The 144,179-nt window shown below is 39.8% G+C and overlaps 1 protein-coding gene across 2 annotated transcripts; it reads left to right on the plus strand.

Moving 5' to 3' along the window:
- The first annotated feature begins 532 nt into the window (after window positions 1-532).
- LOC126470247 (A-kinase anchor protein 10, mitochondrial) lies at window positions 533-121,514 on the plus strand. 2 transcript variants are annotated; one of them, XM_050097962.1, is made up of 11 exons: window positions 533-743; window positions 928-1,083; window positions 1,277-2,204; window positions 32,925-33,048; window positions 46,342-46,478; window positions 56,134-56,278; window positions 63,012-63,120; window positions 63,422-63,593; window positions 103,262-103,338; window positions 103,660-103,712; window positions 120,210-121,514. In XM_050097962.1, exons 1-11 carry the CDS (start codon window positions 719-721, stop codon window positions 120,294-120,296), a joined length of 2,013 nt encoding a protein of 670 aa, XP_049953919.1. In that variant the 5' UTR covers window positions 533-718; the 3' UTR covers window positions 120,297-121,514. The 2 variants fall into 2 exon arrangements, with proteins under 2 accessions (XP_049953919.1, XP_049953927.1); XM_050097970.1 differs by lacking the exons at window positions 103,262-103,338; window positions 103,660-103,712; window positions 120,210-121,514 and adding an exon at window positions 91,393-91,567.
- The last annotated feature ends 22,665 nt before the right edge of the window (window positions 121,515-144,179 follow it).

The following is a 144,179-nucleotide window of genomic DNA, read 5'->3' on the forward strand; positions in this document are numbered from 1 at the left end:
AAATATAAATGTCAATTATTTATAACCGTTAAAAATAACGGTTATACAAAAATGACTGTAACCGCGATAAAGGTTACTCCAAAATAACGCCCAGCTCTTGGGCAACTGCGTAGGATTTGCTGCAACCTGTGTGAACAGTAGCTCACGATGCCACAAGCTGTGGCGCCATATTAGATGCGTGTGTGAACCCAGCTTAACTGTCTGACAGCTGTTATAAATCACTGGCGTATAAATACTGATGTTTTAAATTTACACATTTAGGAAATAACTGAAAACTTTAGGTTTAATGGTCTTACTTATCCTTTAAAAACTCTCTTAATGGGTTCATTATTTATGGGAAAAGGTAAAATAAAAAATAAAATAAAGCGTTATATGTGGAAGGGTTTAATTTGTTGCAGGCTGTGGCTGTTTTACGAAAATTACACAGCTGAACATAAGCAGAATGTATAGATGGCAAATCAACAAATAGAATTACAAATGTTTGTTTGAATCTATCGATCTCTTATATCGATTCTGCACTCGGAATGCTGAATTAAACATATCCGGTGTTTTGATGTGTGTTATTTGCCACTTGATTTAGCTGTCAACGGGAATGTAAACGCGCGTGATAATCATGGGACGGTTTGAACATACGTTAGAGCGATGTGTTCATTACATTGCAATAAAGGAAATTAACACCGTCATCACTGTTGTCAATGTTAAATTAATAAGATGAAAAATGCTGCAGTTTTGGAAGAAAAATGGTTTGTCATAACAGTACGACTTTAAATTTATAAAAAAAAGACTAATATTTATAAGTATTTCGGATATTTATGATCAATGTTTACACTTGCAAGCGAATAGAATAATTTTATATTTTGAACTTTTTGTTGTAATATTGCTGACAATCCCTGAACTGTAAAATGTATTTAACAATATATTTCGTAGGGATGAAGGATGCCAGTCATTCCAACGCAAATTCTCCGTCGAGGACGACCGATGCACCAAACCCATCCATATACAATGGAGATGTATCAAATGATGTTTTGCATTCTGGGCCTTTGTCATGTTATAGCGAAAGTGAACTGACAATTGGCGATTTAGGTTTGTGGCCTATGTACTTCTTCGTTGTGTAACGTACTGTATTTTAACGCACTTTTAATGCAGGTACTGTTTTGTGAAAATAGACCTTTCAGCTGGTGTAATCATTGCACAACAATTAGAGATGACAATATGAAATATGCAATGTTTCTTGTTACTTGCTTATTAATATAATTGATATTTGTAATTTTTTCAGGCGAGTCGGACCAGAGAACAAAAGGCAATAACTCCCATTCACGCTTATCTAAAACTCTAGCAGAAGTCTTGGCTGATAAAGGTGCCCTGGGATATTTTATTCAGTATTTGGAAGCAAGAGGATATGTTGCACTCATCAAATTTTGGCTTGATGCAGAAAGTTTTCGTGCAGCATCATCCGCCGAGATTAGATGTTCAACTGACACACCTGACGTGCAGGTGACACGGGAAATGTTGGAGGCCGAGTGTTCCAGCAGCAAAGAATCGCCACACCACGAGGAACGTAATGTTGTTTCACTACAAACAGCATATAGCAGCTTGTCTGTGGATTGTGTTGAAAATAGTGAGAGTGCGAACACTGCACCAAAGGGTAGCACTCACTCTTTGATAGTTAGTAGTACTTTATCAACTGCTTCACACACTACATATTATGATGCTCATTCACATATGTTTGGTTGTGCAAGTGGAGCATCGAACAAAAATGTACCATCAGATTTAAAGGACTGTGGTGAGACCTGTTCAGATGTCAGTGATATTTCGAATAGTTCTGAAAATAAAACAAATTGTGTTACCCCAGACATTGATGCTGGCAGTAGGATAAATACTTACCAGCTACAGACTATTGGTGATGGCTACGAAAGCAAAAAAGAATCAAGTAGTGGAACAGTGGCAAGATGGGCAAGTGGAGCTGTCAGTCCAATTCATCAAGCAGCATCACCAACACGTGCTGTAAAACTCATTGAAGCAACTTTGCATGATGCAGTTAGAATATTTAGGAAGTATTTTACTCACAATGCCCGTTACCGTATTCGAATTCCAGAGGAAATAAGGAATAGAATGATTTCTGCAATTTGTAGAGAAGGTGGAATGGTAGGAATTGATTGTTTTAATGAATGCCAAGACCTCGTCTTTCACATAATGGAAAGAGAGTAAGTATTTCTTGCCAAGATTAACATTCTTGGTAGATAATTATTTTTAAAAAAGTTCTGATTTTGAATGAAAGTTAACTGTATATTGCTATAAAATACAGGAAATAATTATTGATAATTTAGTTTCTCTGATTGTATCAGAATAGTATTGTACTTCTGCAGTCCATACCACCGCACTCTATCTCATTGTTCTGGCCATGGTGGTGGTGAGTTGTGCAAAAGAGGCATAATACATGGACTGTGCCATTAATGTGGATTCATTTATACATTTTTAATATTTTTTTTAGCATGATGTTTAATTTTTATGATGTCTTAATTCTTGAATAGTAGCTTTATGGCTAGAGCAGAACTGAACTTCTGACAATTTAACCGGTGTTAAGTTTGTTACAAGGGGGTCACATCGAATTCCATGAGAAATCATCAGGTCGGAAGACCTTGGAGAGAATCAGTCAGTCATCGTCCCACATAGTCATCTGGGTTTATTTTACCTCCTGTGGTTTTCTCAAATTATTACAACAAAATTCTTGATAGCCCCGAATGAAAAGTGTGATTGTTTCGTATTGTGGTACTATCAAAATATGAAACAATCATTTATTACATAGTTACTAGATCTGCATCCTTTTACTGAGTAAAAATAACATTCTTCATTGTATCACGTATAAAGAAAATTACTTGCAACAAGAGGAAATAAAACAGATGGAAAAACAATATCAATTTGTCCAATCACTTGAATCACGATTGAAAAATTCTCCAACAGAATGTAATGGGTGCTCTTTCGAGTTGTGTACAATTTTCCTTCTGATTAATCCTGGCAGCAGATGATGTATTTCTTGAGGCACTGTGTTGAACGTTTTAGAACAACTATTGGAAAACTGCCATGTGTTTATACGAGGGTAATCCCAAAAGTAAGGTCTCCCATTTTTTTTGTAAGTACATAGACCGGGTCGACAGAAGCGTCCTATCCCATGCGTCGGCTTTTACCCGTGATGTAAGGGTGTTGTCGTGTGTGACGTCATGATGGCACGGAGTTTGGTTTGAGTGTGGCTGTCTCCAGTTCTGTTTTATCTTATTTTATTTACTTTTCTGATCTGTTCGTTCTATCTCGTGAGATTATTTTTTTAAATTTAAAAACACTTATTACTTATTTTAATTATCTGTTTCCTCGAATTTCTGTTTTAGTTTATTATATTTATCTTTCTGATCTGTTCGTTCTATCCCGTGAGATTTTTTTTTTAAAAAAGACAAAAAACACTAATCAGCTACTGAAGCATCTTTATCTTCTATGGGTTGCAGGGGTTACGACCCCTGGGGAGGTGGGTGGGTATTCATGCATGGCTGTCTTCACTTACACGTTGTAGCTACGCAAGGCGTCTAAATTTGTTTATATTTAGTTGCCCCCCCACCCAAAACACCCCATTTCCCGCGCTTGTCCCGTTAGTGTCATTAGGCTTCTAGTGGAAAGTGTTTGTTTTTGTTTCTGCCATATTTGTGACGTCATGGGTCAAAGCAGATGGGTGGGATCGGACGCTTCCGTATTTCCCATAGACCAGTATATTTCTATAATGGTTTACATCAGTTTACAGCTTGAACATTTAGCTATTTTTTGACATAATCGCCATTTCTGCTGATGCATTTTTGTAGATGCTGTGGCAGTTTTTGTATGCCCATGTCATACCAGCTCGCTGCCATGCTGTTCAGAAAGTTATGAACCTCTTCTTTTACCTTGTCATCGGAGCTGAATCATTTTGACCACAATTAATGCTGACAGGTACTGTGAGACTCTGAAAAAACTCAAACGGACAATTCAGAACCGGAGAAGAGGAATGTTGAGCAAGGGCGTACACATTCTCCATGACAACACTCGCCCACACATCACTCGGCAAATCGTTGCTCTCCTGCTACAGTTTCAGTGGAACATAATCACCCACTCAACCTATAGTCCTGACTTGGCACCCAGTAACGATCACCTGTTCCCTTGGTTAAAAGAACATTTGGCCGGAAAGTGATTCAGCTCCGATGAGGTGAAAGAAGAGGTTCATAAGTTTCTGAACAGCATGGCAGCGAGCTGGTATGACATGGGCATACAAAAACTGCCACAGCATCTACAAAAATGCATCAACAGAAATGGTGATTATGTCAAAAAATAGCTAAATGTTCAAGCTGTAAACTGATGTAAACCATTGTAGAAATAAACAGGTCTATGTACTTACAAAAAAAGAAAAGAAAAAAGGGAGACCTTACTTTTGGGATTATCCTCGTCTCTTGGTAAACCCATGTTTCTCTTGTTGTGGGTGTGTTTTCTGTTATGTATTCCTTATGGTTTTCTTATACGTTGATGACGCATCAAAATGCACACTAACTGCAAGTTAACATTATTGCTAACCAGATGATTATAGTCTGTAGTGATCCAGTCTTTCTCTTGATGTGATGAACCTCACAGCTTATTTTTTTCCCCCTTTTTTTTAGCATAGAAGTTTCATTGCAGCCTGCATTGTGTCTCATTATAACAAACTTGTCAGCTACTACACCCTTTAGTCTTTTCAGAAGGTATATCACATGGGAGAACTTTGAGAACACATACACGGTGTGCTCATTCGTTGACAGTTTGCTGTCAATCATGAAGTCCAGCAGTTTCAGAGCCTCAATTTTATCCTGGGTATAACTGGAGATTGCAGTGCCACCAGTTATCTGTGACCAGTAAATACTATCAACATAGTGGGCACCCCAATTTTGAGCTTATACAGTGTGGTGATTGTGACATTGTATTACACATGCAAACAGACAGAAATAAAAAACACTTAATTTCAGGTGCATGATTGACCGATTTGGCATTGTAACATCAACTAAAATGACCTTGCTATGCTGATACTGCGAACTGCTGAAAGCAAAGGAAAACTACAGCCATAATGTTTCCCGAGGGCCGCAGCCTACTGTATGGTTAAATGATGATGGCATTCTCTTTGGTAAAATATTCTGGAGTTAATATAGTACCCCACTGAGATCTCCGGATGGGGACTACTCGGGAGGAAACAAAACTGTCATTCTACGGATTGGAGTGTGGGATGTTAATTGGGTAGGTAGGTTAGAAATTTTAAAAAGGGAAATGAATGGGTTGAAGTTGATTATATAGTGAGAATTGGTGAAATTTGGTGGAAGCAGGAACAGGTATTTTGGTCATATGAATTCAGTATTATAAATTCAAAAGTTAAATAAGACTAATGGAGTAGGTTAAAAAAAAAAAAAAAAAAAAAATACAGGAACTCGAGTAAGCTATCATGAACAGCAGAGTGAACATATCATCGTAGCCAAGGTAGACACAAAGCCCACATCCACCACAGTAGTAAAAGTTTGTCCCAACTGGCCCTGCAGATGATGAAGAGGTTGAAGAAATATATGATCAGATAAAAGGAATTATTCAGATAGTTGAGGGAGATGAAAACTTAATGTGATGGGGGACTGGAATTCAACCATAGGAAAAGGAATAGAAGGAAAAATAGTAGGTGAATATGTACTCTGAGAAAGGAATGAAAGAGGAAGCTGCCTGGTGGAATTTTGCACAGAGCATAATATTACCATCGTTAACATTTGGTGTAGGAATCATCAAAGGTGGTGTGGAAGAAACCTGGAGACAACGAAAGGTTTCAGATTGACTATATAATAGCAATACAGAGATTTTGGAACCAGATTTTAAATTGTAAGACATTTCTAGGGGTAGATGTGGACTCTTTGATCACAATTTATTGGTTACTAATTGTAGATTAAAACCAAAGAAATTGCAAAAAGATAAAAAATTAAAATTGGGACCTGGATGTTGAAAGAACCAGAGGTTGTTGAGAGTTTCAGAGAGAGCATTAGCGAATGATTGACTAGAACGAGGGAAAAGAATACTGTGGAAAATGAATGGGTAACTTTGAGAGATGAAATAATGAAGGCAGGTGAAGATAGAATAACTTAAACAACAAGGCCGGGTAAAAATCCCTGGGTGACTCAGGAGATACTGAAATTAATTGATGGATGGAGAAAATATAAAATTGCGGCAAATAAAGCAGGCAAAAGGGAATACAAACATCTAAAAAAATGAGATTGGCAGGAAATGCAAAATGGCTAACCAGGAATGGCTATATAGGACTAACGTAAGAATTTAGAAGCTTATATCATTAGGGGATAGATAGATACTGCCTACAGGAAAATTAAAGAGGTCTTTGGAGAAAAGAGAAGCAGTGGTATGAATATCAAGAGCTCAAATGGAGAAACAGTCCTAAGCTAAGAATGGAAAGGTGGAATGGAGACATACTTGCAGGCAGAGGCCAGAGATGACGGTGATGATGATGATGATGATGATATCTGAGACACGACATTGTGAGAAGACTGTGACAGAGTACCAAAAGACCTAAGTCAGAACAAGCCCCCAGGGGTAGACGACATTCCATCAGACCTATGTGATAGCCTTGGGAGAGCCTCGAGAGATGATATTGGCAGACCTCAAAGTTTTTTATTTGTTCTCCCTGGACTTTAATTCCCATCCTAAATTTTTATTTGATTTCCTGTACTGCATGCTTAATGTGCGGACTGAATAACTTCGGGGATACGCTACAATTGTGTCTTAACTCTCTTTTCAACCACTGTTTCTGTTTCATATACTGCTATTCTTATAATTACCTTCTGATTTCTGTACAATATGTAAATAACCTTTTGCTCCCTATATTTTAACCCTGTTACCTTCAGAATTTTAAAAAGAGTATTCCAATCACATTGTCAAAAGCTTTCCGTAAGTCTGCAAATACTGTAAACATAGGTTTGCCTTTTCATAATCTATTTTCTAGAGTCAGTACTTCCTCATGTGCTTCTATATATCTCTGGAATCCAAACTGATCTTCCCTGAGGTCGGCTTCTACCAGTTTCTACATTTTTCTGTAAAGAATTTGTGTTAGTCTTTTGCAACCATGACTTATTAAAGTGATAGTTCGGTAATATTCACGTTTGTCAGCACCATCTTTCTTTGGAATTGGAATGATTATATTTTTCTTGAAATCTGTGAGGGTATTTTGCCCATCTCGTACACCTTGCACACCAGATGGAAGACTTTTGTCATGGTGGTCACTCCCAAGGCTATTAGTAGGACTGACGGAATGTTGTCTACCTCTGGGACCTTGTTTTGACTTACATCTTTCAGTGCTGTGTCAAATTCTTCTCACAGTGTCACATCTCCGATTTCATCATCATCTATGTCCTCATCCATTTCTATAACACTGCCTGGAAGTTTGCCTCCCTTGTAAAGACGTCTATATTCTCCTTCCACCTATCGGCTTTCCCTTCTTTGCTTAGGACTGGTTTTCCATTTGAGCTCTTGATAATCATGGCACTGCTTCTCTTTTCTCCAAAGACCTCTTTAATTTAATTAGGCAGTATCTATCTTTCCCCTAATGATATAAGCTTCTACATTCTTACATTTGTCCTATAGCCATTCCTGGTTAGCCATTTTGCATTTCCTGTCAATCTAATTATTTAGGCATTTGTATTCCCTTTTGCCTGCTTTATTTGCCGCATTTTTATATTTTCTCCTTCCATCAGTTAATTTCAGTAACTCCTGTGTCACCCAAGGATTTCTACAAGACCTTGTCGTTACCTATTTGATCCTCAGCTGCCTTCAGTATTTCATCTCTCAAAGCTACCCATTTGTCTTCCACAGTATTCCTTTCCCCCGTTCTCATCAGTTGTTCCCTAATGCTCCCACTGAAACTCTCAACAACCTCTGGTTCTTTCAACTTATCCAGATCCCATCTCCTTCATTTGTCACTGTTTTGAAGTTTCTTCAGGTTTAGTCTACAGTTCATAACCAATAAATTGTGGTCAGAGTTCACATCTGCTCCTGGAAATGTCTTACAATTTAAATTCTGGTTCCGAAATCTCTGTCTTACTGTTATCTAATCAGTCTGAGACATTCTAGTGTCTCCAGGTCTCTTCCACATTTACAACGCCTGTTCAAAAAATTCCAAAACTTTGTCCTCAAAATTTTTCTATGCTTACCTGTTACTTATTGTGTGTGGTCTCCTTTGAAATACTCTCCTTCACAATTGGTACACCGCTCGCAATGCCGTTTCCACTTCTGGAAGCAGTCTTGGTCTGCTTCTTCTGGACTGTGTGAAGTGCTGTCTGCGAATTTTCTTTTATCTTATGTATCATTGTAAATCTTCATCCTTTTAGTGGGGTTTTCAACTTTGGAAATAAAAAAAAAAAGGTCCTCTGGAACTTGTCGGGAGAGTATGGAGGATGAGGCAGCACAGTGATTTCATTTTTTGTTCAATAGTCGTGCACCAACAGGGATGAATGTGCGGGTGTTATCGTGATGCAAGAGCAATGATTTGCCATTTTCTTCTCACATTTTCTCGCAGGCATCTTAACACATCCTGATAGTACCATCGATTAACAGTTTGTCCTTGTGGCATGAATTCCTGGCGTGAGCATCTTCGGTAGACGTTGAAGGGCATCCTGAATGAGGGCAATCTTTATCTTCTGTCCAACAATTTTTAAACCTTGTGAACCATTGGTAACATTGTGTATGGCTTAAATAACCATTAAAGTAGGCTCCCTGCATCATTTGGTGTTTCCCTGTAAATATTTTCTTGAATTACACTCAAAATTTAATGCAGATGGAGTTGCTCCTCTAACTCTGCCATCTCAAAATTCGCAAACTGTGTGACACAACACTCTACTCAGTACAGCACTGAACAATAACTAACAGATATACAACAATGAAATTTTCAGCAGTTACACATTAAAAACAGGCATGTGCAGGGATGCCACCTGTATTTCGCACCAACACACCATTGGCGCAAAAATTGTGAATGTTCCAGAATTTTTGAACAGATCTTGTACGCCTTCCTTGATAATTCGCAAACAAACTATTAGCTATGATTAAATTATGTTCTCTGCAAGATTCTACCAGGCAGCTTCCTCTTTCATTCCGTTCCCCCAGCCCATATTCATATACTAATTTTTCTTCTCTTCCTTTTTCTACCACTGAATTCCACTCTCCCGTCACAGTCAGGTTCTTCTCTCCCTTAACTACTTGAATAATTTCCTTTATCTAATCATACATTTTCTCAATCTCTTCATCGTCTGCAGAGCTAGTTGCCATATAAACTTGTATCACTGTAGTGGATGCGGGCTTCGTTTCTGTCATAGCTATGGTAATGCATTCGCTATGTTGTTCATAATGGCTTACCTAGATTATTAATTATTATATCTACTCGATTAGTCTTACATGCATTTGTATTTAGAACTCTTCATTTATCTGACCAGAAGTCATGTTCCTCCTGCCACCGAACTTCACTGTGTCCCACTATATTTAACTTCAACCTATCCTAGTTGACTGGGTGTGGGGTGCAGACAGGGTATTTTTTTTTTTTTTTTTTTAGATTAGATCACACTCCATCCAATCAATATGATGGTGGTTGTAGGAAACTCAGAAGTATCAGTGTAAGATTGAAAGAAATGCCTGACCCAGGCAAGAATATTAAAATCCTAGATGTTAACTGCTGAAGCGTTCACAGCAGTGTTTCAGAGTTCTAAGTGCTCCTGAGGGGCAGTGTAGCTCACATACTATTCGGTACAGAAAGCTGGTTGAAACCTGAAAATGAGAGCAGTGAAATTTTGGGGAAAATTTAATTGCATGTCAGAAAGATAGGGTAATGGAGGAAATGGAGGTTGTGTATTTATTGCAGTAGACAAGAAACTTAAATCCACTGAAATAGAAATAGAAAGTGCATGTGAGATTGTATGGCCAAGACTCAGTATGAGGGGTTGGCATAAAATGGTAATTGGATCCTTCAGTCGCTCTCCAGACTTACCTCCTGAGGTAATTGAAAACTTTAGAGAGAACCTCATTTCAGTTGTACTTAAGTTCCTCGATCATACTATAATCATAGATGTTGACTTTAATCATCCAACAATCAATTTGAAAAATTACAGTTTTGTTACTGTTACTGTGAGACATGATTAATTGCCTTCTCTGAAAACTACCTAGAACTGGTAGCTCGAAACCCCACTCATGATGGATATGCATTGAAACAAATAGCTACAAATAGATGTAATCTCTTTGGGGATGTCCACACTGAAACTGATAGCAGTGACCCTGAGGCAACAGTGATTACCAAAGTACAAAGAACAACCAAAACAAGCAGAAAGATATATATGTTCAGTAAACTAGATTAAAAATCAGTAGTGCCATATCTGAGTGAGGAACTTGAAACTATTAGCACAGGGCAGAAGCATGTGGAGGAAATATGGCTCAAGTTTAAAAGAATAATTGACTATGCACTGGATAGATATGTACACAGAAAATCAGTTCATAATGGGAGGGACCCTCCATGGTATACAGTCACTGTAAAGACACTTCTAAAGAAATAGAGATTATTGCATAATAGGTATAAAACAAAGTGTAGGGCTATAGGTAGGCAGATGCTGAATTAAACATGTTTGGCTGTCAAGAGATCAATGTGTGAAGCCTTCAGTGACAACCATAGTAGAATATTGTCAGATGATCTTTCACAAAACCCAAAGAAATTCTGGTTGTTTTTCAAAACCTGTTAGTGACACCAAAGTTAGTGGCCAGTCCCTAGTGAATGGGACAGGAACTGAAATTGAGGGTAGCAGAGCAAAAGCTGAAATGCTTAACTCTGTTTTCAGATATTCCGTTGGGTCATTCCATGTCAGTTCAACCAGGGGCTCCAGATCATAGTCTCAGATTTGACTGAAATTCAGTACACTAATTCTACCATGTGTGGAACACTCGTGTACAAAGTATTAGTTTCCCCTGCCAATTAGTTCCAGAATTATGACTTGTGAAAGAAGGTGGCGTGACCCGCATCTGGCAATCTATCTTCAGACCCAACTTCAGGTCTTAATAACTTTGGAACTACTCCACACAGTCCAGTGAAATTTTTACAACCCAGTAACATCCATTTAGAGAACACAGTCCATGAATCAAAACACCAACAACATATTTCTGAGGGAAAATAAAAAATTACAAAATGTGATTAAAAAAAGTAATACGTTAAAAGGTACATATTGTAGGTGCCCTCTATGCCAAATATAATTCACTCAAAAAGGGTATAAATTTTTTTGTGGTAAGCTTAATGTGGCCGAAACACACACAGAACTCATCATGCCCATATCAGTCACAAAAACTGAGTTACATGCACACGAAAATACAAAAATTTGAAAAATTGCCTGAAAAACATGGATTTTCGAAGTGTGGTAGCACAAAAGGGACAAGTGGTATCCAAGCCAAATTTCACACACTGCATAAGGAGACCATAATGATATATATCTCAAAATTTCAGCATGTTATTGCAAGACATTTGTGTACAATGGAAGTTGACAGATGTATTTGGTGATGTGGCCATTGTTCCAAAACACAATTTTGTAAAAACATATCGTAAACTGTTCTGCCTCTTCTTATCCTCTCCCACAACTGTTTAATCACTAAGCAACAACATATAGACAAGTTAACACAACCTATCATTAATGTTTACTGCACCTTAACTGCTAAAAACCAGTAGATTGTGCTCCGAACAGAAGTTCTCCCACACTTTAGCTACTGTACTCTGTACATTGAGTGGCAAATTGTACTGTCTTCCTGACACTGTGGTAGGAACTGGAAGTGTCATAAGAATATGTTCAAAAGGAATCCAACACCTGTTTGCGAAACGTGGCCAATGAAATGATCTTGCTGGTGCCATGAAGTTCACAGATACATCACCTTCTGCTTCACAGCACTCTGTGACACATCCTAAGTACCATTTGTCATCATAAACAGCAGTAACATAGCAACCTGGTTGATGTTGCTGCTTTTGCTTCTGAATCCTGAGTCAGACACACTGTGAAGACACATGTTGTGCATGAACCAATAGATATAACCGGACAGTCTGCTCATCTGCACATTGTCAGAGTCCACTGGAGGGAAGTGGTGATGGCTCCTTGTGCCTGCAACAGTTTTAACGTGTTCTAGTCTGCTTTTTAGCAACTCTCAGACTGATTTCACCTCATCTTTCGAAACAGAATGATTGTATGCCAGAGATATTTTTCTGTACCCAGGAAAATAATTCAAGAGGTGTTAGAATGTGACCTTCTGTAGGGTGATGCAGACTAGCTCGTGATGCCATGCACTTTATGGCAGCACCAATACCATCACATACATTTTTACCATGACTTGTTGCGAAAAAATTCCATTCTGCGTGAATCTGAAAAGCATGCTAATGCATGCATAAATTTTTGAGATTTTTACACTTTTTGTACTGACTAGCTGCCCCATCACTGAAGTATTTCGCAAAATGTATGTGAGGCAGGTTGTTTTTCACATATGCCATGACAGTGCGAATGTTGGCATGAACTGCAATGGCGTCATGAATTAAACAGCCACTAAAAACGCACAGGTTCATGACCGACACATCACCTGATTCACCTCCATAGTAAATCGCAGATGGCTGGAGAGTTGCTTGACTGTTGTCCCAATGATATCCCTGGATGGCATCTTGAACTATAAATGCATAATTTTCAGAAAAGTCTAGTATTACTATAATTTCATCTTGTTTCAAATTATCCTTACAAAACCCAAGATAAGCCGATTGTGCTGTTGCTGTGAAGCTGTGTGTGTCAGTTTGTCCATTTTTTGACAACACATTTCAACAAAACTTTCCACTGTACTTTGCTTTGTTTCAAGACTTGTGCGGTCCATGTGTGTCCATTGTTTATAAGAAACAATTTCATCGTCATCCATAAGGAGTTCACCATACAGTTTGTTATTCGTGTTTTCTGCAAGATTTGCCTTACCAGGACACTTTTCACACCTGTGTATCATGCGCTGGTAGGAACTGATGTCACACACTAGCAGCTTCATTGCATCTTTGTAATCCAAACCAGAATCCTTTGTAGCAGCAAACATCAGCTGAGCATTTTGATGGGTTTCACATACACAAACATTGTGTGTGCCCCTTGCACTTACAGGCACAAACCATTTTGGCCGAAGATTGAAAAAAGATGATAAACCTACTATGGTATTGGGATACTTTTCCTTGAATTCTACATATAGTTCTGATATGTTGCATCTGTACGTGTACATTTCCCATTTTCATCGTTACATAGTCTTTTTTTCCAGGCATTATTCGGCTGTAGTCATTATTTTCATAAAACTCCGACACTAGCACCTTTATTTCTGTACTCAATTGCTTACCCTGAGCCTTCTGAAGTTGTGGAAGCACTCCTTGGGTTGCATTTATTTTCCTAGCTTGCTTTACCATATATGTAGAAACATTGAATTCCTTTGCAGTGTAGTCAATAGACCAGCTGGAAGGTGCAAGGGTGAGAATAGCTACTATTTCTGGCATGTGGATATGGCACATTTTTCTTTCAAATCGTGCACAATTTTGTCCAAATCAGAGCATTTCTGGCATGATTTCTGTTCCTTTGGAGCAAATAGTTCTTCCTCTTCCATCATTAGTGTGTCAGCTATTTTGTGTTTTAATTCCATTTGAGCTTCTTGTAGTTTTCTTCTACCATAGCTGGGCCTGTCTCTTTTCCCAACTTTGTGTGTCTTCATGGGAGACAAACCAAGAGCAGTCACTGTAGTATTTAATTGCTCATCCACAGTGGTTGTAGGTGGCTGATACTCTTCATCACTGTCATGTAAATTATCAGAATATTCTTCATTTTTTAGCAGTGTTCCAAAGTTATTAAGACCTGAAGTTGGGTCTGAAGATAGATTGCCAGATGCGGGTTGCAATTTCCGGGTCACGCCACCTTCTTTCACAAGTCATATTTCTGGAACTAATAAGCAGGGAAACTTAAAATTTTGTACATGAGTGTTCCACACTTGGTAGCATTGGTGTGCTAAATTTCAGCCAAATCTGAGACTATCAGCTGGAACATTTTCTCAAATTGGTTGAATTGACATGGAATGACCCCTTTACAAAGAAAAACCCAGCAAAATTGTCCCAGTTTAATCCTAGTACCACTGAAAAGTTGAGGGAAATCAGTGTCAGTGTTAGTGGTGCTGAGAAACAGCTAAAATCATTAAAATTGAACAAAGATCCAAGGACTGTTGGACTCCCAATCAGATAGTAGAAGTGATCAACAAAATTATTGTCCAGTATCTTTGACATCGATTTGTAGTAGAATCTTGGACCATATTGTGAGCTCAAACATAACGAGTTATCTTGGATCTACTCAATGCCGATCAGCATGGATTCCGAAAACATCAGTCATGCGAAGCTCAAATTGTACTCTTCTCACATGACATACTAAAAGCTTTGGATCAAGGCAGTCAGGTAGATGCAGTATTTCTTGATTTTTGAAAAACATTTCACTCAGTACCACACATATGATTACTGTCAAAAGTACGGCCATATGGGGGTGTCAAGTAAAATTTGCGACTGGACTGATGACCTCTCAGTAGGATGGACACAGCCTGTTATCCTGGATTTAGAATCATCACCATGTGTAGAAGTAACTTCACACGTGCCCCAGGGATGTGTGTTGGGAGCATTGCTGTTCATGTTGTCATGCAGATAATATTAATAGCAACCTCAGACTGTTTGCAGATGACACACTTATCTGTAATGAAGAACTCCGTAAACGAGGCTGCAAAAATATTCAGTTGGATCTTGATAAGATTCCAAAGTGGTGCAAAGATTGGCAACTTGCTTTAATTGTTCAGAATGTAAAATTGTGCACTTCACAAAATGAAAAACTGTAGTATTCTATGACTATAACATTAGTGTGTCACAGTTGGAATCGGTCAACTCATACAAATACCTGGTCGTAACACTTTGTAAGAATATGAAATGTAATGATCACATCAGCTCAGTGGTGAGTAAATCAGGTGGTAGACTCTGGTTTACTTGTATAGTATTGGGGAAGGGCAATCAATCTAAAAAGGAGATTGCTTACAAATCACTTGTGTGACCCAATCTAGAACATTGCTCTAGTGTATAGGACCCATATCAAATAGGGCTAACGGGGGATACTGAATGTATACTTAGAAGGGCAGCACGAATGGTCACAAGTTTGCTTGACCCATGGGATAGTGTTACCGAGATGCTGAAAAAACTGATATAGCAGACTCTTGAAGCTAGGTGCCAACTGTCTTGAGAAAGCTTATTAATAAAGTTTCAAGAACCGACTTTAAATGATGATTCAGTCATTATACTACAACCCCTTTCATATTGGTCACATAGGCATCGTGAGGACAAGGTTAAAATAATTACAGCATGCACAAAGGCATTCAGACAATCTTTCTTCCCATGCACCATATGTGAATGGAACAGGAACAAACCCTAATATCTCGTACAATGAGATATATCCTCTGTCACGCACTTCATGATGGTTTGCATAATATAGATGTAGGTGTAAATGTAGATCCATTACCCTTTTTAAATTTTTGTATTCACCTGCCCAGTTAAATAATCTTAACATTCCACACTCCGATCTATAGAACGCCAGTTTTGTTTCTTCAGATGACCACGTCCTTCCTAGTAGTCCCTCCTTGGAAACACTAATAGGGGACTATTTTACCTCCAGAGAATTTTACCCGAGATGATGACATCACCATTTAACCATGCAGTAGAGTTGCATGCCCTTGGCAAAAATTATAGCTGTAGTCTCTCCTTGCTTTGTCATTCGCAGTACCAGCATTGATAACTATCGGTCACTGTCCAACATAATTAGTTGTTAAAATCCATAAAAATTGCATTAATACCAATTTTGAAGTACACGAAACTCTCTCTCTCTCTCTCTCTCTCTCTCTCTCTCTCTCTCTCTCTCTCTCTCTCTCTCTCTCTCTCTGCGTATAGTGGTAGTGCAGCAGTTTGCTCTATCTCATACCTTCTCCACAAATGGGACACTTTACATAATCTGCAGTTAGTCCAAACAACTGTAGGAATTTAATCGTGCTCAACATGTCATTCTGTAGGCATTACAGAAGCGTCCGATTCCAACCCGTTTGTTTTGGCCCATAACAGCTCAGGTATGGCAGAAATTGCTACGTCTAGTGTATACAAAGTGACGACAGTGATGTCATTACATATACACGCCATCAAATGTGAACAAAAATAAAAATGATACACTAACAGCTTACTCCAAAAATAAATTGAAACTAATGGGGCAACCACGGAAAATTGGGGGTTTAGGGCAGGGACAAGCTAAATATTCACCATCGCAAAGTAAATAATATAAAAAAAATTAAATTACAGCATTCCCCTACACCAACAAAACCACAGAAATCGGACATTTCCCTTGACACATATAGCTCAACCGCAGCTACCGATACCAAAAAATCAACACCTACAGCCCTGAAAAGTGGAACCAAAATGCCAACAACTCGAAAACCCAAATACCCCATATTCACTGCATCAATTAAAACACAACCGACCTGCCTAAATATACAACACACAAAACATCACAATTACTATAGAATAAGACCAAAACAACCCACGTCGTTTCCATAAATACGATGCATAACATATTCAGCAATAAGTCCGAACCTCTACAGAAACTGCATGACAGGCATCATATGATCACACATCTCAGAATGTAATGATTGACTCGTTAACTTCACTGTCATATCCATACCCAACCAAAAAGCAATAAAAAAGATTTTTTTTGCACAACAAGAGCCAAACTAATCAGACCGAACAAAAATGCCAAACACATTAAAAAAACCATAACTCACTGAAAACACTCTCACACTCAAGTTACCACACCAACTACTTAAACTCAAAACCACATTAGCATGATGACAACCAAAACTCAAATGAATCCAATACCACACGTTAAACTCGGCACATCCACATCCACCACCAAAGGGCACCATTAAATACAACAACATGGCATCTACAAACACAACCAACTCAGACTCTGTGCCGTTGTGATGTCACACACATCACCACCATTACATCACGGGTCAAAGCAGATGGGTGGAATCGAATGTTTCCATGCATGCAGTGATCTACTTGTGAACTTCGTTGTCATACCTGTAACTAAGAAAAAATGAAACTTTTTCAGTCTGCAATCACAAGTAACACACCACACTAATAATTCCAATCATGAAAACAATTCTATTGCCTATAACTGCCAACATCAAAATAATTAACTAACAAATTGCCACAAATACTTTCAGCGTACAAACTGCATCACCCTCAATTGAATTAGAAACATAAACATCCCACCCTAGAGAGAACCATTGCATACTCCAACATGCCCTCTGCAAACACAATTTATTTGAAATACACCATGCCACCATGATGTCACACAACACTTGTTTGTCACAAGTCAAACCAGATGGGTGGCACTGCAAATTTTAGCTGACACACAATCCTGGCCTCCAGTGCTACTGGGGCTGCACATAAGGTGATGATGTTTGTTCTAAATCTCTTTCCATTTTATTTTTGATGAATCACTCTGCGATGTTTTCAAAGAACACGTCTATTGTTAGAATTTGTTGTGCAGCAGTTTTTCCTTTGGCAAAGAGTATGGGGTCTTCAGCAAACGCCGGCCGAAGTGGCCGCGCGGTTCTGGCGCTGCAGTCTGGAACCGTGAAACCGCTACGGTCGCAGGTTCGAATCCTGCCTAGGGCATGGATGTGTGTGATGTCCTTAGGTTAGTTAGGTTTAACTAGTTCTAAGTTCTAGGGGACTAATGATCTCAGCAGTTGAGTCCCATAGTGCTCAGAGCCATTTGAACCATCTTCAGCAAACCATAACATGTTGTTATTACAAACTTTGTCATTGACAGTGATAAGGAACAGATGAGGTTCTATATCAGATTCATGGTATACATCATGCTCTAAGTTTTGTTTTTGAGAGATTGCTCCATGGACTGATATACCTGTCTTCGGTTTTCAAGATAAGATTGGAGAGTTGTTATAACAACATTTTCAATTACATAACACTTCAGCTTACTAAGCAGTATGTCAAATGAGGTGCAGTAAAATGCTTTGCTGGGTTCACAGTGTCAGTGTCTTCAAAGCCCTGCCTTCCGTGTTAATTAAGTCCATTATTGCTGTAATTGTCAATTTTCCTTTATGAACATCACAGTGTGTGTTGTGGAATAGTTTTTTCAGAGCAACTTTAATCTGGTATTTCTTTACAGACACTGTAACTTAAGCCAAAAGGGAAATTATTGAATTTGTTCTGAAACTGAACACTTCACATGGTAACCTTTTTTATAGACTAGTTCTGTCTGTTCCATTTTCAAAAATACTGGGAAGACAGCGAAGGATAAAATATTTGTTGATTACTGTGAGTAGAGGTTAAGCAAGCTCCAGCATAATTTTCTATAGGACTGTGCAGAACATGCCATAGATATCTGCACTCTCTCAACGCTTGTTTGAAATCACTGTTTTTATGATGTTGTTAGGATGTACTTATTTCCAATGTGTAATAGTCCAAAAGCCTATTTTTTATGATCTGTAGGATCTAAATTTGGGTCTGAGGCTTAAACATGGTATTTTTCACTATTATAACAAAGTACTGCAGGAATTTCTGGTGGAGGTAGGTTTCTTCCTGTGCTCATTTATCAGATACCAAGTTGCTTTATATGGATTATGAGCCTCCATAATAAATCTGTCATTGCATTTCTTTTTTGGACCATCCTCTCACTCTCTGTAAATTCTCGTGACTTGTAAGTAATTACAGTTCATGTAACATACAGTAGATCTGCAATTGGAAGTTCTACAACTCTTCATATGGTCTCCAAATAATAAACAACAAATTCATGTAGTTCAGGTGCAGACCATATCTTCTCCTCAATAGTTCTTCCCTACCTTGTGATGTGCATACGGGATTGTCCATGGAGTTATTGGAACATGTAATCAAAATTTGTTCTTAAGGTTTGTAACAGACATTGAAGTGAGTCACTGACCCCTATTTCTGCTATTTTCTTCTGCCAGTTTGCACCAGATAGTGCTGCTTTCAGATCATTTAGTCTCTCTTCTCTGATAAATCTTTTACTGGATGTGTAACTGGAGTGTCATATGCCTCTCTTGCTCTTCACACTGAGTTCGATTACTGCACACTGTGATCTGCTCTCAATAGTTCAACTAGGGCATACAGTGATATTACATGCTCAAGTATTGAGGTTGGTGATAAGTGTCTATACAGGTGTCACTCCTTGTTGGGAGGTGGTTTGCTACAAACAGCCCATGGCTGTTTGTTAAGCTTATAAATACCATCTCTTTAGTACTTCCACCACCAGTATATGCACTGTAATCACTACACAATACAATGTGAGACTTAAGGTGTATAAGGAAAGATAAACAGTTCTCCATCTATACAGTTCTATACGGTTCTAAGTTTTCAAAGTTATCGACTGGTGAATGTGCTCAGAGATAACAATGGGATCAAAATTTCTTATCAATAGTGCAACCAGTGCAAGATCCATGTCTGTACAAAAGTTTTTAAATCAGTTTCCTTTAGCCTAAGATTTCTATTGGCATACCGCACTCACCACCATGGGTTGTAATTATTCAGTACGATATCCAAATATTCAATTCAACTGTAGTTGTCACCTTCTGTTTCAATCAGCCAGTGGTCACAAGTACATAAAACATCTGGTCTTACTTTTTCTTCAAAAAATGATAAAAGGTCTACCCTTAGATATTTAAAACACCGTAAATTAACACTTGTTAAAACTAAAGACATGCTACTGTCAGTACTAATTTTCTTTCTTCACAATGATCATCGGTCAGATTGTACAAATATCGTGAAGCAACAGTGATTGAGATGTAAACTGTAACACACATATTGGGTCAGTATAAGGTAAAACAAATTGCTAATTTCAAACAATTTAAAGTCCAGGATGGATTAACCCTCTCGTGGGCACATTTTTCTGAGCTTGTTACAGGTGACAGTTTGTAGTTCAGTGACTTGCTATGAACCACTATGTCATACTGTGCAAAAACAAAAAATTTTAGGCACCCATTATATTAAAAATTTATGTGAGAAGATGGCTTCTCTCAGACCGCGAGATGATACTATAAAATTTTTAGGAATTTTTTATTGTAAATAATTGACACTGCAAAACAAAATTAAAAAAATTTACATCATTGCTAGATTATCTTTTACTCACAAAATATTAACAAAAATTCAATTGCTGGACGTTATGCAGCAGTCTGAAACATGGATCTACACAGAAAGCAACATTACAATTTGAGCATATTTTTCTCATTCTTTTTAATTCTTTTCCTGTACTGCACATACAACAACATCTATACTTCACAATTTTCTTTGGCAGACGTTCACTCTCATTTGAAAGGTCTGAGTTCATCAGGAACACCAATGCTGTCTGCTTTTTTTTTTTAAATGAATACAGCTGGACGTTGTTTCCTTTATGAGAATCCTGATAGTAGTTCTCTTGCCACCTGTAAACGGAATGTTAGCTGCTCTACATTTCCTGTGACTGGTGCATCCATTATAAACACATTCACAATGGCAGCATCAACCAGAAAATAAAAAATTCTGCGCCACCATTTTAGCAATCGCTGTCTGGCTTCATATCGTTCTCAAATAGTTGTCAAATGCAACACTACATTTACTGTTTTTCAAAGATGAACACAATTCAAGTACAATCCTTTCACCAAGAGGAATATTGACAATATTGTCTTCCCCTTTTCCACAATAGATCTCGAAGTTCAGCAGATAGCTTGTCTTAGCATCAGCCCCAGGCACCAGGCCTTGTACCCCCTTTTTATAGACTTCATGGGCATATATTTTTTTTTATGCTCGATCTTTCCTTGAAGGGTATCATTGCTTCATCAACAGATAATCTGCCTGAATGATTATATGCCTCTAAGAAATGACCATTTAGGGCATCAGTCAGGGATCTCACTTTATATAGTTTGATATCCATGAGCACCCTTCCCCACTGCCTTCGTATTATAGTTCAGATGATGGTTTTCTAAAATTCTTTTGAACTGTTTTATAATCATCACTTTCGACGCTGATGCAGCTTGCAGAAGGGTATCTGAACTCCAGTAATTTGATAAATGTGGCAATTTGTGGATGCTCATAATGATAAGCAGCCCAATAAATGCTTTTATTTCAAAGTCTGTCGTGTCCACCCAGATCTTCCTTCTTACAGGTGTTTGAGCTCAGTTGAAAATTGTGTCGCCGTTGGGATCCATACAAGTTTGTTTGTTAGACAGTATTCTGAATGATATTTTATTGAAGATCTCAAGAAAATACTCATATGGACAATTCATTTTAGAGAATGCTTTCTTTAGCAATGCTAAGCTTTCTCTAACAGAAGCTATGTCTAAACACTGAAACACTGAGGCAGTGTTTCATCCCAAGCAGTTTCAGCACTCTCATGACTATCACTCAAAGCTGGAATTTTTTTTGACTGTGGGAATGAAACATTGTTTCCTACTGAAGGCACTTGTTGTAGAAAAGTTGGAGGAAATTGTGGGTGGATGCTCAGTATTTTACTTTCCTCATCAGTTGAAACATTGTCGGAAACTGACTCAGTCTCAGGAAGTGAAAAGAGGTATTCCAGCACATCTTCCTCTCTGGTAAAATTATTCTGCAATGAGAAATACCTAAGCTAAGTGAATATGCCTATTAACACATCAGTAAACATATCATCTACACAAAAAGTTTGAAATAGTGCCAGACATATGACCAACTTGGGCCGTGGGAGCAAATTTTACCACATGTTTACAACATATTTTTGATGTGTTAGAATTTACTAGCAAATTTCTTTCATGCATTAAAATATCGAATAAGTATTGTGGAGTTACTTACAAATGCCATTGTCTGCAGATACACAAGCAATAATCATGAAATTACATCAAAACGACGTCTACTTGCCACCAGATGGAGCACAACAGACATATAGTACACCATCTGTTGTTGCCATAGTGACTGCTGGCAGCGGCGGGAATTTTCACATGTTTCTAATTCTAGTCCACAGATGGCAGCAACAGCTAGATGTGGGAATGTTAAGTCCTTTGTACCCTGGAGGATATTATAGTATGTGGGAAGATATCTTCCCATTACCCATGAAAGGATTAACTACAGTATGGAAGGATGGATTACTACTCAGCACATAGAGGAGGCACTGGGTTGCATGAAAAGGACTTTGTCTGAAAGCTACATATTTTAGCAGTCCTTTACATTATGCCTGTCCTCAATCAACAGCACTTCTATGTGGTGAGTAGTAATCCATCCTTTCCATATTGTTGTTATTCCAAATCGACTTTAACCTTGTGTAATTGGTAATTATTTGAATAATCAAGACTCTACTTGCATAGACTTCGGACATGCTGGCTGACTGCAAGCAAATGAGGAAAAACTCAACTTGAGAAATTCATCTATACTAATAATGAAACTGTAAGACAGTAGTGTCTGTCTTCATGTTTTAACACGCTAATCTCAAAAACTACTTGACATATTTTTGTGGGGTTTCCACAGGTAACTGGAATGTAGCTTTATATAATCAAGATTGGATCACGGAGAAAAGATATTGTGACTTGAAGTTTTATCTAAACCTTTCATCTCTGTGTGAACTTGTTCATTTACAGAATTACTGAACAAATTATCATGGGGCTCTCACAGGTAACATGAGCTTAGCTGGGGGCAATATATAGGCTTTATTTCATCAAAATTATGCTTTAAAAAATGGAAATTCAAAATTTTGTCTAAAAGCATCGTGTCTGTCCAAAAGTTCTAATCTCCAAAACTTCTAGAAAGATTTTCACAGAATTTTCACAGGTAATGAGAGCATAGCTTGGGGCAACATGTAGGTTTTATTTAATCAAAAGTGGATAATTGAAAAAGGTAGTATCATAATTTGAAGTTTTATAAATGCAAAATTGTGTTTGTCCGTTACCTTTTCATAATGAAACTGATGAACCAATTTTGTCGAAATTTTGTATGGAGATTGCTTGAAAGCCAAGGAAGAAAATATGCTACTTTGGAAAGTGGGTAGTAAAATATAGTTATTGATTTATAGAATATTAAACGAATTAGGGACATATATTTACTCTTTGAAAAATCTATTTATTATTTGACTTTTGAAATTTATCATGTTTTTGAATATGCTTTTATTGATTGATATGTTCTACATAATGTGATTCAGCATAAGGAATACAATGCTTATACAATCCTCAATGTTTGAAATCCGGATTTCTGTACTTAATATAATATATATGAAAGTAACTCTGTTACGTGTTCCTGATTAAACTGCCGAATTAATTCCGATCAAATTTAGTACGGAGATAGCGTGAACCCTGAGCAGAAATGTAAGCTACTTTAGAAAGTAAAAAAAAAGGAAAAGTCAACACTTAAAAGCCTGAAGTAGGGATGGAATACATTATTTACATCATTGAACATAGACCATGTTAAAAAAAATTATTCAATTTGTTGCGTAATGTACATACTGTATAATGTACAGCTACTTCAATAGCACGATGCATAGATGCACCAGCATGCTACACTTATCCAAACAGGCAGACATGTGGGAGTAGCTGACACTATTGCATGTACAATAGCTTGTTTACTTTCTTTCTTTCTTTCTTTCTTTCTTACTATCACTTGTCATAACAAAAATACTGATATGCAAATGTAGCCGTGGGTAACAGCTGGACCTATCATAAGATACAAGTTGCCAAAGCATGATCCAAATTTGTTATGACATATTTTATGTGCCACTTTGACAGCAAATTGTGATAAATCTGCTGTACACTGAGCACTTCTTCAGCAACTAGGTTGTTGTTCCTCCAAACATTGAGCAGAATCACAAAGTTTCAGCATGGGGGTCCTCTTAAATCACAAGCAACAGTAAAGCAAACGTGTTTGTTACATCATATCTCTAATGATATGGAAAAACTAGCCTTTACAAAAGCATTGCTATCGAGCTGGAATGTGGTGTGGCTTTATGTAAAGCGTGTGTACGTACATCATGCAAAAACTTCATAAAAATTGGAGAGGATCGAGAAGGGATCTTCTTTAAATCTAGGCCACCTGACACGGAATGACCCAATACCAAATCAGGTTAGCCCGAAGCAGTATTATCCTGACAAAAACTCATGTTTTTCTAATTTTGTGACTGAGGTTGTGTCCTTATGGACTGGTTCATGCAGCTTTTTAATTTGATGATGAGAGAGATAAAATGTTGAAGGATTGATGCCTATTGTTATCACTGACATTCCTTGACATCATTTTATGCATTTTATTACACAATATCTTTTCTCAACACTTATTGTTTCTGCTTGGTAACATCCTATCTGCAAGCACTATCCAAGGACTTAAGTGGAGTTAGTTTAATATTTTGTGCATTCTTCCCAAAAGGGAATGCTTCTACCCAAGAGACCTGAAATCTTCCATGTTCACAGCTAATATATACAGGATGTTCCAAACCATTAGGACCAAATGTGTGTAGATAATAGAGGATTCTGAACTGAGTGTTTTGAGATAAATAACCAATGGTCAAAAATAAGCATGTCAGTTGTTATGAACTCTTGAACAAGCAGTAGATGTGTGCACCACGTGTTTGTAAACTAATTATCTTTCACAGCAGAGTTCTGCCTGTAACATTGCCTTCAGAAGTGCAACCTTCAAACAGCCTGCAGTGGAGTTTACTTTTGTTTATGGTTCCTAGTTGTCTGTTGAAGATAGCAACTTTTCTCCCTACTCTCTTTAAAACCACATAACCTTTTAAAGTTTTATTCATTTTGTGGATGTATAATAATACGTGCATTGATATAAATTGTGTATTTGAAAATTATAAGTGCAGAATGGCAACTGTTTGCCCCATTGTTGCTATGGTCATTGAGTGGACCATTATATCCATGTGCAGTAAGTATGAAAGTCTAAATGTGGATTTAGAATGAATGTCCATGTTGTATATTAGAAATTTATGTTATTTTGCAATTTATGACAATATGAAATATTTACACAGATTCCATTTTTAGCTGTTCCTTTTTCTATATATCAAATAAAGAACATGGTTTATATAAATAAGTACTCCAAATTATTGAATGAGAAGACACATTTGTAGTTCTGTTTCTTCAAGAGTTCTACTTCTAGCATTTGTCAATGAGAAAAGCTGTGTTAGTTCAGATTTGTTCTAAATTTTAAGTATTTAGAAGAGGGCAGCAAAACAATGTCAGGAATTGTTTGTTTCTTTTACATTTTCAGTGGTTGCTGACACATTTTCCACTCCCTCATTTAATTGCTTCTAGAATAAATGTGATGAATGGAATGTGGTTCCATCCAGTATTCCTTCATGTTTCTTCAACTTGAATAACACTTCTGAATTTTTTTTAAAAATATGTTGTTATTAATTACTTGTGGCATTTCCAATTTAAATCTGTGCGTAATTGTTGAATGTATCTTAACTGTTTCTTTTTGTGTAATAACAAACTTGCTGACACACTAACATTGTTCAGTTTAGAATTTGTGATGATCATTTTGAAGTGGCCATGATCATAGTTTAAAATGTGAGGTAATAATTTAAATCTTCATTTACCACTCTGTGCTAAACTAAAGCTAGTCCAAACATGTATTTAAAAAAATTATCTGATTTGTTAATAGTGATATTGTGTGTGTTAGTTCTGTATAATGATATATATTAATGATATACATCCTATTTCACCTCCTTCCTCCCATATCCTTGTCACAGCTAGCTTCTGAACCCATTAATAGCTTCCATTACTTTCTGTTGTTATAACTGTTACATTATGACATTATTTCTTATTCTTCATAGCTCATATTAGAAACATTAGCTTTCTTGTACTTTTTCCTTTTCTTGCAATTGTATTGGTCGTTATTATTATCACCAGCAGCCATTTGACACTCACGGCTGGATTCAGGTCTCCTATAGACTTTCCTATGTGTTAAAATCTTGAGTTATATATATCCATGCACTCCCACACATATCCTAATATCATCTACGCATCTTTCAGTAGGTTCTCAACGGAATCTTCAGTTGTTTGACCAATAAATGACTTTCTTGATCTGTCGTATCATCCATTTGCCTGGTTACATGTGTGTCCTTTTTCTTGCATTCCTCTCTCAGCTCTAATCCATTTTGTAGTTTTTCTGTCTCTTCTAGTAATTCCCAGCAGGCATCTTCCATTGCATACTAAAATTAAAGACCCTCAGGTTTTGAATGTTTTGTACTTTAAAAATCCAAGTCTCAGTACTGTAAGGCAAAACTTGTTTTTTAAAATCTTCATTTCACCCAAATCAGAAGCTTAATTTTAAAAATTGTGTTTAGTTTAAAAGTTCTCCATTCCGTTTCTCCTCTTCTCTTCATTTCTTTTTCTGTCCAATCAGTTGTAACCTTCAATTGCCCGAAACTCAAAAATTCTGTGACTTGATTGTAACTTAGTTCTATTTTAATCTCAGTGTGCTATTGTACATTATTAATTAATTGCCAGGTTTACATTCAAACTTTTCCATTGAGTTCTTTCGTGTACAGTTTAATTTTACTGTACTAGAGGCAGAGTGTACAGCATCATTATCAGAACAAGAGTAATTCATATATGCTTTATTAACAAACATCCCTTCTTCAGTTTCCAAGAATAAGGATGAGAAAACTGTCTCTGCTGAGGACAGTTTAGGTGGTACACATTTACCACAAGCCAGATGAAGTCCAGTGAAAGCTTTGACAATTATGTACACATATTCTTCGGTATACTATCGTAATTTAAATCAGTGCCTTATTTCTCAAAAGCTGTTAATCCAGATTTTGTTTAAAATGTGTCAAATACTTACTCAGTCCTATGATTTGTACTCATTGCTCCAGTTTATAATTTTATGTAGAGGAAAATTCACTTGAGAGGACTATAAAATTAAGAGGGGACAGAATGGCTGACCAGTACTTACTTTCAGGAGGCATTATTCTAAGCACTGCCAACACAAGTATAAAAATTACACAAAAAAAAGCCAGACTTTTAGAACTGTCATGTTACAACAATATACATAGGTACATACAAAGGTACAAATAGCCTACGCTATTTTTGGAACTAGCAGTTCTGGAAATTAGGATAGTTTGTACTTTTATTTGTGTCTGTTGACAGCACTTACAATTTCGCCTGCAGAAGGGTAAATAATGGCCAGTATTTTGTCTCTTTGCTGTTTTCCAAGATCGTCAAAGACTTCCAAGTCATCCATCATGCTAGTTCCATTATTGATGGCAACTTGTTCTTTTTATCTAATTGAGATGTCTTCTTGGCTGTAAAGTAGAAAATTACAGCATTGTTCCAGCTTTGGGGAATTGTCTTCTGCAGGATTCCTTAACTAATTTTACAGGCACATTTTGTATTATTTTTCCTCCAGCTGTAATCATTTCTATTATAAACGCCATCACCAGGTGCCATTCCTTTCTCCATATCTGAAACTGCGATACACACCTTATCTGCCATTCCTTCTGAAATGTCATTATTTTCATTATTGTGTATCTGTATTTCTGATTCATTTGTTGAACAATTAAAAAATGTGAAGAAAGTGTTTCTTTCTTTGTTTTCTTCATACACTTATTGTTTTCAGTTACTTCTTATTCCAAATTTTCATTGTCTTCTCACATCCTTTCAAAGCCATTTCCAAATAGTTCTGCATAATCCAATATACTTGTATTTTATTGTGTTTTCTGTGTAATTGTTTAAAGCTCTGGCCTTCATTTTGGTAATGGTCTACTTCTATTTCAGATTTTATTGCCCTTTCATTTTATTTTCCTTGTACTTGCACCATATTTCTTGTTGGCATAAATACCTTTGTTACACAACTGCCCCTTTCATCGATGCCTCTATAACACTCACTTTTTTAAATTCTGAACGTCTTGCTTTACTTAATGTTGTGTATATCTCTATTACTAAATACATTCTTAGCATATAAATTTCCAAATCTCTGCCATACGAGTCCTTTTCCTCCCAGCTCTGTGTCTAATTGTAGTTTGTATTTACAAGTCTGTGAATCAGAATGGGATTCTCATTCTGCAGCGGAGTGTGCAAGGATATGAAACTTCCTGGCAAATTAAAACTGCGTGCCAGACTGAGACTCGAACTCTGGACCTTTGCCTTTCACGGCCAAGTGGTCTACCAGCTGAGCTACCCAAGCATGACTCACGACCCGTCCTCACAGCTTCAATTCTGCCAGTACCTTGTCTCCTACCTTCCAAACTTGCCAGTGAAAGGCAAAGGTCCCGAGTTAGAGTCTCGGTTTGGCACACAGTTTTAATCTGCCAGGAAGTTTCAAGTCTATGACCATTTGCAGTTTATAAAAAGTTTGTGGCTGTTGCCTCTGCATTGTCTTTATTGTTTGATAGGTTAATTTGTGACTCAAAGTGGACCTTTGTAAGTCTTTATTCACTTTTTTTTCAAGTAGAATGTATTGAGTGCCAACATGTTATCCTTGACAAGTTCTACTAATATAATATCTGTGTCAAATCGTGATCTCTTCTCATTTCTGGTGTTGTATCCAAATTTCCCAACTGGAGAATCATTCTTGAGTTTTTGTTGTACTTTTGCATTAAAAACCTCCAATATTCTTTTGTATTGTGATTTGTGGTCATTTAACAGCTAAATAACGTACTTAAAGTTGTTGTCTCCATTTTATGCATAATATTTTGACGACCAACTCGGCGATCTTAAAGTGCTGCGAATTTTGCTGTTACACATACTTGCTGCCTGGACTCAAACCTGACTGTGAACTGTTGTTAGTCTCTCACAGCTGTTTATAGCCAGGTTCAGTTCCTGGCCCCCACTACACCTTTGATGCCCTTTTGTTTCTCAGAGCTCACCCTGGTATCCTGTGAAATGTAAATTCTCTCAACATTTTCCAACTCTGATGGCTGTCACGCTTGAGGAGACTTTAATAAATTGAGTGCCAGACTCAATGTGTTCTAAATTTGTAGGCACTTTCTGAAATGTACTTATTTCCTATTCATCAGAAAATATTAGAAACAAACCGATGGTTTGAAGCAAATGCACTAAAATTTGCCAACTTGGAACCAATGTTTTTCTATCAATATGTGGTGATGTGGACCAGAAAATCTTCAAGAGTTCCTGGAACATTTAAACTCTATCAATTGTAATATAAAATTCATGATAGAACTTTAAAAAAAGGGCCATTTACCTTTCCTCGGTTTGTTGGTTAAGAGAAGAATGGATGGGCTCCTAGATCATAGTATATATCAGAAACCTACCACACTATCTCCATGCCCCGAGACATCACCATCCATTACAAAAAAATTTTGTGCTAAGGATTTTGGTCGATTGAGCTTGAACACTTGCAGACAAGGAGAGCATCACCAAACAATTACAACACTTATGAATAGTGTTCTGAAGGAACAGGTATTCAAATCATCAAATTGAATGGTCAATAAAGTCAAAATCAAGGGGTTGAGACTGAAGGAGAGAAGCCAAAAATTGCTTACCTACGTTGTGTTGGCCCGATATCCAGAGAGATTGTTAGACTCGTACCAAAATATGGCATCCAGTGTATTTCACTCCTTCAACTAAGATAAAAAGGATTCTTGTCTTAAAGACAATCTAAGCCTCTGAAAGCCAAATGTATGTCGCATTCCATGTGAATGCGGTCTGTCTCACATTGGGCCGACTATCGGGCCAGTTGAGGAGAGATGCAAATAATGCGTGTGACATACCTGACTAAAATAGCCAAGTAGGTCAGCTGTCGCTGAGCATCGCCTTGAATATAATTGTGAAATGTAGTGAAATGAGACCAGTGTAGAGATGCAAACACCACATTTTTGGGACAACATAATTAAGGAGTCTGTCGAAATAAAGATGTCAAAAGCCTAATAAACACGAATCGCAATTTCAATTGAAATAATGTTTGGGGTCAAGAACACAATTAAAATCTCATTGGCCATAACGTCCACCAGAGTCGGAAAACACTGAGAGAATATGCATTCCATGGAACTTCAGAGTGAGCTATGAAAAACTAAAAGAGCATCAAAGGGTGTTGTGGGCATTGGGAATCAGACTCAGCTACAAATAGTTACATGGGACCTATAGTAGTTTCATCAGGTTAGGACCCAGGCAGTGAGTACACATAATAGCAAAACTTACAGGACTGAAGAAGAGAGCTGGGTCAATAGTTGAAATATTGTGCATAAAAAGGAAACAACTTGGCGGAAACACTCTATTAATCAGTCATGGTGAGAAAACCTGTGAGACCACATTTAACTATTTTTGTAACTCATTGTTGAGGCCTTATACCTCCTTGTCAGAATACAATCACAGTGGTGTGTAGATTTGGATGATTTAAGTAGAATTTATTTTGTTGACTTTGGAATCAAGTCTTGCTGTTATGCCCAACATTTTTCAGTAATGGTGATATTGCTTTTTGTTATCTTGATGACTGTAAAGTTACATTTGATTTATTTCTGTCCCTCCATATTAAAACATGTGTTCTAATTCAGTTTAATCGTAATTTTTTGCCTTACTTCTGATAATCTTACTATATCCTCTTTGATTTTATTTAGTTTCTCTTCCATCTGCTCTAAACTATTGTTGAATCCTAAAATTTTGCAGTTCATTGTCTCAAAATAAAAGGCAGTTAAAGCTGTTGGAATGTTAAGGTATGTGGTGTCTCAGACATAGCCAAGTGTCAATGCAGCTGGTTGTGCTCTACATCCTGAAGCCACTACCTAAATTTCTGCAAGCAAGTGAGATGGAGCAGTGGTAAGACACTTATCTCACATTCAGGAGGACAGTGAGTTAGATTTCCATCTGGCCGCCCAGATATAGGTGTTCTGTGGTTTCCTTAAATGGCCTGAGGTAAATTTGGGTTTGGTTCTTTTGAAAACAACATGGCCTGTTTCCTTCCCCCACCTTTCTCATTCAAGCTTGTGCTTTATCTCTTCCATGACAGAACATTAAACCCTAATTTCCCTTTTTTTAATATGCTTTCACTCAGACTTTCCAGAATTTTCTTTGTGGTTGTAGGGGATCTGACATTCCTACCCACAGTACACTGCACTTACCAGGCCTTGACAAGTTTGAGAGGACACATGAGGAAAGCTAAACCTCAGCAAAGCTTTGTTTACAGTAGTCTCAGCCCAGATCTGAGTGCTCCTAGTTGGTGCCAATATGACTAGTTGACTTTCTAGTCACATGTCAGTAGTGACCGTAGTTAATCTTCGTGAAACATATTTAGTCCAGAGAGTAGCAGACTTGGCTACTATGAGCTGCACGACATGCTCATCTAATTTCAATAATGGGATCGGTGCAGACTGGTTTCCTTAATCCTTAGAGATGTTATTTAGGACCCATTTCCTCATTCTTCGTAGTCATGTTTTGCAGCATATAGACACTTCTTCCTGGTAATGCTTGATTTTATCCTCAAGGAGCTACATTCAATATTTTTTACACACTTTATGTTTGTTGTGTAGACCAGCTCTGTATTGATAGGCAATGCTTTGCAAATGTAAATAAAGTAATTCTTAATTCTAGTTGTTAGTTACAGTACTCTACATTAGCCAGTTTGGGCTTGCGACAACATGTTTCTGTTACTGTTTCATAACAGGAGAGCTGGATTAAATGATTGTAATAGGGCCTAATATAAATTGCACTGAAATTTGGAGCTCTTGTGGATGAATTTTTTATACTTTGCTTTTTTTATGCTCAGATTTTTCAGAAGATTTGGTATAATTTTAGAAATCATTCACAGATGTACCTAAATCTTTGATGCTAATTATTTCTGACAAATATGCCATGTACACCTTAACTTCATCCACATCCCTGAAGGCTATCTTTATGATGGGGTTTGCAGAGTGCAATGAATGAAGTGAATGAATGGACATTTTTAATGTATTGTTCAATCACAATTGTATTTTGGTGATTTCTCCATTTGTATTCATAATATTGATTTTTCCGCTACTTGTATCAGGAGCAAGAGCTATCAAACTGTATAAATAAATGCAAAATTTCTGTGACTACACACTGATAACTGAAAATTAAAACAAGTGGCTGTAGGCTAGTAGTGAAACAAATGAAGAGGACCTTCCCCCTCTCCTGTGTGTGTGTGTGTGTGTGTGTGTGTGTGTGTGTGTGTGTGTGTGTAGTAAAACATTACTCATATTTGCCACAAACCATAATTTTTTCGAAATTTCTTTCTTATTTCTTATGATTACCCATTTATTTTCAAGAAAAAGCTAGTGATGTAGTAGGCTATGGACTTACTGTCTGCTCCGTATCTTGTTTGTAAATATTGCTTGAGCAATTTTTGGTTCTAGTATTATCTTCATTTTCACTTTTGAGCCTTATTTTTTTACGTTTAATGTTTTTTTATGTTATTGCCGCCACCACCACCACCACTACAGCCAAATTTGTTATTGCTGCTGCCATCTCTTACTGGGTACCCAGTCTTGACAGTCTTCCCAGTCTCCCACTTGCAGGCCTTGAGATTCCTTAATTTTGTGAACTTCCATATTCCAGTTCCATTTAGACCATCCTCTTTCTTTATCCATCTGTCCAAAGGTATTAAGAGAGTGTAGTCACCCAGAAATATAGATACACACAATGTTAACACTACCTCAACCTCTCACCATCGATGACCACGCTGTCTGGTCTCCTTCCCCAAACCAACCAACCAACCAACCTCTCACCATCTTCTAATGTTTGCAGTTTCACAGTTCTTGCCAATGTTTTATATCACTGAAAATTTGAATCATTTTATTTTGAAATAAATTTGGTTTCAGCTTCTTCAATGATTTTTTGCGAAGCGATTATCATTGCAAGCATCAGATAGATGTTCTGACAAGTGGAAATGTTTTACTTACTGATATTCTGTACAATGATAATGCGCTGTTTTATTTCACTGAGGTAAGTGGATTCAATTAAGAATTTTACTTATGATTTACATTTTCATTCTTAATTTACTTTGTCTGCAGTTGCATCACTGGACATTTGAGAGACTGTAATACATATGTTACATAATTACAAATTTCAGTGCAAAATTTTCTTCCTCTCAGTCCGTCGGGTATTGTGTTAAGCTTATCTCTTTGTAACTTTTGGAATTACTTGCACAGGGCCCTAAGATTTTGCAGCAGAGTTAGTGTTGGTAAAAGTTTTTTACCCTCACTTTCCATTGGTAGTCCTTAAGTTTGATATCTTGGCCCCACTGCTGATCGAGTGCATGTTGGAAGATAAATCCCATTGTACCACACATTAGGGTTTCTTTGTATTCTTTCCACTTATGCAGGACAGGAAGAACAGCTGTTGAAATGCCTCTTGGAATCCTGTAATTATTTTAATTTTATCTTTGTGATATATGTAGGGACTGTAGAATATTCCCAAATTCTTCACTTAATACTGGTTCTTGATACACTGTAAACAGAATCGTTTGGGATAATTAACATCTGCTTCAAGAGAGTGCCTGTTCAGGTTTTTCAGCATAACAGTGATTTTACTCCTGTGACTCAAACTAACTTGATGCCGTTTGTGCTGCCCTACTTTGCATATGCTATGCATATGTTAGCCCTGTTTCATATGGGTACTGTACACATGAACTATATTTTAGGCTGGGATGTACACATATTTTGTGAATTGTCGGCTTTGTAGACTGACAGTATCCTACCAATAACCTGAAGTTTTCCATCTCTTGTACCTGTTACTGAGACTGTGTGATCATTCCATTTCATATCCCCAAAAATTGTTTAGACCCAGGTATTTGTGTGAATTGAAACTGTAGTCATGCTATACTAGCTTCTGTGCATTTTGTGAAGTGCACAGTTTTATACCTCTGGGCATTTAAAGCAAGTTGCCAGACTTGGAACCTCTTTGAAGTCTTATCAAGATCTGACTGGATGTTTGTGCAGTATGTCATTATAAGTAGCTGCACCACCTACAGACTTTAATGATTTTGCAGCCAGAAGGCTCAAGAAATCTCATCCAAATCGAACACAGCATTATGAAAACACACTTCACATGCTAGAATGTACCTTTAGAACTTGGCTGTAGACATTATTGATTTGGTACCTGAGTACACTGTAAGAAAGAAGCAGCTTCAAAATACACCATGTCATAAAATATATGTGAGGATTCTCCACTATATCATGCAATAGCAGGGGCAAACAATCTTCTGAGTCTCAAATACTTAGGCATCAGCAGCAATGTAGTAAATGTATTCCACACCACACACATACACAAACACACACACACAACTTAAGAAGCACAGTTGAATCTCTAGTTTAGGAACTTTAAGATGATGTTTCTTTCATTATGGCAAAGGGATAGATAATGTCTTATAATCCAGAGTTTGTCTTGGCCATTAGCTGATTGTTACTTCAGAAGACTTTCCTACAAATTCTGTCTTTCTTAAACCAGGCTTCAAAGTGACTTTCCATCTGCTCAGCATCTGTAGGTTGTACACATTCTGTTTGAATGAGGTATCACTCCATAATCAGACATTGTAAGTTTTGATGGCTGGCACTGACGCCACTTAAAAGTTCTGGGCTATTAAGCAGTGGTCGATACATAAAACTTTCTCCTAACGTTTCCTCTCCGACTGCAGGAAGCATCTTCAGGGGTAAAATGACAAACTGCAGTCCGCCATTTTACCTCTAAAGATGTCTCCTGCAGTCGGAGGGGAAGTGTTAGGAGAAAGTTCTATACATCGACCATGGCCTAATAGCGTGGAACTTTTAAGTGAGATCACCCATTAGTTTTGCAGGTGTTTTATAATGTAATATTGTCTTTCCAAGAAAAATGAATGATAACATCTAATCTAAGCTACTATTGCAGTCTCCAGCAGTGGGTGACAATGAGAAATTTTTATAAAACCCACGTTATCATTTTCCATGTGGTGTTTAGGTACTTTCAACTGTGGAGTTTGAAGTGAAACATTTAGCTAATGATTTCAAAGTAAATTCGAAACAATTCATTTCCTTGATTTCATGTGAATTTGGACATTCTTTGCCTACCATACTTTTTTACTGGTCTATGAATTTAGTCGGGAAAGTACTTCTTGTAGAAAAGAAAATCTAGGGATGTAACAGCTGCTGCTGGAGAAGAGGTAAGAGAACAATTGCAGCATGTAGCACTACAATGGGCGTAATGTTGTGATTGGGTTGTTTTTTACGGGAAAAATATTAAACAACACTCTTTACGTATGGAAAATTTTCAGCCATGGGTAACATTGTGAAACCCAGGGAGACGATACTGAATTCTGTCAACAGATAATTGTTTTATTACTGATTGATACTCACTAATTTGTCTCGTGAAATGGCTCCACTGTGTTGATTCAGAGATGAAGTAAATGTGTGTGTCTGGAGATGTGCAATATTGCTGATTCAAAATAAGCAAAGAACAGGAGTGAAGATAAAACAAAGAGTGTGTACTTTTTCACTTCAAATGGCAATGTATCTGCAAAGGTGCTAATCAGATTTTTCTTGGTGGCACGTTATCAAATACTCTTAAAGTGGCTCGAGATTACGCACATGTGCATAATATATTTTAGCATATGTAGTGGTGAATTTTTAGAAAAAAGAAAGTAGCATTATTTTCTTAAAATTTGATGTCCCTGTTGGTATTTATACTTGATGTTATCCAAAGGAAGAAATTCACCCGGCAGAGTTGTAACATGCTGATTCTTTTGTCTTAGTAACAGAATTGGTGGAATAGTGACTGTCCTCCAGAAAGTAAGTCTCTAGTTATACAGTATGTGATCAAAAGTATTTGGACAGCTGGCTGAAAATGACTTACAAGTTCATGGTGACCTCCATCTGTAATGCTGGAATTCAATATGGTGGGCTCACCCTTAGCTTTGATGACAGCTTCCACTCTCGCAGGCATACGTTCAATCAGGTGCTGGAAGGTTTGTTGGGGAATGGCAGCCTATTCTCCACGGAGTGTTGCACTGAGGAGAGGTGTTAATGTCAGTCGGTGAGGCCTGGCACGAAGTTGGCATTCCAAAACATCCCAAAGGTGTTCTATAGGATTCGGGTCAGGATTTGGTGCAGGCCTGTCCATTACAGGAGTGTTATTGTTGTGTAACCACTCTGCCACAGGCCGTCCATTATGAACAGGTGCTTGATCGTGTTGAAAGATGCAATCACCATCCCCGAATTGCTCTTCAACAGTGGAAAGCAAGAAGGTGCCTAAAACCTCAATGTAGGCCTGTACTGTGACAGTGCCATGCAAAACAATAACCGGTGCAAGCGCCCTCCATGAAAAACACAACCACACCATAACACCACCGCCTCCGAATTTTACTGTTGGCACTACATACGCTATCAGATGATGTTCGCCTCGCATTTGCCATACCCACACCCTGCCATCGGCTCGCCACATTGTGTACCATGATTCATCACCCCACATGTTTTTCCACTGTTCAGTCATTTTATGTTTACGCTCCTTACACCAAGCAAGGCCTTGTTTGGCATTTAGTGGTGTGATGTGTGGTTTATGAGCAGCCGCTAGACAATGACATCCAAGTTTTCTCACGTCCCAGTTAAATGTCATAGTACTTGCAGTGGATCCTGATGCAGTTTGGAATTTCTGTGTGATGGTCTGGATATATGTCTGCCTATTACATATTATGACCCTCTTCAACTGTCGGCAGTCTCTTGCAGTCAACAGACGTGGTCAGCCTGTACGCTTTTGTGCTGTACATGTCCTTTCATGTTTCCACTTCACTATCACATCGGAAACAGTGGACCTAGGGATGCTTAGGAGTGTGGAAATCTGGTGTACAGATGTATGACCCAAGTGACACCCAATCACCTGACCACGTTTGAAGTCCGCGAGTTCCGCGAAGTGCCCCATTATGCTCTGTGCTAATTACTACTGAGGCTGCTGATACGGAGTTCATGGCAGTAGGTGGTAGCATAATGCACCTAATATGAAAAACGTATGTTTTTGGTGGTGTCCGGATACTTTTGATCACAGTGTATTTTTGGTAAAGGTATAGTAATGAGAACATATCATTTGCAAACAACTGTTAAAGTAGTTTTTGAATTAAAAGTATGCACGTAAGCTTACCATTGGCTTCAGTGGCTGTAGACTTTCCAAAAACTTAGGAAGGTGTAATCCAACATCATTTATTTACTATTTGCAGTTTTAAGTGTTATTGTGGTGACATTATTTGTTGGAGTGGAAAAAGCACACATTTGTTTGGCCTTCACTCTTGTCCTTTGCTTTTGTTGAATAAGTAGCATTGAGGAAGATCTAGACACATGACTGCTGCTTCATCTCTGAATCAAAATGATGAAGCCATGTCAAAATGACAGTGTTGATGATGATTATGAATTTTGACGAGTTAAAATGATGAAGCTCCTATTGACAGAATTAAATATTTTGAATCTATGTTTAATGGCTTTGTCAGTGTGCTACCTCTATCAGACAATTTTCCTGGCATTAAGGGTTTTGTTTGATATTGTACAGATGACCAGCAGTGCAGTCACACATTTAAAATTAACGTGCTATTACATGCAGTTGTTGTTTCTTCTGTAGGAACTATTATTGTGCCCTGGGTCTCGCAGGTATTATTGAAAGATGAATTTGTGATGGCATTGTAATTTCCATTACAGCACATCACTGCCTGTGATAAAAGAGCAAGAGAAGAAGAGAGCACTTCTTAACACAGAAAAGACAATATCAACACATCCATGTTTATGAATGTGTAACCAGTTACCTGTAATAGTGATATAAATTTGAAATTTGTTTTGTTTTCCTGCCCTGTACCATGAATGTAAGAAAGAAATTCAGAAAGTGTAATTATTAAATTTTCCCATGTACTTTCACTTGCTGTCGTTATACATATGAAGCCTTTGCATATACCATAAAATAGCTGTTATGTAACCCGGTGGAAAGACATCGGTTGCTAAATTCCATTTAATCCAGTTATTGTATGGGATGGGCAAAATGAAGCTGATCTGGAAAGTATTTATGAGAATGACGTGGAATTGACTCTTAAAGGAGAGGAGAACTGCTCATCTCAGAAAATGCTGGAAACCACGATTTCAGTGCACCAATTGGTTGCTGTCATTTGTCGGCACATGTGCGTCTCCCTCATGCTCTGTACTGAGTATTTCGATGTGTCATTGTATTTGAGTGAGTGAGATGAGCAGATGTGTTTAGTGATTATTTGAATGCAGCACAAAATAGTTTTCACAATAAAATGGTTTGTGTCTGTTGTTAGGTGTTAAGCAAAGCACAACTCATAAAAACCTCCAGCAAAGTCTGCAGTTCAAAACTATGTGGCAAATGGTGCAAACCAGGCTCTATAGTGAATAAAAACTGTAACTATCTCAAAAGTGATAGGACACCAGAAAGCATTGCTTGAATGAAGAAAAGCTGGGAACAGAGCCTGATGAAATCTCAGTGCCATTAATGTGTTCAGGTGGAAATTAAGAGATTCTCTTGTTGAAAGATTATAAAAAAGTACCTGCATCTGTATGTTTACTAATTTGTTGTTGTGCATGAGTTAAAGCATGAAGACAAACTTTCACACATTGAGTTATGCCGCTGGTTTCTCAGTGATCGAGACATTTGGGTCATTGGGTTTTCATTTCTTCGGATGAGGTCTGTTTCAGTCTCTCAGTATGTATGAACTCACAAAACATGCACCATTATGCCTTAGAAAATCCCCATCAGTACTCTGAAGAGCTGTTGCATAACCTCACAATTAATGTTTAGAATGTAGTGTCTGGTGTTTGCATTGTAAGGTGATTATTTCACCAAACTGTTAATGCTGACTTTTAAGTCCAGAAATTGTTTAATTCGTATGTGGATCATCTCTCAGAAAATGAATGACTATATGGATATTTTCAGCAAGATGGAGAAACAACACATGTGGCCTTGACAACCTTGTCCTGAGTACATGATGTGTTCTGTGAGGAGAGTACAGCCCGCAGAGGCAATGCTGTCTGCTGACTGCCTCAATTGCCTGATCTCTCCCCCTGTGATTTAGGCCAGTGGGCTACATTGAAGGGTAATGTGTACTCGAACTGGTACTCACACACTGGAAGAACTACAGCACAACATTGAAAATGTTATCACAGCTATCTCACAGGCAGAGCTGCTATGCTTGTCTCACAGAGCAATCAAGCACTGTGCCACACATTGTTTGCATTGGCTGTCTTCAGTGATATTCATTAATAAGGGTCAGTCCTGCGCCAGTCTTATTGTAAGTCTTTTCTCGGTCAGTTTTATTTTGTCCATCCTGTATATACATTTGACTCCTATTCTAAATCTGAAATGCAGTTTAAAATGGATCGAGAAAAACTTTGTACAATGATGTTTCATCTTTATGGATAGGAATATTTAATGGATGCTGTAGATTAAGATGAGTTATAAAATAGAACTGTTAACCATAGCCAAATATGGAAAATCCACAGATGAAACATTATTCAAACTGATAACAATATTTCAGTATGAACATGTATTAGAAACTGACATGGAAGGCAAGAGTTCAGATTCAAGCCCTAGTCTGCCCCAGTGTTTTATCTGTCAGGTTGTTTACAAATGCGGAGTTGACGCCCAAACAGATGTACGTCACTGGGAGATGTAAACTGTGATCTTGTGGAAGACCTTGTAAATTTAATAACAATTTTACAACTAGACTGTTCCAGAAAATTATAGAAGTCATGCAATAAAGGATGATACCTTCCCAGGGGACACCGCCTTATAGTAGGCACCTTCAGTGCCGGGCGGGAGGGTTTGCGTATTTCGTTGAAGTCGAGAGTTATTCCGGCGACAGCGTAGCTACTGGCAGAGTCACCCAAGCTTGATTGGTCTTGACTGAAGAACCAGACAAAGTGTGTTCCACAACATAGGACAGGGAGGGCTCTAGAGGCGTAGTGAAGAAAGCTTCCTTGGAGAAGTACACCTAATACAAATTCTGGTCCTCTAGGTTGGGGGTTGGGCATGGGCCTAATAATCCCATACTGTAAAGAAAAGAAAAGAAAAAAATTACGAAAATTCAGCAGAAGCCTTGGAAGCTGGATGGAAAACATGTCTCACGATCCCAGTAAAGGAAATGGATGAAGGATCTGACAGTAGCATCATGGAATGTGAGGACAATGCTTCAGCCTGGAAAAATGAAACAAATAGCCAATAAAATTTTAAAATTTAATTATGATGTCGTAGGGCTACAGGAAATAAGACGGCAAGTACTCATTGGTATACAGGGTGGTCCCGAATTCATGGTACAAACTTTAATGGTAGGTGCAGGACATTGTAACAAGGATATATTGTATAGGAATGTATAGTCCCAGGTGACGCGGTGAGGCGTAAACAGGGGAAATAACGGCCGAAAGGAAAACGAAAGATTTTATTGAAATCGTTGTTGACAAGTGTCATGTTTACAGTAAGTGTTCAAAATTGCGTCCACCATGAGCGATACATGCTTGACAGCGTCGGTGCAGCGATTGGCGTACACGTTCAAAGATGCCTGGTATTTCACGCACACCTGCAGCAGCTACAGATATGCGAGCAACGAGATCCTCATCTGAGTCAACTGGAGTCTCATAAACAAGACTCTTAAGATGTCCCCATAAAAAGTAATCGAGGCAAGAGAAATCAGGAGATCGGGGTGGCCAAGGGACTGGTCCACCACGCCCAATCCATCTAGCACCAAACGTGGCATTCAGGTAATTCCGTACAGCAGTGCTGAAGTGTGCTGGCGCTCCATCGTGCTGAAACCACATGCGGTTACGAATGGCGAGCGGAACATCTTGCAGCAGTTCTGGTAACACTTCTTGCAGAAAAATAAGATAGCTTTCGCCACAGAGTCGCGTGGGTAGTAAGTATGGCCCAATCAAAAAGTCGTTCACAATACCAGCCCACACATTAATACCGAAACGTTGTTGATACGCATGTGGACGCGTTGCATGTGGATTATCTGTTGCCCACACATGGGAATTGTGCGCATTAAAGACACCCTCGCGTGAAAATGTCGCTTCATCTGTAAATAGCACATGACCTACGAAATCCGGCTGCAACGCACATTGCTGCAACAACCACTGGCAGAAGTTCACGCAAAGAGGATAATCTGCCGGATTCAATGCTTGTACTTTTTGAAAATGGAAGGGGTGTAAGCGATTTTCATTTAACACTCTGCATACAGTCTGATGACTCACATGTACGTCACGCGCAACAGTTCTTGTGCTTGACTCGGGTCTATCAGCCACTATGTTCAAGATGCGTTCTTCCAGTCTTGGAGTGCGTACAGCTCTTAATCGACCAGCGTCATGTCTGTTGACGTCAAACGTACCTGTTTCACAAAGTTGACGATGTAACCGTTGAAAAATTCTATGATCCGGCATTCGTCGATTAGGATACTCCGCGCGATACATTCGTAACGCAGCTCTGGCGTTACCATTTGCACGGCCGTACATGTAATGCATGTCTGCTTTTTCTGCATACGTAAAGTCACCCATCGTCTACGGCAGCACAATTGTGAATGGCGCTTGTCCCTACTGCGATACATCATGTTCATCTACTGCCCTCTACCGGCAGTGACACCAACCGATCACTCCATTTCTCTTTCCCCTGTTTACGCCTCACCGCGTCACCTGCGACTATACATTCCTATACAATAAATCCTTGTTACAATGTCCTGTACCTACCATTAAAGTTTGTACCATGAATTCGGGACCACCCTGTATAGTGGATCAAAAGAAAGAACAGGCCATCTTGGGACAGGGTTTATAACAACTAGGGGAGTTAGGAAAAGCCTACTAGAACCCATAAATGAAAGGATGTGCAGACTCAGACTAAGAGAGTAATTTAGGAACGTATCTATAGTGAATGCACATGCACCAACAGAGGAAAAAGAGGATATAATTAAAGAACAGTTCTACGAATACTTGGAAAAAGTATGCTGCACAGTACCTAAATATGACTTGATGCTAGTAAGAGGAAATTTTAATGCAAAAATAGGGAGAAATGAACGTCCATATGGAGTTTCTGGAAAATATTCACTGCATGAATAAAACAGTGGGAATGGAGACTTACTATGCAAATTTGCAGCAAGTAATAATGTGATTATTAAAAGTACTTGCTTCCCACACAAAAGGATTCATCTGGTTACTTGGAAGTCTGTAGTCAATGGAGTAGTCAATCAGGTTGACCATATTTTAGTGATTGCACACCACTCCACATCAGTTATGGATGCACACTAAGCAGAAAGTAGAGCAATGAAGAGACTGCAGTAGGAATAGATGAAAGGTGGGACAGGATTGAAAAAGTCATTAGAGATGCTGCAGAGGAAATAACAGGCATAAGAAGGAACAGAACCCAGGAATGGTTTGATGAAGATTGCAGGTCGGCAATAGAGGAAAAGAACAGGATAATAATGAAAGTGCTACAGAGGGAAACCAGAAATAATGTGGAACAAATAGAGAATTAAAGAGAAAAGCTAACAGACTGTGCAAGAGAAATAAAAGAGAGTGGACTAAGAAGAAATTTCAAGAGCTAGAAGAGTTAAAGGAATAGACTGAAATGAGAAAGTCCTGTCATGCTGTAGGAAAAATGAAGAATAGATTCCAGCCAAAACAATGGCCTGTTCCAGTAAAGATGGGAAAATAAGGGAGGAAGAACAGATAGTGGGAAGATGGGCAGAGTATTTCAAAGACATACTAGGAATAATAATCCTCATTTATAAGAAAGGGGACAGAACAGCATGTGAAAACTATAGAGGTATAACACTCCTAAGCACAGCTCATAAGATCTTCACAAGTATATTAAACGAAAGGAGACAGAAGTGTGCAGAAGGCATACTAGGGGAATATCAGTGTGGCTTTCGACCAGACAGAGGAATGACTGATCAAATATTTGTGTTAAGACAAATGATGGAAAAGTTCTATGAATATGATATAGATCTACATTTCCAATTCATCGACTTCAAACAAGCATTTGACAGCACAAAACAGCAGTAACTATACAGAGTACTGGAAGAAGTTGATATATGTGCTAAATTAATAAGACTAATCAGAATGACAATGACAGCAAAAGTAAAGGTCCTTAACAGAACAGGTGAAAGCTTAGACTTTAATAAAGGCGTGAAGCAAGGTGATAGTTTCTCCACTGTCCTAGTCAGTATAGTCCAGCATAGTGTAGTAAATAAAATCAACAAAAGAGGCGCCATATTTATGAAAATTAGCCAGATATGAGCGTACACTAATGACATTGCTCTAGGAGGAAGGAATATCGATTCACTCCAAGAAACATAATGGGCAAAGAAAACAGAAGCCTTAAAAATTGGCCTCATAGTAAATGAAAAGAAAACAAAATATATGGTAATGTCACACTCTGAGGCTAGAAGAACCCCTAAAAACCTAAACATCAATGGGAAATGCTTCAAAGGAGTGTCCTCATTTAACTACTTGGGAGCCCTAGTTATAAATGATTACTGGATTGGAAAGACTATAAGGAAAAGAATACAAGCAGGAAACATAGTTTACTTTGCAAATATGCGACTGTTCAGAAAGAGCCTTGTCACAAGAAAAACAAAACTGCTAATTATAATTCCCTAGTCTGCCCAGTTATCACATGTGGGTCAGAGGTATGGAAGTTGACAGTACATGATAAAACTGCACTAAGAACCTTTGAGCAGAAAATACTATGCAAAATCTATGCACCAATAAGGAAGGAAGAAGGCTAGAGAATATGCTACAATGCTGAATTACTAGAGTTAATACAAGGTAGGGACATAGTAAAATTTGTGAAATCACAGTGAATACGATGGCTAGGATACTTGGAGAGAATGGCAGAGGATAGAATTCCAAAGAAAACCATGAAACGTGGTGAAAATGGAGACCTAGAAGAAGATGGATTGATGACATAATAATGGATCTCACCAGTATGGGAGTCCAGGAGTGGAAAAGAGCAGCAGATAACCGGTAAGTGTGGAGGAAGATCACTGAAGAAGTGAAGGCTCATCAATGGCTGTAAAGCTACTGAAGAAGAAGAAGAAGAAGAAGATGATGATGATGATGATGATGATGATGATGATGATGATACCTACAAACAAATCTAAACTGAACTGTAGGCTAATGCCCCAAGATACCAAATGAGGACTGTTCTAGGTGTTACATGATGAGATTCACCAGGAAGAGGGTCATCCTCTCGACAAGATTGCGTATCTCCACTGTACGAAAAAAAAGGGGGGGGGGTCGAAGCACCCTGAAGACATGGTGGCCTGTCATTGTAAACTCATACATGTACACGTCATTGGTAGGTAGGTAAATGATAGAGTAGCAATTTTCTGTGATGGGTAGTATGACCACCACTGTGCAGTAGTATTGTTTGTGTTTAAGGTTGTTATGAGGCCTCTGGTCAAGTATGTAGGAGTTGTGGATAGTGTCAGAAGTTGAATAGTCACTGTGAAGGACACAAAGATGCCATGTATACATGTGAGACAGCTTTATCAGCACCTGGTAAGGTTTTAAAGGGGCCTCATTTTTTTAATCTCCGGTTGGTGAAATCATGCAGTATCCATGTTTATGGGACATTGGGATGTGACAGGGATGTGGAGTGAGAGGGTAAGCATACTTGTCTTACATTCCAGTTGACTACATCTGACCACCAGAAGGATGCTAGGGGTATTGTGCACCAAGCACATTGTAAATCCTTCGCGTCTGCACCTATCATCTGAGAACAAGTAATGGTCTCCTTGCAACACTCTGTATCATCGCACACCATTGGTCGGCAACTAGCAGCAATCGGACTTGGGAATTACTGTCCCATGTGGAGGCTGCCGTTAACAACACAACAGAAATGGCTTTGTTTGATGTGGTGTTATGATTGGGAATCAAAGACTGCTGGTGAAGGGTGTCATGTGTTCAGATGTGGCCATTGTTGGCGAGCAGGGTGGCATTTTGGAGAGAGGCAATGTGATGTTACTGTTGGCATAATGGTAAAGGGTGCCATTGGGTAATATTTCAGGTCAGGGCTGGCAGTGAATGAGAAAACTCTGATAGCACAATGGCATGTCGTAGACAGCCTGCATGTATTACCTTTCATGAGACAGTATCATCAAGCCAGTTTTCAACAGGACAGTGCTTGTTCCCACATAAGGTGTGTCTAGGAACTGAATGTGTGAGCAGTTGGAGCTCCATCTCTGTCCATGATAGAATCTGTGGGATCATCTTGGACATCAATTCCAGACCAGTGCCACTATCCAGGATATCATCGACCGTTTACAACAGTTGTGTGACTGTTTGCCACAGGAGAGGTCACAATGGCTTTTTGAAACACTTCCCTATCAAAACATTGCATGCATCCAGGCCAGAAGGGATGCAACATTATACTGATAACTGGGCTCGTACTGCCAAGTTCTTTGTAAATTTGACTCCATTTTATAATCACTGAAATGACTTCATATAGTGATACCCTCTCAATTTGTGAAGTTTCATTTCATTTCCTGCTCCCATTCTGGGTCTTTACTTTTGTTGTCAGACAGTGTATGTCTGTTTAGTAATTGTTAGTGAAAATGAAATTTGCAGTCAACAGGGCATTTAGAAAAAGTGGGTTGTACATATTGGTCATACAGAATGAAAATACTTATGGAATAGGAACATTACAAACAAAAAACATGGGATGTGTAGCTAACTGAGCAACTGACTGACTTTGTAGCAAGTAGAAAGCCATTTACATACAGTGTACAGTTAGTCCCTGACTTATCAAGATGTTCAGTAGGAAAGGCACTTGATTAACATTCAGAAGTGGGGTTAAGATATATATCTAGCCCTTTTTATTCATATTTGTAGCTTCTCAAAATGGTTACAGCCGAATGTTGGGATGGTTTGTTAAATATATTTTCTTTCCAGATGAGTTGTGCTTTGTAATTAATAATATGAACCGTAATGAGATGCCAAACTCTCATCTTAGTTCCCTTATTCCTGCCTGATTACCTAAGACTGAACACTTGTCCAAAATTTACATCAGATATTTATCATTCAAGTTTCAGTGAGATTTGTAGTGAACACGGATAGCCTGAGTAGCCTAAGTCATAATGGAACACTTGATGATTTCTTTGTTAGTCTTATAGTCTTACCACCTGAGCTGCTTGATGCTAAACATGAACAAAGTTTTTGAAATTCTGAGACTTTCCATGAATGCTCTCACTGCTTTTCTAATGACTATTCTCTGATGAGTCTGTCTTCCATGTAGTTTATGGAACAAGAAGGACATCGGAGTTTGGTGGAATTTTGGCTTGCAGCAGTGAACTTCCGTCAGCATCTCTTGGAGAAGAAGGGTGTTTATGATCCTGTTGAGGCTCAGAATGATGCTATTATTTTGTATGACAAGTATGTATTTTATCTCTTAATTAGTTTTTCATTTCATTGTATTATTTGCAAATAAATTCATTTTAGTCTCTCTCTCTCTCTCTCTCTTTCTCTCTCTCTCTCTCTCTCTCTCTCTCTCTCTCTCTCTCTCTATGTATAAACATATTCTAGTTGTTAATATTTCTTTCAAGTTATACCTCATACTCATTTTACAGCATGTTTTAGATCAAACTGTTTTACTTCTGCTATTTTTCTAATTGAGCATGGGTTTGTAAAGTGGTTATTTTTGATGGGTGCTGCTGATTTTTTCCCCTCCTTTTCATGAGCAAATCTAAGTTTGTGTTTAATATAACACTAATATAAAATTTTAGAAATGGCAACAGGAATATATTTAACTTATAAAGAGGAACAAACAGATAACATTACATTTTAATCAGGTGCCTGTTGTCTTTAATATTTGGACCTTCAGTTAAAATTTGTATATTGTTTTTTTTTTTTTTTTTTTTTTTTTTTTTTTTGTGATATTTTGCCAGTATGAGTGGCTGGCATTGTCGAAGGTTCACCCTCATTGCTGGTAGCTGTGGTTGAACTTCTGACAGTGCCAGCTGCTTGGGCTAGAGAAACATCAGAATTAATGATTGAACAAATGTTGACCGAAGATCCGGAGACAAAAGTCAGTAGGCAATACATCAACAAGTGGCTATGAAATTTTGTATGTAGATATTGATTGCTTGAATTGTGCATAAAATATATTGCAGAACCTCCAAGTAATTAATCATTACAAGTTTCTTCAGACCTCTGTAAAGTTGCAATCACATTTGTAATATCGCAGTATATTTTCTTAGTAGACTACATTTTGATATTAATTCCCACCTCTTTCTGTGCTTTATTTATGGAAGACATTCAGTAGAGTTGAGTTGGGGTACAGTCTCAAAAGTACTTTATAATCATAATCAGTTACATATCAGCTCACAGTCAGAAATATGGAAGACCATTATGTTCAGGTTTTTCGACACTGATAAGTACCGAAAAAATTAAGGAAATATTGCACGCAATAAATGTCAAGAAATGTAACTAATTTATTTTAAAGACATCATAATATTCCCTTCTATATATGACAGCTAAAAGTGAGTATGACATCATTTAAAAAATTTATGTAAGTTGTGGATCCATATTGTCACATTCTATATAAGAGATAGGGAAGAAAGGTCAGGCAGGTTAATTTCTTGGATCAGCGCCGAACACTGTCGTAGGGCACCTACAAGAGGAGCAGATTTTGGGACTTGATAGGAAACTCATAGCGGGAGACACTAGGGCCTCAGAGGTCTGAATAATACTACTTATTTGCATTCAGACTAACTACTACACTGCAGGCTAATTCCAACCATTATAAAAAGCAAAGGATGGAACTGGCTGCACAACAGAAGCTTGTATTTGAGTCCATGGGGATTAGAGCTAACAGAAGTAGCAATCATTAGCAACATTACGCAATGCAAACTTTGAGAAAAACTGACTTTGTCGGAGCTTATCCAAAGCTGGTGGCGACATGGAGGTGGCGTCCCAGGTGATCAAAGATTTGTATTGCTGAATACTTGACAGCTTCCAGTGCTGCATTAACAAGGACTGCTGTGGGGTCTCTGATTTTTGGCCATACCTAACAGGATTTGAAGGTCAGTGCTTGGATATCTGTTTCCGAAAGCAGTATCATATGATTCTCAAACTAACTAAAAAATTACCTTTAAAAATTACTTTTGAACATTTTGTAGCACGGTAACATGTAGAACAACTCAATCAGTTGAACAGTTGCCAGTAGCTGAGTGCATAGCATGTAAGTCTTTACAGTCTCGAAATTGCAGGTTCAATTTTTACTAGGAACAACATTTTTTAAACTTTTATTTGAATTCTATATGTTCAAATGGAAATGTTAACTAACAAATATTGAAATATAATTTTTAATAAAAATTGAAACAAGAATCCTAATAAAAATACAGGGACCAAAAGCAGTAGTGAATCAGGATATAGATCAAATCAACAAAAACAACCAATTTTTGAAAATATAATGTAAGTGTACAGAAAAAAATCTACTCACCAAGTGGTGGCAGGAGAACACACATATAAAAGATATTGAAGTTAGCAAGCTTTTGGGGCCAGTGGCTCCTTCTTCTGGCAGAAGGGTTTTATGGGGAAGAAGAGGGGTGAAGAAAAAGTACTGATGACATTCAGGAAAAGGGATGTGTTGTGCTGTGATCTTCAATCCAGAGACTGATTTGGTGCGGCTCTCTGTGCTACCCTATCCTATGTAAGCCTCTTCATCTTGAAGTACCTACTGCAACCTACATCCTTCTGAATCAGCATAGCGTATTCATCTCTTGGTCTCCCTGTAGAATTTTTACTCTCCAATACTAAATTGGTGATTCCTTGATGATGCCTCAGAACATGTCCTACCAACCGATCCCTTCTTCTAGTCAAGTTGTGCCACAAATTCCAGTTATCCCCAATTCTGTTCAGTACCTCCTCATTAGTTACGCGATATATCCATCTAATCTTCAGCACTCTTCTGTAGCATCACATTTCGAAAGCCTGTATTCCCTTCTTGTCTAAACTCTAAACTATTTATTGTCCTTTCACTTCCACACGTGGCTACACTCAATACAAATACTTTGAGAAAAGACTTTCTGACACTTAAATCTATACTTGATGTTAACAGATCTGTCTTCTTCAGAAACACTTTCCTTGCTATTGCCAGTCTACATTTTGTATCCTCTCTACTTCTACCATCACGTTATTTTGCTCCTCCCCTACTTTAAGTGTCTCATTTCCTAATCTAATTCCCTCAGCATCACCTGATTTAATTAGACTACAGTCCCTTATCCTTGTTTTGCTTTTGTTTGTGTCCATCTTATATCCTCCTTTCAAGACACTGTCCATTCCATTCAGCTGCTCTTCCAGGTCCTTTGATATCTCTTGACAGAATTACAATGTCATTGGCAAACCTCAAAGTTTTAATTTCTTCTCCAGGATTTTAATTTCTTCTCCAAATTTTTCTTTTGTTTCCTTTACTGCTTGCCCAATCTGCACATTGAGTAACATCGGGGATAGGCTACAACCCTGTCTCACTCCCTTTGCAACCACTGCTTCCCTTTCATGCCCCTCGACTATTATAACTGCCATCTGGTTTCTGTACAAGTTGTAAATAGCCTTTCGTTCCCTGTATTTGACCTCTGACACCTTCAGAATTTGAAAGAGAATATTCCAGTCAACATTGTCAAATCTTTCTTTAAGTCTACAAATGCAAGAACGTAGGTTTGCCTTTCCTTAATTTATCTTCTAAGATATGTTGCAGGGTCAGTATTGCCTCATGTGTTCCAACACTGCTACGGAATCTAAACTGCTCTTCCCCAAGGTCAGCTTGTACCAGTTTTTCCATTTGTCTGTAAAGAATTCTTGTTAGTATTTTGCAGCTGTGACTTATTAAACTGATAGTTCAGTAATTTTCACACCTGTCAACACCTGCTTTCTTTGAGTTTGGCATTATTATATTCTTCGTGAAATCTGAGGGTATTTCGTGTGTCTCATACACCTTGTTCACCAGACGGTAGAGTTTTGTCAGTGCTAGCTCTCCAAAGGCTATCAGTAGGTCTAATGGAATGTTGTCTACTCCCGGGGCCTTGTTTCAACTCGGGTCTTTCAGTGCTCTGTCAAACTCATCACACAGTATCGTATCTCCCATTTCATCGTCACTTACAAACTCTTCCATTTCCATAATACTGCCCTGAAGTAGATCGCCCTTGTATAGACCCTCTACATGTTCCCTCCACCTTTCTGCTTTCTCTTCTTTGCCCAGAACTGGTTTTCTATTTGTTCTCTAACCATACCTGTTTAGCCATTTTGCACTGCATGTTGATCTCATTTTTGAGACATTTGTATTCCTTTTTCCCTGCTTAATTTACTGCATTTTTATATTTTCTCCTTTCAGCAATTAAATTCAATATCTCTTCTGGTACCCAAGGATTTCTACTAGCCCTCATCTTTTCACCTACTTGATCCTCTGCTGCCTTCACTGTTTCATCTTTCAAAGCTACCCATTATTCTTCTCCTGTATTTATTTCCCCCATTCTTGTCAATCGTTCCTTAATGCTCTCTCTCTCTCTCTCTCTCTCTCTCTCTCTCTCTCTCTCTGAAACTCTCTACAACCTCTGGTTCTCTCAGTTTATCCATGTCCCATCTCCTTAAATTCCTACCTTTTTGCAGTTTCTTCAGTTTTAGCCTACAGTTCGTAACCAATAAATTGTGGTCAGAGCCCACATATGCCCCTGGAAATGTCTTGCAATTTAAAACCTGGTTTCTGAATCTCATTCTTACCATTATATAATGTATCTGAAACCTTCCAGTGTCTCCAGGCCTCTTCCATGTATAAAGCCTTCTTTTATGGTGCTTAAACCAAGTGTTGTCTGTGATTAAGTTATGCTCTGTGCAAAATTCCACCAGGCAGCTTCCTCTTTCATCCCTTACACTCATTCCATATTCACTTACTACTTTTCCTTCTCTTTCTTTTCCTACTATCAAATTCCAGTGACCCATGACTATTAAATTTTCGCCTCCTTTCACTGCGTGAGTGGTTTCTTTTATTTCATAATACATTTCTTCAATCTCTTCGTCATCTGCAGAGCTAGTTGGCATATAAACTTTCACTACTGTGTTAGATGTGGGCTTCATGCCTATCTTGGCTACAATAATGCATTTACTACGCTGTTCGTAGTAGCTTACCCGCACTCCTATTTTGTTATTCATTATTAAACCTATTCCTGCATTACCCCTAGTTGATATTGTAATTATAACCCTGTATTCACCTGACCAAAAGTCTTGTTCCTCCTGCCACCAAACTTCACTAATTCCCACTATATCTAACTTTAACCTATCCATTTCCCTTTTTAAATTTCCTAACCTACCTGCTTGATTAAGGATCTGACATTCCATGCTCTGTTTCGTAGACTGCCAGTTTTGTTTCTGCTGATAACAACGTCCTCCTGAGTAGTCCCCACCTGGAGATCCGAATGGGGGACTATTTTACCTCTGGAATATACTTACGTATACCATACAGTAAAGCTGCATGCCCTGGGGAAAAATTACGGCTACAGTTTCCTCTTGCTTTCAGCTGTTCACAGTACCAGCACAGCAAGGCCGTTTTGGGTACTGTTAAAAGGCCAGATCAGTCAATCATCCAGACTGTTGCCGCTGCAACTACTGAAAAGGCTGCTACCACTCTTCAGGAATCACAAGTTTGTCTGGTCTCTCAACAGATACCCTCCATTGTGGTTGCACCTACGGTACAGCTGGCTGTATCACTGAGGCACGTAAGACCCCCAGCAATAGCAAGGTCCTTGGTGCATGGGGGGAGGAAAACAGGTAGAGTTCAGAAAAGTCACCCAGAACCCTGGGCCAGTAGGGATGAGTTGGAAAGACTGATTGTTGGGGACTGCACCAGACGAGATTTGAAAACTTAAGCTTCAAGGTGGAAGGTAGGGTAAGACACAATAAAGAGATTACTTCCAAAACTTTTCCGAACTATAGCTCTTTTCCTAAACGTCACCAGTGCTTTTGTTTCACCCTTCTTCCTTCCCTTTCAACTCTTCTGCCAGAAGGAGCTGCTGGCTCTGAAAGCTTGCAAACTTCAATATTTTTTATGTGTATGTTCTCTTGCAACCACATGATGAGGAGATTCTTTTTGTCTATCCAGAATACAGCCTAAGTTTTAATATAGACCTGTATCTAAAAGTTGAAAAGATAATGGGTGTAATGAGAAAAAGGTGATTGAAATTCAGTTGACATACATGCAGGATGAATAATGACAGACTCACAAAACAAATCTTTGTCTTATAAAGCAATTAAAAATCCAAGATAAAGTGGCTGACAAAAGTAGTAAGAAATTGAAGTGTAGGCATTGATTTGGACGCTCTAAGAAACAGAACACTTTTTAAAGACGCAGTGTAAAAGGGTAGTTTTCGGAACACAAAAAAAACAAGAACTGGAAAAAAGTAGCCGCAAGAAGAGAGGGAACAACATTCATGAATAATGAAAGAAATATTGGTCCAATGGAAACTGAAGATGAAAATGAAGTAGTAGAAACAATGTTCATTTATTGCACCACCCAAAAAGTTATTTGAAATAAAGGAAATAATCTTTTTATTTTTGAATACTAATTGCATAAAAATTCCAGGTTTTACACTAAATTAAATTTTGGTACAAAAATGTGAAACACCAAAAAGAAAATAAAATACTTGTCTGTGAATTTGGGTAGTATTATCGACATATGTAATTTTTTCCTTTAACAATTAGGCATTTTGCATTTCTATATAAAATTGAAATTTATCATCATGCAGTTCGTAATTAGAAATAAAAATATTTTATTTTTATCGAAAATTGTGATTCAGTATTTGTTAATTAATATTTCTATTTGAAATTAATACTGGATTCAGATAATTAAAAAAAAGTTTCTTTTAGTGAACATCAAACTGGTGTAAGTTAGATCAACATGTTCTGTACTCCGCAGTATTCTAAAATCTTCAAAGGCAATTTTTTTGAGTTTGTGTGAGAAGTGTGTCATTATTGCTTGAGGAAATTGATGGCTGGATAATCACCACAGAATCATGTAAGTGTGGAGAAAGTTGAAGACTGTAAGATTCCCTTCTAAGTAATTTTTCCTTCTAGCATTATATTTGTAGATGTTCCACTCTTTTTGAATTGTGACGGATTGTTAACAACAAACATTGTAATGAAGTAAATGTGCTGCGGGTTCACTGTCAATATAACTGACTGTTAATGAAAGAATGTCAACGTAAAACATGCCAATTTAGTGTGGTTTACTGACCCTAGGTGATAAATAATTTTTAAAAAAAGTTGTTATAATAAATTTTTTTTGTACCTGCAGGCTGTGTCTTTTACTATCAGCTAGTGATATTTTGACTGATTACATTTGTATATATCAGAAGTCTGATTGAATTGATCTGCACAAATGTTATTTCTAATTAACCCCTTACTGCATGATTTTTTTTTTATTTTTCTGAAAAAAATGTTACATGTTATGTTCGATGTTCTGATTTCGTAAAAAATGCTTAAAAAATTCTAAATCTTATGTAGGGGCGGTTATTTTAGAATTAAGGGTTCGTGCCATATATGGAACAGCATGCAGTAACGACTAATACCATGTGATACCAGTTTTGGGATTGATGATGCACAATGTGGAAAATACACAATAAGATACGTACATGAACTAGCAGAACTGTATTTATGTAAAACAATTACACTTTCTATTCATTACAATACACATATTTTGAGAAAATAACACACAATCTGTTTCCATTTTTCTCTATTCATTATGAAACTTGATGAGGCAATTTCTCGCCGTATTCAAGCACAATGTTGTACTGCACTTCATACACGCTATATAGGATTTTCCTTTGCATTCTGGATTCTTGCAACGACCACGGTTCTCCAGCCAGATAGGCATGTGAGGTATCCCATCCAGTCGCACCTGACGCTGTGGAAGATCTGCTGTAGGGCCTCTCTTCTTCTTGCAGTCAAGCTGTTTTTGTATTTCATTGCTTGGCCTACCTTGTTTCTTGGATAAGGATTTCCCAGTTTTACAGAGGGCCTCTGCAACTGAGACCTTGAAATCAACAAGGGGCATGTAGTCCGTATTTCTTCTTCTCCATAACAGCCAGCTGTTCACACAAGCCAAGTCAACTAGATGAAAGAATATCTTCAAGTACCATTTCTTTGATCTGATTTGAATTCTATAATACCCCAGCATAGAATCTAATAGATCGACACCCCCCATGTAGTCATTGTAGATCATCACAGAGTGTGGACAAGGTACCATTTTGTATTCTTTCTCCTCCCTGAAAAGCCTCTTGATCTCGCCTTCTAGTTTGCATCCAACGTAAGTTGACAAAGTGTTGTCTACTTATTATCAAACCAGGAGACTACTGACATTTGCACACCGTCTACTCTTGCTATCTTTTCCTCGATGCTGCCTCGACTATTCTTCTTCATTGCTGACTCCTTAGGTAAAATGCAACCACGTACTCGATTGAACCGGACTGCATGTTGTGCCATATCCGTCACAGAACTATTTTTCAGTATTATATGTATTCTAATGAACAAATATATAAACTTACCTCCTTATAACTGTCCACAGATGTCCTTTTTCCTCTGCAAATAATATAAACACTGAAACCAATCGTTTACTGCACCTGATTGCAACTGTTTGTGTGACCAAACTTGGATGTAAACAGCTAGCAACAAAAAGCAAAGATTCATAACACGTAATTCCTTACTCTCCCAACATGTGGCATACACTACTTGCACAGCTGCTCTTGACTGTGTGCCATATCTGTCCCAACATGCAGTTTGGAAATATATTCTCAGATATGAGATTGACAAAGAGAAAAGTGGTATGTGCCAAAAAGGCACAGTTCTTCTTTTGTTAACACACACGTGCTGTTATAAGACAGTATTATTGTCTCTGGTACAGTGTTACACTTCCAAAATTTACAACTATTAGAAATGTCAAGGCCTGCAGTATTGTTTAACATACAGCATTGACTCACTGTGAACTATGGAGTTAACTTGAGAGCATTTTGAGAACAGTTATTATTTTATGAGTTCAAAGTTGGGTTTCAATCAATAATTGCCTTGAGCAAGTGGATTTGCAATTCTTCTGATGTATTTCCTATGACCACGATCTTTGATTAGTTCATCAAGATCAGACATTAAAAGTAAAATTGGATTCAGGCAACTAAGAATAACCACTATGTAAAAACCATGATCCATGGCCGAAGAATAATTTTTACAGGGTTCTTTGTACAGATTTGATTTTAGGCAGGTATGGTGTGTAACCAAGCGACAAAGGGGCCATTGTTATGGAGTATGATAGGAATAATTCCAGCCAGTAAAACTTTGTATTGGATATTGTAACTGGTGATGAAATGTCGCTATACCAGTGTTATCAACAAATTACTGTTGCCTTTTTTATGCTTCCTCAAAAACACTTTGTGTTTGTCTATAAACAACCTTTCTAGTACCATATTGTAGAGCCTCCGTTAAGTTATTTGCAAGGATGTACAATTGTACTGGTGCGCACACAAAGTGATAGTACTTGCTGTACGTGCAACAATTCTGTGTCACATGCGACAGTTTTATGTAATCCCATCATTGCTGTATGAAGTAGGTTTGCAGTCATTTAATACATTATAGCCTTAAATCCCCCTCCCCCTGTGAAACAGTGATAAACTTCATAAAACATCAATCACTTGTATTTCTAAAGAAGTGCAGAAATTATGATTCTTTTTTATTTTTTGCTTATTCCACCAGCAGAATGAAGTGCATGGGATCCTTCATACACAATGGATGCTGGATACATTTTAAAGGAAGATTAAGCTCACTCTCTGTTACTTTGCTGACAAGCTAGAATTCTGCTTTTCTCTTTTTCCTTATTTTTTATACTATTCTCAGTGTATTCCTTTATGAAGTCATACTCTTCCTTTTTCCTGTACCTTGTAATTGTTACCTTCTTTTTATATTGCCAAGAAGTAACATTTTGACAAATAACTCGTGAATGTGATGTTTCCTGCTAATGATAATAGTCTTGAGAATACTTAACCTCTCATTTTTTCAGGTATTTTTCATTACAAGCCACTTGTCCTTTGGGATTTAGTGACAAAATAAGGTTTGAAATAGAGCAGAATATTTGCCGAGAGGATGGCCCATTACCTGACTGTTTTGAAAAACCTGTGAGAATTGTTCTCCATGTCCTTGAAAAGGTATTTATTTACTTATTCTATTTTTCACCCAATCAGTTCAGTAAGTTATAGGTAGGATACCATTTTGAATGCATGAAATATTGAGAAATGTGTTATAGTTCTGAAAGTAATGTGCAGCAGCAAACAAAACATTAGGAAGTTCATATAATATTATAATTTTCAAGTTATATGTTCCTTTTTGTAAGTTATAGACCAAATTGAAGGAAGATATAAATTGAAATGGGAGAAATAGGTATCAATAAGTAATTAGGCAGGAGTGCCATACAGTACTTCAATTAAGGTTTAATGCACCATCAGTGATGAGGTCATTAGAAATAGAGCATTAGCTTGAAGGAGACAAAGATGCCTTTTTAAAGGATGCATCCCAGCATATGCCTTAATCAGTTTAGACAAAACATGGTTAATGTCGCTTGGATGGCTGGACGATTATTTGAATTCTGCTCATGCTGAATGCAGTCCACTGTGCTATCAGCTGTACCACCTCACGTGGCAGTACCAGTGCAGACAACTGATTTATCTTTTTCATATGCTGGGCATTGATTTGTGTGTACAGCACTTACTGAGCTGTTTCACTGCTGTTATTAGCCCAAAGACTTGCACAGTAGATGAAAGGGATTGGTGCTGTTGTCCATCTGTAAAATGTTCTTTGCATTTATTCTTCTCTTGAAGCCAATAGTGAAAATTTGACCTATCAATCTCAAAACAGTGTGACAGTTTCTTATATTGTTGTAGAGAACTGGTTTCCTACATGGTGACTTAGAAATAATCAAGAGGTTCTGGCCTAAATAAGATTGCTGAATATTCAACTGAAAAAGAGTGGAACATGCTGAAGAAAGAAATACTAATACTTTGAAAGGAACTGTTGGACTGCAAGTTGTTGGAATAGAAGAATTGTTAGTGACGTACACTGAGGGGACAAAAGTCGTAGGATACATCCTAATAGTCTGTTGGACCTTCTTTTACTTGGCGTAGTGCAGTAACTTGATGTTTCATGGACTCATCATGTTGTTGGAAGTCCCATGCAGAAATATTGAGCCATGCTGCCTCTATGGCCATCTACAGTTGCAAAAGTTTGCTGGTGCAGGGTGTTTGAATGAACTGACCTCTTGATTATGTCCCATAAATATTCAGTGGGATTCATGTCGGGTGACCTGGGTGGCTAAATCATTTGCTTATCTAGAATGTTCTTCACACCAATCACAAACAGTTGTGGCCTGGTGACATAGTGCATTGTCATCCATAAAAATTCCATCATTGTTTGGGAACATGAAGTCCATGAATGACTGCAAATGGTCTCCCAGTAACTAAACATAACCATTTCCAGTCAATGATAAGTTCAGTTGGACCATGTAACCACAGTCCACACCGTTATGGAGCCACCCTAGCTTGCACAGTGTCTTGTTGACAACCTGGGTCCATGCCTTAGAGGGATCTGCACCACACTCAAATCCTACCATTAGCTCTTGCCAACTGAAATTGGAGGTGGAGAGGTGCTGCACAATGTTATGCTGTTAGCAAAGGCACTTGTTGGTCATTTGCTGCCATAGCCTATTAATGCCAAATTTCTCCGTACTGACGTAATGGATGCATTTGTCATAGATCCCACATTGATTTCTTGGTTATTTCATAATGTTTTGCTTGTCTGTTAGCACTTACAACTCTATGCAAACGCCATTGCTCTTGGTCACTAAGTGAAGGCTGTCGACAACAGTGTTGTCCATGGTGAGAGGTAATACACACTCTTGACACTGTGGATCTCGGAATATTGAATTCCCTAACAATTTTCGCAATGGAATGTCTCGTGCATCTAGCTCTATTTGGCATTCAGAGTACGTTAATTCCCATTGTGGAGCCATAATCTAGTCAGAAACCTTTTCACATGAATCACCTGAGTACAAATGACATCTCCATCAATGGTCTGTCTTTTTATACCTTGTGGATGCGATACTAGCGTCATCTGTATAAGTGCAAATCTTTATCCCAAGACTTTTGTTACCTCAGTGTTATAAATTGATGAAAAAATGGGATAGTGTAAATGTTGAAAGGAATAAATGGTGCTGAAGATTCAAATATGAAATTTGTTTCTTAGGCACTTAACAATATACAGAATATCTCATCACTCAGCAGAATGTAGATACTGATGATGACTTCTGACAAAATTTGATGAGCTTTGGATAAATATTGACATTATCAGCAACAATATTGATGAAATTTGGAGAATGCTGACCCATAACTTTCTCTAGTTTCCTAGTAAGGATAGATGGAGAATGAAAAAGATGTCATGCCCATATCTGCGAAATTAAGTTAACACATGGTAAATAAATTGGTCGTGCTGTTTGAAATGATTGACAGAGTTGTTATTATTTCAGTACTCCTTTGAGGCTGCACAAGTTGCATGAAGGGTTGTGGATTGTTTCCATGTACCATGAAATCAACTCGTGTATGTATTAATGTAGGTGAACCAAATCTATGCCATGTGCAGACTATTATGTTGTCTGTATAACACATTTTATGTAACATGAGTCAAAAGTATACTGGAAGCACTGATAAAATGTATTCTGACACTAATAACCATAGAAGAACCTAGTTATCAACAGAATAAGGAGTCAGGGATGTCAGTTTTTGTAGAGCACTGCAGTTAAGGTGATGGTGCATCTTGCATTTCTACTTACAGCAGAGAAGAAGGATATTTGTAGCAGTCGCAGTCCCACAACTGGTGAAGCTCAGTGACGATATTAACAGTGATACCATCTGTATCGAACATAGTTACAGCTCTCCTTCCTGGAGCCTTCAGATATACGAGGAGAAATGGCTGAGCTTATGTTGATTGGTGCGTAAGTGCTGCAGTTGTTATTGGGGATATGGGTTATCTTGCCATTCAGAGGTGCTGTTGGTTCCAGATGTCTACATCACTCAAAGAGTGTGATTGCCTGTAAGGAGACATGTGACCCAGAAGGTGCTGCTCATTTGCAAGAGTCAACCCAACTGGCACTGGAGGTGGAGTGCAGTCAGTTTTGAAATATCTGACCTAGAACTTAAATTGTGCTGTTTTGATGGCACAGGCTGCAGCTGATACTGGAATTATGGCCAGTTTGGTTTTAGTGGCACCTCAAGTTTTGAAGTACATAAGAAAGAAGGAATAGATGGCATTCCCTGGGTTGCCTGAACTTTCGCTGGTAGCCATAGTGGCAGTCAGACCAGAGTGCCCAGTATGTAGTGCCTATGATGCGGGCGGGATGCAAATGAGGTTGATAGCATAAGGTGCTCTAGTGTGCAAGGTTGAAATCTGTGTAACAGCTCAGCCAGACTCTTGCACCTACAAGGTGTAGCCTCAGAAAACTGAGAAAAATACTGAGCAGTCACCAGTAGAAGTGGTACCGGAGCTTAAAACATTTGCTATACATTCATTTGGGCCTGTCTTCTTTTACCTGGTGAACTATTTTGCACATTGTCAGATCTCTGGTAGTTTCAGAAGTGCTTAAAAGTGGAAGTACTTTGGGGAAGTAGTCAGTGATGACACAAAAATCAGCATGCAAGTATAAATTATATATTCCTTGCTAATCAAAGATGGGGTCAGCACCTGTAGGAAGTAGGGAAAGAATATCCATGTTGGTGTGGCAAGAATCAGATTTGTAGTGTATTTGATATTGGCATTTGAATATGTGTCACATAAATGACGACGTGAGATTTCCACACTCCTAAACATCACTTGGTCCACTGCTTCTGATGTGATAGTGAAATGGAAACTTGTAGGGACATGTACAGCACAAAAGCGTACAGGCCGACCTTGTCTGTTGACTGACAGAGACTGTCGACACTTGAAGAGGATTGTAATGTGTAATAGGCAAACATCTATCCAGACCATCACACAGAAATTCCAAACTGCTTTGGGATCCACAGCAAGTACTATGAAAGTTAGGCGGGAGGTGAGAAAAATTGGATTTCATGGTCTAGCGGCTGCTCATAAGCCACACGTCATGCCGGTAAATGCCAGACGACGTCTCGCTCGGTGTCAGGTGCGTAAACATTGGATGATTGAACAATGGGAAAACGTTTTGTGGAGTGATGAATCACGGTACACAATGTGGCAAACCGATGGCAGAATGTGGGTATGGCGAATGCCTGGCGAACGTTATCTGCCAGTGTGTGTAGTGCCAACAGTAAAATTTGGTGGCGATGGTGCGGTTGTGTTTTTCATGGAGGGGCTTGCACCCGTTGTTGTTTCACATGGCACTGTCACAGCACAGACCTACATTGATGTTTAAACACCTTTCTTCCCACTGTTGAAGAGCAGTTCAGGGATGGCAATTGCATCTTTCAACCCAATCGAGCACCAGTTCATAATGCAGGGCCTGTAGGGGAGTGGTCACATGAAAATAACACCCCTGTAATGGACTGTCCTGCATGGAGTCCTGACCTGAATCCTATAGAACATCTTTGGGATGTTTTGGAACGCCAACTTAGTGCCAGGCCTTACTGACCGACATCAATACCCCTCCTCAGTGCAGCACTCCATGAAGAATGGGCTGCCGTTCCTCAAGAAAACTTCCAGCACCTGATTGAACGTATGCCTATGAGAGTGGAAGCTGTCATCAAGGCTAAGGGTGGGCCAACACCATACTGAATTCCACCATTACTGATGGAGGGTGCCACAAACTTGTAAGTCATCTTCAGCCAGGTGTCCAGATACTTTTGATCACATAGTGTATCACCTGAACTCTCCAATTATTTGGTACAACACAGAACAGATATCTGTGGAACTCTCTAAGCAATTAGAGAGGATCTACTGACTATGTTTGCAACCATAAAACTTAAAAAGGGAGAAAAAAGTAAAACTGAAAAAGGAAGAAATCAAAGCATTCCAGAGAGACAGTCATGGTCCTAAAAAGACAAAAAAATTGCTTTGAGCGCAGTACACAATCCTTCATCATGTATATTAGAAACAAAAGGGGTGACAAAATAAGTAAACCTCAATTAATATTTGACCAACAATACAATGAGCAGTATTGAAAGAGCTAATAGGGAACTCTATTACTCAAAGACCACACGGAAATAGCGGAAGAAATATTACAACAAATATTACAAGAAAATATTTTGGCATCTTATTGATAACTATAGTCACTGCATTTAGTATACACCAAAAAAATTCAAACAACACAAAGAATGCATTTTTGAAATTTAGAATGGAAGTAATTTCCAAGAAATACATACTTGTGTGGACATGGCACATACAAGGATATCCAAGTACAGCAGGACTGATAGAAAGGCTGTTTCAGAAGAAATGTTGATAGGGAAAAAAATATGGAAAGAAACAAGAACCTGGTGTGAAGATTACGAAAAGGGGTTGTGTTGGAACCTTGCATCTAGCTTTAGCACACCAAGAAATTTTTTTTTATAATGTGTAACATTGAATACAATTTTCACATTCCCACATTATATAAGTCAAGTGGCAATTAAAACTCACTCCGGAACTCAGTTTTTTTTTTTTTTTTTTTTTTTTTTTGTTACATTCCTTTAATATTATCCTTGCAACTATTCTAATTATTGAATAAAACTACCTTGCAGTTTTTTACAGGAAAATTGGAAAATCACTTGCGGTTGGGGGGTTAAATGATATTTTGTGCAGTGTAAATGGAGCTGAAAAATAAGTGTTACATAATTAAATTGTGCTAGTGTGTGAAATATTGTCAATTGAGTAGGAAGTAAAAAGAAAAAGAAACAGGAATGAATATTTTTAAAGAATTTTACAGTACAGGGAAGGAAGGACAGGAATGAAAAATGGGGGCTGTTTTCATAAACAGTATCTTTCCACTCTGATAATAAGGTAGATTTTTTAGTAATGATAACTGATCTTTGCTTTTGGAAATTTGATGATGTCTATATATGGAATTCTCATATTTCCATAATCTAAGAATTGACAAGAGCCTTTTTATTTATTTATTTTATTAATACATTTTATTTACAATCTATTGGCATAGGAAAGAAAACGTGTCATTAGCTATCTTTGTGATCAGCAATATCATACCAGTTGAATGCAATGTAATAGCATGACAGTTGTTATTGCTGTAAAAGTGTCCTAGTTGTGAATTTATGATATCTGGGAAGCAGAAATTTGCATTATCATCATTTTTTCATATATGCATGTATCATATAATATTTTTGTACTCCAGTTTTTGTTCTTTCTGATAGATATTTTGCCACTTCCTTGTTTCAGTCTGCCAGTAATGTGTTCATTATTATGACAGTAGTAGTAATAGTTGTATGAATATTTTATTTTCATATCTGTATTGCATATCTCACTATTATTTTCCTCTTTGTTTTATAGTAACCATCTAACATCTAATGACAAATTGCATAATTGTGTGACAGTGACACATCATAATCGGAATAAAAAATAGGTTAAATTATTCCTCCTCTCATGATTTTCTCCACAAAATTTAGCTATTAAGCTTTTTCCCATACTGCAACTTCAGGATTCTCCATTAGCTTAAATAGTAATCTATGTGTATTTATATCATTTTTATTTATTATTTTGCCAACATGCACAGCTTTATCAAGCAAACTGCAGTATGACTCTAAGCTCACAGTGTTCAGGCATACATGGGTTAAGAACATGCTTATCAGATTCTGGTTTGTGACATACTACCTGACAATAAAGCTGTTTTTGTAGTTATCCAATAATATTGTTTTCCTTTCATGTACAATAACTAATCACACACATAATTTGTTTCAGAATTATCTTCAACCATTTCAGTCATCACAGCTGTTCTTTAACTACCTCTCAGAACTTATAAGCACTATCCAGTCTGGTTCGTCACTTCTGTTGCGGAGTCGGAAATGTGGTAAGTGCCTGATGGTATATGTTAATGTAATTGGTTTATAAATGATGAGTAACCCAAGAGGAATATAAAAAAAGATAAATAAGAAGTTAGATGAAGAACCCAATAAAAATATTTTGTTTGTTACTGTATTATTTAAATTTTTATATTAATGTTTTATTCTGCTTAGTATGTTTATTTTTACCTGACTTAAGAGTACCATTTTATTCATCTGTGCATTTCTGTCCATGTCTTTGTCAACCCTCCCTCCCACCACGCTCACTGTTACAAACATTCTTAATACGTTCTCTCTTTGTATTTTCAGGTTCAGAGTGCAGTAGTGAGTTGAGTCTGTCAGCCCAAAACACTTTGCTTGCCACAGAGGATAGTTCATCAACTCCACGCAGAATTGTTTGCAAACTGGATGACAGACAAATGAGCATTGACTCTAGACAACTGTATGATCCAGATTCTCTGTGGCGCAGAAAAAGACACAGGTAATTGTTTTTCTTGTTGATCATTTGGAACCTTATTTCTGTGAATGTGGTGATACTGTATTTTCCAAAGTATATTAAATTATTAACTATGACAATGGACTATTTGTTTATTTTCATGTAGAAGGTTAGCTTTCTATGAACTACACATACATCTTGATTTATATTATTGTGGATAGTATGGCAAATTTAAGTTACATCACTTCAAAAACTCGAGTAAACATGAGTATAACAAGTTGGTTGATTTGCATGTTGTCAGTAACTATTCAGATAGTCTACTCTGAAGGTTTAAATAAAATGAATAAAACTACAACAGAAATTGTGATATGAGAGTTGCATTTTACAACAGAAAAATGTTAATATTGAAGTTAACAATGAAATTAATAAAAATTAGGAAACTAATCAAATAAGCTCTGACACATCGTGAAAACTAAACATTTTAAGGAACATATTGAACCATTTGAAATCAATATGGGGTTAAGATAAAGGGTGTCTTGTTCTTGTTGGTGTACAATTTATTACTGGAAAAAGCGATTACGAGATCACAAAGTTAAAGAAAAGGCAACAATTTTTGGTAGGTCTCTCTTTACTGCATAACATTTGCTGACAGCATTTCACTCCTATCTAGGAATGGTCAGCAATCAAAACTTATCACAAATTCACTGAAATTATGGCAAAAACCACATGCTAAATTTCATAGAAAGAGATTATGTGGTCTGTTCAAAAAATTCCGGAACATTGATAATTTTACACCAACGGTGCATTAGAGTGAAATGGGGTTGGCAGCCTTGCACACACCTGTGTTTATTGTGTAACTGCCAGAAGTTTCATTGTTGTATGTCTGGTAGCTATTGTTCAGTGCTGTATTGTCGTATGATTTGCAAATTTCAAGGTGACAGAGTTGGAGGAGCGTCTGCATTAAATTTTGTTTGAAACTGAAGAAAACATTTAAAGAGACACACTAAATGATGCATGAAGCCTATGGTGATGAGTGCCTAATCCGTATGTGGTTTTATGAGTAGTACACACAGTTTAAAAATGGCTGGGCTGAAGTTAAAAGTGACCCTCATTTAGGACGCCCTTCGAGGTCTACTCATGTCAGGAATATCAATGAAATTGTGCATGCCAGACAAAGACTGACTGTCCGAGAGACTGCAAAGCAATGTAACATTTCAGTTGGATCATGTTATGAAATACTGACACAGCACCTTGGAATGCATCATGTTGCTGCCAAGTTCGTTTCACAGCTCATCGGCCAAGACCAGAAAGACCTTCGCCTTGCAATTTGTGAAGAGCTTTTGGATCACGCAAATGAGGTGCTTCTTGGGAGAAGCACAACTGGTGATGAAACATGGTTCTATGTTATGATGTTGAGACCAAAGTTCAATCTTTACAATGGATTGGGAAAGGTTCTCCAAGACCAAAAAAATCTCGTCAGGTCAGGTGAGATGTCAAAGCCATGCTGATAGTTTTCTTTGACTTAGAAGGATTAGTTCATCATGAATTCATGCCACAGTGAGAGACTGTTAGTTGATGGTGCTATTGTCGCCTGTGAGAGAAAATGAGAAAGAGATGGTCTGAAATGTGGTGAGACAATTTAAGGCTCTTGCATCACGAAAATGCACCCTCACCTTCATCCCTGTTAGTGCGTGACTATTGCACAAAGAACAAAATCGCTGTGCTCCCTCATCCTCATCGTTCTCCAGACATGGGCCCTGCAGACCTTTTTATTTATTTATTTATTTTTATTTCCAAAGTTGAAAACCCTGTTGGAAGGATGAGGGTTTGCAACGATAGATGAAATAAAAGAATATTCGCACACTGCACTTCATGCAGTCTAGCAAGTGGTGTACCAAGACTGCTTCTGGAAGTGGAAATGACATTGGGAATGGTGTATTAATTGTGAAAGAGAGTATTTCAAAGGCCGCCATGCACAATAAGTAAAAGGTAGATGTAGATAAATTTTGTGGTCAATATTCCAGAATTTTTTGAACAGACCTTGTATATGGAAGTGGTCATAACAGATCAATTCAATTGACAATAACCTTGAAATTGAGTGCCTTAAACTCAGATCAACCAAACATTCTAGTAATAATATTTGAGAATGTCTCCCAAGTGTGCTGTACAAGTATTGGATGAAATTATTGACCCAGTGGGACTAAATTAACAAGTTAATAAAGAAGAAATTGCAGACCAACAAATAGCATATGATATCATCTGCAGACTAAATAATAAATCTATAGTGCCAAGGTGGGGTGGCTTGAGTGTCTCCGTGATATAGATAGCTGTATTGTAGGTGCAGCCACAATAGAATTGTATATGTGGAGATGGTACACAAACACATGGTTCATGAAGAGGGGCAGCAGCCTTTACATTAGTTGCAGGGGCAACAGTGTGTATGATTGACTGATCTGGCCTTGTAACATTAACCAACACGGCTTCTGTGAATGGCTGAAATAAGAGGAAACCACGACCATTATTTTTCCCCCCATTTGGATCTCAGGGCAGTGACTGCTAGGAGGATATCATCATCAAGAAAAACAAAACTAGCATTCTACAGATTCAAGTGTGGAATGTTAGATCCCTTAACCAGGAAGATTGGTTAGAGAATTTAAAAAGGGAAAGGGGTAAGTTGAAGTTAGGTGTAGTGGAAGTTAGTGAAGTGTGGTGGCAAGATGAGCAGAACATTTAGTCTGGTGAGTACAGGGTTGTAAATACAAAATCAAATAGATCTAATACAATATATAAAAATAAATAGTTTTTTTTGTGTGTTAATCTTATATTCATTCCTGTACCATTCATCTAATAATGATGAAACTTTCTTAAATAAAAGGTTTCTGAATATCAGTATATTTATAAAAATCAATGTATCTACATGCATACATTCCACATATATTTCTAAACCACTAGATCAATAGGGTGGGGATAGATGTGACTCAGTATCATAACTCAGAAATATCTGGAGCAGTTTCCTCCAAATACATGACCCACTATGCATGTTACTTTTACAACAGTACTGATGGGTGGGTGCTGGGGTGGGCTGGGGTGACATGTAAAATTACGCAATAATAACCAATATAGTGTAGAATTGATAGTTTTAACTGTAGAGAGGCCCATTGATGATGTTTCACCTGCAGGCGAGCGCGCGCGCGCGCGCGCGCGCGCGCGCGTGTGTGTGTGTGTGTGTGTGTGTGTGTGTGTGTGTGTGTGTGTGTGTGTGTGTGTAAAAGTAATTTCTATAAACTTGTCACATCACTTGCCATTTCTAAAAACATTACTGTAACGGTAAGATACCCGTGCACCCTAATGGCAGAGGATGGGAGTGAAAAGCTGCAAGAAGCATAACTCAAGGATACCTGAAGCAATTTCAACCAAATTTGGTATAAGCATGACTCATTTTTATAAAAGGAGTGGGGGGTTTAAATACCCCTACTACCCATGGGGTTAGGGTGGGGATGAGAAGTGACATGTAAAAATGTTATAAAATGATCTCTTGGTATTTCTTTCCAGTATTTATTTGAATTCGATTGTTATAAAAATATGAAGCACAATTCGTCTTTTATTTATGCTGTTTATTGTCTGAACCAGGTTGCGAGAATGAAAACACTGCAGCGAACCAACAATTTTGTCAGTGCGTTTTGAGACCGAATATCATGCCACACGGCTGAATAGCACTGATAAATTTAACTTCTGCTCTGGAATCAAATGGTATAAAACACCAGAGAATTAACATATTTGTATAAAATATACATACCTGCATGGAGCCACTGATGAAAAGAATTCAGTTAATCTGTTGTGAAAAGCACAGTGAATGCATTATCATAGCCAAGATAGATACAAAGCCAACGCCCACAACAACAGTATAAATTTACATGCCATCTAGCTCCACAGATGATAAATAGACTGAAAGAATCTATAATGACACAAAAGAAATAGTTCAGATAGTTTTGGGTGAAGAAGATTTAATTCTGATAGGAGACTGGAATTTGATAGAAGGAAATGGTAGGGGAAAGGAATGAAGAGGTGTTCACTTGGTAGAATTTTGCACAGTTCACAATTCAATCATGGCTGACATTTGGTTTATGAATTATCTAAGAAGGTTGTATATGCAGGAGAAACCTAGAGGCACTGGAAGGCTTCGGATTGTTTATATGATGGTAAAATGGAGATTTCAAAACCAGATTTTAAACTGTAAGACATTGCCTGTGTTTATTGGCTATGAACTGTAGAAAAAAAACCTGAAGAAATTACAAAAAGGTAGGAAGTTAAGGAGATGGGACATGGGTAAATTAAAAGAACCAGAGATCATTGAGAGTTTCAGAAGGAGAATTGGGCAACATTTGACTTGAACAGGGGAAGGTAATACAGTAGAAGAGTTACGGGTAGCTTTGAGAGATGAAATAATGAAGGCAGCAGGTGATAAAATAGAGAAAAGAGAAAATACAAAAACACAGCAAATGAAACAAGTGAAAGGGAATACAGACATATAAAAATGAAGTTGGCAAAAAGTGCAAATGGCTAAGCAGGAATGGTTAGGTCAAGGCTGTAGAAACATTTATAATTTTGGGAAAGATAGATACCGCATATAGGAAGATGAAAGAGACCTTTGGAGAAAAGAGAACCAACTGTATGAATATCAAAATCTCAGATGACAAGGCAGTACTAAGCCAAGAACAGAAAGCTGAAAGGTGGGAGTACTATACAGGGTGTTGACTAATATGTGGAAAACCTCTGGGACTTTAAAAACAAAGCAGAAATTTGGTATATACAGTATAACCCCACTTTTACATTCCCAGAATTAATGTTTATCTGCCATTTATGACTCTTTTTTTTATAGGTCCCAACAAACTTCCTATGCCCACAATGTTAATTTGCACCTGATTTTGCATTAACATATTTATAATTTTCCTGCGATTGACACATTACGAAAAAATGTTTTTGGGGAAAAAATGACGCTGGCATGATGTTGGCCGTCCAGTAGTGTTTACAAATATTACATGGTTAAGTTTCTCGACACCAGGGCACTCTACTCAGCGGATTTGAACCGGTAAACACATGAAAATTTGAACAATTCGTGTCATATCTCCCTCTGCTGCCTAGCTCTACTTGGCATGGTGGCTGATGAAAGTAACGAAGTTTGTTCAGATGAAGGTATCGTGACCAATCACAACCATTTCTAAACTGTCTCTACTGTGCAAGTGTAGTTTCGTGATTGTTGTGATCATCATGATATCTTTGTTGAACCATATTTAGCATGTTTTGGCATATGGCCATTTGGAGCACTAGTTGACACTCATTCACTTTGCGTTTCTCAAAATTTTTTAGTATAAAATAAACACAGCGCCAGTTACATATTTTTATTCATGCTGAGCAAAATGTGTTTCGAGAATTTATTCTCATTGTCAAGTGCATTATTTATGTATGTATTTTTTTGTGAAGTTACACAATCAATGTGAGTGATAATTTGTGTGTGTGTGTGTGTGTGTGTGTGTGTGTTTGTGTGTGTGTGTGGTTTTCTACATAATTGATGAGGCACAGTACCTGATAACCTCAAAAAGATATTTACAGTGCAAAAGACGTAGAATAACACATATTTAAACACCACACAAAATACTTACTCACATATTTGCACTTGACAATGAGCAAAATTCTCATAACGCATCATGCTAAGCATGAAAAAAATATGTAACTAGTGCAGTATTTCATTATTTATGTAATGAATGACAGCTCCAGGCTTTCAAAAACATTGATTATGACACGTAACATTGAGTCAAATGTTCCTACTTCCCAGATGGTTATCAGTTGCAGTTACATCAGTGGTTTTTATTAGATAATAAACCATCATTAGATAATAAACAAGTCGCTGACAGGTCTTTTGATGTCTATTATGTACTTATGTCATACATAAAGTGCAAGTGTGGGTATCCTATATGCAACTTTTACAGCTTAAAACATTATTTCCCACATTTTACATTTTCCCACATTTTACACCATTTTTTTTTTAAAGTCCCTTGAAAGTGTAAATGCGGGCTTTCACTGTACGTATGGTCGATTTTTGACTGTATTGTGAAAAGGATAGATTGCTACTCGTCATGTAGCGGAGATGTTGAGTCGCAGATAGATACAACAAAAAGACAGCCAAACACATAACCTTTCAGCCAAAAAGGCCTTCATCATAATTAGAAAACATATGGACTCACTCTCTCTCTCTCTCTCTCTCTCTCTCTCTCTCTCTCTCTCTCTCTCTCTCTCACACACACACACACACACACACACATGCAAATGCAACTCGAAGACACATGACCACAGTCTCTGGCTGCCAAAAGCTTTCGTGTTTGCAATCTATCCTTTTCATAATAATGTCAATATTGCATCCTGGATTTTCCATTGCATTGTCAATTTTTGTTATTTTCTTAGACGCAGACACTTTTTTGTTGTTACATGTTTGCTTCCTTTCTGTCATTTTGTTTTCAAATTTCCAGATTGATTCTGCCTGTATTTTTTGTTTTCAAATGTTGTCTTCTGGTAGCTAAATGAAATGTTCCAAAGTATCTACCTTTAGCTCAGATATAAGCTCGTAAACTCTGCACCAAAGGTTGTCTTGTTTGCTCCCGTATTCGAGGTGTCTGCTGTATATGTTGAAATCCTTCTTGAATGCAGTGGCAAAGTATATCAACATTCACACTATGTCCTTTAAATTCCCCAAAAATAAGAATCCAGTGGATTGAGTCAGGCAATTGAGCAGGCCAGAATGTTGCAGCCCCATAACCTATCCATTTATTTGGGAAACACTGATTTAAAATTATTGTTGCTTGCGGAGCAAAATGAGGGAGTGCCCCATTGTGCATGAACCACAGGTTCTGACAGAAGTATAGTGGAACATCTTCCAGCAAAGCATTTATATATCCCATTAAAAGTTCACTGTGTGATACTCCTGTCAGGAAAATGGAAGGTCCAATTAATATGGCTTTCGTTATGGCAGCCCATATATTAACGCTAAAATGTTGTCGATGTATTTTTTCCAAAACTGGAAAAAGATTCCCATCTGCCCATGCAGGAATGTTTTGAGAATTCTGCACTCCATTACTGGTAAACTTAGCTTCATCAGTTCCTCAGTACACATCCCCAGTAACCATGTAAAAGAAGCTTTCTGGGATTGAAAATCTGTTTCAGTAAAACCTTACATCTCTAAATAGGGTATGGGTAAAGGAGTTACTCTTGTAACAGTTTTCAGTCTGTCGCATGACACATTCTCAGTTTCTGCTATTTCTCTGGTATTGCTGGCATTATTGTCTTTGATATGATAAAGTAACTGATTCTCTAAATAAGGTGTTTGAACACTAGTTGGTCTTACACAATGAAATGACCTTTTCTCAAAAGAGCCTGTCCCCACAAGACATTTCATATGTTGTTTCTTACTGTTTGTTAAATGTCTGTTAGGAAATCTTGCAGCATACAAATGTTTGGCTTCAGATGGATTGCGGTTCGGAAGTCCATACATCGGATGTATGTCTGCAATGTGCTGATTGCAATACATTTAGTCAGAAATGTACAGTACATACTAGTCCAATAAGAAAACGACTGAGCAGGCATCACACCCATGACTGGAAGTCCGGCACATGTCGCTCTCCAGCTGAGGTTGATAACACATCGTTGTTTGGTGACGCCCCTCTCCGAAACAGTTGATTTGATTCCTGGCTGGGGAGGAATGTCTAATATACACATAACACTAGTCCATTCAGAATTGTGGAGTTAGCTTCCACTACTGATTGTGTTCTCAGTACTAAGAGGATTTGTTTATTTGCTAGTACCATGGATACTAAGGTAACTCTTCCAAAAACGAACATCATTTGAAAAGAAAAAAATATATATATGTATATGTAGGAGCAAACTGGAAGTTTGAAAACAGGAAGACAGAAATGAAGCAAATAATTAAAGGCAATATTATAAGAAAGGAAGAGGAAGTAGATGAAGGTGAGATGACAGATATGATACTGCAAGAAGAATTTGACAGAGCACTGAAAGATCTAAGTCAAAACAAGGTCCTTTGTGTAGATGACATTCCCTCAGAATTATAGAGATACTTTGGAGAGACAGTCATGACAACTCTCTTCCCCCTAGTGTGCAAGATATTCAAGACAGCCGAAATATCCTCATACTTCAGGAAGAATGTGATGATTCCAGTTCCAAAGAAAGCAGGAGTTGACAGTTGTGAATGTTACCAAACTCTCAGCTTCATAAGCTATCATTGCAAAACACTGACATGAATTATTTACAGGAAAATCTTAAAGCTGATAGAAATTGACCTGTGAGAAGATCAGTTTGGATTCTGGAGAAATGTAGAAACACTTCAGGTAAAACTGACCCTACGACTTACCTTAGATGATAAGCTGAAGAAAGTCAATCCAAGATTTATAGTGTTTATAGCATTTATAGACTTAGAGAAAATTTTTGATTGGAATATGCACTTCGAAATTGTGAGGGTGTCAGGGTAAAATACAGGGAGGGAAAGGTTACATACAGCTGGTGCAAAAACCAGCCCGCCATTATGAGTTGAAGGATATGATAGAGAAGTAATAGTTGAGAAGTAAGACAGGATCATAGCCTGTCCTGAATGTTATTCAGTATGTACATTGAATAGCCAGTAAAGGAATTGAAGGAGAAATTTGAAGCCAATGAAACCACCATATTGGTTCTCAGTAGACGATTGAACTTTGCTCTGGCTCCACAAATGCTACCAGCTGCCAAAATTATCAGTGGAATCAAACAAACAGTGTGGCTTCCCCCTTAAGAAGCAGCAGGTGAAGTAGGGCTTGCTATTAGCTGGATTTTTGTGACTTGGGTGACAGCCAAGTCCCTTAAGTGCATTACTAACAGGGTGGAGAAAAAAGGACCGAGATCATTGGAGGAGAAGGGAGAGTTAGTTCTTACCGGGTGACAAGAGGAATGCTGCGATTATCCTCAGACAGACAGACGGATTATCATAAGAAAGTCATTATGTTTTTGGAAGACGGCACATACAAGATTCTTGAACGGGATCCCACATTGACACACAGTAGGAAGAAAGGGGAGATACGAAAGAACTCTGGCATCCTTGATAAACTTGTGAAGAATTTAAGGCTAAGAGCACGTAGATCATCCAGCTTGTATAGCCTGCCTAAAATGCACAGAGATGATGCACCATTGAAATCAATTGTTAGTGCTGTTGGCTCTCTCACATGCAGTCTAGCAATGTACTTAACTAAATTATTTGTGCCTGTGGTCAAACACTGTAGACATTATATTAAGATCTCTCAAGTGTTTGTTGCAACCATAAAACAGAGGAGGATAGGCTTAAGTGAAGTAATGATCAGCCTTGACCTAGTTTTCCTTTTTACGGAGTTACTAGTGAAAGACACATTAAAACTGTTGGCCACTCATTTAGCCCCTAAAAGTTTGGTATTATTTTGGCACATCTTGATGACTACTCATTTCTTCTATAGTGGAATTTATTATGAAATGACTGATGGAAGAGCCATGGGTTTGCCTCTATCATCAGCCATATCTAATTTTTTCATGGAGGATTCTGAAAAATAAGTGTTGAATAGTGCTCCCTTCCGACCATCATGCTGCTTCTGATACGATATTGATTCATTTTTAATCTGGCTGTAGGGCAGTGAGGTGCTGTAGACCAGTATGAATGGTATACACTCAAACATAAGATTTATGATGGAGGTGGAAAAGGACAGGAAGACACCTTTGTTAGATGTGTTGGTTGAAAGGAAACTGGATGGACGATACAGCCATTCTGTGCATAGAAAACTGATGCTTACCGACCTGAATCTCAACGGACATAGCTTTCGCTATCCAGCTCAGAAGAGAGTTGTGCTGGACAGCCTAGTACCCAGAATATGGGCTATTCTGCACGAGGACAGCCTTGACATATAGATTAACTATCTTACAGTGGTGTTCAGAGGGTATGAGTATTCTGTCCATGCTACTAGGGCATTGCTCTTGAGGAAACAGAGGCGTGCTGCCATTCACCCCAAGCCAGGAAAACCAACACATAGTGTGGCTTCCGTTCATTGGTGCAACAGGTAGTGAGATAGCTGGGTTCCTAAACAGCAAAGAATCGGACTGATCGCCTCACCACCCAGGAAAGTTAAGGAAATGTTACAACCCATTAAAGATAATCTCGACCTGGTAGTACCGGCATTTTATAATATTCTTTGTGAGTATGGTAAAAGTTAGTCTGTATAGACTGTTGCCAATCATTATGTTGACTATAAGTGGCATCTTGAATACAGGAATATATTGGTATATGGTATATATTGGTATATGTGTGGATGGATATGTGTGTGTGTGTGTGTGTGTGTGTGTGTGTGTGTGTGTGCGAGTGTATACCCGTCCTTTTTTCTCCCTAAGGTAGGTCTTTCCGCTCCCGGGATTGGAATGACTCCTTACCCTCTCCCTTAAAACCCACATCCTTTCGTCTTTCCCTCTCCTTCCCTCTTTCCTGATGAGGCAACAGTTTGTTGCGAAAGCTTGAATTTTGTGTGTATGTTTGTGTTTGTTTGTGTGTCTGTCGACCTGCCAGCACTTTCATTTGGTAAGTCACATCATCTTTGTTTTTAGATATATTTTTCCTACGTGGAATGATTCCCTCTATTTTTATATATATATATATATATATATATATATATATATATATAATGGAAGGAAACATTCCACGTGGGAAAAATTAGATATAAAAACAAAGATGAGGTGACTTACCGAACAAAAGCGCTGGCAGGTCGATAGATACACAAACAAACACAAACATACACACAAAATTCAAGCTTTCGCAACAAACTGTTGCCTCATCAGGAAAGCGGGAAGGAGAGGGGAAGACGAAAGGAAGTGGGTTTTAAGGGAGAGGGTAAGGAGTCATTCCAATCCCGGGAGCGGAAAGACTTACCTTAGGGGGAAAAAAGGACAGGTGTACACTAGCACACACGCACATATCCATCCACACATACAGACACAAGCAGACATATATATATATATATATATATATATATATATATATATATATATATATATATATATACATATACACACACACACACACACACACACACACACACACACACACACAAAGATGATGTGACTTACCTTACGAAAGCGCTGGCAGGTCGATAGAAACACAAACAAACACATACATACATACACACAAAATTCTAGCTTTCGCAACCAACGGTTGCTTCGTTAGGAAAGAGGGAAGGAGAGGGAAAGACGAAAGGATGTGGGTTTTAAGGGAGAGGAGGAATGCAGGCAGACATTTGCCTTTACAAATGTCTGCTTGTGTCTGTGTATGTGCGGATGGATGTGTGTGTGTGTGTGTGCGCGAGTGTGTACCCGTCCTTTTTCCCCCTAAGGTGGGTCTTTCCGCTCCCGGAATTGGAGTGACTCCTTGCCCTCTCCCTTGAAACCCACATCCTTTCGTCTTTCCCTCTCCTTCCCTCTTTCCTGGCGGAGCGGCCGTTGGTTGCGAAAGCTAGAATTTTGTGTGTATGTATGTGTTTGTGTTTCTATCGACCTGCCAGCGCTTTCGTATGGTGAGTCACATCATCTTTGTTTTTGGATATATTTTTCATGCGTGGAATGTTTCCCTCTATTATATTCATATCATTAATTTGAACCCAAGAATCATGTTTGTTATTGTCACTGTTGCATTTCGAAATCTTTTCTGTCGTCTAATTTTCTCTTTCTGTTTTTGCCAGTAGGTTCACTTTGTATTCACCTTCTCCTTTTTACCGTAATCTACTACACAATTTTATCCCGCCTATATATACTCAATAATACGTAACCCACTTCCAAACCATAACCAAAAAAATTTTTTTTTCCGCTTTCAACACTACCGCTGCTATAAAATCCACCGTTTCTAGTTCACAAACAGTTCCTTTCACCTATTAAACAACCATCTCGGCTAGTTCTAATAACTTTCGCTTTATTTCCATTTCCGTTTTTCCCACATCATTGATCATTTTTAGCCGCTTCCCACAGGTTTTAACGTCATTATTTCTTCGTGAGACAATTGTTAGCATCATTCACATAATCTGCCACCACAAAACCACTCGTTTTAATACATTTACACGTAGTTTTATCGAAATTTTCCCGAATTTCTCCACCCTTTAACGTGTTTTGGTGGCAACACAACCACCTAACATTCATGCACATCGTTGTCTACCAACCCAAGTCCACCACAGGATCAACACAGCTCAGCTTTAACCAACACTTTTTCACCTTTTTTCACACCAGATCTCAAGTTGCTTTCTAGTTCACCTTTATCTCTCCCCATATATATATTTTTTTCATTTTCATTTCAGCCTCATGTTACACTTTCCACCTTGTAATACTATGTCACTCTCACAACATCCCCACAACGACCCCATTAAGTTTTATTTACATTCTCTCCGCAAACATGCCTTCGCCCTAGCCAGATTACACTCCCATATTTTATTTTCTCAGGCTTGTCTGACATTTGGCATTACCCCCAAAGGCCTCACACTTAAAGTTCCCATCTCTGGCTGCAACCCTTCTTTCCATCAGTCCCTATACCAGTTCCAAACTGAACAATCCATTGCCCTCACCCACCTAATCCTTCACCTACACATCAACTCAGCCAATGAACACACGCGTCAACTCCTATCCTTAATAAAAGTCCTCAATCTTTCCTCTCCCGCATCTACACCGGCTGTTCAAAGCATCCTCCTACAGGCCAACCGCAAATTAGAACAGCATGCCACCCTCCACCTCAAAAAATTATCCAATCTCCTGGTTTCCCACCTCCGGAAAGGCAACTCACTCACCCTTCACAACCTTTCCAGCAAACCTCAACCTCCTCTCATTGCACACAAACCCAGTCTCTCCCATCTACTCAATCTCCCACTTCCAGCCCCACTCCCTCCAAAACCTCAAAATTCCAATCAACGCAATCTGGAACAACAACACCCCAATTCAGTAGTTAACCTTTCCTCCAAACCTCTCTCCCAATCCGAAACCTCTGTCCTATTCAAAGGCCTCACCTTCAGCCCCACTCCCAGATTCATCCAAACAGCCCTCGTCAAAGATTTACTGTCCGACACTCGTACTCTCTGCTGGAAATATCACTTTGCCATGAAGAAAAATTATCCTAATCCTACTCCTAATGGTCCAACTCCCCAAGACACTATCCAAATTGAACCCTGCCTGGAACAGTTCCGTCCTCCGTCACAGCGGGACCCACCTCCTCTTCCTCAAAATCACCCTCTCCAAACCTTCCAGGAATTTCTGACTTCCAGCCTTGCTTCTCAATCCTTCTTAAAAAACCTTAATCCTACTCCCAACATCACCACTGCTGAAGCCCAAGCTATCCGTGATCTGAAGGCTGACCGATCCATCGTCATTCTTCCGGCGGACAAGGGTTCCACGACCGTGGTACTTGATCATCGGGAGTATGTGGCTGAGGGACTGCGTCAGCTTTCAGACAACACCACATACAAAGTTTGCCAAGGTAATCCCATTCCTGATGTCCAGGCGGAGCTTCAAGGAATCCTCAGAGCCTTAGGCCCCCTACAAAACCTTTCACCTGACTCCATCAACCTCCTGACCCCACCGACACCCCGCACCCCTACCTTCTACCTTCTTCCTAAAATTCACAAACCCAATCATACCAGCCGCCCCATTGTAGCTGGTTACCAAGCCCCCACAGAACGTATCTCTGCCTACGTACATCAACACCTTCAACCCATTACATGCAGTCTCCCATCCTTCATCAAAGACACCAACCACTTTCTCGAACGCCTGGAACCCTTACCCAATCTATTGCCTCCGGAAACCATCCTTGTAACCATTGATGCCACTTCCTTATACACAAATATTCCACACGTCCAGGGCCTCGCTGCGATGGAGCACTTCCTTTCACGCCGATCACCTGCCACTCTACCTAAAACCTCTTTCCTCATTACCTTAGCCAGCTTCATCCTGACCCACAACTTCTTCACTTTTCAAGGCGAGACATACCAACAATTAAAGGGAACAGCCATGGGTACCAGGATGGCCCCCTCGTACGCCAACCTATTCATGGGTCGCTTAGAGGAAGCCTTCTTGGTTACCCAGGTCTGCCAACCCAAAGTTTGGTACAGATTTATTGATGACATCTTCATGATCTGGACTCACAGTGAAGAAGAACTCCAGAATTTCCTCTCCAACCTCAACTCCTTTGGTTCCATCAGATTCACCTGGTCCTACTCCAAATCCCATGCCACTTTCCTTGACGTTGACCTCCATCTGTCCAATGGTCAGCTTCACACATCCATCAACAGCTGCCACCCATTCCACATCAAACAGTCCCTTCCCTACAGCCTAGGTCTTCGTGGCAAACGAATCTGCTCCAGTCCGGAATCCCTGAACCACTACACCAACAACCTGAAAACAGCTTTCACATCCCACAACTACCCTCCCGACCTGGTTCAGAAGCAAATAACCAGAGCCACTTCCTCATCCCCTCAAACCCAGAACCTCTCACAGAAGAACCACAAAAGTGCCCCACTTGTGACAGGATACTTTCTGGGACTGGATCAGACTCTGAATGTGGCTCTCCAGCAGGGATACGACTTCCTCAAATCCTGCCCTGAAATGAGATCCATCCTTCATGAAATCCTCCCCACTCCACCAAGAGTGTCTTTCCGCCGTCCACCTAACCTTCGTAACCTCTTAGTTCATCCCTATGAAATCCCCAAACCACCTTCTTTACCCTCTGGCTCCTACCCTTGTAACCGCCCCCGGTGTAAAACCTGTCCAATGCACCCTCCCACCACCACCTACTCCAGTCCTGTAACCCGGAAGGTGTACACGATCAAAGGCAGAGCCACGTGTGAAAGCACCCACGTGATTTACCAACTGACCTGCCTACACTGTGAAGCTTTCTATGTGGGAATGACCAGCAACAAACTGTCCATTCGCATGAATGGACACAGGCAGACAGTGTTTGTTGGTAATGAGCATTACCCTGTGGCTAAACATGCCTTGGTGCACGGCCAGCACATCTTGGCACAGTGTTACACCGTCCGGGTTATCTGGATACTTCCCACTAACACCAACCTGTCAGAACTCCGGAGATGGGAACTTGCCCTTCAGTATATCCTCTCTTCTCGTTATCCGCCAGGCCTCAACCTCCACTAATTTCAAGTTGCCGCCACTCACACCCCACCTGTCATTCAACAACATCTTTGCCTCTGCACTTCCGCCTCGACTGACATCTCTGCCCAAACTCTTTGCCTTTACAAATGTCTGCTTGTGTCTGTGTATGTGCGGATGGATGTGGGTGTGTGTGCGAGTGTATACCTGTCCTTTTTTCCCCCTAAGGTGGGTCTTTCCGCTCCCGGGATTGGAGTGACTCCTTGCCCTCTCCCTTGGGACCCACATCCTTTCGTCTTTCCCTCTCCTTCCCTCTTTCCTGGTGGGGCGGCGGTTTGTTGCGAGAGCTTGAATTTTGTGTGTATGTTTGTGTTTGTTTGTGTGTGTATCGACCTGCCAGCGCTTTCGTTTGGTAAGTCACATCATCTTTGTATATATATATATATAATGGAAGGAAACATTCCACGTGGGAAAAATTATATATAAAAACAAAGATGAGGTGACTTACCGAACAAAAGCGCTGGCAGGTCGATAGACACACAAACATACACACAAAATTCAAGCTTTCGCAACAAACTTTTGCCTCATCAGGAAAGAGCGAAGGAGAGGGGAAGACGAAAGGAAGTGGGTTTTAAAGGAGAGGGTAAGGAGTCATTCCAGTCCCGGGAGCGGAAAGACTTACCTTAGGGGGGAAAAAAGGACAGGTATACACTCGCACACACGCACATATCCATCCACACATACAGACACAAGCAGACATATTGTGTGGATGGATATGTGCGTGTGTGCGAGTGTATACCTGTCCTTTTTTCCCCCTAAGGTAAGTCTTTCCGCTCCCGGGATTGGAATGACTCCTTACCCTCTCCTTTAAAACCCACTTCCTTTCGTCTTCCCCTCTCCTTCCCTCTTTCCTGATGAGGCAACAGTTTGTTGCGAAAGCTTGAATTTTGTGTGTATGTTTGTGTTTGTGTGTCTATCGACCTGCCAGCGCTTTTGTTCGGTAAGTCACCTCATCTTTGTTTTTATATATAATTTTTCCCACGTGGAATGTTTCCTTCCATTATATATATATATATATATCTAAAAACAAAGATGATGTGACTTACCAAATGAAAGTGCTGGCAGGTCGACAGACACACAAACAAACACAAACATACACACAAAATTCAAGCTTTCGCAACAAACTGTTGCCTCATCAGGCATCCTGATGAGGCAACAGTTTGTTGCGAAAGCTTGAATTTTGTGTGTATGTTTGTGTTTGTTTGTGTGTCTGTCGACCTGCCAGCACTTTCATTTGGTAAGTCACATCATCTTTGTTTTTAGATATATATTTCCTACGTGGAATGTTTCCCTCTATTATAACTATATAAAGATTGATATATTTAAATAGTTCTTATAACCTCAATAGAATAAGAACCTCAAAGTCCTGTTCAGACACACAGCCGAAGGCCATCCTATGAAATGGCCTCATGGTAAGTGAGGTCTCCTTATCAGGGTGAATTATATAGGCAATTAAATAATTTAACTAAACAGTGTACATACTGTTTGGGTGGACTACTGAGTTTAGGAGCGGGGACGGTGGGTGGGTCTCGCTTACGCTATTGTTGCACCATTGTTGCGCTCTTTTACGCCATTGTTGCACGATTGTTGCGCGTCCAGTATATTTACTTGATCCGTGTAGCAGAAGAATTCACTTCCGGTCTGTGTTATTCTTATGGAGATTATGGCGTTGATAACCAATAATTGTTCAAAAATAACTTAATTAAACAGTATACGTACTGTTTGGGTGGTCTACTGAGTTTAGGAGAGGGGACGGTGGGTGGGTATGTGTATGTGTATGTGTGTGTGTGTGTGTGTGTGTGTGTGTGTGCGCGCGAGTGTATACCTGTCCTTTTTTCCACCTAAAGTAAGTCTTTCCGCTCCCGGGATTGGAATGACCCCTTACCCTCTCCCTTAAAACCCACATCCTTTCGTCTTTCCCTCTCCTTCCCTCTTTCCTGATGAGGCAACAGTTTGTTGCGAAAGCTTGAATTTCGTGTGTTTGTTTGTGTTTGTCCAACAATTCTTTGGTTTTCATTTAAGATATTCTTGCAGACTGTAGAAAGAATGCTCTTGAAAAAACAGTTTTACAGTATTTTTAAAAGAATAAATACTGCTAATTTATTTCATATTCTGTGGCAGCTTATTATAGATTATCACGCCACGATAATCAAGACTGCTCTGAGCTTTTAGCTTATTCTTTCCATCTAAATAGAGGCAATGACTCAACCTTGTGTTATGATTATGAATGTTATTGGAGATATAATTGTCAAGATTTTGCTGATATACATTATGGTCTGAAAAATAAACTCACAAGCAAGAGTGAGAATGCCCAGGTTTTTAAATAATTCTTTACCATGAGCCCATTTATTGCATTTTGTCATAATTCTTGCAGCTCTCTTTTTGTAATCTGATAACTGTTTGTAGATTCTGGGTACTATTTCCCCAAGCGACTATTCCGTAGCTAAGGATGCAAGAACACTAAGCACATAGCATGCTGTGGAGATCCTCTTTGAGATACTCATGATATGTTCATCTGCTGGTGCTTCATTGGCTTTTTCCAATAGCAGATCAAGTGTCTTGCTTGTAATCAGTATATTGCTGTCATCAGCAAAAAGTACTTTTTCTCCATGGTCCACACATTGTGGGAAATCATTAATATAAATTAAGAACAATATTGGGCCCAGAACACTTCCTTGTGGGACTCCTATATTAACATACTGTGCATTGGATAAGTGATTTACCACACATTTGGATGTACTATGTGAAATTTCTGCACTCTGTTATTTAGGTATGACTGGAACCATTTATTTACCACTCCCCTGATTCCTAGAGACTCCAACTTGTGTAGAAGAATGTCGTTATAAACGGCATCGAAGGCCTTCGATAGATCTAGGAAAATTCCAATTACATAACTATCCTTGTCTAGTGATTCAAGAACAATTTTTGTAAACTGAGCTATTGCGGTTTCAGTGCTTCTGCCTGGTCTGAAGCCATGCTGTTCCTTGCAGAGAAGATTATATTTATTTAAGTAGCACATAAGTCTATTTTTCATTAAAGTCTCCACTATTTTGGAAAATCCTGGAAGTAAAGCAATTGGCCTGCAGTTTTCTGTGTTTTCAACGTCACCTTTTTTGTAAAGATGTATGATTTTAATTAGTTTAGGTAGTCTGGGAAGCAGTCAATCTTAAAAGACTGGTTAATGATGTCAGTTGAAGGGGCTTTAATGCTGTCCATGCACACTTTTAATGCACAAACTGGGGCTTCATCCAGTCCTGTTGAGGATTTGTTTTTTTAATTGTTTTATGGTACTGCTTACTTCTCTCTCGGTAGTGGAGAGCTGAACTATTGCATTTTTTAATGTAATTTTGCACTGGGATATCAGATCTTTCTGGAAATTTGCTCTGCAGGTCTTTTGCAATACTGGTGAAGTATGAGTTTATGAAGTTAGCCAGCTCTTTTTGATCACTGGTTGTATTGCCTGATTTCTTGATTTTAATGTTTGAATGTGTCTTTTTTTTTAATTTCCAGTCTCACGTTTAACTAAATCCCAAGCAGCTTTACTTTAGTTATTTGAATTTTTTGTCAGTTTGTTGTTAGCTGACTTTTTAGCTGCCTGAAGTACCTTTCTGTACATTTTTTTTGTAGTTTTTGTAATAGCTTACAAACCAGGGTCACTGCATGTATTCTTTATAGAGCTGAGTTGTCTGAAGATTTCGGCAGATTTTGTAATCCCACTGGTAAACCATTTTGTGTTGCTCTGTGCTCCAACGGGAAGTAGGACTTTGGGAAATGATTCTTCAGATTTGACCTTAAACAGTGACATGAAACGACAGAACTTTTTGCTGGCATCTGTTTGTGCAGTACGCCATCCCAGGTTTCACGACTTAACTGTACAGTACAGTTTTGCGTGACTGATTTGGAGTAGATTCTTTTGTATGCATGTAGCTTGGATGCCTTTCCCATAGGAACATTTATTTGTGCAATTTGACAAAGATGATATGAAAGTCCACAATATGTCAAAATCATCACCAGGAGAATGATATACACATAATGTGACAAGTTTTTTGGGAACATTTTGAGATGATAACTCTATTGCTGACCCTTCAAAGTGTTTTTCTTCACCAAGAGAGACAGTGGCACTTCTAACCTTATATTGGAGTTCATTCTTAATATAAATACATGACTGATTCATTGAAACTCTACAATAAGAAGATGCTAGTATGTATGAGGGCAAAGTTGCATAGGCAATTTCACTTTCCTTGCACCAGTGCTCAGTGATGCATATAACAGAGCTATTTAGGGTTTGCAACTTGACTTCAAGCTGCTGCGCTTTGTTTTGGATACACTGAGTGTTTTGGTGGAACACTGTTACACATTTTTGTTTGTGTTGTTGATGATTGTTTCAAAAGCACACCTACCTGTATGAAGTGCTTCACTGCAGTTACCATTAGACACTAATGCATTGTTTAAGCTTAAGCTACTGCTACACCTAAAAGCTCACTATCTGGTGCCCACCATGTCCTTTGTCCTTGCCTACTCCCACAGGAAGCAGTTGTATATTCCCCCATCCCTAACCATACTGTTCCTATAATCCAGTACTTTTTCCCATTGTTACTATTCTCTTTTGCATAACTTCACCCACAGTCCATCCTTTTCTTTCTCTACTTTCCCATCTTTCCTTGTGGCCTTCCACATCACACGCACTTTCCAACTGCTAACCACATAATCTGTGGAGCTCTTGACTTTCGAGCCACTCTGTATTAACTGTATCGTCCACACACAGCACTTCTCTATGTGCCCGTGTGGACTGTTGGTGCAGCATCTTGTATCTCACATTGTGCCTACTGATATCATTATTCCTGAACCTTAAAATTTATCCCAGTGTATCCCTTCTCCCACTTGTATTTTCATGTTTTCCTGGTCTTCCATGAACCATATGTATTTTCTTCCCTCTCTTACCTAACAGTCTCCCGCCTCCCCCATCTTCTTCCCAACTCAAACATGTTCCTTACTGACCCTGCTCAATCTAATTATATCTGCTGCCCCCTCTCTCCACACATGACCACTTACCGAGCTTCATCCCAACCTATTATCATCTTTTTATTTATTTATTTTTTGTATTTTAACTTTGATCTCATCCCATTTTCACATCAGTATTATTTTGTTTTCATAAATGATTTTTCATTACACTTATTTGAGTTTCATATCTCTCTCTCCCCCCTCCTCTATGATGTCAATCTGCGCCGCTACAAAAAAATTTCCCTATCCCTAGCCATCACCCTGTCCCATATACTGTTCCTGCATTGTTGCCTAACTCATGGAATTCCCCCAAATGATTTGCTCATCACGTTACCAATCTCCAGCTGCAACCTGTTCTTCTGCAATGATCTCTGTCCGTTTCGATTTTGTAGTCCGTAGCCCTCACCAATCTAGTCCTACAAAATCATATAAATCAAGCCCAAACATCTTTCGACTGCCTCTGGGCTGGAATCTAAAATTTCTGCATCCCATATTCCAGATAAAAGATATAAACTCGTGTCCTCCAGGGACTAGAGCATCATGCATGATAAAAAAAACTGACCAATTTATTCACCTCACATTCCCACCTTGGACTACATCTATCTACGAGGGCAGTTCAATAAGTAATGCAACACATCTTTTTTCTCGGCCATTTTTGGTTGAAAAAACTGGAAATTTCTTGTGGAATATTTTCAAACATTCCCGCTTCGTCTCGTATAGTTTCATTGACTTCCGACAGGTGGCAGCGCTGTACGGAGCTGTTAAAATGGCGTCTGTAACGGATGTGCGTTGGAAACAACGGGCAGTGATCGAGTTTCTTTTGGGGAAAAACCAGGGCATCTCAGATATTCATAGGCGTTTGCAGAATGCCTACGGTGATCTGGCAGTGGACAAAAGCACGGTGAATCATTGGGCAAAGCGTGTGTCATCATCGCCGCAAGGTCAAGCAAGACTGTCTGATCTCCCGCGTGCGGGCCGGCCGTGCACAGCTGTGACTCCTGCAATGGCGGAGCGTGCGAGCACACTAGTTTGAGATGATCGACGGATCACCATCAAACAACTCAGTGCTCAACTTGACATCTCTGTTTGTAGTGCTGTCACAATTGTTCACCATTTGGGATATTCAAAGGTTTGTTCCCGCTGGGTCCCTCGTTGTCTAACCGAACACCATAAAGAGCAAAGGAGAACCATCTGTGCGGAATTGCTTGCTCGTCATGTGGCTGAGGGTGACAATTTCTTGTCAAAGATTGTTACAGGCGATGAAACATGGGTTCATCACTTCGAACCTAAAATAAAACGGCAATCAGTGGAGTGGCGCCACACCCACTCCCCTACCAAGAAAAAGTTTAAAGCCATACCCTCAGCCGGTAAAGTCATGGTTACAGTCTTCTGGGACGCTGAAGGGGTTATTCTGTTCGATGTCCTTCCCCATGGTCAAACGATCAACTCTGAAGTGTATTGTGCTACTCTTCAGAAATTGAAGAAACGACTTCAGCGTGTTCGTAGGCACAAAAATCTGAACGAACTTCTCCTTCTTCATGACAACGCAAGACCTCACACAAGTCTTCGCACCCGAGGGGAGCTCACAAAACTTCAGTGGACTGTTCTTCCTCATGCACCCTACAGCCCCGATCTCGCACCGTCGGATTTCCATATGTTTGGCCCAATGAAGGACGCAATCCGTGGGAGGCACTACGCGGATGATGAAGAAGTTATTGATGCAGTACAACGTTGGCTCCGACATCGACCAGTGGAATGGTACCGTGCAGGCATACAGGCCCTCATTTCAAGGTGGCGTAAGGCCGTAGCATTGAATGGAGATTACGTTGAAAAATAGTGTTGTGTAGCTAAAAGATTGGGGAATAACCTGGTGTATTTCAATGCTGAATAAAACAACCCCTGTTTCAGAAAAAAAATGTGTTGCATTACTTATTGAACTGCCCTCGTAGTATCACTACAAACAGGAACCTCCATGAAATCTCCCCCACATGTTCTCATAGCCACGTAGCTACCAAGCCCTGCCTTGCATTCATACTACATTTATCGGTCTCTCAGAAACTTCCTTCCACCACCCTAAGTGCCTATTGCCTAAACAGACACGCTGAACAGTCATGAGTATGCCCTCCAAAAGCCTTAGTCCCACTGAGGTTTGGGCCTTTCCAATTGCTGTACTCTTTGCCCCAATCCCAAATTCAGTCATGCGGGATTTGTTAAAGAATTTCTCTTCTTCTGTGGGTCTCTATCGTGGAAACACTTTTTTGCCTCTAACACTTCCAGTCAGACTCGATACAAAACCAATAATGAAACCAGCCTTACTCAGTTTACTTCGTCATCTAACTATGATTCACATCCATTGTCCTCAGCTTATCCCCTGCTAACTTTCCGTAATTTCCTAGCTTTGAATCTTGATTCATCAATGTTCTCCAAATCTCTCAACATGGAAACTAACTTTGCATCTAGAGAAAGACCCACAATCTATCACCTAAAAACTCATCCCATCTTTATAATCCTACCTGTTGACAATTTATCCAACAATGAGGTAATGAATTGCAGGGCTTATCTGACAGAGGTTCACTGCCAGCTGTCTGATATCCCCAACTACAAGCCCTGCCACTGTGATCGCATTTCAGAAAAGCAAGATGATCTCCAGTCCCTCCTCAAATACCTAGGTCCATTCTAGATCCTCTTCCCTGAGTCTCTCTCTCTCCAGACTTCCATCACTCCCTGCACTCCTCAAGTACACAAACTGAACCACCCCCCCCCCCCCCCCCCCGCCCCTTCCCAGGACACCCCATTGTTGCTGATTGCTGTACCACCACAGAGTGAGTTTCTGCCCTTGTGGGCCAACACTTCTAACCTGTTACCAGTAACCCACCTTATAATTAAAACACCGGTGTTTCCTCTACCAACTCTCCCTAGTTCCTGTTTCTTTACTTGGCACCGTACACGTCATTGTCACCTCTGTATACACTAAATTTCTAAATGCCTGTGGCCTTGCTGCTGTTGAACAGTACCTTTCCCAATGTCTGAGTGGCTCTAAACCTGCAACCTTTTCCCAGGTTATCATGACCAGTTACAGCCTTGTCTACACTTGTCCTCTGAAGGCATCACAATCAAATTTGTAGTACAGAAATGGGCAACCCAGTGGCACCATCCTATGCCAACCTGTACGTGGGTCACATAGAGGAATCCTTGCTAATCGCCCAGAATCCTAAACCCTCACCTGGTTCACATTCAGTAATGACATCTTCATGATCTGGATGAAGGTTGAGGACCCTATCGACATTCCTTCAGAATTAAACACCTTCTCCCCCATTCGCTTCACTTCGTCCTCATCAGCTCAACAATGCACCTTCCTCAGTTTGGACCTCTACCTCAAGGAATAGTTACATCAGTACCTCTATCCACATCAAACCTATCAACCACAAACGAAACCTCCACTTTGGCAGTTGACACCCAATCCACGCCAAGACCTTCCCTCCCATACAGCCTATCCACCTGTGGTTGTTACAACTGTAGCGATGACGAGTCCCTCACTGAATATACTAAGGCCGGTATCACACTATCAAATTTCTTTGTCAAAGATTTGATCAAAGATGTGATCCAATATTCCGTCCAATATATTTGACGAAGATCTTTGACGTAGCGTTACAAGGGGTATTACACTGTCATCAAATTTTTCGTCAAAGTTCAAGATGGCTGACAACAACTTGTTATTAACCGCAGCAGTTCTACGTACTCCAATTGCTTTGTGTGCACATGCGGAAAAGAAGTGGGGGGAAAAAATGGAACCATACATACGAGGTTGACAGTCTTAGAAGTCCTGGGATTACAACTTGATAATAAATTCAGTTGGGAGGAGCACACCACAGAACTGCAGAAAGGCCTTAACAAATCTGTATTTGCAATTCGAGTGTTAGCAGACATAGGCAACATAAAAATGAAAAAGCTTGCATACTTTCATTCCATAATGTCATGTGGAATAATATTTTGAGGTAAATCTTGAAGTCAAAAGTTTTCAAGGTCCAAAAGCGTGTAATCCGTATTATTTGTGGAGTAAATTCACGGACCTCCTGCAGAAACCTCTTCAAAGAACTGGGTATACTAACTACTACCTCTCAATATATTTACTTCTTAATGAAATTTGTCGTAAATAATATATCTCTTTTCCAACAAACAATTCAGTTCATACATACAATACCAGGAACAAAAATGATCTGCACAAGGACTTACAAGCACTTACTTTAGCTCAAAAAGGGGTCCACTACTCAGGAACACTCATCTTCAATAATTTGCCAGGAAACATAAAAAATTTAGTTAGAAATAAAGATCAGTTTAAAAGGAGCCTGAAAGACTTACTACTGGCCAACTCCTTCTATTCCATTGCCGAAATTTTTAATAGAAACAAATGATGTATTGTATTTATTCATACTATTAGTATTGTTATTTCAGCTTAAAAAAAATCGATATGTTCCACATCTACGAGGATCTCCTCAGCACGGATCTACGGAACAAAAAAGTAATCTAATCTGGGTGAAGCCGTGGGTTTTACGACGACACGATAAAAGCATTCAACAAAACTTGTTACGTGAGCTTACAGTGGAAGACGTCAAGTCGTACATCAATTACTTAAGAATGGATGAGCATACATTTCTGTATGTGCTCAATGACGTGTATCCTCATATCACAAAGCACAATATTCACTTAAGAACTGCTACATCTTCAGAAGACAGGCTCACTATAACACTCCGATTCCTTGCTACAGGAGAGGGTTATGTTAGGTTAGGTCAGGTTAGGTCTCCAATCTTCTTAATCTTTGTATTCAGGGTGCCTCACGTTGTAAAGCGCCTCATCAGCTTCAGACATTTCTATTAATTTTGTAGTTGTCGGCACACACCAATTGTATTTACCGGCAATGGTTATAAAAACACTACAGACGACAGAACGCTGCAGCGATGCTAGCGCTCCACGAGGTAACATGTCACATTGCAGTGAACAGAAGACAAGCGGTTTCTTTGATCAAATATACAGCGAGGCCCTAGATTTGATCAAATATTGGACGACATTTGACAAAGTCCCTATTACACTATCAAATATCTTTGACAAAGATTTTGGACAAAGATATTGGACGAAGAAATTTGATAGTGTAATACCGGCCTAAGGGTCTTACTGAGGTCTTTGGGACCGAAAATTACCCTCCATACCTTGTCCAGAAGCAGATTGCCCTTACCCTGTTCCCCAACCAACATACCATCACTCACATACCCACTATCAGATCACAGATGTGCATACCCCTTGCAACTCAGTATGATCCTGGACTGGAGCAACTGAATCGTGTACTCTGCCAAGATTTCAACTACCCCATGCCATGCCCTGAAATGTGAAATATCATCCCACTGTCCTCCTCAGCCCTCCCACATTAGTATTCCACCATCAACTCAACCCACATAATATCCTTTCCATCCCTAAACCACCCTTCCTCCCAGTCCCTTGCATCAAAACTCCTATATCTGCAATATACCTCCGTGCAAGATCTGTGTCCTACATCCTCTCTCTACCAACTACTTCAGTCCTGTCATAAGCATCTCCTACCTAGTGGTGTAAAATACCGGGCATTTATAAGTTAGGACAAATGCCAAGGATAAATGCCTAAGCAAATGCCCTAAATTCATAAATGCCTAGACGTTGATGCATTTTAAAGATTAATGATAAGTGACTCTTAAAAAATAAGTGATATTTTGTATTGGAAAAAGTGTTTTGCCACATTGCTTCTTTAGTAGGTGGATAATGAAGTTGAAAAAGCTGCTTGAGAGTTAGAGGAAAGTTATTAGGTGAAATAAATTTGACTGTCTGTAAACATAATTTTTTACATCTTAATAAGGTCAGTTCTTGGGGTAGTACACAATAAAAAAAAAAAAATAGGAAGGAGCAAAATAGAAAATTATAGTGTAATAATTTTGCTGTCGATAATAATTTTTCAATAATATTCTGAGATTTGACATGGATTATAAAGTGTGTTACATTACTGGTTCCCTTTTTTGAATACTAGCTTATCCCCACACAGCTGTACAGCAGAGAGAGAGAGAGAGAGAGAGAGAGAGAGAGAGAGAGAGAGAGAGCACTCAATGAATACTTTTCTAAATCCATTTAAATAATTTCTCCCTTCAAGGGCTGTTATCATAAAAATATCTATTAGAATGAAGTAATCATTTTGCACACAAGTAGACAAAAAATAAAATTGCATACATCTTACACTTACTGTAGATGGCATATACTAAGATTTCAAACGTTAAATCTGATTGAGCGTGCACATAGTGGTGATGGTACAAAAGTATCTACATATCAAGTGAGTTAATTAGTGTCACAGTGTAAGCCTACTAACCTGGTACTCAGCTTCAATCTTCTCTTGGTCTCTTTTTTTTATTTGCTATCCTCCAGCTTTTAAAGGAAGAGATGAACATACATTAAATTGTTATTTGGCCTCTTCATATTTATTTACAGTCAGCGTGTGCTGTCTGATGATCAGCTTTGTAACAAACAGTCATCTAAATATCTGAGCCAGGTTAGCAAGTTACATTAATAAGCACCATATCACAAAATTCTCCAGTTGCAGACTAACACAATGATTTAAACAATTTTGACACAGGCTGTACATTTTGATAGCTGAACATAGACTGCCTACAGTGATATTAACATAATGCCTGCTGAAATGAATGGCAAATTACCTGGTCATTACATTTTGAAATCCAACCACAGGCTGACTGTGGTACTGTGTGCCACACATGTTCATTGGCAAACATAAAATCAGAAATCACAAAATGTTGTAAAATGTACATGTATCACATTATTAAATAATTACATTAAAATCAGGAAAATTAAAAGAGACAGGTATACAACAGACAATGACATAAGATTCGTATAACTAAAAAATGGCAAAAGTAATGGGTACTATTTTATGGTTTTGATTTTAAAGCACTCGGGCAATTCCAAAGCCTGCCAAAAAGTTTCAAGAAAGTGGAATTTTCTAATTTGAGTAATTAACAAACTAACAAATTATTTTAATGAAATTAGGCATTTTTGGAAACAGAAAAATCAGGGCTTGAAAACTGAGGTACTGAATTTTGGAAATAATCCCAATTAAAGATTGAAAATTTTTAGAGTATGAGAGTTTTGAATATGAATAACTTTTGAAGTATGAAATTTTTGGATAAAGTAAAACATTTGTTGAAAAGAGGAGAATGACGGCCGTCAAATGATCTATGTTAATTTAGAAACAAACAGATATTTACTCATAGGAAATTTCACCTTCACCTGGTCACATGCATTGTAAATTATAAATATTCCTTTAAATAAATTAACTCCAGATGAACTAACTATAATATTACATCATTAGTAATTAAGAAACTACACAGTGAATAACAGGATTTTGATCATTTCTGCTCAAGGGGATAGTCTGGTTAGAAAATAGTGATTTTTTTTTTTTCCCCCCTTAAATATGTTCATTCATATATGCTCAGTTATAATACGAAAGGCTTTTGTGAAATTCGAAAGAGAAATGTAGAAACAATATAATTAATTCAATTGAATGTCCATGGGAACACAGAAACTACGAAGGAAGACTGTGTGAATCACATTGCAAAACAACTTGGAGATGAGGGTTGAGAATTGTGGCAAAGGAAAGTCAGGCTGTCTCATTGTTATAGAAGAGCCTTTGCTGACAGTGCTCCAGATACTATGCCAATGAAGAGTGCAGTATTTGCAACACTGTACCACTGTATCAGCACTGATGAGAAACTGCAACACAGGAAGTGCCCAACAGGTGAGAATTCTTTATGTTTCTGTAATCATGCCCATGCCAAAGGAGAAGAAGCAGAATCACATAAAATTTCTATCCATACAGCTCTCAGCCCATCTGTTGTTAGAACAATATCTGTTTATCAGAGGCTGGCATCTGATACAGTTCCCTCCAGGTGCAATGCTGAAAAGACTGAAAATGCAAATGAGTGCCTACATAGTATAATCTGATCAAAGTGCCCAAAGAATGAATTTCCATCCAAAAGAAAACTAGAACTAGCTGTGACTGAAGCTGTTCCATAGTTTACTCAAGGGTGCTATTTGACAGAAGTAACAAGACCAACAGAGACCACACCACTGTTAGCAATGAGGACGTGAAGGAGCAAAGTTAGAGACAAGTGAAGAAGGAAGCAAGAGACCAAGTGGTGCCTAGAATTAGAAAAAAAAATGATGACATACGTCCAGATTGACAGCCATAAAAGCCGAGGAAACTCGGAAGAGAGCAGAAAGGACAACTGATAGCACTTATAGCCCAGGTAGATTTTAGGACAAGGACGGTGTGTGTGTGTGTGTGTGTGTGTGTGTGTGTGTGTGTGTGTGTGTGTGTGTGTGTGTGTGGCATAACTTTGACTAGGTTTATCTCTAATTTGTGAAACTGAACATTTGAATATAACTTTTTCATAGTAAATATTCCATAAATTAAATGAAATTATTGGAGAAAACTCTTACTATCAGTGTTGACAGTCTCGAGTATATGAGTGTTTTGTTTATTTCAGTAAAAATATTCAGAACTTTGAAAGTTAATTTAAGGTCACCATAATATATGTCCAAAAAAGCTTATACAAAACTACGAGGGTGGTTTGAAAAGTTCTTGGAATCACCATGAGAGGCCAGTGCTAGCGCGAGTTGTTCATGTGATATTCATTGGACTGTTGCCTGTAAACACGTGCCACATAAGTGCTCTCAGAAAAGAGCTGTGGCAGTGACTTGGCTCTGTTATTGTTCCTGCATAGTGATTTGTGAAGATGGAAAAAATAGTTTCGAGCAGTGATTAGGTACTTCGTAAAGAAAGGTATGAAAGCAAAAGACATTCATGCTGATTTCCCGAATACACGGGGGACTGTGCTTCATCTTATTCAGATATTGCCAAGTGGACAAATGAATTTAAATTTGGCCAGGAGAGCTTAAATGATGATCTGCACAATGGTCGGCCAAGATGTGTGTGTACTCCAGAAGTCATTGCAAAAGTGCACAAAATGGTCATTGAGGATCACTGATTGAAAATGCGTGATGCAAGATGGGTGCTGCAACTCTTTGACGCTGGATCAAAAATGCATGAGAATGGACGTATCGGAACAATGTTTGGCCTGTTTGAGGAGAAACAAACAAAATTTTTTGTGCCGGTTTGTGACCACAGATGAAACGTGGGTGCACTACTATACCCCATAGACAAAACAACAGTCAGAACAGTGGAAACATGCTGATTCTTTGCCACCAAAGAAAGCAAAGACAGTTCCTTTGGCAGGAAGGGTCATGACATCAGTGTTCTGGGATAGGAAGGGGATTCTGTTTGTAGATTATCTCCACACTGGGCAAACAATTGTTGGAGAATACTATGCTAACCTCCTGGACAAATTGCAACAAAAGATACGTGAAAAAAAAGGTGAAGTTTAGCAAGGAAGAAAGTCATCTTCCATCAAGGCAATGCATGCACAGGCACATGTGCTGTTGCCATGGCAAAACTATATGAACTAAGGTATGAATTGTTGCTACATCTGCCTTATTCACCTGATATGGCTCCGTCAGACATCCCTCTCTTCCTAAAACTGAGAATTTTTTTTGATGGATGAAGATTTATTTCAGACGAAGAATTGATAGCTGGAGTTAACAACCATTTTGCAGGCTTGGAGGAAACTCATTTTTGAGATGGGATCAAGGCACTGGGACATCATTGGAGCAAGTGCATTAATCTACAAGGAGACTACATTGAAAAATAAAAAAAGTTTCAGTGATGTAAGTACTTTTTTCTGTTCCGTTCCGAGAACTTATCAAACCACCCTTGTATCAGTATTATTAAATACAGTAATCAATTTTTCAATCACAATTTAGTACATAAAAGAAGAATAAAAACATCTAAAATAATATACAATAATTATTTCTCAAAAACTGTTGGATAGATTGAGTTGTGACTCTGTAGTTACATTTAGCAGTATGCAGAAATTATATGTTTAAAATTTGAGACCAGTTGATTAATTAAGAAAAGTTTCATTCTTTACCACACTGTGACCTTAAGTGAGAAATTGAATATTTTGAGTAATTCTTGTGTATGCACTATTAACAAAGAGTTTGACTAAAGAAAAATTATATTAATGTTAGAGGAGTAATATAAGAGCAAGTCAGATAGTCCTATCTTTCTCTGTTACCACAGTTAGTTACGTAACATTTGCCCTAACACTTATCAGTTGTATGTTACTCTAAATCTGTAATTGTACTTGGTTTCATAATGCCCTCTGGCGCATAGACAAAACTCGCTCTACATTCACCTGTTAATATTGAGAATGTTTGTTGAACCATTGCCACCTTGGATGGCAACTGCTTCTGTATTCAGTCATCCTCATGTGGACACTCGGCTCTCACCAGTGCATTTAATATTACTAATTTTCTTTTAACGTATTTAACCCAATGAGTCATTGTAACATATTAATATCATTGTACTAGTAGGTATATGTTATATTGCCTAATACTTCCAACAAATTGCACAAAATATATTAGCATCTAAATATGAAATCGTACATGATTCTGTAGGCCAGAAAAATGGCTTATTGGGATGGAGAACCGGGCGGAGTAAATGGGAGAGAAGGTGTAGAGATTCTGGAGAAATGTTAATGGGTGTATCCTCAGGCCAAATCATGGAGATAACATCATTGAATATGAGCCAGGAGAGCGGTTTGAAAGAACTCCTCTAGACAGCTCATGAATAGGTTTGCATAGGATGGTACCATTTGAGTGCCCCTTGATGTACCTTGGATAAAGTTGTAGGTGATGCCTTCAGAGGAAAAGTAATTATGGGTGAGGATGTAGTTGGTCATGATGATCAGAACACAAGTTATAAGTTTGGAGTCAGTCAGGCTTGGAAAAGTTAGTGTTCACTAGTGGCATTGGGGATATTAGGGTGTAGACATCATGTACCACCAACAGGGATGAGCAGACACCAGATGGTAAATGAACTAGAACGTAGAGCATTGGTAGAGGAAATGGTTGGCATCTTTTAATAGGAGATTAGATTACAGTTAATATGCTGGAGGTGTTGGTCCACAATGGCAAAGATTCTCTCTCTCTCGGGATGCAGTAACTACTGTAGCCACAATGGGGTATCCTGGGTGGTTGGGTTTGTGTATGTTAGGAATCATATAGAAGGTAGGGGTGCAGTGAGTACTGGAAGTAAGGGAATATACAGATTCTACATCTACACCTTTGTACATACTCTGCAAGCCACCATACAGTGCTTTGCGGAGGGTACCGTGTACCACAACTAGATGTTTCCTTACCCGTACCAGTTGCAGATAGGGCAAGGGAAAAATGATTGTCTCTCTGCCTCTGTATGAGCCCTAACTTCCCTTATCTTTGTGGTCCGTACGCGAAATGTATGTTGGCGGCTGTCGGATTGTTCGGCAGTCAGCTTCAAATGCTGGTTCTCTAAACTTTCTCAGTAGTTTTATTCAAAATGAATGTCTTCTTCCCTCCAGGGATTCCCACTTGAACTCTCAAAGCATTTCCATAACACTTGCATGCTGATCAAACAGGGTGGTAACAAATCTAACAGCTTACCTCAGAATTGCTACGATGTCTTCTTTCAATCCAACCCGGTGTGGATCCCAAACACTCAAGCAGTGCTCAAGAATAGGTCACACTAGTATCCTCTATGCAGTCTTCTTTACAGATGAACTACAATTTGGTCTTTCCATGTCATATGGCTTCACAACATTATGCCCAGAAATTTAAATGATGTGACTGTGTCAAGCAGGACACTACTAATGTTTATTTTTCATACTCATCTGCATTAACTTACATTTTTCAATGTTAAGAGCCCAGGTGCCATTCATCACACCAACTGGAAATTTTGTCTAGATCATCTTGTGTTAACCTATAATTAGTTATCTTCGACACATTCCTGTACACCACAGCATCATCAGTGAACAGCTGCAGATTGCTGCCCATCCTGTCTGCCAGATCATTTACATGGATTATTGTGCCTCCCTGGGGCACTTCTTATATTACTCCTGTCTCCGACGAATACTCGCCATTGAGGACAACATGCTGGATTCTATTACTTACGAAGTCTTCGAGCCAATCACATATCTGGTAGCCTATTCCATATGCACATACCTTCAGTAACTGTCTGCAATGGGGTATCATGTTGAACACTTTTCAGAAACCCAAAAGTATGAAATCTGTCTGTTGCCCTTCATCCGTAGTTCGCAAAATATCATTTGAGAAAAGAGCAAGCTGGGTTTTGCACGAGCAATGCTTTGTAAAGCCATGCTCATTCGTGGACATTAACTTTTCGGTCTCTAGGAAATTTGTTACATTCAAACTTAGAATATGCTCTAGAATTCTGCAGCAAACTGAGTAAAAAATATTGATCTGTAATCTTGCGAATCCATTCTTTTACCATTCTTATATATGGGAGTCACCTGCGCTTTTTTCCAGTCACTTGGCACTTTGTGCTGATTGAGAGGTTTGTGATAAATGCAAACTAAATAAGCAGCCAATGACATAGAGTATTCTGTGTAGAACTGAATTTGGATTCCTTCCAAACCTGGTGACTTATTTGTTTTCAACTCCTTCAGTTGTTTCGTAATGCCAGGGATGCTTATTACCGTGTCATCCATATGGGGCTCTGTGCGATGGTCAAATGACGGTGCGTTTATCAGATTCTCCCATGTGAACAGTTTCTTAAATGTGGAATTTAAAACTTTGGCGTTCCTCTTGCTATATTCTACTGCCAAACCAGACTGATCAATGAGTGACTGGATTGGAAGCCTTAGACCTGCTTAGCAATTTTAGGTAGGACTAGTGTTTTTTCGGGTTCTCTACCAGATCTTTAACCAAGGTATGACAGCGGCAGCTGTTGTATGCTTCACACATAGATCTATTCACAGGTGCACAAATCTCCACTAATCTTTGCCTGTCGTGATTTGTGTCTTTTGACCCAAGAGTGCACCTTTGCTTCTTCAGCATTTACGAATTTCATTATTAAACCACATTGGGTCTTTTCTGTCCTTAATCCACTTATTAGGCACATACTTATCCAGGGCGTGATTTACAATCTGTGTATCAACTTTACCCATAAATCAGAGGAGAAATCATGTATGGTGTTCCACAAGGCTCGGTCTTAGGTTCACTATTGTTTCTCATGGATGTAAATGACGTTTTGTGTAATATACAAGAAGCAGAATTAGTTCTTTTTGCTGGTAAGACTAGCATTGTAATCAGTACAATACAGGTGGATGATGGAAGTGTTGAAGGCTGCTGGCTTCATGCGTGAGTGCAAGCAGAGCTCGCAATTTGCAGCACTGTTCCCAGAGTTTACAGGGGTTTTGGTTTTGAAACAAGTCGAAGGTCTCAACCAAAGGATTCAGTGACTCTTTGATGGCCTTGGTTGCAGGTTTCTAGACCTGCATTATTGGTTGGGGATTTGTAGGATTCCCCTTGATAGGTCAGGTGTGCACTACACAAAGGAAGCAGCTACTCAGTTAGCAGAGCACTGTTGCAGTGCACATGATAGTTTTTTAGGCTAGGCGATAGTTTCAGGTACTCTAATGAAAACTCATCAATCGATACGCAGCAAGGGAGATCGGACTGACTTAAGAGTAAAGTCAATTAGACAGTCAAAATTTTATCAGTAAATTGTCAAAGTATTTGTAACAAAGTTCCCAAATGTGTTCACTGCAGTTGACAGAAGTATTGTCTCATTGAGGTCTAAGATGAGTATGCCAATGAAGTTATCTGGTTACATTTAACAGGTCTAGGTGAGACCAAGTTAATTGTTGGTTGTTTTTACTGGCCACCTGATTGTGCTGTGACAGTTCTAGAGCCAACCAAAGAATGTCTATGGTCAACTTCACGTAAATACCCAGATCATGCATTGCTAGTTGGAGGTCACCTACAGAGTATATAGATTGGGATGTCTAGGGATTCATTGCAGGAGGTACAGACACACAATTGTGTGAAGTGCTTTTGAACATGTTTTCTGAAAATTGTCTTGAGCAGCTAGTTTGGCAGCCCATACACAGTGGAAATATCTTAGAACTTGTAGCTACAAGTAGACCGGATCTTATCGACAACATCAGTTTAGAAAAGGGGTTTAGTGATCATGATATCATTATAGCAACAGTGGTTTGAAAGTTAATAAATCAGTTAGGATGGCTAGGAGAGAGATTCTGTTAGGAAGAGCAGATAAGTAGTTGTTAGCATCTCACTTAAACAATGATCTGACATCACGTAGTGCAAGTGAGATGGACGTAGAGGAATTATGGGCAAAGCTGAAGGAGATTGTAAATCATGGACTGTAGAGTTATGTGTGTAGTGAGAGGATTAAGGACGGAAAATATCACCATGATTTAATAACAAGATTCGGAAACTGCTGAGGAAGCAGAGGCTGCTGCACTCTTGGTTCAAAAGAGAACACAAAAATGACTGCAAGGAAAGGTTAGTATAAATTCATGTGTCTGTGGAAATATCTATATGCGAAGCATACAACTACTACCACCATCAAGGAGAAAATTCTGCTCCTATGTAAAATTCCTAAGTAGGTCTAAGGCTTCTGTCCATTCACTTGTCAACCAGTCTGATGTGGCAGTTGAAGAATCCATTCACTTTTCGACCAGTCTGGTGTGGCAGTTGAAGAATCCATTCACTTTTCGACCAGTCTGGTGTGGCAGTTGAAGATAGCAAAATTAACACCCAAATTTTAAATGCCATTTTCAAGAAATCAGTCATGCAAGAGAGTTGTTCAAACATATCATCATTTTCTTGTGGTAGCGTTCTCGCTTGCCGCACATGGGGGTCTCGGGTTCGATTCCTGGCGGTGTGTCGAGGATTTTTCCTGCCTCAAGATGACTGGGAGTTGTTGTGTCGTCTTCATCGTCATCATTCATCCCCATTAGGGTCGGAGGAAGGCAATGGCAAACCACCTCCACTAGGACCTTGCCTAGTACGGCGGTGCAGGTCTCCCGTATCGTCCCCTACACTTCTCGGAGTATGGGACATCATCATCATCATCATCATCATCGTCATTTGACCATCGAACACACCACTGTATCATCCCTGCGTAGAGAAACAACTATAGGAGTTGGAAACAAACAAGTCACCAAGTCTGGATTGAATCCCAATTCAGTTTTTCAGAGAGCGCTCTATGGCATGGGCCCCTTACTTAGCTTGCATTTATTGTTAATCTTTCACTCAGTGCAAAGTACAAAGCAAATGGAAAAAGTGCAGGTGATTCCTCTATACAAGAAGGGTGAAAGAACAGACCTGTAAAATTACAGACCAATATCCCTGACACTGGTTTACTGCAGAATCCTTGAACATATTCTCAATTGAAATATAATAAATTTTCTTGAGACCAAGAAGCTGATGTCCACGAATCTGCATGGTTTTAGAAACTATCATTCGTGTGAAACTCAGTTTGCACTTTTCTCAATGATCTGCTGTGAAGTATGAAAGAAGAACAAGAGGCAGATTCCATTTTTGTAGATTTCCAGAAAGCGCCCCATTGTGGGCTATTAAAGAAGGTACAAGCACATGGAACAGGTGTACAGAAATAGGAGTGGTTCGAGGACTTGTTAAGTAATAGAACTTGATGTTGACTGCTCATCGGAGAGTAGGATATCGCCAGGAGTGCCCCGGGGAATGTAATAGGACCTTTATTATTCTCTGTATACATCAGTGATTTTGTGGAAGGTTGAGCAGCAATCTGTGGTTGTTTGCTGATGTTGCTATGGTGTACAGTAATGAGTCAAAGTTGAGTGACTGTAGGAAGTTAAAAGATGCCTTAGACCAAATTTTTAGTTGTGATGAATGGCAGCTAGCTCTAAATGTGGAAAAATGTAAGTTAATGTTGATAAGTAGGAAGAACAAACCTGTAATGTTAAGTTACAGTATTACTAGTGTTCTGCTTGACACAGTCAAGTTTTTTAAATATTTGTGCACAATGTTACAAAGCGATATGAAATGGAATGAGCATGTGAGGGTTGTGGTAGGAAAGGCGAATTATCAACTTCAGTTTACTGGGAGAATTGTAGGAAAGTGCGATTCATCTGCGAAGGAGACCACATGCTGGAGACTAGTGCGATCTATTCTTAAGTATTGCTCAAGTGTTGGGTTCCGTACCAGGTCAGATTAAAGGAAGAGATCAAAGCAATTCAGAGGCGGGCTGCTAGATTTGTTACTGGTAGGTTCAAACAATGCAAGTGTCAGACAGATACTTTGGGAACTCAAATGGGAATCCGTGTAGGGAAGGCGACATTATTTTCAAGGAATACTATTGAGGAAATGTTGAGAAGCAGCGTTTGAAGCTGATTGCAGAACAGTTCTGTTGCCTCCAATGTACATTGCGAATAAGAACCACAAAGGTAAGATAAAAGAAATTAAGGCTCATACAGAGGCATATAGCTCGTTGTTTTTCCCTTGTTCTGTTCGTGTGTGGAACAGGAAAGAAAATGACTAGTGATGGTATAGGGTATCCTCTGCCGTGCACAATAAGGTGGATTGCAGAATATCAATGTAGATGGAAATGTAGATACATAGAGCAACAGAAGAAATTACAAATAACGTTCTTAAAACTATTATTGAGTGGTGTTCTGCAAGTGGTCAGACTGTCAGTTTCTAAGAGACACAATAATTCGATTCTGCGCACCTGGGGAGGGAATAGTAACTAGGGTGTAAACTTCAAAATTCTAGGTGGAAATAGCAAGAACACATTTTTGTACTCCTATTACAGTTCATTTCGACCACATTTGCGCTTTAAATCATTGCAAATCTCAGGAACAGACAAATCACCAAGAAAACATACTTTGCGTGTTTTCCTTCAATGATGATCTGGGGCAATTCAGATTTAAGAAAGAAAGTTTTCAGTGCTCAAAAAGCTGATGTAAGAATAATATGTGGTGTTCACCAATGACCATCTGTTAGACATTTGTTTAAGGAATTAGCCATTTCGACTACTGCTTCACAACATATTCATTCCTCCTGAAGTTTGTTGTAAATAATGTATTACAGTTCAAAATGAACTGTGAAGTACATAATTATAAGGGCAGTCAAATGAAAACCGAACATCCACCACAACGGGACCATGGAACGATTCCATTCAAAAGTAATCACCTCATGTGTTAAAGACAACTATTACACTGGGAGGTGAGATGATCAGTGCTTGTCTTGTAGAATGCGCTCAACTGTTGATGGATCCACAAACCACACCCACTCTTGCACTTCCTCGTCTGACTGCAACTGATGTCCATGCATGTCATTTCTCCAGTTTACAAGAGATGTGAAAATCATGGTGAAAGATTTGGGTTGTGTGGAGGATGGTTCAGTGTTTCCCAACCAAATCACTGAAATGTAGTCTTTGTTTGATTGACAATGTAGTGGCAGGCTTTATCATGCAACACAATAACTCTTCCCAACATTCCTAGGTGTTTTGACTTTATTGCGTGTTGCAGTTTCTGCAAAATGTTTTTGTAACTCTGGACATTGATTGTTGTTCCCCGCTAGAGGAGCTTGATGAGCAGAGCAGCAGAGGCCCCCTGAAGTCAAAGAAGGATGTAATCGTGACTTTACTGGAATTTGTGTGAACAGCTATGGATTTCTTTGGTGGGGAGATGTGGGATATTTCCACTGTTGGCTTTACCATTTGCCCTCGGACTGTTGGACGGAATCATCCTGTTGCACAATATCGCCCGTCCCCACACTGACAATTGGATGAAGTCTACGCTTTAGTGATTTGGTTGAGATACACTGCAACACCCTCCATACAGCTTGGATCTTTCACCAGGCGATTTTCAAGTCTTTGGTGACTTGAAGGAAGACATTCATGGATGTCACTTTCAGTCAGACGAGGAAGTGCAAGAGTGATTACAGTTGTGGAGCAGTCAGCAGCTAACTGCGTTCTATGAAACGGGAATTGGTCATCTCATTTTCCAGTGAGGTAAATGTTTGAATGCGTATGGTGATAACTTTTGAGTTTGAACCATTCCATAGTCTCATTGTGGTGGATGTTTTCATTTGACTGCTCCTCATGCTATACCAGAAGTAAAAAATGACATTTATTATTCTACATTAAGGTTGTCTTTAGCAAAATAATAAATAAATAAATAAATGAATAATTAAATACGGATGCACAATGCTGCCACTGTCATTTTTCATCACTTACTAAATGGTATAAAATGTCTGAGAGCATAGTTAAATTTGAAACCCCTGTAACAGTTTCTCCTTGACAACTCCTCTTATTCCACAGAAGAATTTCTGTGTATTTAATATATAAAAGGGGGTGGGTAAGAATTACTAATTTACATGCATTATGGAATATAAAAATAACCATTATAAAAATAACCACCTTACCAGTAAAGTGATTTTTGTATTCTCTTATAAGCTTCCTTGTAATTCAGTTTTTTAAACTATTCCTTGTCTCCTCAGATTCAGCATCTCATCTCATTAGTCAAGATTTTTTGGCAATAGTTTTAGCATATCTGTCACTGCTGTTATTTCATTGAAGATTTATTTGCTTTCTCTATGCTTCAGACCATACATATTCTACTCATGGTTTTTTAGTATTTTCTTGAACTTCACCCTGTGCTTGTTATACATATCTTATGATACCATCCAAACATTGTTCTGTGCTTCAAGTACATGGTTTCTCTGTTATGTGAGTAATTGTGTAGTTGATCTGGAATCTAAGGTTAGCAGTTACTATCCATTCATGTTGTTTTCTTTTGTGGTCTCTTGAAGATTGTGCTTGTAATTATCAATTACTTGATCACAGAGTTCCAACAGTTATGCTCTTGGAGTCCTCAAATCAGTCTACACTACTTAATGACTTGCAGCTACATCCTTCTGTGTTGTGTAACTAGTTCTTATCTACAAGTTATTTATTTATTTAGTTATTAGTTAGTTTCTTGTTGCATGGATCATTTTCCAATAAATCTTAATGATGTGGAATCAGTGAAGTTACATCAACAGAGTGTAAAATAAAAAGCAAATTGGATTGCTAAGTAGAACTGTTGAGAAAAATAAAATCTTTGTTGCATTTTGTTGTTAAATCTACTTAATGTTATTTATATTTAGAAAAACATAGCCATATGCCAGAAACATAAATTAACGTACGACATGATTCATGAGATGGTTAGTTAGTACAGCTATGAATTACTTTGCTAAGGTAATTTTGTAGCCTGTGGTACTACTAAGTTATCTCTGTGTACTGTGTGTTACCATTCACTCTCTTTCATTTCCCTCTTTCAGTTATGTAAACTGAGATGTAAGAAAGAGAGCTATAATATTTATGACACTGGTCATGATTACAATGAAAACAGAATACATATCTTTAAATTGTGCAAATTATAAGCTCTTTGTTATGTTCATTTTGGACACATTGTTAAAAACTTTGTTTCCATGCATTTCAGGGACCTTTCTTTTGGGCGAATCACAGTTTTGGGTCGATATGAAAGTGATGTTGAACCAGAACCAGATAGAAAAGAAGGTACGACATAGATGAAATTTGGTGTTGCTTGCAGTTTGATGATAGTTTTTATGTCTTTTGTTGACTGAATAAGTTAGAATGAAGGTAGTGCAGCTAATTTAAGGAACGAAAATGTTCTTCTAATCATGAACTTTGTTTAGAATGCGCTCACCTCTGGAGTAGTACAAAAATGTTGACTTTTTGTGAGGATATTCTGATAAAGTTACAACATTTCGTATATCTGTTAGTATTGCTAAGCCACCGTTCATTTTTCTTTCTTCCTGTGTTCTTCCATTCTGTTTCATTAGTTCATTTATTAATGTCATTATTTTGTCCTTCCAGAATCTCGCCTGACTCGTGTTGTTAAAAAACTAGTCAACATGGAAGAAGATAAGGTATGATTATTGTGCACTTTATGCAAACAGTGAACACTGCAAATATATTTTGTGTCAAGTTTAACTTCTGTTCTTAACGGTTACACACCCTTAGTTAATTGTAAGGAGTACCTCATAAATGTTTTTTTTTTTTTTAATCTTTATTATGGCTACTGTTTGTAACATTTTAAATGTAGTATGTGGAAATGAAAATATTTATTTTGTCATGTCAGTTATTGACATTATCATCATTGTTGTTGTTGTCATCCATTTCACATCCACTGAAGCATTTTATTATGTCTTTTGAGTCCAATATAGAACTGTCTTGGTCCAACTATAGCTCATTTGCCTGGTTGGACGTCATACTCATCAGTTTTCCAATGCGTGGTTCCTCATCCACTTGTTTGTATTTTTGTGTCCCCTGGAAGTTCCACATACAGAAAAAAACCTCTTCATCTTCCTGAACAACATTTACTTTTTGAAAGTTATGGTTTCTTCTCCCACCCGTTTCATAGAAACTCTGTATCTTGCTGCTGTAATGCAAAACTGATAATATAATACTTATTGCCACTTTTTGCTTTCACATGCATCAGATGTTTTGCTTTGGAGAGTGAAGACACTCTAGGCTACGTCTGGTCTTCTGTTATATTTATTTTGCTGTCCATTCAGTTATTGTCTTCTACTGGCCTAAATCATAAACTGATTATGTGATCTCATTCGCCATTCATGCAGTTGTCTTTTCAGTGGGTTTGTTGTACATGATGTTTTATTGTAATAGATCTTCATGCTTTCATCCATACTTACTCTATTAAGTTCTGCCATTCATTTTTGGAGTTTACATGAATTAGAAGTAAACAGTAACATTTTCATCAGTGAAACGTAGGTTAATTAACACACATTCTCCTCTTTGTGTTGCAGTTTAAGGAGGTGAAAATTTCCTCCAGGATTGTAGATAATAGTATCAGTGCTACAGAGTCTTCTTGATTGATCATTCTTTCAATTCTGAATTCGCCAGTAACCTGACGAAGTTTGGTAGAAGCTGTGGCAGTCATGACGTACTCCTCTGGATACTAACATAGGTTGCTTTATTATTCAGTGGCTGTTAGTATTGCAGACACAGTCATACTTCATACATATTGCCATATTTTATTCATGAGTTGCAAGTAGTCCAGTGTTCTACATTCACACTCAAAGCCCACTTGTTCTTGGATTTTCCCCACTGTTAGTTTTATGCAGTCATTCCATCTTAGGTCACTCTGAATAGTTACTCCTAGGTATTTCATGGTTGTTACTGTTTTCATTACTTTATTACCAATAGCATAATCAAACAGTTATGTATATGCAGTATATTAAAGTACACTGCCATTTGTGGAAAGTGCTACACCAAGAAGGAATTACCCGAATAGCGCCACACTTGATGGAAGTGGCGATGGGTGTGCAAGCAATACATGATATGTTTTGCAGCGAGATGGGGTACATGTAGGCCGATCAGAGCTCTCTTGTGTCGGTCCGACAGGGTCAGTGTTGCGCCTGGTGTAGTCAGTGCAGAACTGTCACGCAAGGTGGAAACAATACAGTGAGTGCCAGTATGCCTCGTTGACGTCTAAGGGAGCCATATTGGCATGTGAGCGAGTTTGAACGGGGCAGAATGATCGGGGTTGTCATACCGTGACATTTCGGCTTGCACAGGGCATGCTGCTATGACAGTGATGCGTGTGTGGAAGCAGTGGATACAGGAAGGTTGTGCGCAGCGATGAGTGGGAACTGGACCACGAAACATGACCTCAGTACGGGATGACCGTCATCTTGTCCGCATGGCCATTACGGACCGTACAGTGTCATCGCTGGAGCACAGCAACAAGTATGAACTTGTAAATAATAGATTTCAGCTATCAGTCGTCCTTTTTAAATTTTATTGGCAGATCTAGATTTCAGCTAGAAATTAGCTATTCTCAATGCACCATCATTTTTTATCAATGCGTGTAATGCATGGCTAGTTTCTAGCTGAAATCTAGATCTGCCAATAAAATTAAAAAAGGACGACTGATAGCTGAAATGTATTATTTACAAGTCAATATAACAGTCGCTGCATGCAACAGCCTTCTGAATGAAAGGTAATCTGATAAGGTATGAACTTGTCTGCATCGACGGTTCGTCGCCATCTGCTGCAGGTTAGACTGGTTGCACGCATGCCATTATGTCGACTTCCATTGTCCAGAGACCACAAGCTCCTCCAACTGGACTGGGCACGTGAACACCTTCACTGGGGTTGCTGAGTGGCAACCTGTAATCTTTTTGGATGAGTCCTGCTTCAACGTGTCCTAAAGTGATGGCTGCATATGTGTTGGGCAGTACCATGGTGAGCACAACCTGGAGGGCTGCATTGTGGAGTGGCATAGCGGACAAATACCAGGTGTGATGGTTTCGGGTGCCATTGGTTACAACAACTGATCTTGCCTCGTACGTAGGCTCTTGCTGAATCGCCAAATTTGAGCATTGTCAGGCTCGGTTTGTACTTAGAGACCGTATGGGAACACTGGGTGCCATTGGCACAGGAACGTATAAATCCCCAAACTGATATCCAATTGAAAGACTTGTATCAGGTCGTTGAACCATACGACATTATTATTAATAATAATTCTGTGCATCTATCAGATGACTGCTCTTGAAAAATGGAATGGCGTGCTTTTTTTCCCTTTCTGCACCCATTGTTAATACTCTGGTGGTCTTCCTCCATTTTCCTATCTTCCTCCATTTTCCTAATTTCTGTCATTTAGCCTCATATAGAAAGTGGCATTGGTTGCAAACAGCCTCATGGGGCTTCTGACATTATCTACTACACTGCGGTGATAAAAGTCATGGGGTATCTCCTAATATCTTGTTGGACCACCTTTTGCTTGGTATAGTGAGCAACTCAGTGTGACATAGACTCAGCAGGTTATTGAAAGTCCCCTGTAGAAATATTGAGCCATGATGCCTCTAAAAGCCATCCATATTTCCAAAAGTGTTACTGATGCAGGATTTCATTCACAAACTGACATCCTGATTGTGGCCCATAAATGTTCTATGGGATTCAGCATGGCCAAATCATTCACTCGATTGTCCAGAAAATCTTGACCAATCGGGAGCAGGTGTGGCTCAGTGACATGATGCATTGTCATTCATAAAACTTCTGTTGTTATTTGGAATCATGATGTCCCTGAATGGTTACAAATAGTCTCCAAGTAACCGAACATAACCATTTCCAGTCAGTGACCAGTTCAAGATCAGTTCAACTGAATGAGAGGACCCAGTCGATACCACATAGACACAGCCTACGCCATTATGAAGCCACCACCTGCTTGGTCCATGGCTTCCTGGAATCTGCGCCACACTCAAACCCTACCATCAGCCCTTACCAACTGAAATTGGGACTCATCTGATTGGGCCATAGTTTTCTAGTCATCTGGATCCAACCTCTATGTTCAAGAGCTCAGGAGAGGCACTGCAGGCAATGTCAAGCTGTTAGCAAAGGCATTCACATTGGATGTCTGCTACCGTAGCCCATTAATGCCAAATTGCGCTGCACTTTCCTAATGGATAGATTGGTTTTACATCCCACATTGGTTTCTGTAGTTATTTCATGTGTTGTTGCTTGTCTGTGAGCACTGACAACTCTAAGCAAACGCCACTGCTGCAGATCGTTACGTAAGGCCATTAGCCACTGCATTGTCCATTGTGAGAAGCAATGCCTGAAATTTGATATTCTTGACAGATACTTGACACTGAGGATCTCGGAATATTGAATTCCCTAATGATTTCCAGAATGAAATGTCACATGCTACAGACTGAACAAATAGGTTATTTCAATCCACTACTGGCTATACACAAGATTAGGGTCGTTCCAGAATCTGAACATGTGGAGGTCATTGTCCACATGTTCAGATTCCGCCAGTCCTTAGCCCTCACCAACATAGTCCTGCAAAACCTTATTAACCAAGCCCAAACCTCCTTGCAGTACCTTCTCTCCATCTGAAAAATTCTCTTGCTATTCAGTCCAAAATTCTGGAACCCATAACACACATTGAAACTTCTGCCCTGCAGGAACTTCAGCAACATGCTCAATGCCACCTCAAAAACCTCTCCACCCTGCTCACTTCCTACTCCCACCTTGGAGTACCACTGTCCACCTCCTCTACAACAACCTCCAAACCTCCCCCACGTCCCCTCATAGCTGACAGACCCTGTCTCGCAGACCTACTACACTTATCTCACCCTCCAAAACTCCCTTCCACCACCACACAGAATCCAGAACCTAAACATCCACAACACAGTCATGAACCTTTCCTCCAGATGCCTTAGCCCTACAGAAATATCAGTCCTTTCCAAAGGGCTCACCTTTTGCCCCACCCACAAATTCAATCATGCAGGACTTCTTAAAGACCTTCTGTCAGCCCCTACAGTGGAAACCCTTTTCTGCCACTAACCCTACCAATCATTCTCAGCCAAAGACCAATAGTGAACCTTGCCTAACTCAGTTCACTCCTCCACCCAACCATGAACCACTACCACTGCCCCCAAACCACCCCCTGTTAACTTTACAGAATTTCTTAACCTCGAACCTTGTCTCACCATCATTCCCTAAATCCCCCAACATGCAAACTAACTTCACATCCACAGAAAGAACCACAGTCCATCATTTAAAAACTGGTCCTGACCTTATAATTCTACCTGCAGACAAAGGCTCCACCACTGTTGTTTTGATCTGCAAGCATTACCGAGCAGAAGGACTCTGCCAGCCGTCAGGTACTTTCACCTGCCAACCTTGCCACAGTGACCCCATTCCAGTGATCCAGCAGGATCTCCAGTCACTACTAAAATCCTTGGGCCCATCCCAGAACCCCTCCATGGAGTCCATTTCCCTCCTCGCCTTACAACATGCTTCCTAAAGTCCATAAACTTAACCACCCAGGACGCCCCACTGTGGCCGGTTACTGTGCCTCCACTGAGACACTTTCTGCTCTCCCAGACCAACACCTTCAACTGAGTACCTGAAACCTACCCTCCTTTATAAAAGATACTAACCATTTCCTCCACTGACTCTTGGCATTTCCTGTCCGTTTACCACACGGTGCCCTGCTTGTCACTATTGACGCCACCTCCCTGTACACTAACATGCCAAATGCCATGACCTTACCACAATTGAACACTACCTTTCCCAACATCCAACAGATTCCAAACCAACCACCTCCTTCCTAGTCTCCCTGACCAACTACATGCTCACCAACAATTACTTCTCCTTTGAAGGCATTACCTACAAACAAGTCCTGGGTACTGCTATGGGCACCAGCATAGCACCATCCTGTGCCAACCTATTCATGGTCCATCTAGAGGAATCCTTCCTAATAACCCAGAATACTAAACCCCTCATGTGGTTCAGGTTCATTGATGACATCTTTGCTATCTGGATCGAAGGTGAGGACACTCTATCCACATTCCTCCAGAACCTCAACTACTTTTTCCCCATTTGCCTCATCTGGTCCTACTCAACCCAACTAGCCACCTTCCTAAATGTTGACCTCTACCTCAAAGATGGCTACATAAGTACCTCCATCCATATCAAACATACTAATTACCAGCAATACCTCCAAGTTGACAGCTGCCACCTCGAAATATACCGAAGGTCTCACTGAAGCCTTCACTGACCGTAATTATCTTCCCAACCTTGTGCAGAAACAAATCTCCCATGCCTTATCTTTCCAGTCTCCCACCATCTCCCAAAGTCACACCGTCCGGCCACAGGGGAGCATTCCCCTCGTAACTCAGTACCACCCAGGACTGGAGCATCTGAATTACATTCTCTGCCAGGGTTTTGATTACCTCTCACTGTGCCGTGAAATGAGAAACGTCCTGCCCACTATCCTTTCCCACCCCTCCCACAGTGGTATTCCGCCATCCACTGAACCTACACAATATACTCGTCCATCCTTACACAACCCCTGCTCCCAATCCCTTACCTCATGGCTCATACACCTGCAACAGACCTAGATGCCAGACCTGTCCCACACATCTTCCCACCACCACCACCTATTCCATTCCAGTCACTAACATCACCTATCCCATCAAAGGCAGGGTTACCTGTGAGACCAGTCATGTGGTCTACAAGCTAAGCTGCAACCACTGTGCTGCATTCTATGTAGGCATGACTACCATCAAGCTGTCTGTCCACATGAATGGCCACCGACAAACTGTGACCAAGAAACAAATGGATCACCCTGTTGCTGAACATGCTGCCAAACATGATATTCTTCATGTCATTGTCTGTTTCATAGCCAGTGCCATATGGATCTTTTCCACCAACACTAGCTTTTCTGAATTGCGCAGATGGGAACTTTTCCTACAAACATATGTTCCTGTAACCCTCCTGGCCTCAAATTTTGTTACTCACTGTCTGCACCCATCCAGCCCCTTCCCTGTTCCCACCCATTCCAGCACTACACAGCTGTCATTCCACCACCACACCCAGTCTTTTTATTTCTCTCTTTTTCCACTACTCCCCCCCCCCCCCTCTCCCCTCCCCTGTGTCTAACTTGCAGCACTTTGCTGTCCACCAGCCCCACCATACTATCCCTCGCCCTCCCCGCCCCATTGCTTGCTGTGTGGCTTCAGTTGGCTGAGACTGCAGTCGTGAGTGTGAGCTGTGTGTGCGTACGTGGGGGGGGGGGGGGGGGGGGGGGGGGGGCATATATGTGTCTTTTGTTGATGAATGCCTTAATTGCCGAAAGCTTTAATTGTGGGAGTCTTTTTGTTGTGCCTATCTGTGACTCAGCATAGCTGCTATATGGTGAGTAGCAATTTTCCCTCTCATGATATTGTTAGTTTCCATCCTGAATTTTCCATTGTTTGACATATTTGAATGTGTCATTTTAGTCATCAGTCCCATGACATATTTGAATGTGTCATTTTAGTCATCAGTCTCATAGTGTGAAGTGGCTGCAATACTGAAAAGTGCTCCACTCTCTATTAAAATTACCCACATTTTTGTTTTTGGAGAAGACTGTAGGCCAGAACGTGGTATCTTCTAGGGAAATAATTGAGTTGCCTAGAAATGAATCAATTTGTGAATTTTACTAGCAGCTCAGAAATGTGACAATATTCTATAGTCAGTTCAGTTTTGATGCTACAGTAATTAAAATAAAGACTCTATCAATTACTTTTTTACCAGCTTGAAACTGTCATTCAGCATTCTCTCTGATCAAGATGGAGCAATTTAGTTTCCCTGATCCACATTTATGGCATTCCCTATACTAAAGATAATTTGTGAGTAAAGCTTTTTGAGATTACCGCAAGAAAGTCTTAATACAGTTGCCCTGGGAGACTGGGAACAGATTGACCTCTTCCTCCTCTTTTATACTGACTTGTCTCTCAAAAGGAGGAGGAGGAGGAAGAAGAAGAAAAAGAAGATGGTAGTTTGATTTTCATGTAGTTTATAACTATGCTCAGAAAATACTTCGTTCAGTATTTTTCAGTTTCAATAAATTTATTTAGCTGAGCCAAAAGATCATCGGAGATCACTTTAACGATTATATAGTGGAAAGTTATTCAGTTACACAAATTTTATTACCCATTTGCAAAAATACATTACTTTCAAAACAGTGTCCACTAGACCCATTTTATGAGTCCTAATATTTCATGCATTCATTTAAACTGTCTGAATGTCTGTTGTGTAGTACCTCCAGCAAATTTTGTTTCACTTCTCCTTTGTCCTGAAAAAGATTCTCTTTTAGGTTCATTTTCAATCAAGTGAACAGGAAAGAATCAGAGCGGAGATCAACGTACAGGGCGCAAAACTTATGTCATTTTGTTTTTGGAGAAAAACGTATAATGTTGTTTGCCTTGAAATGTCTTAGTATTGGAGCAGCCAGTTCTTTGATTGCTACAATATCGCCATTTTTTTGAGAAGTGCCTCAGAAAATAGTTTCAACAGCTCAAGGTAGTGATGATTGTTAACTGTGGTAAAAAATTCATGGTGGACCATCCCCTTCATGTCAGAAAAAACAAACTAAATTTATTTTCACATTGTACCATAACTGTTTTGCAGACCAGTAGAGAGTAGAAGTTGCATCACTTTAAACAGCCTGGGAACTTTGAGGCAACTTCTTATCATCAGAAGTAAAACCACAAATCTGGTGGCGGCGGCAGCCAATAAAACTAGGTCTGCCACTTTGGGCCGTTAACTGGGCATGGCAGAGTCCCACCTCAATAGTTTCACTCTGAGACTCCAAGTGAGCATTTCAGAGTGCCTCTGAGTGCCGTAACACAAAGAATAATCGCTTCTGGGCTTTTGGCAAGCTAAGCGTGTTTCTGTTTTGACAAATAATCTGATGAAAGAGATATCATTATTGTCTATAATACGACATTACAGCTCCTTACAAAGTTATTTTACTATGATCATTACCAACTTTATACCAAATCAAAACATATTCATCACCATTTATCTTCCTCTTCCTCCTCTTGTGAATGGCCATTGGTTTGTCTGCTGCAACCGTTCTATATGCATTCTGTGAAATAATTCTTTTGTATCTGATGATTTCTTTTAATAAGATTAAAGTTTGCAACTTGATGTTAGTATGATGTTCTTTCATGCCAACTCCATAATTAGTGATTCTCCTTCAAGGATGGCAGTAGATATCTGACACACAACACAATGTAGTCAAGGCACCAAGAGGAGAATCTGTCCGTACTGCCACTCCATGTGGACCATAGGCATTTTACTTACTTGAATGAATTTTTATTTCATGAAGGATATTGTTAGCTATAAACAATTTTTTGTTCTGATGGAGTTATATTTTCCTTGAGACACATGAGTCTCAACTTTATCTTTGGTAATGGTAGTAGCTGAAAAAACGGGGTAAGCAGGAAACTCAGGTTCAAGTTCCAACCATGGCACATATTTTAATTCGTTTCTTCAACCTCTATCATTATTTTTTGTTCATTTTTGATGAGGTGAAATGTCCATTTGATTCATGTCAAGAGTTTCATTTATTCTATAGTTTCACTCGTGTAAAGCAGGAACATAAAATTGGTTCACAGAAGAACTGCGTGATGAACAGTGAGTCAAAAAAGGAATCGTGTAAAATAATTGCTCAGTGGGATAGGCAAATGTGCACAAATGAAACAGTTGGGCCTCAATGACGTCTGCATTTCATATTGGGCCTCAATCAGGTAACATTCTCCCAATAAGTGGTCTCCAACCCACTTGTTAAACAACCTGACTGAGGGGGAAGAACCATTTAATTTGTGGTTATATCTTCTAAAATTAAATTTTGTAATTTTTTTCAGTCTGAATACTGACTGCTTATGCAGTTGCCATATACAGGGAGCTACATGTTCGTATGTACCTTCACAATATAGTCTCTAAAGTTCCATATTTTCCAAAGATAAGGTGTTTTGGCCACATTCATGCCATCTGTATGGTATGGCTAGAGTGCCCATCTTACTATCAAGGATTCAACTTTGCCAGTGGCGACAGAATCTGAGGGTTTTGAGTCAGTCTCTTAACTTGTCTGTGTCCCACTGCACTGTGTGTTTCTTCTCTTAATTATTATTTCTTTTGTCATTATTAGATCATGATTGGAGTCCTAATCTGCACCTTGTGTTCTGAGCAATGCCGTAAATGGTACTTGAAACTATCTTACCATAGTTTAAACTTTCGGTTTATCCCAGTCTTCCTAAATTAATGTTCCCTGTTTAATATATTTTGATTACGTGCTTGCATAAGTCTATAAATCCTTCATCTGTTTTATTCTTTCCATCATGTCATTCTCCCAGGATACAATTTTTTTTGTCCTTACTTTTTCTTACACAATTATGAGACTTCAGTATTTCAATAATCTCTCAAATTTATCATACATGGCGTGTTTATAAAAAGTTTAATGAATGAACCACTCACTTATGGGAAATGTGTTTCAGCAGTGTGTGCAAGAAAAGGCATGCCAAGAAATCTCGCATGGTATCAAACACACTAATTTGTAGCAAATTTGTGTGCTTTGGCTGTTGAGACATAATAAGTGTAATAGACTTGTCGTAGTGCCATGGAGCAACATATAAATGCAAAGTTTAGCACAGAATTTTGAAAAATGTTGATGGAGGATGTGAGCTCCCTTGCTTGTTTGCTTTATTAATAATATTTCTCTCCTTTCCAGTTACGGATTTTTTTTTGTCATTAGCATTATTTGATGATCAGTTGGGTGGACTTCATTAAGCACGCGGGGTTGAGATGTCATTATTTGTTTATTATATCCTTCGTTGAAAGCTATTATTGAAATATAAATCAAGCGTGAGATTTGGAAAAAAAATTTAACTTTCATGAATGCTTCAATCTTGGACTACATTCACCACATGCAAATTACGGTTTAATATTCTTTGGACATGTGACTTTACAGTTCGGCACATCACTTGGATGTTATTCTAATATTGAATGTTAGCCAAAAATGGCACTGTGTAGATATCGCTCAGAGAAGTCGACAGTGATTGAGAACTTCTAGAGATCATTATAATAGGTCATGAAACATGAATATATGGAACCAAGACCGAAAAAAATTCGACAAATTTGATCACTGAGGAGGCACTTTTCTCTGTTTTCTTCGATTGCACTGAGAGAGTGCATAATGAGTTCCTGCTTTATAGTCTTAAGATCAGTAAGGAATACTACTTGGAAGTCATCTGCCACTTGCATGAAGCAGTTAGAAGAAAATGACCAGCATTGCCGGAAAACCACTTGTGGAAATTGTATCATAATAATGCTCCCGCTTATGCCTCAATGCTTGTTTGTGGTTTTTTGGCAAAAAAACAAAACCGCTATGTTGCCTCAGCCACTTTATTGATCAGACATGGCCCCCTTGAAATTTCTTTCTATTCCTGAGACAGAAGAGAACCGTGAAGGGAATTTGTTTTGCCACCATTGATGAGATAAAAACAGAATCACTGAAGGAGCTGAACACCATTACAAAAAAATGAGTTCCAGAAGTGCTTCCAAGATTGGAAAAAGTGCTGGCACAAGTGCATTATATCTGAGGGGGATTGCTTTGAAGGGGATAAAGTTGATGTTGATGAATAAATAAAGATTCTTTGAGAAAAACAAAAATTCCCATTACTTTGTGATCGTACCTTGTATGTGCCCAAGGTTGATATTGGGGTAATTTGAAATCAGCAAGGCCAGTTTTAATTGCATTATTGGCAAAGACTTATTTAAGTGAAGTTGTGTTTTCAGTTTGTTCCATCCAAATCAGGAAGTAAACAGAAGGCAACCCTGAGGATAAGCAGAAATTGAGACGCGTATAGCACGCGTGATGCAACAAGACACTACAGTGCAAAGCGCATGTTCCACACCTACTGCACTGGTCCTGCACATATTGAAACGCATACACATTTGTTGGATGTGCTGGTTGACGATGCTCTGTGCTGAGAGAGTTGAGGCATGCCCACCCTGTAGTCTTTCTCAAACGATTTTACCGAAACTATTCAGTAAAAATATTTGATTTTTGTGTTACTCGTAGCATTGTATGTCAACTTTGTGGTGAAGTGCCCATCATCTCGCTAATGGTCATATGTATTGTGATATATCCCCTTAAGTATGACACTGCGCAAAATTCAAAAAGTTTGTAGCTATGATTTTACATTTGGTGCATGTTTCACTATATGTTGCCGTGTATGAAATTTAGCTAACATATTGAAGTTTTCTTTAGATTTGGAACGTGGTCTCTATCTGCCTCCAATCTCAAGAAAAAGATTCGTATGTAGCACATTCACTCCAGATCACACATCCACGAGAATGAAATATTCACAACATCCCTCATGTCTCCTAAACCGCTCGAGACATTGAAACAAGATTTTGACAACTGATAGCACCCAATAAGGGGAGCATTTTGCCAAATTGTTAACACATGGAACTTTCTTATCTATGGCGATATATCAGTAGTTAAAAGTTTTATTTTTATTTATTTATTTATTTTGCTCTAGTGACTGTAACTTTTTAAGAGTCATTGATAGCCAGAGAAACAATAATTTCCTAGTATGGAAATAAACATCAAATTTCTTCATTTATGTTACTGCAAACTGACACAATGAGGTTTTCTCTGGTCGCCAATTGCTTGTTTAATGAGACACTCTGTTCCAGAATTATATTGCAATAGCTACTGCAAGATGAGTTTCAAATTATGCTGGAGAAATGTAGCTATTAGTCGTAAATAATGATGCTTCTTTAAATTAGAAATGATTAACAAGTCAGTTTGTCAATTCTGTTGCAGTTTTGGTTGAATCCCCAGAACCCATTGTATTTTCAACACTGAACGACCAGGGATGCACCAATGAAGAATAACATCTCGCCCATGGAGAGGATAGCCCTCCATAACTTACGAGCAGATGTGGATACAGTAGTCTTAAAATCTGACAAAGGAAATGCTACTGTCCTCATACCAAGGGATGACTATATTAATAAGATCAATGTTTTATTATGTGAGTCAACGTATTGCAAAATCGATAAGGATCCCACGAGCCGAGTAGTGCGAAAAACAGCAGAACTTTTATCAAATAGTTCTCTACCGAAGGAGGTCATCAAGAGACTGAAACCAAACAGTTCAGTTCCACCTAGGCTATATGGACTGCCTAAGATCCACAAGGAAAATGTGCCATTATGTCCAATTGTGAGTAATATTGGAGCAGCCACCTACGACCTAGCAAAATTATTGGCATCTTTGCTCAAACCAATGATAGGCAAGTGTGCACATCACATAAAGAATTCTGCTGATTTTATCAGTTGACTTCAGGCACTACAACTGCAAAGTAGTGATTTATTGGTCAGTTTTGATGTGGTCTCACTGTTCACAAAGGTGCCTCTGGTGGACTCGCTACACCTCATTGGCAATATGTTTGGTGCAGACATTACAGCATTGTTTGAGCACACTCTCTCGTCTACATATTTTATATTTAACAACGAATTTTACGAACAATCTGATGGTGTCGCCATGGGGAGTCCTTTGTCTCCCCTGGTGGCCAATCTTTTTATGGAGGATTTTGAGGAGAGAGCACTCGACTCTGCCACTTTTAAACCGACAGTATTTTGGCGATACGTTGACGTCACTTTTATAGTGTGGCCTCATGATCTGGACCGTCTCAAAGAGTTTTTACGTCACATGAACTCCATACATGAAAACATAAAGTTTACCATGGAGATAGAGAAAGATGGTTGTCTGCCATTTTTAGACGTCTTGGTGCAACGGAAGAGTGATGGCACACTTGGTCACTCGGTGTACAGAAAGCCCCCTCATACAGACCTGTATCTGCAAGCTACTAGTTGCCACCATCCAGCACAAACAACGGGCATTCTCAAAACCGTGGTCTCTGACATTGACAGTCTTCAAGCGGAACTGGATCACCTGCAAAAAGTATTTTGGAAGAATGGCTTTTCACCTAGGCAAGTGAACAGAGTGATGAAAACCTACAAACGACGGAACAAGGAAGAGGAAGAGGCCTTCAGGTTGACTGTTTATCTACCATTTATTGGGAATATTTCTTCACAGATAGGCAGAATATTGAGAAAGTATCAAGTGAGAGTCATCTTTTGCCCTCCTTCCAAAATTTCATCACTGGTAGGATCCGTTAAAGACGACCTGGGCCTGCGTAAACCAGATGTTTACAAAATTCCGTGTGAATGCGGCAAATCATATATAGGGCAAACAACACAAACTGTGCAGGAACGCATTGTGGAACACCAATGGCATACTCGCCTTCTCCAACCCATCAAGTCCGCAATCGCCGAACATTGTATTTCCACAGACCATTCCATGAATTACAATGACACAAAATTTTTGGCCCATACATCAAACATTTGGAGCTCGATTATCAATGAATCTGTGGAAATAAGATTGTCTGACAACGAGACTCTCATCAATCGAGATAGCGGTTATCAGCTGAACTGTGCTTGGAATCCTGTTATAGAGGAACTTCGTAGTCGACGTAGTTATCTGCATAAAGATGGAAATCGACCTGACACCGATACGCCAGGCTTTCATAGTGGAGGGCGCGAGGTGCAGCACACGGAGCCGTTATGAACGCGCACACTGAGCAGCACATGTGAAATGTCACCTCAGAAGGCTTTAAATAGCAGAGCTCAGCGCGTACTCGTCAGTACTACTACAGTGGCATTCACCTGAAGATGGCCAGAAGACTGCGCCGAAATATCGTGGCAGGAAGTTACTGATATCCGGCAGTTCTCTCGCGTTTTTATGGAACAACTGAACGACTGAATGGAAACTTATCAAAGGCTTTTACTCCTGTTCTTCATCTGAGAAATATTAACAATGATGAGCATAACCTTCAGGCGGAGTGACGTGCACAAGCCAGATGCCGGTTCCTCTCCAATGGCTTGCCAAACGTACAATGTGTGATTCGTGAATAATAGTTATTATTGAGAAAAGTAAACTGATCTACCTCACAACACAATGGCCATTGTACTGTCAGCAGCTGACAATAACGTGCACAACAGGAATACGGAAGCTAGCCAGGTGTGCCTTTTGTGGGGAAAAGTTCATGACATTCAGAAAAAGCATTGTCATGAGTGTAGGCCTGCCTTGTCAGCAATACATTTCAGTAAATTCATTGTATCACCAGACTCTTCCAGGATATTCATGCTTTCAGAATAATACCGACTGCACTCTTTGTTTGTGTAGCTTGTTGTGTAACTAGTTTATCGATGATGATTCTGTGTATGCAACCGCTGAAATGCATTTTCTCTACACTACACACCAATTAAAACATTGAGGGTTTCTCAACAGTTTTTAGCATCCACTTTTTGAATTTTGGTGATGGATCATACAGAAATGCCAGCATAGACAGCACATAAACATCCTTGTTTCACTGTCTAATATGTAAAATTTCCACCTTCCTTCCTGATTACATGATTTTATAATACTACTTCCTATTTCATACCCTCACGATGAATTGTGTGTCCCTTCTGGCAAACTGCAGACATTGTGGAGGCAGAAGATATAATCCCAGTGGCTAATGGCTCATCAGTCACTGAATTGTGCATTGTTCTTGACAAAAGAAAATCAATAATGAGATAAAACAGCAAAACTATATAGATATAAATAACTGAAAAATAATGGACTACTGAAAAAAAAAGAAGAAGAAGAAGAAGAAGAAGAAGAAGAAGAAGAAGAAGAAGAAGATAGAGCTTAAATGGCAGAAAACCAAACACTACTCTATGACACTAAAGTTCAGTAATAAGGCAATATTTTTCGGGTGGCCAACACTATCACTGATTGGCGTGAGGTAGCATATGGGAGGATTGTTTTCCTCCTCCTCGCCTCACTCCTCCCATAATGCTAGCATGGTGCATGTTCTGAGAAAACTGTGCCGCAACCACTATGCTGTGCAACCTGGCTCAGGTGCGCGTTGCGTCACCTTCGTGTCGCGTCCCAATTTGCATGGTCGCACTTGAACCTGTTCAGTTACAAAAATATGCATTGTGTTGCACCCTGCCACATGTGCCATGCCACACGCTCTGTATGCATCTCAATTTGTGCCTAGCGTGATGGAAACTACTGAAAATTTTGTTAACGTGTCAGAATTAGGTCTGTCTTTCTTGTAAAACTGCATCAGAGGTGTAAGACCAGGTGACACTAGAGACTACTAAAACAATCATACTACATTGCAGTCTGCTTCATATTTCAATAGACAATGAAAGATCTTTTTACATATTTAACATCAGTGCATTGATTGGTTCCAAAAGAAGCCCCCATAGACACTTTTCCAGAAACAGCGTGCTCGATGTAAATGCTTTTGGGTGTCAGTATATGTAATTTGTTTATATCTTTGGTTTTATGGTATTGTTCACAGATCTTTTTAACAAATTCTCTGGTAGGCGGTTACTAACATGTGACACCAGCTGCAATCTTATTCAGTGTCAGTTTGCAATGTTTCATTTTCTTTGTTGGTTCAGGCTGGGGCACAACATTGTGCAGTCATTACCACTGTACACTGTTGGTTATTATTGGTTAAATTTGTTTTGAAGAGGATAGCTATCTTGTAGTTTTGTGTGCCCCCACTTTAACCCCCTCCCCCCTCCCCCCCTCCTTTTCCATGTTTATGACGATTTTAACTAATGTGTTGCTGTTTTCTGGTGGTGCATTTTTACTATCCTATAGTTGACTAGACAGAAGCCTTTTCCATTTTACTGCACTGATTGCAAGTGTGTGTTAACTGTGATCTGTTTGTCCCTCTGTTCAACTTTTCCAGTTTCAACTGTACAGTGAAAATTAATGGCATATTTTCTGTTGCGCATGTTCTTATAATAGTGTGTTGGCTGTTCATCCGCATAACAATGTGGTTACTGTGTCTGTAAGGGGCAGGATTGGAATAACGTTAAATTCAAAGGCTGTTGTTTGATATCAACCTTAAGCTATCAGAAAGTGTGTTTTCTATAATTAGAGAGCCATAAAATTTCTGTGTTAACTAATGTATTGTCTTTCTTTACAGGCAAAAGAGGAACTTGCTTGGCAAATTGCTGAAATGATTGTGAAAGATGTAACTAATCTCACAATGGGTTCTGAAGATGAGGAATAGTGTTGACGAATAAAAACAGGCTAAAACTGAATGCGACTGTGGAATTTTATTACCTGGCAACTACTTACTATTTTCAGTTCAAGAATTAAAGATATTTAATGTTAGCACTTATAACACATTAGTTACATCAAATATTAAAGTATGTAAAAAAACTGATTTTGGAGCAATATGGATTATACAGGTACTAACGATGTCGAGGCAAATATATCTATATTTATACTTTTACTACAAGTAAATGATCTGTGATTTATGTACATTTTTGAAAATTGTGATAATTATGTAAGGTGTGGTTTTTTTTATATTGTGAGAGATGGATGATGGTTAACTAAATGTAAAATCTATTATCTCCCATTGTGAGCTGTGGAAGTAAGTACTGAATTAACACTCAAAATCTCATGCTTGTCTCTCTGGATGTGCAATGTTGTTACTTTTGTAAAGACCTGTATGCTTTAGTACAAAATTCATAATAGGATTTTAAGGTAGTTTTCTTTTTCTTGTCTGTGAAATGTAATACTCTGTGTCGCTGATTCAGTTTGATACTCTTTCCTACACTTCCATTAATGAAGACTGTTAAGTCATCTTATAGCTCCTGGTGTAAATCTCTGTTTTTACAGTGTTTTGAAAACTGGAACACAAATTAAAAATGGAAATATCGGTGGGAATAGTAGTCAGCCATTACCAACATGCAGTAATCAAAATCACATAATAAACTACAAATGCAGTAGTTGTTAGAGATGTGTTGAGTCTTAGTTCTAGCGAATTCTCAGGTAGATGATTTTTTTATTTAGTTCTGTCACATCTGATATTTCCATTTTTGTTTCTGAAAGCAGAAATGCTAACACATTCTTCTCCTTTTAATCCATGTAAATAGCAGTACTCTCAAATGTGCTAACTGGGTTTTACTGTTGGCAGCAATCAGCAAGGAGCTATAAGTTGAGGCTTAAATATTGTTATTAATGTAAGATTAAGATTAATTGGTACCAAAGCAAGTATTGTTATTAAATTGTTCTATAGTATGTTAATAACTGAATTTGGGAACACATGTCCGTAAAGTACTGTTCCTATAAAATATTACCATGACAAAATAAAACAAATTAATATTGGCAATTAAAAATCAAAGTGCAAATGATGTTAAAATATTTTGATCAAAATCTCTGTTTTTATAACAGGATATCTTCATGTATTTGTTACAACAATACAGCTGTCGTGTTTCTTGCAGTTTGCTTGTCTCACTTATTTCAGATGATTTATTCTATTGTGTCCTTCACATGCACTAAAGAAATGTTTCACAATGATGGATCATTGTGGTCATAACACTCAATTTTTGCCAATTACTCGCAAATGAGGATCCACCAGGGTGAAGGGTTCTAGAGTGTGATTTCTTGCACCTTAACCTACATCATCGTATAGATTGTTTCAGAAAGTCAATCTCACCATTGGGGACCTCTCCTTGCCAGTAAAGGTTTTCAGTACTGTCGTCACACACACTTTTTTTACACCAAACTCCAGCTGTCTGCCCAACAAAGTATAGACATTGAGTGCTGACACCAACATTTTATGTGGAACCAACAACATATCTGGTGGCAAGACCATGAACACTGTATAAAAATGCTAATAATTTTCAATCACGCTACACAAGAACACCAGGAAAAAAGTGGTGCGCCATCAAAAAATCTTTCTGCAAAACAGGTGTGCCAGCCAGAATAGCTGGCCACAGTGGCCGGGCGGTTCTAGGCACTTCAGTCTGGAACCACGTGACTGCTACAGTCGCAGGTTCGAATCCTGCCTCGGGCATGGATGTGTATGATGTCCTTAGGTTTAGTTAGGTTTAAGTTGTTCTAAGTTCTAGGGGAATGATGACCTTATATGTTAAGTCCCATAGTGCTCAGAGCCATTTGAACCAGCCAGAATGTGTCCACCGGACAGATGTGGTATCAGAAATGGATTCTGGTAACGGACTGAGGCACAAAGTGGGACTTTTGGATAAGTATAGGCTGGTTTGACCCAGCCTAAAGACACTGTTGTAGACTTGTCCATTTAATTACAAATTGAGTATTTAGTCTTCTCTTTTTGATACCTAGTGTGGGCCAGTATATGGTGGACGAAGCAGTGGTTGGACACTACTTGCATGTACAGGACATGTGCATAATTTTGGAAGGTGTGATGGATGATGGGAAATGTAGATCCATATCTGGAGGCCAGTTGCTGTTGAATGAAGGATGAGGTGCAACAAAATCTGTGGATTATGGTGTGCACAGATGTTGTTCGTGAATGTGAATTCCCATGTATGTGGCAGTGGAAGTGATAGAATGAGAGTTTGAATGACCACGGGAATTACCATTTGCAATGTCTATTTAGCCCCAGGGAAAGGCACTTACTTACTTCGAGGTGGCCACCTTGATCTGACAAGTCCTCTGTCCCCCTCCCCATCCCTATCCCCCTTCTCCTTCTCCCCTCCTGCTGCCTTTGCTCCTTCTTGGTGATTTGAATGCACCTGACCCCCTATGTGGGAGTACCATTTGGTGTGGTATGAGTCTTCTGATTGACCAACTTCTTTCCTGTTTTGATGTGTGTCTTCTCAGTGACAGTACCACTTACAGCTTTAGCATTGCCCATGGCTCCTTATTAGTTATCAATGTTATGAAACGTCCCTCAATCTCCTGGTTTCGTTATAATGGTCACGACATCCCATTCTTTGTGAGATTGATGACTTTCTGGGGATCTTAACACTTGACACATCCAAACAGAGTGTTTGTAGTCAGTTACATTCCAAACATTCAGACAGCAGTGTAGAACACCTAGTGTTGTTTTGGATACATTGGTGCTTTGTGTAATTTTGGGATGTATCTTCTTAATATTGTTGTTAAAAGTATCATGTGTCTTAGTTTTAATTTGTTTCATTTCTTCTGTGACCTAAAACTTCGTCAGTTTATATCTGTGTAGTGTTTACATTCTTGTATTTACTTCCAACCACCATCTAGAAGATAGCTCTGTCACTCATATGGGGGTAAGATGCATTATTTCTTAATTTATTGCAGTTTGAGTGTGTGTTAGTGTTTTTTAGTTTACTCTTAACATAGCATCGTGTGATACTTGTGAATGTTGGTGTAGGTTAGTGAGTATGGTAGAAACATATCAGGACTATGGTGTTTCATTGGGCCAATTGTAATGTGAAAGCCAGTAAAGTATGAGGCTTTCTCATGTAAGACAAGAGAATTATGAACAGGAAAGAAAGACTTGTAACTTTCAGGCAGAATTTAAAATGACCATTTTGAACAGGTGGTTTGAAAGGAGAAAGAGATTATGTTAACTGGGAAAAGGTAACAAGTAAAGGATAATCATCAGAAATTAATTTCAAAGTTTGATTAGTCAGTCTTTTTTGTTACCTGAAGTGAGAGGAGAGAGACAACCAGTTTTTGAGCAAAGTAGAGTGCAGCAGACTTGTAGAAATAACTTTAGGGCTAGATGGGTAGAAAAGTCAAATAGCTAGCAGACACAGGAGGGGTGTAGGCCAAATGCTGCAGGAAAAACTTGATGTAGAACACAATTCACAAGCATCATCAAACCTAGTGGCAAACTTAACCAGGTAGCAGAGAACATAGGTGAGTTGTGCAAAGAGTTTGATGAAGATCCAGTGCTTACACACTACCTGGCAAAAAAAGTGAATCACCAAGAAGACATGGTGAGATGTCAATGTACAAGGGAAGATAGGAAAGTATTACACAATAATCTTATTACCAAAAACTTTAACAGATATCAGAAAATGAACTTACATCTTTACTTACTTTTCTACATAGTCACTAACGTTCTCATTACGTTTCTCACATTGTAGTACCAGTTTCAGTATGCCCTGTTTGTTGAAGTCTATTTGGTTGGAGTATAGCCATCTGCAGACTGCTGATTTCACTTCTGCATGTGCTGCAAAGTGTTGGTTGGCCAGGAATATCTTCATGGGGTCAATCAGATGAAAGTCTGATGGTGCAAGGTCTGAACTGTATGGTGGATGCTGGAGCACCTCCCACCCAAATTTGGCAATTTCATCACATACAGGAGCAGCAGCATGGGGGGTGAGCATTGTCATGAAGATGTTGGACATCATCAGCATTAATATTGTGTCGTTCATCACAAATGGTGCAACACAACTTAAAGTTTTAATGTAGGCTGCACCATTCGCAGTGGTCCCATGTTCAACAAAGTACACCAGTTACACACCATGCATATCCCAAAACACAAGCACTGTCCTAGTAGATCGAATCACTTCTAATTTTTTTCATACTGGGGAACTGGCATGTTTCCACTCCATAGAGGCCTACTTGGTTTCAGACAAGTAATGCTTACGCCCACGACTCTTCAGCAGTGACATTTGCTTTCAGAAAGTCATGCCCTTCTGCAGTGTAACACATTAAGGGATCCAAGCTTGTCATCATTCGCTGACCTTTGTGGTTGTCTGTCTGGTTCTTAGGCACCCAGCAAGCACTAACTTCATGAAATTTCAATATGTCATGAACAGTATCATACACCACACCATAGGAAATGTTGTACTGGTGCAATAAGGTTCACAGTTGCACACACCGCTCATTCAAAATTGTTGCCTCAGTGGCTCTGGGGTACAACTGTTACCAGCCTCCTGGAGTGTGGTGAATCACTAAGGGTCACAGGGCCCTCATGGAAGAATGCACACCACATAGAGACATTGCTGCAGTCCATACAGTCATCCCCATACATGGCATGCATGTCCCAGTAAATTTCACTCAGTTTATGCTCTTTAGTCCACGAATCGAATGACATTCACTGCTCTTGACAAGGTCGCAACTGCAACATGCACACTGTGTTTGTTTCGCAGTTCAAGCTTCTCTCACCAGAGCTGCACGTAAAAACAAAATCCTTCTGTAGTGCAAGCCTCAAACTATATTGTTATAAAATTTCAACATTCCAGTTGCAGCACCATGGGAGAAAAAAAAAAAAAAAATTATTGTGCTTTACTTTCTGCTCCTCCTTCATAATTTCATACATGTATACACCATCTGCAATTATGTAAATGATTTAGAGTTACAATTTTCTGTGACATGAGAATGGCCACCAGAATGAAACTGTGTTGTTTCTGTTTATTATTGTTACCAGGTCTGAGAAGGATATTTAAGGGGTATGAACAGTGTCAGATGTTGAGCAATCACTGTGATGAACACATAGATGCTGTGTACTCATCTTAGACGGTATTATATGCACCTGATACAGTTTGAAAGGGGTGTTATTGTGGGTCTCCATTTGGCTGGCTGATCAAGCCACCTAATATCGAGATTTGTGGGGCACTGGGATTGACTGCGCCCCAATGTTGGATTGCGTGGAAACTTGGTGGCTGTCATACGTGTTGTAAAGGTTCTGCTTGACCACATCTAAAACCACAAGGGAGGATAGTCAAGTGTACACCATGCACATTGTAAGCCCTGCACATCTGTACCTTCCATCTAAGAACTATTAACAGACTCTCTGCGACATTCTATGTCATTCCTCAATGTTGGAAATAAGAGACTCATACACTATCTGTTGGTGTAGGGAACTGTAGTATGTGCTGATCTCTGCAACATGTGTATGTAACTGTAACTGAAAATGTAGTGGACGACACAGATAAATGGGTGAGCTGAGTTTACTGTGTTTGAATTCCTGTAAATACTATTGAGTAACAACACTTGAAGTCAAAACCTGAGAGGTATATGAAAAGATTAAGTGCTACTTCAAGTTCAAGAGGATTTGACATTACTGCAGAAGACTGAGTGATTTAAATCTCAAAATCAATCGTGCCACCCCACATTCAGCCCATGCAGATAAGTCGTGGCACTGATGTCCTGCACTCACTGACATTATTGATTGGTTGTTTTCGTATATGTCGTTATGTGGTGCATGCTAGTTGGTGGCAGAGCAATACTGTGCATTTGGCATATCATTTAACAGTACAAAGGGGACTCGTAATGTATTAGCAGACTGCAGCACCATCTGTTACAAACAGCGAACATACCTAAGGGTTGCGACTGTTGTATACTGCACGACAGTGCCAATTGACAGTAGACATCCCATTACGGTGTGACTAGTATGGACATACACTATTGGCAGTAATTAAAAGTGAGGACTACACAGATAAATGGAAACACACCATTCAAATGATTAAAGGGCTTCTAGGAGCAGTTTGTCCAGAGGATAGAAACGCAGCTGATATGCATTTGCCAACCTTAGCAGCTCACCAACACACCTGCGTGGACATCTAGTTGCGTACTGTCAAACTGCATCCTTTCTCACATGACAAAGAAGCGTGGCCTTCATTCTGGGAGAAGTTCACAAATTCTGTAGATGTGTCTTTTACGAATAAGCTCATGTTCCTCTGTATATAGGGATTTGGTCAATGGGATTGCTTTTACGGGTGGCAAACAGGACCAGATCAAGCAAATTTTAAAATACAAGTACAGAAATAAGAACAGGACACCCAAAGCCACTTTGCCTTCTTGGAGAACCTTAATGTTTCAGCCTAAGGCAGTCCAATGGCTCTCAGCAACACCTACATTGAGTGCCATAAGCAGATTCAAGTGCTACGAGCACTAGGAGAGGATGTAGATTCTCATGTGAGAGTGCTTGTCCCAAAATTTTCATGTGCATTCCCAGAAGAAATTTGCAGAAACTAGCTTGTCCATCCATGAGGGCACAAGATCCAAGAAGGGAATCATACACAACTTCTGAAGTTTCAAAAAAAAAAAAAAAAAAAAAAATTAATTGAGCACTGTGCCCAAGATTGCTGAAAGGTTGCAAGCTTACAAGTACCTGACTCATACGATTATATTTGGTGATGACTTTAATTTACCCTTGGTATGTTGGCAAAAATACATGTTTAACTCCGGAGGTATGCATAAAACATCATCCGAAATAGTGATAAACGCATTCTCTGAGAATTATGAGAATTATTTCAAGCAGTAAGTTCATGAGCCCACGCGAATAGTAAACATTTGTGAAAACACACTTAACCTCTTAGCAACAAATAATCCTGAGTTAACAACAAGCATCAAAATGGATACAGGGATTAGTGAACACAGGGTTGTCGTAGCAAGATTGAATATTGACACCCCCAAATCCTCAAAAAATAAACCAAAAAGATACCTATTCAAAAAAGCAGATAAAAATTCACTTGACACCTTCCTGAGAGACAATCTCCACTCCTTCCAAATTAATGATATAAGTGAAGACCAGATGTGGCTTGAATTCAGAGAAATAGTATCAGCAGCAATTGAGAGATTTATACCAAATAAATTAAAAAATGATGCAGCTGATCCTCCTTGGTACACAAAACGGGTCAGAAGACTGTTGCAGAAACAATGAAACAAACATGCCCAATTTAAACAGATGCAAAATCCCCAAGATTGGTGATCTTTTACAGAAGCTCGAAGTGTTGTGTGGACTTCAGTGCTAGATGCTTATAACAGTTTCCACAACGAAACTTTGTCCCAAAACCTGGCAGAAGAACCCAAAGAGATTCTGGTCGTATGTGAAGTATGTTAGTGGCAAGAAACAATCAATGCCTTTTCTGCACGATAGCAATGGAGACACTATCGAAGGCAGCACTGCGAAATCAGAGTTACCAAACACAGCCTTCCGAAATGCCTTCACCAAAGAAGACGAGGTAAATAATCCAGAATTCGATCAAGAACAGCTGCCAACATGAGTAATGTAGAAGTAAATATCCTCAGAGTAATGAAGCATCTTAAATCACTTAATAAAAGCAAGTCTTCTGGTCCAGACTGTGTACCAATTAGGTTCCTTTCAGAGTATGCTGATGCATTAGCTCCATACTTAACTACCATATACAACTGTTCGCTCGACGAAAGATGCGTACCCAAAGACTGGAAAGTTGCACAGGTCACACCAATATTCAAGACAGGTAGTAGAAGTAATCCACTAATTACGGGCCCATATCATTAACATCGATATGCACCAGGATTTTAGAACATACACTCCTGGAAATGGAAAAAAGAACACATTGACACCGGTGTGTCAGACCCACCATACTTGCTCCGGACACTGCGAGAGGGCTGTACAAGCAATGATCACACGCACGGCACAGCGGACACACCAGGAACCGCGGTGTTGGCCGTCGAATGGCACTAGCTGCGCAGCATTTGTGCACCGCCGCCGTCAGTGTCAGCCAGTTTGCCGTGGCATACGGAGCTCCATCGCAGTCTTTAACACTGGTAGCATGCCGCGACAGCGTGGACGTGAACCGTATGTGCAGTTGACGGACTTTGAGCGAGGGCGTATAGTGGGCATGCGGGAGGCCGGGTGGACGTACCGCCGAATTGCTCAACACGTGGGGCGTGAGGTCTCCACAGTACATCGATGTTGTCGCCAGTGGTCGGCGGAAGGTGCACGTGCCCGTCGACCTGGGACCGGACCGCAGCGACGCACGGATGCACGCCAAGACCGTAGGATCCTACGCAGTGCCGTAGGGGACCGCACCGCCACTTCCCAGCAAATTAGGGACACTGTTGCTCCTGGGGTATCGGCGAGGACCATTCGCAACCGTCTCCATGAAGCTGGGCTACGGTCCCGCACACCGTTAGGCCGTCTTCCGCTCACGCCCCAACATCGTGCAGCCCGCCTCCAGTGGTGTCGCGACAGGCGTGAATGGAGGGACGAATGGAGACGTGTCGTCTTCAGCGATGAGAGTCGCTTCTGCCTTGGTGCCAATGATGGTCGTATGCGTGTTTGGCGCCGTGCAGGTGAGCGCCACAATCAGGACTGCATACGACCGAGGCACACAGGGCCAACACCCGGCATCATGGTGTGGGGAGCGATCTCCTACACTGGCCGTACACCACTGGTGATCGTCGAGGGGACACTGAATAGTGCACGGTACATCCAAACCGTCATCGAACCCATCGTTCTACCATTCCTAGACCGGCAAGGGAACTTGCTGTTCCAACAGGACAATGCACGTCCGCATGTATCCCGTGCCACCCAACGTGCTCTAGAAGGTGTAAGTCAACTACCCTGGCCAGCAAGATCTCCGGATCTGTCCCCCATTGAGCATGTTTGGGACTGGAAGAAGCGTCGTCTCACGCGGTCTGCACGTCCAGCACGAACGCTGGTCCAACTGAGGCGCTAGGTGGAAATGGCATGGCAAGCCGTTCCACAGGACTAAATCCAGCATCTCTACGATCGTCTCCATGGGAGAATAGCAGCCTGCATTGCTGTGAAAGGTGGATATACACTGTACTAGTGCTGACATTGTGCATGCTCTGTTGCCTGTGTCTATGTGCCTGTGGTTCTGTCAGTGTGATCATGTGATGTATCTGACCCCAGGAATGTGTCAATAAAGTTTCCCCTTCCTGGGACAATGAATTCACGGTGTTCTTATTTCAATTTCCAGGAGTGTATATTGTGTTCAAACATGAATTGCCTCAAGGAAAATGATCTATTCACACACAATCAACATGGGTTTAGAAAAAATAGTTCTTGTGGAACACAACTATCTCTTTATTCGCATGAAGTGTTGAGTGCTATTGACAAGGGATTTCAGATCAATTCCGTATTTCTGGATTTCGAGAAGGCTTTTGACACTGTGGGACACAAGCGGCTTATAGTGAAATCGCATGCTTATGGAATATCGTCTCAGTTACGTGACCGGATTTGTGACTTCCTGTCAGAGGGGTTACAGTTCGTAGTAATTTACGGAAAGTTGTCAAATAAAATAGAAGTGATTTCTGGTGTTCCACAAGGTAGTGTTATAGGTTCTGTGCTGTTCCTTATCCATATAAACGATTTGGGAGACAATTTGACCAGCCGTCTTAGGTTGTTTGTAGATGATGCTGTTGTTTATTGACTAATCATTTCATCAGAAGATCAAAACAAACTGCAAAATGATTTAGAAAAGATATCTGAATGGTGTGAAAATTGGCAGTTGACCCTAAATAACAAAAAGTGTGAGGTCATCCATGTGAGTGCTAAAAGGAATCCGTTAAACTTCAGTTACATGATAAATCAGTCAAATCTCAAGGCCATAAATTCCACTAAATGCCTAGGAATTACAATTGCGAACAACTTAAATTGGAAGGAACACACAAAAAATGTTGTGGGGAAGGCTAACCAAATGCTTCATTTTATTGGCAGGACACTTAGAAAATGTAACAAATCTGCTAAGGAGACTGCCTACACTACGCTTGTCCATCCTCTTTTAGAATACTACTGTGTGGTGTGGGATCCTTACCAGAAAGGACTGATGGAGTATGTTGAAAAAGTCCAAAGAAGGGCAGTTTTGTATTATCGTGAAATATGGGAGAGAGTGTCACTGAATTGATACAGGATTTGGGCTGGACATCAGTAAAAGAAAGGCGTTTTTTGTTCCAATGGAGTCTTCTCGTGACATTCCAATCACCAAATTTCTCCTCCGAATGCGAAAATATTTTGTTGACACCGACCTACATAGGGAAAAACGATCACCATGATAAAATAAGAGAAATCAGAGCTCGTACAGAAAGATATAGGTGTTCATTCTTTCCGCTTACTATATGAGATTGGAATAATAGAGAATTGTGAAGGTGGTTCAATCAACCCTCTGCCAGGCACTTAAATGTGATTTGCAGAGTATCCATGTAGATGTAGAATAGATATCCTGAAGAAAATGAACCACTGTTTCTTATGCCTTAGACTTGACTACAACAGAAATCAATGCTTTGAACGGGAAAGGCATCTTGTGTAAAATATTAGGATGAGGACCACATTTCCACCTGTAATAACTATGTCATGACATTGAACAAGATTGAAATGAGACTTACAACTTTACATACGTGCAAACTGCTAATGTAAGTAGTAAATGACCTACCAGTAGGAGTAAACAGACACTTGGTTCCTAGACTTGGGGATTCATTCAAGTTTCATCAACCATTAATTGACAGAATCTCTCCAACTCAATGTGACTGGAACTACAACTGTGGAGATAATGACATTTGAATCATCGTGCACTTCATCTCTCACAAGAAGCAAGATTCATTTTGACCAGATGGGCTTCTCCACCAACGACAATATATCAATTACCACAACAAATTCTCACATCAACCACAAGATTGGGAGAGCATGGCTGGCATATCCAAGAGGAGACACTGAATATCTACATATTGAAGTCCTGCTTGGAGCTCTTTATTATTGGAAAAGTCTTACCTTGGAACAACCAGTCCAAGAACCGTATACCTAGGTTCTTCGTTCCACAATGTTCAGATATGTTATTAGTGGAAATAGCACTCATGCTGCAGTTAAGTAAGTCAACTGTCAGCTTTATTCAGGATAGCTTAAGTGAGATGTCCAGTGAGTCAGTATGCCACTTATGGGACTTGGGGGCAATCAGAATAACAAAGTATGAAGAGCAGTATTGGCACCCATGCGCCAACCTGTCTCGTGAGAATCCTGAGAGGCATACTGCGCAGAGAATTGTCGCTGTGTTTTCTGCCACATCTGAAGGGTATACTTTCCTCTAGCAACCACATCACTGCTTTGTTCTTTACAAAATAAGTTTGAAGGGAGTTAACAACTGAAGCTCATTTATTATGAGACCATGTAAATAACATTAAGAGAGATGAGGTAGAAGCTGAGCTGATTATACGGTTGGAAATGTATTTTACCTGCCACACCACATGTGAAGAAGTGCATCAGTGGAAGCATCAAATACAAGATTGTGTTTGGTGCATCTTCATACAAACTAGACTCTCCATCCTTGAATGCTGCCCTCAAACCAGGATCAAATATACTGGCAGACATCCTCACGATCCTGTTATGATTTCGCAAACTTCCAACATGACTAGTCTATTATGTGTGTCAAGCCTTGCAACTGACCTTGAATGAATCGGACGGAGATCTCACTAGGCTCTTTTGGTATTGTGTTGAACAAACTGAAAATGGTGCCTACACCATCACAGATGATGTGATGATATATTGCTTCAAATGTTTACTTTTTGGACTTGTGTCAGGGCCATTCCCTTTGTCTGCTGCTGCAGGGTGGGGCAAATAGGAGTGGCCTGGATGACATTGCCAACCTGTTGAAACCATTTGTGGAAGTGTTAATGAACGAGCAAAGGAGTTACAGTTACTTCCAACAGGATGGAGCAACTACCCATACCGCCGGCTGATCCTTGGACACATTTACTCAGTTTTCACGCCTGACAGTTGTTGGCAGAGATTAGTCTGATGGCGGCCCCAGCTGACCACCCAGGTCACATGATCTGTCAGTGTGCGATTACTTTGTGTGGGGAGTCCTCAAGTATAAGGTGTATTGCAACAAACCTCATAGTCTGCAGAAGAACATTTTGGATGAGACTGCAGCAATTCTAGCAGTACAGCTTTGATCAACCTTCAGCAACTTGCTGACCAGTGCCTAGAAGTGTCAAGAAATGAATGGTGGTCACTTTCAACATCTGCTATTGTCAGGTTAGTACTGTATTTCCCTTCCTCTGCTGTCTTTCTTTGCACCCTCGAACTCTGCTCTCCAGGTGACTTTTTTTTGCCCCACCTGTGTAAGGTAGCTAGCACCACTAAATAGTGTGTCAGTATTCATTTACAATTTTATATTCCTTTATGATTTTGCAGATAGTGTGAGACACAGTGACAGTGCTGCAAGTATTTACTATGAACTGATAGCTCTCCTTCTGCAACTAAGCCTTCCACTTTTCCAAAAGAAGTGAAGGCCATATGGCATGCCAAAGACCTTGGAATTAAGCCCACAATGCGTTTTGAGAATCAGTTGGAATACTGAAGATGACTCTATCTCCACTGACTACCAAAGGATATTGGAAGACCTGACTGACAAACTGGCAAGCAAGAGAAACATTCTTCAAGCAGACACTCAGTTTTATGACCTCCTTGGCCTATTTTCTTCTGTTGGGACTGTTGCTAAAGTAATATTCTAAGATGTGACTGAGAGGTTTTTCAAGGGAGGAAGTTTTGTTGCCCTCAAATCTTGGATGTTGTTGGCATTCTTGGGTCCAAAGTTTCATCATTTGTCATCAATGTACATTCCTCGGTGGATCGGTATGACAAACACAAGTGATTCGGCAGAGGTGGATCTCTTCCGCAATGCATCTGAAAGAGCTTATGATGCTGTTTTGTATGTAAAGGCAACTACTGAAATTGGCTACACAGCACATATTGTCTGCAGCAAGAACAGGTTGGCACCAACCAAGATTGTAACCTTAACTAGGTTGGAACTGCTTGCCGCATTGGTCAGCTCACGACCTCTTCATTACTTTTACCAGGAGACTGGGTTTGATGACAACAGACGTACTTTGTGAAGTGACTCAAGCAGCCACCTTGGAGCAGATACAGAGTGATCCAAACAAATGGGAAATAATTTGTAACTGGGTGACAGAAACACATGTACACAACCCCAGTCATTGGAGGCCCTGTCCACTAAGTTAAAATCCTGCAGATCACCTCACACTAGGACTAGAAGCTGATCTACTATGAGGAACATTCAGAAAGTAAGTGTACTAGATTTTTATATCTCATTAGAAAAAGGGTATTTGAAAAAATTACAGTATTTTGTTGATAAACTTGTTTTTCCACATAATCGCCATCCTGTTCAATGCAAGTGAGCCATGGCACAGGCTTCCTTATGCCCTCCTTGAAGAAGTAACTGCCAGCTGCTTCTTCCACTTCCGAACTTCTTCCTGCATGGCTTGTGGCTTGAAAATTTAATTCCGTTCATGTATGCCTTCAGGGAGGTGAAAATATAATAACCTAATGGTGCCAAATCAGGAGAATATGGGGGAGGGGGGCAAGGATGTGGTATTGTACATCCCAACCAAATGAGTCCAAGAGCATCTGGGTGGCGAAGGCTGTGAGAGAATGGGCATTGTTGTGCAACAAGCACGTTCCTCTCATCAGCATACCCCTCCTTTTGTTCTGATGCTCCTTTTTAATTTTTTTTTAGGGTCTCACAGTATCGTGCATTGATGAACTCCCCCTGAAGCAGAAATTTGGGTGAAATGACGCCTTTTCAGCCTGAAACACTGAGGTCATGAATCTTTTCCCCAAATTGTGGTTATCAATTTTTTGCCAACTGGCGAATTGGTGTGATCCCACCATAATGACCGCCTTTATGTCTTAGGTGTGAATGAGCCACCCACATTTCATCTCCAGTCACAATATAGTTGACAGTATCTGGTATCGTCGAGTTTCTGTGAGTGTCCGGTATAAGAGTGTTCTGGGGAGTTGTAGAAACATTGTAGAAGTTTCATCCAGTATCAATCATGAATGAATGAAGGTTTTCATGAATAGTTTCCTCGATTTTTTGCACCAACTCATCAGTGAAAATGGAAGATCTTCCACTCCTCTGTTTGTTGTGAAGATTTGTCCTGCCTCCATTTAACTCCTTAAACCACATAAACACACACAGTCTGCTCATAATACTTTCACAACAAACTGTTGTGGTACGCGAAAAAATTTCGGTAGGTGTTATTCCTTCCACACGTAGGAATTGGATCATAACACTTAAGTAGTGGGGCAATTGTCGTTTCAGGACGGTTTGTTAGTGCAGATTGCCTACATCAGGGGCAAGCATACATTGAGAGGCAAACCTATTGTTCTGTTTTGATTGGCAGATGCTTAACCTATTGTTCTGCTAAGTGGATTATGACCCCCTGGGGATAATCCTTCCCTTTGATTGACAGGTCCTTAACCTATTGTTCCCCCACCCATCATCCTCTGCCTCCCTGTACCGCTACCCCTCCTCGTCCTTCTCCTCCCCCATACCTGTGGGAGCTCCCCTCACTGATACAAGCACACTTTTGATATCAATTTGACTGGCTGATTATTTAAATCGATCAGTTAACTAAAACCTCCACCTCTGGTAAACCCCACAACCCTCCCCTCCCCTCTCCTACCTGGAAATTGGTGGCTCTGTGCTGGAGAGGAAGGATCCCACGACAAGAAATTCAAATACAGAGCAGAGGATATACTGTTTATTTATAAAAAAATTCAATTTACATGGGTTGTATCACTCTTGTTTAACATTCTCTGCTGTTTGGGAAAATGTAAGTCTTGTAAAATACGTCAAAAAGAAGTAATGAAATTGATCACTTTTTTTTATCCCAATTACGCAAGAAATACCACCATGAAGCATCCATTACACTGCTAAAAACATTTTGATCGCGAAGCATGTGCCGTCCATTGGCCCATACAGAACGGCACCTGTGCACAGGCTGCCCAGAGTTGGGGTGCACTGACAGCCCCTGTGAAACGATGTGTCCACCAGCAGCCACGCCACTCGCCGGTGTCCAAGAGTGTTTGTTCTAGGCCCGCAACTGACAGACTGGTTGCGACACATATCCTGAAACAGAAGCACCTGTGAAATTTCAGTCAAAACTCCCTCCCTCTCTCTCTCTCTCTCTCTCTCTCTCTCTCTCTCTCTCTCTCTCTCTCTCTCTCTCTCCCCCTCTCTCCCACTGCCTCTCCCTTTCCCTCTCTCACTCCCTCCCTCCCTCCCTCCATCCATCCCTCCCCTGCGCCCCTCCCCCTCTCTCACTCCCTCCCTCCCTCCCTCCATCCATCCCTCCCCTGCGCCCCTCCCCCTCTCTCCCTCCCCTGCGCCCCTCTCCCACTCCCCTTCTCTCCCTCCCCTGCGCCCCTCTCGCTCTCCCCCTCTCCCCCCACTCCCTCTCCCTCCCTCCCCCCCTCCCCCCTCCCCCACTCTCTCAGTCCCCCCTCTTTCTCTGTCCCCCTCTCTCACTGTCCCCCCCTCCCTCTGTCCCCCCTCTTCTCTGTCACCCCCTCTCTCTGTCCCCCCTCTCTCTCTCTCATCCCCCCCCCTCTCTCTCTCTCTCTCTCTCTCTCTCTCTCTCTCTCCCCCTCTCTCTGTCACCCCTCGCTCATCACTCTCCCTCTCTCTGTCCCCCCCTCGCTCACCCCCCTCTCTCTCTGTCCCCCCCTCTCTCTGTCCCCCCTCGCTCTCCCCCCTCTCTCTCTGTCCCCCCTCTCTCTCTGTCCCCTCTCGGTCTCTCTGTCCCCCCCCTCTCTGTCCCCCCCCTCTCTGTCCCCCCCCTCTCTCTCTGTCCCCTCCTCTCTCTCTGTCCCCCCTCGCTCTCTCTCGGTCCCCCCTTCGCTCTCTCTCTCTGTCCCCCTCCTCGCTCTCTCTCTCTTCCCCCCCCCATCGCTCTCTCTCTCTGTCCCCCCTCGCTCTCTCTCGGTCCCCCCTCTCTTTCTGCCCCCCTCTCTTTCTCCCCCCTCTCTTTCTCCCCCCTCTCTCTCCCCCCCTCTCTTTCCCCCCCTCTCTCGCTGTCCCCCCTCGCTCTCTCTCTTTGTCCCCCCTCGCTCTATCTCTCTGCCCCCCCTCGCCCTATCTCTCTGCCCCCCATCGCTCTCTCTCTCTCTCTCTCTGCTCCCCATCGCTCTCTCTCTCTCTCTGCCCCCCATCGCTCTCTCTCTGTCCCCCATCGCTCTCTCTCTCTCTCTGCCCCCCATCGCTCTCTCTCTGTCCCCCATCGCTCTCTCTCTGTCCCCCCTCTCCCCTCCCCCCTCCCCCTCTCCCCTACCCATCTCCCCTCACCCTCTCTCCGCCCCTCTCCCCTCCACCCTCTCCTGTCCCCTCTCCTCCTCTCACCCACACCTCCTCCCTCTCGCCCACTCTCACCCACCCCTGCCCCTTCTCTCCCCCTCTCACCCTCCCATGCCCCTTCTCTCCCCCTCTCACCCTCCCCTGCCCCCTTTCACCCTCCCCTGCCCCCTCTCACTCTCCCCTGCCCCCTCTACCACTCTCTCACCCACCCCTGCCCCCTCTCACCCACCCCTGCCCCCTCACGCCCCCTCTCACCCACCCCTGCCCCCTCTCGTCCCCTCTCACCCACCCCTACCCCCTCTCGCTCTCTCACCCACTCATCCCCCTCTCACCCACCCGTCCCCCTCTCACCCACCCGTCCCCCTCTCACCCACCCGTCCCCCTCTCACCCACCCGTCCCCCTCTCCCTCTCACCCACCACTCCCCCTCTCACCCACTCCTCCCCCTCTCACCCACCCGTCCCCCTCTCACCCACCCGTCCCCCTCTCCCTCTCACCCACCACTCCCCCTCTCACCCACTCCTCCCCCTCTCACTGACCCCTCATCCTCTCACCGACCCCTCCCCTCTCACGCACCCCTCCCCCTCCCCCTCTCACCCACCCCTCCCCATCTCACCCACCTCTCCCCCTCTCCATCACTCTCACTCCCCCACTCTCACTCCTTCAATCTCTCCCCCCCTCTCTCTCCCCCACTCTCACTCCCCCATCTCACTCCCCCACTCTCACTCCCCCTATCTCTCCCCCACTCTCACTCCCCCCTCTCACTCCTCCTCTCTCTCCCCCACTCTCACTCCTCCTCTCTCTCCCCCACTCTCACTCCCCCCTCTCTCTCCCCCCTCTCTCCCCCACTCTCTCTCCCCCCTTCTCTCTCTCCTCTTCTCTCTCTCCCACTCTCACTCCCCCCTCTCTCCCCCACTCTCACTCCCCCCTCTCTCTCCCCCCTCTCTCTCCACCCTCTCTTCCCCCTCTCTCCCCCCTCTCTCTCCCCCCTCTCTCCCCCCTCTCTCTCCCCCCTCTCACTCCTGCAGTCCCCCTCTCACTCCTCCACTCTCTCTGTCCCCCTCTTTCTCTCACCCCCCTCTCTCTCTCGCTCCCCCTCTTTTGCACCCCCCCCCCCCTCTCTCTCTCTCTCTCTCACCCCCCCTATCTCTCTCTCTCTCTCTCTCTCTCTCTCTCTCTCTCTCTCTCTCTCTCTCTCTCACATCCTGTAGCATGCCACTGCTGGGCCTGCATGCGACCGCAAACAAAGCAGTGTTTACCCAATAAACCCCTGCGGAATACCAACACATGAGACGCCTTCCTTCCAGGACAAATGCCTGACTGAGAATCGATCCAGAAATACTGCTGAAGTTAATAAATAATGATCATGATGTAGGGGATATAAGGCCAATGCTGTAGCTATCTCTCACACATGCAAATTGATGATGTCACAAAACTAGTAGCGTGCTGAACTGAAATACACCTAAAAAAATCGTTGTATGCAGAGAGAGAGAGAGAGAGAGAGAGAGAGAGAGAGAGAGAGAGAGAGAGAGAGAGCTGTAGTTTGCTTTGCAGATGACATAGGAGCTAGGTATTTCTTTCTGCCATGGATTCTATACTGCACCAGCCTTCCTGTACATTTTCCAGAGTTGTTAAATCTGGTGCAGAATATTTCATCTTGAAGATGTCACAAATGGTGCTCCAGAAGACGTTCCAAGGGAAGTATTAACTAAATCGTTAATAATGCATTAAACAATTTGCTTCAAACAGCTTAAAACTACACCAAATAACAAAAAAAGATCGACACTGCACAATATTTTGCTTGCTTAACTAACAGTGTTACATTTTTTACAATAAATTTCGTTGAATAATCCAAACCTATTATTATTTGACACAGTTGGAACCAGTGATGTATGAAATGATAGTTGGAATTTGAAATTTTGACCTAATTTATAGCATCACGGTTACAGAGTCCCCGACCACTACAATTCTGCTAAGTGAGTTTTCTTTTTAAAACTACCATAGAATTCCTAAGCTGACTGGTTCTCTCAACAACACCGGTACGAAGAAGGAGGGAGGAAAGAGTCTGCCGCGTGATGGGATAGTAACAACAACAACAACAACAAATACTGGCGCGATGTATTTGGAAACACAATCCATTCATGGCTAGATGTCTGAGATCTTTGAAAACACTCTCACATCACATATACTCACCGTCTGGGCACCCATATGCACCGTGCTGCAGTATAGTGCCAGTACTCAGAGACTGGCCGTAAATGAGGCCCATGACCACAGGCACGGAAGCACGTGCCAGCCAGAGAGAAGCCCACTGGCCATGGATGCACCAACCCCCACAGGATCTGAATGGTAGGAGTTTGAATGCTATCAATACTCCCAGCACGAACACTCGTCATATTGAATTTCCTCAAATATCTGCGGAGTATGCACGTGACACGCATGATTCCGAAGGCAGCTCATTGCAAACTGGGTATTAGTTTACTATTTACCAGTCCAGGGGGACCTGCGACCCAAATCATCCTAAGCAGGAAGCTCTCTCGGACTCTCTGAACGTGTATACAAGAGATGAGCAGGCTACAGCCCCGAACAAAGGCAGTTCCGCTGGGATGCTGTTTCTGACCCTGACCTGCTTGCTTCCTGCTAGGCTTTCCATGGCCATCTCCAGACTCACACCAATATTGGGAACCAGGCACATATTTATCACTATACCTACAATTAAATATTATGACTGCTGCTGCAGTTTGACTCCGAACAATGTACTGGACATGTGTCCTCTTGATGGCTGTAGTTTTGTAATGAATGTCAATATCTACAGCACACACAATATTCCACATAAAATTGCTCTCATACCATTATGGCTGTCAATATGCTGAATCTATACATCCCTCACAATATGTCTCAACACTATTTTCTCTGGACATGCCGGAACATAAGCCACAGTAACTTTGCACTGCAACATATACACATTTAAGACAAGCAGTGCAGTTATTGTTTACAAGTATACAGCACCTGAAAAAATCATTATATGCCCGCTCTCACACTAGCTACATGTCTCGATTCTCTTCAGTTCTAGGAAATTATTTGACATTTAGGTTTTCCAGTCAGCACTTCTGGAAGGTGCTGTATCCTGCTAAGAGTCTCTCAAACAAGTGTCATAAAGCACAGGGATGTTCCACTATGTGGTAATAAACAATGCTCCCACGCACGGAAGGGTTGTAAAGACGTCACCGATATGGGTTGGTTTCCTGTAATTGTTTAGTGGTGCTGATGAGGGGATGTTTTGTTACAACCTATTGCCTGTTCTGTTTGTATGCTATAGTAGGTGCAGTTGAACTCTTGCATTGCTATACTGTGTAGCTGTTTACGAAATTTCTCTATCACTCCTTACATTTGGATGTAGTCTTCAACCCATTGAAATCACCATTCACCACATCAAATCTATCCTTCCCTCATGACTAGAGGTACATAATTTTCTTTTTCTTTTTTTTTCCATGAATAGTAGTTTGATTATTTCCCACTAACATCTCGTCATACATCAGATCACACTACCTTTATGTTCAAGCAGCAGCATAAAATTTCTGACTATCAATTATAGGTGTATAAAAAAAATTATGATACGTCTACACTCACACCAGCTGGGTGTCATTTTCACACTGCCCAGTAGCAAAACAAGCCTCCTGCCATTACATATTTGTCAGTGAATAAAGGATATAATTACAATTTGACAATGCTCTAGCATCTTTCTTTCATTCTTTCTTCCATCCTTTCTTTTTTCGTCACCACTTCCACAAAACCTTTTCATGTTTTTGATACTTTTAAATTGAGACAACATACTGTGACGTCTTTTATATATTCAGACGGCCAAGTCGGGGCTTGTGTCAGTGCATTCCATGCATAGCTACTAGAGACCTACCTACCACCACCCAGGTCATACAAATTTTCCTTGGCTAAGAAATAATTGAGCGTGCAGTATACTTGAGCCCGCCCATTCAGAGTTAATTTTCAGGGGCCAGGTGAATGGGTGGAGAAATCGCAAAACTGTGCTAGTCCAAGCACATTGTTATGTCCAGTTACTAAGCATTGTACAGGTTTAACACTTTGGAGCAGGAAGAGGATCACTGCAAGACAGATCTGTTGTTAAAGTTGAGTTTGTTACGAAAAAGCAAAAGAGCCTGTTAGAGCATCATGTAAAGATTTTGTTTGTTACATGTGTGAGAAATGGTGACTTAATGATACAGACCTATTTCGATCCTATAACGTGTGTGTAGGAGCTGAATTTTCAAAAGGAATACCGTGTTAACGTAGAAACCTCATATAAGCTTGAAGGCAAAGAATGCTTTATTCCAAGTGTACAGTAAACTTTTCCTTGTCCCTTTCAGCGCACCAGGTGTACGTAAATGAATAGTCACTATGAATCCACCGTCATTCAGTTATCATCTTCAAGTGTTTGCAGGATGTCTGTGAGTAAAGTAGTGCTGTAATTCTGACTGAATCTGAGGGGTGGGGGTGAGCGTATTGTGCAAAGTATGTTCATGATTTAGTTATCGCTACTAAAGGGGGCTAGTGACTGCACATCTCTGCTTGTTCAAGAACAGAGCTGTAGCTACACATTAGAAAAAAATATTCTAGAGCTTTTACTTCCTCAATATGTTACAACAGTTGGCCTTGAGGACTATTATATAACAGGGAAAAGAAAATGTTGCTGTTTACAATGTGTTTGAGAGGGTGAAAATAAGAAATGCATGTAATGTGCTCTGGATATATATATGAAAGTGATTGACAGTCATTGCCACATGAACGTTTTTGATTGCTACATGTGCCCTACACAACTTGTACTATTACTTTATGCTATATATTTTATTTGCTACCTGATGCACTTGAAATGGATGAACTCATTTCAAAGTACGAGCCCCGATTTAAGCACTATGACTCGAATGCATGATGCCGCAGTGACGGAGCACCATCAATTAAGATGTATTGAATTTGGTGTATAGCTCGAAAGATCAGCAATAATAATAATAATAATAATAATAATGTCTGTTCCATAGCCAAGTAAGATGCTACTACTTATTTTAATGAACCATTTCTTTATTTCACAGTTTCTCTAATGATGAGTGTAGACTGTTCATATTTAAAGATATGATGTACTCAGAAGGTGCCAGAAAAATAGAGACATTCTCACCCAGCATTGCATAACTGAAGTCTTTCAAGGATGTGTAGTGCACTAAAACACAGAAGAGTGCAAAGTGGTTGACACATTTCTCCCATGGACTTCATTAGGATGTTCTTTGCATACCGTATAAAGATATGGTGACTTTGACTACTCGACCATAATCTACGAGAAGGGGAAGGAGAAGATCTCAAGGATGCATCAAATCTTCAGGTTTGCAATCATTCAAGACCTGGAATTCTATAGGTGTCCTGTGTCTGCTTATGAAAATGTAAAATTACTTTGAGAAATAAATGAATTTTTACCTCACAATCTCTGTGTACATTTTTCTCCCACCCTCTTCATGCTTTGACAGTGTACAGCTTCATCCAGATATTATGTCTATGGTTCTACTAGAAGTAATTTTAGATATGTTTGCTATGTGTCCTTGGAAGCAGACATGGTCACTTGCCTTCTGCTCCTACAACCCAATTCGTGCTGCATGATAGGTATAACCATTCTGTAAATTTTGGTATCTTCCAACCAACAACAAAGATGTTTGGTAAAGAATTTTTTCATTTATTCAGTTCATACAATTGATTTCTTGAGATTCAGTTCTCGAGGTACAGTATAATTCTTGAAGTACAATTTGACTCTGCTATTCCAATGCTGAGATACTTTTAACTTACATGCCACAACAGTAACACCAGTCGAAAATATTTAAAAAAAAATTTTCCACTGTCACTGGATGAGAATTTTTACAGTTTTTCCAGACATACATTTACATTAAAAACTAATGCAGAGATACTTTTCCACTAGTACAACTAAATTTCACAATCCCAGTAGCGTAGCTTTTACAATAATTCTGACGGACTTTGCACACTTAGGATCTAATTTCCACAGCCCTGATAGCAGAGGCTTTTTTACGATGATGATAATTGTGATAGACTGTGTACACTTAAAAACTAATCTCACTTGGATGGCAAATGAAAGGTGAAAAAACTTAAAAACTATTCTATTTACAAGATGCACATGGTGCTTAGATACATATATATTGAAGTGCCAAAGAAACTGGTATAGGCATGAGTATTCAAATACAGATATAAATAAACAGGCAGAATACAGCATTGCAATCGGCAAATATAAGACAAGTGTCTGATGCAGTTGTTAGATCAGTTACTGCTGCTACAATGGCAGGTTATCAAGATTTAAGTGAGTTTGAACATAGTGTCATCAGTATCTTGGAGGTAGTGATGAAGTGGGGATTTTCCTGTACAACCATTTCACAGGTGTACCGTATCAGAAATCCAGTAAAACATCAAATCTCCAACATTGCAGCAGTCGGAAAAAGATACTGCAAGAATGGGACCAGCAGCAACAGAAGAGAACTGATCAACATGGCAGAATTGCAGCCCTTCCACAAATTGCTGCAGATTTCAATGCTGGGCCATTAACATTTGTCAGCATGTGAACCATTCAATGAAACAACTTCAATATAGGCCTTTGGAGCTGAAGGCCCACTCCTGTACCCTTGATGACTGCATAATACAAAGCTTTACACCTCGTCTGGGTCCATCAACAGTGACATTGGACTGTTCACAACTGAAAACATTTTGCCTGATCAGATGAGTCTCGTTTCAAATTGTATCGAGGGGACAGACATTAAGCATATGGAGACAACCTCATGAATCAATGGACACTGAATGTCAGAAAGTTACTGTTCAAGCTGCTGCTGGCTGTGTAATGGTGTGGGGCATGTGCAGTTGGAATGATATGGGATCTCTGGTACATCTAGATACGACTGATAGGTGGCACATACATAAGCATCCTGTCTGATCACCTGTATCCATTCATGTCCATTGAGCATTCCGATGGACGTGGGCAATTCCAACAGAACAAAGTGATACCCCACATGTCCAGAATTGCTACAGAGTGGCTCCAGGAAACACTTCTTAGTTTAAATACTTCTGCTGACCACCAAACCCCCCAGATATGAACGTTATTGAGCATATCTGTGATGCCTTGCAAAGTGCTGTGCAGAAGAGATCTCCACGCACTTGTACTCTTACAGATTTATGAACACCCCTGCAGGATTCATGGTGTTAGTTCCCTCCAGCACTACATTAGACATTAGTTGCATCCATGCCACGTCATCTTGTGAC

The sequence above is a fragment of the Schistocerca serialis genome, chromosome 1 (assembly GCF_023864345.2).
Source record: "Schistocerca serialis cubense isolate TAMUIC-IGC-003099 chromosome 1, iqSchSeri2.2, whole genome shotgun sequence".
Lineage (NCBI taxonomy): Eukaryota > Metazoa > Arthropoda > Insecta > Orthoptera > Acrididae > Schistocerca > Schistocerca serialis.

Coding starts and splice junctions, on each gene's coding strand:
- LOC126470247 (XM_050097962.1), top strand. CDS start 719: ATGCTGCAGTTTTGGAAGAAAAATG. Junction 56,279..63,011: donor TTCTCCATGTCCTTGAAAAG/GTATTTATTTAC, acceptor AATTTGTTTCAG/AATTATCTTCAACCATTTCA. Junction 63,594..103,261: donor TGGCGCAGAAAAAGACACAG/GTAATTGTTTTT, acceptor CATGCATTTCAG/GGACCTTTCTTTTGGGCGAA.